General features: G+C 39.9%; 1 protein-coding gene, 2 long non-coding RNA genes and 1 pseudogene across 5 annotated transcripts; 2 read left to right on the plus strand and 2 right to left on the minus strand.

Annotated features, from left to right (window-relative positions):
• Positions 1–1,178: 1,178 nt before the first annotated feature.
• LOC106998845 (uncharacterized) lies at positions 1,179–13,304 on the minus strand. The gene is made up of 6 exons (XR_013418182.1): positions 12,979–13,304; positions 11,984–12,098; positions 11,202–11,320; positions 5,582–5,689; positions 2,901–5,010; positions 1,179–2,038 (listed from the first exon to the last, which is right to left on the minus strand). It is a non-coding gene; the product is annotated as an uncharacterized LOC106998845 (long non-coding RNA).
• Positions 13,305–51,564: 38,260 nt separating this feature from the next.
• On the plus strand, positions 51,565–52,102 carry LOC698044 (small ribosomal subunit protein uS13 pseudogene; annotated as a pseudogene).
• A 13,177-nt stretch (positions 52,103–65,279) lies between these two features.
• ARRDC3 (arrestin domain containing 3) lies at positions 65,280–80,277 on the minus strand. 3 transcript variants are annotated; one of them, XR_001445377.3, is made up of 8 exons: positions 79,773–80,277; positions 75,704–75,785; positions 73,618–73,765; positions 72,504–72,606; positions 71,517–71,773; positions 70,720–70,882; positions 70,286–70,478; positions 65,280–68,027 (listed from the first exon to the last, which is right to left on the minus strand). XR_001445377.3 is itself a non-coding variant. In NM_001260940.1 (8 exon segments), coding segments are annotated over 8 exon segments (1,245 nt in total). In that variant the 5' UTR covers positions 80,053–80,267; the 3' UTR covers positions 67,575–67,970.
• On the plus strand, positions 77,327–118,218 carry LOC144341323 (uncharacterized). Its single transcript, XR_013418183.1, has 3 exons — positions 77,327–77,884; positions 116,231–116,293; positions 116,377–118,218. It is a non-coding gene; the product is annotated as an uncharacterized LOC144341323 (long non-coding RNA).
• The last annotated feature ends 25,961 nt before the right edge of the window (positions 118,219–144,179 follow it).

Genomic DNA, 144,179 nt, shown 5'->3' on the forward strand with positions numbered 1-144,179 from the left:
CAGAGTGAGACTTTGTCTCAAAAAAAAAAAAAAAAAAAAAAAAAGAGCTGCCCGATGGATCATTTGAGGTCAGGAGTTTGAGACTAGCTTGGCCAACATGGTTAAAACCCCATCTCTACTAAAAATACAAAAATTAGCTGGGTGTGGTGGTACGCACCTGTAGTCCTAGCTGCTCTGTCTCAAAAAAAAAAAAAAAAGTTTGCAATCTTCATGAGCACACTGACTGCAATAATGTTGAACACTGTCAAGCAAAGAAAAGTCATTTTCCCTTCATTTCTTCCAAGTTTGACTTTGAAGGAGACAGAAAGTTTTCTTATTAGGCATTGTTTTTGTTCATGTGCTCAGATACAGCAAGCTAGTAAATCTGTCAGAGAAAAGATTTACATTTCTCAGGAGACTGAACATTCACACCAGCCAGCATTCCCATCAAGGAATATGAATACATAAATGTACATATACTTGAACCTCTACAGTTGCTGTTTCCAGTGTTTTAAGCTTCAGTTCATATGCTCGTTGACATATGAGAGTCTTCCCTTTTGAAAGTCCAAACAGATTGAAAAACAAATTGTGAAATCACAGGACAACACTAAGGAATATTGCATCACTCTCCTCCCTGCCTCAACACCCCCACTTCCATTTTCTGCTCAAAAGATTTCCTAATATCTGAGAGCATCATCAGTGTATGCTGGCATTTAAAAAGGCTGAAATGTTTTTTAAAGCTTCCAAAGCATTTAACCTTAAAAATCATATATGTAACAAATTTACTACCGAAAGTTAATCTCAGATTTATTGGTGTCTTTTATTTATTTATTTTTTGACATAGAATCTTGCTCTGTTGTCCAAGCTGGAGGGCAATGGCACGATCATGGCTCATTGCAACTTCGACCTTCTGGGCTCATGAGATTCTCCCTCCTCAGCCTCAAAAGTAGCTGGGACCACAAGCACACACCACTACACTCAGCTAATTTTTTATTTTTTGTAGAGACATAGTTTTGCTATGTTGCACAGGCTGGTCTCAAACTCATGGCCTCAAGCAATCCTTCCACTTCGGCCTCCCAAAGGGCTAGGATTACAGGGCTGAGCCACTATACCAAGCCTGTTTGCGTCTTATTCCATTTGAAGCACAACTGAAAGGAACACTGTTTTGTCATCAAAACAATATTAAGATGGCATTTCTTTTATTTTACATGTTGTTTTTATTATTTTGGTAAGTAGGAAACAAAGAAGTAAAGTTGGTTCTAGTAATGGAGTTGGTTCTAGTAATTTAAAACTAACAGTAAAAGAAAATCACAATGCTGTCAGTTCCAGCTGCCTTTACAGGAAGAACCACCATAAATTCATTCTCATTGGTGGATGCATCGCCAACTAGAGGCAGGCCCAACACAGCTTCTTCTGTCAGAGAGGCCCAAAGTGGAAAATTTCAGATAGATTAGCTGTGTTACAGTCAACGGATACAGCCCCAAACAGAATGCTGTTCACACTGAATTTTGACATTTTACTCAACAAACAGTCATTAGTACCTGCTATATTAGCTATTATTGTTATTACTATTGTCAACTTTGGTCAATATTATATTTCCAATACAGAGATGAGTGCTCAACACATAGAAGGCAATCAGTATGTATTTATTAAATGAATGAGTAGGTGACTTAATCAAGAGATAAGAATTAGTACTTAAAGAAGAGTAATTTTGCCCTTGTTTTACTGTGTAAGAACAGCACTTAATAACTAGCTATACTTATTTTCTTTCAGAACCTTCTTTGCTAAAACTTTACTTTTCTTCTGTCTCTACTGCTTAGAGTCAGTGAGGCCACACACTCAGGTTCAGGTTGATTTTCTTCCTATTTGTGGATGTCATCTATGTATCTGCCTTTTTAGGCAGTGAAATCATTCCAAAAGTTCTTGTTGACTGCAAGAGCTTGAAGGCTCTTTATTTGTAAGGGGATGAAAATACTGGCATCCATTCTGTCTTATTTAGTGACTGAAATGTGTGACACTGAACAAGGGCTTTATCCTCGGGTTGCCTCTGTTTATCCATCTGGAAAAAGAGAAGGACAATACTCACTTGTCTGGTATGGAAGTGATTGCCAAAGACTTTGTGATCCCCACAGAGAAGGTGACATTTTAGTTGCTACATATTATAAATGTTTTCCTTTCATTAATTAGGTGTTCAGATACAGATATTGAACAAAAAATAAAAAAGCAGAGATAGTCATATAGATTTTAATAATATGTACATGCCTCCTTTATGTGTTAACTTTACATTTGATTACTATTTTTTTCTTCTTTTGAGACAGAGTTTCACTGTCACCCAGGCTGGAGTGCAATGGTGTGATTTTGGCTCACTGCAACCTCCACCTCCCAGGTTCAAGCAATTCTCATGCTTCAGCCTCCTGAGTAGTAGCTGGGACTACAGACATGCACCACCAGACCTGGCTAATTTTCTGTATTTTTAGTAGAGAGGGGGTTTTGCCATGTTGGCGAGGCTGGTCTCGAACTCCTAACCTCGTGTGATCCACAAACCTTGGACTCCCAAAGTGCTGGAATTACAGGTGTGAGCCACCACGCCTGGCCAACACTTGATTATTCTTTAATCTACAATCACAGAGATCATTTAGTCCAGTATTTCTTAAACAGGTCATGCCTATATTCCCCTGTGTAATTTTTAAGTCTGCACATGCCCTGGCCCCACTTTATTTTCCCCTGGTTAAGAACCAGGGATCAGGACCAATCTCTTTTTTTTTAAGAAGTAGAACACTGAGGGGCAGCTGGTAAGTGTAGCATCAGGACAAAAATCCTTATCTTCTGACATCTTCTGATGGGTTTTGTTCCTGTACAATATGAAATATCAATTTATTTGAATTTATTTGTTTGTATTGATATATTTTAAGGTAGCTTACATTTTTTTTTTTTTTCTGGAGACGGAGTTCGCTCTTGTTGCCCAGGCTGGAGTGCAATGGCACGATGTCAGCTCACTGCAGCCTCTGTCTCCCAAGTTCAAGCAATTCTCCTGCCTCAGCCTCCTGAGTCGCTGGGATTACAGGCATGCTCTACCATGCTCGGCTAACTGTGTATTTTTAGTAGAGATAAGGTTTCACCATGTTGGTCAGGCTGGTCTCAAACTCCTGACCTCAGGTAATCTGCCCGCCTCGGCCTCCCAAAGTGCTGGGATTACAAGAATTAGCCACCTTGCCTGGCCAAGCTAACTTTCTATATACACATTGGCAGTAACCATTGAAAACTTGTCTGCTCTGCTTTATCGTTCATAACTATGTTTTCCCCTTTCCATTTCTTCTCTAATCTATAAAAGCTTCTGAGAGTCACCCTGGTGGAAATAAATTCAACCTTTCATAAATATTCAAAGCACATGTAACCTGTATTATATTCAGGTATTTATCAATCAGTATCATTCTGCTTTAAAGAATTTTTGTCTTCCTTTCTCTAGTTCTCCAAGTCATGAACTCCTGGAAACAGAAGTCAACATACACATTGTCCTTGGAAAAACAACAACAAAAAAATAAAAGCTTATGTACCAGGCAATGTGTTAGAGCAGTGGTTCTCAAACTTTAACAATCATCAGAATCACCTGGGGATTAATCACCTAAGTACTTGTTAAAGTACTTAGTCCTGGATCCCATTCCCAGAGTTTCTGATTCAATGGGTCTGGCGTGGTAACAGGAATTTGCATTTTTATCACGTTACCAGGTCATGTCATTTTGAAAAACATTCTTCTGCCTGGTCTAAATTTTAATATTTGCTACTGCTCCAGTAAGTACGTTTTATTATTCCCATTTTCTTCTTTTCTTTTCTTTTTCTTTTTTTTGAGATGGAGTCTCACTGTCACCCAGGCTGAAGTGCAGTGGCGCAATCTCGGCTCGCTGCAACCTCTGCCTCCCAGGTTCAAGTGATTCTCCTGCTTCAGTCTCCTGAGTAATTGGGACTATAGGCACACGCCACCATTCCCGGCTAAGTTTTGTATTTTTAGAGGAGATGGCGTTTCGCCATGTTGGCTAGGCTGGTCTTGAACTTCTAACCTCATGTGATCTGCCCGCCTGGGCCTCCCAAAGTGCTGGGATTACAGGCAGGAGCCACCGTGCCTGGCCTATTATTCCCCTTTCAAAAGAGTCACACAACTAGGAAATAAAAGAGGTAGGATTGAATCCACCTCGATAGTGATTTGGTCTTCCCCTTAGCATACCCTCCCCTTATTTTAGAGTTTCTCTTATATATCATAAGCTCTCAAGAAATGTACACAGGATAGCCGGGTGTGTTGTCAAGCCTGTAGTCCCAGCCACTCGGGAAGCTGAGGCAGGAGGATCACTTGAGCCCAGGAGTTCAAGGCTACAGAAAGCCACGATCTCCATGATCAAGCCACTGCAATCCAGCCTGGGTGGCCCAGTGAGACCCCGACTCTAAAAAACGGAGAGACAGAAATGTACACAGGAGGTCACTGAATTGTTAGACCTGGAGATAGGCTTTTGCCTAGGTTCAATTGTGATATTGGGCAAATTACATAACCTCCCTCCCAGCACATGCCTCAATTTTCTCATCTGTGAATTGGAAATTCATAGTATTTACCTGTAGTACACATTGTAGTTGACTCCCCAAAATTAAATCTATTCCTCTTCTACCTTATAGCAATCAATGTGGTTCAAGGAATTGCCACAGCTCTGAGAGTAAATTCTAATGAATTCAAATCATTCCAGATAACCCTAATCTTCTGTATGAGCCTTAGTTGATTACACAATAGTATTCCTTCCCACCTCCTAATAGCTACTGTTTAGTAGCTAAGCAACTGACTAAAGTTAAACTGACTAAAGTTAAGCTAACTAAAGTTATAAGGAGGAGAAGGATTTTTTTTTTCACTTTTTTCGTTGTCTGTAGAGGCATTCTCTCTCCTTTGCTCAACATAAATAAGGAGGTAGGGTCTGATGGCCCAACCTGCAGAGAGGAGTTGATGTGAAGAGGAATCCAACACTGGACGTCAGGATGGAGGCAGAACCTGGGGACCTGGAGACAAGGCAGACATACAGGATTCATCAGCCAAACCTGAAGATGCCTTCTCTCTAGACTCTCAGTTATGTGAGCCAAAAAATGCCCCATTGTTTTAGTCAATTGGAGTTTGTTGTTTTTTCCTTCCTGTAACTCATAGTCAAACACTCTGATAACCTATGACAAAGGATTAGTATACAATTAAATGAAGTAATGCATAAAGAGGTTGGGCATACAATAAAGACTTACCTCATGTGGGCTAAAACCACTATCAAGGCAGTTTCCAGGCCCAAGAGCACAAGTGACCTTAAATGCCATTGAAAGCTCCCTTGGAGGTGTTCTCACCAGGAGGATTAGAGAAGCCAAAAGCACCAGGTGAGTATCTCTGTCAATGATAGACAACTTGGCTGTAACAGGAAAAGAGTCTAGAATTTATGGGATTATGGAACAACGAATAGAGTTAACTTTAGAAAGGAGATTTACAAAATAAGTAGCAGGTATGGATATTGTTAGTCCGTAGCTGATTAAGGCTCTGATTAAGTGAATTGCCCCAAGCCTCAGAGCAGACATGGGCCTCGTCCAGACTTACGGCTCATATTACTTACAGCGGACGTCTGTTCTCTTGGCAGTCCAGCCGGCCACCTTTTCCTTCAGGGCACTGCTCTCCCACTGCATTACACATGTGACTTGTTTGGGGCTGCCAAAAAATATTTGGTTATCTTTTTTTTTTTCCAGTAAGCTAATACAAAATTATTGTTTCTTCAATAATTACTTTGCATTTATTGTCATTTATTGTCATACATTTCACTCCCAAATGTATCAAAATTAAAGTTTAAAAGGAAGGAAAAAAAGGATAACTAGAAGATACAATTACCTTTTAGTCATAGATAGTTTCATTATGTTATCTTTTAGGGTCTGGAATACGCTAACCAGTGTATTAGACAAAAATTTTATGAGAATTGGTTAAAGATATAAGCAAGAAATTTGTTTGGAAAAAAAAAAAAGCCATTATTTTGAGAGTAAATACTAGGGAGGAAGAAGCTTGCAAGCCACCCAAATATGGCCTGGACTCTGTGTGTGTGTGTATGTTGGGGAGTGTCTTGGTGGTGGACTCTGGTGTGTGTGTGTATGTTGGGGAGTGTCTTGGTGGTGGACTCTGGCGTGTGTGTGTATGTTGGGGAGTGTCTTAGTGGTGGACTCTGGTGTGTGTGTGTATGTTGGGGAGTGTCTTGGTGGTGGACTCTGGCGTGTGTGTGTGTGCTGGGGAGTGTCTTAGTGGTGGACTCTGGTGTGTGTATGTATGTTGGGGAGTGTCTTGGTGGTGGACTCTGGCGTGTGTGTGTGCTGGGGAGTGTCTTGGTGGTGGACACTGGTGTGTGTGTGCTGGGGAGTGTCTTGGTGGTGGACTCTGGCGTGTGTGTGCATGTTGGGGAGTGTCTTGGTGGTGGACACTGGTGTGTGTGTGCTGGGGAGTGTCTTGGTGGTGGACTCTGGCATGTGTGTGCATGTTGGGGAGTGTCTTGGTGGTGGACTCTGGCGTGTGTGTGCATGTTGGGGAGTGTCTTGGTGGTGGACTCTGGCATGTGTGTGCATGTTGGGGAGTGTCTTGGTGGTGGACTCTGGCGTGTGTGTGCATGTTGGGGAGTGTCTTGGTGGTGGACTCTGGCATGTGTGTGCATGTTGGGGAGTGTCTTGGTGGTGGACTCTGGTGTGTGTGTGTGTGCTGGGGAGTGTCTTGGTGGTGGACTCTGGTGTGTGTGTGCGTGCTGGGGAGTGTCTTGGTGGCGATGTTGTGTCATTGCTTCATTTTTGGCACTCAGTCACTACTCAAGAAAACCAGATTGAAAATTTGGAATCTGCGCTTCAGTGGATTGAAACTGGCCTCCAGTCACTAAGGAAAAAATCAAAACAAAACACACAAGAATTTAGAGACAATATTTTTCTGCCAAAAAATAATTTTTCCTTGATGCTATTTCTTATTTGGGTCAATACTCCAATGGAAAAACTAGATAGATTGGTCAAGAGTTCAATATAATTTTCTGTGACATTTGAACTAAAGTAACATCATAAAAACGTAAACACAGGAAATTGCATCCTCTCCTGCCTATGTATGTGTGACTATTTGTCTCTCTTAAAAGAAAGTAGAAGAGAATTAATTGAATGGTATTCTGTTTTATTTGAAACGTTAAGTCTCAAACTAATTTATTTATTCAATAAATATTTATTAAGCACCTATTACATGCCGGTACTATATGCCATGTTTAGATGCTTGGGATACATTAATGAGCAAAACAAAACCAGTAGCAAACTTGAATATGCAGATAAGGGTTTAAACTATTGTTGGCATGGGCCAGGCGCAATGGATCACGTCTGTAATCCTAGTACTTTGGGAGGCTAAGGTGCGAGGATCACTTGAGGTCAGAAGTTTGAGACCAACCTGGGCAACATAGTGAGACCCTCATCTCTAAAGAAAAAAGAAAAAATATTATTGTTGGCACAGTCATAGAAATGGGAACAGTAGACACTGGGGAATACAAGAGTGGGGAAGGGAGTGAGGTAAGGGTTGAAAAAAACTATCTGTTGGGTGCTATACTGACTACCTGAATAACAGATTTGATTCATGTATACTCCAAACCTCAGCATCATGCAGTATATCCGGGTAACAAACGTGCACGTGTATCCCCTGATTCTAAAATAAAAGTTCAAATAATAGAAATAAAATAAAAATCACTGGACTTCTGAGACTCATTTGTGAACCAATTTATTTTCTTGCTATTATTGCTATCATATTTCTTGGCTAAACAGCTGTTATAACTGCCTCAATTTTGAAAATATCAGGGGTTTTTTGTTTGTTTGTTTTTGAGATGGAGTTTTGCTCTGTCACCCAGGCTGGAGTGCAATTGCATGATCTCAGCTCACTGCAACCTCCGCCTCCCAGGTTTAAGCAATTCTCCTGCCCCAGCCTCCCAAGTAGCTGGAATTACAGGTACATGACAACACGCCTGGCTAATTTTTTGTATTTTTTGTATTTTTGGTAGAGATGAGGTTTCACCATGTTGGCCAGGCTGGTCTTGAACTCCCGACCTCCAGTGATCTGCCCGCCTCAGCCTCCCAAAGTGCTGTGATTACAGGCATGAGCCACCACTCCCGGCCTCAAAATATCAATTAGAATCTAGCTGCCTGCCCTTTGTTGGGCCAAATGATACGATAGGTAAGGAGAACTGGGAAACTTAGAGGAGGTTACACAGATCTTTACAAAAACAGAGGGGCTGACTCTGGGATAATATGGAGGATACTGGGGAAGAAAAGTATTATTCAATTGAGGAGGAATCTACATAAAAGAAGAGATTGGGATTTCTTCTCTTTCTTTCTTTCTTTCTTTTGTTTTTTTTTTTTTGAGACAGAGTCTCACCTAGGCTGGAGTGCAGTGGCGTGATCTCAGCTTGCTGCAACCTGCGCCCTGCCAGGTTCAAGCAATTCTCCTGCCTCAGCCTCCTGCATAGCTGGGATATAGGCAGAGTCTCCCTTTGTTGCCCAGGCTGGTCTCAAATTCCTGGACTCAAGCAATCCGCCCACCTTGACCTCTCAAAGAGCTGGGATTATATGCATGGGCCACCGTAACTAGCCTAGTTTTCTGTTTTTTGTTGGTCAAATGATGATAGGCGAGGAGAACTGGGGAAACTTACAAGTTACACTGATCTTTATGAAAACAGGTGGGCCAACTCTGGGATAATTCAAGTCACAACTCTTCTGTGGGGTGATTAGATTACTTGCTCAACATTACACAGCTCTTCAGCCATTCTTGGATGAATCTTTTGGGCATGGACCACTAGAGGAATAATAGATGCTCTATCATTAGGGATTCTGATCTATTCTGAGGAGAACAAAGAGCCTTTTACTCTCAGAATCGAGTCTCAGGACCTCTACCTAGTTCAGAAGAGGCCTCCTCTGGTTAAGAGACCACAAGCTGGCAGGGTGCGGTGTTCACGCCTGTAATCCTAACGCATTAAGAGACCAAGGCAGGAGAATTGCTCAAGCCTAGGATTTCAAAGACCAGTCTGGCCAACAGAGTGAGACTCTTATCTACAAAAAAAAAATTGAAAATTAGCTGGGTGTGGTGGTGTGCCCCAGTGCCACACCTGTAGTCCCTACCTTGGGAGGTCGAGGCTGCAGTGAGCTGTGATCAAACCACCACTCTCCAGCCTGGGCAACAGAGCAAGACCCTGTCTCAAAAAAAACAAAACAAAACAAAACAAAAACCCAAACATATGTAAGCATATTCATCTACAAAAAAATTGTTTTAAAAGTAAAAAATAAAAATAAACAACAACAACAAAAAGAAAGCAACCAAGAGACCACATGTGTTCTGAGGTCCTGAGGTACTGCAGAGTCTCCAGACCCACCTAAGAGCAGAAACTTTTAGTCTATTGGAAAATCTAATTACAGAAGGAAACAAGTACCTTGGTGCTTTTGTCTTTGCTTGCAAATACAACAAAAAATTAATGGTAACGCCCTTAGTTTATTCTTTTCTTTTCTTTTCTTTTTTGAGACAGAGTCTCACTCTGTTGACCAGACTGGAGTGCAGTGGCACGATCTCAACTCACTGCAGCCTCCGCCTCTTGGGTTCCAGCAATTCTCCTGCCTCAGCCTCCCAGGTAGCCAGAATTACAGGCGTGTACCACCATGCCCAGCTGATTTTTGTATTTTTAGTAGAGACGGGGTTTCACCATGTTGGCCAGGCTGGCCTATGAACTCCTGACCTCAGGTGATCAGCCTGCTTTGGCCTCCCAAAGTGCTAGGATTACAGGCGTGAGCCACCGTGCTGTCCATAATTTCTTTCTCTTCCTTTTTCTGCTTCTTTCTTCCCTTCCTTTCTCCCTTCTTCTCACCCTTCTTTCTTTCCTTCCTCCATCCTTTCTTCCTTCCCTCCTTCTTTCTTTTCCTGTATCTATTCAACAAACAAGTATTTAGAGCAGGAGTCTTCAATCTTTTGGCTTCCCTGGGCCACATAGAAGAATTGTCTTGGGCCACACATAAAATACACTAACACTAACAATAGCTGATGGACTAAAACACATACACACAAATCTTATAATGTTTTAAGAAAGTGTACAAATTTGTGTTTGGCTGCATTCAAAGCCATCCTGGGCCACATGTGGCCCGTGGGCCTTGGGTTGGACAAACTTGATTTAGAGGTGCTTTATGCAAGGCCAGGTGCTAGATGCTGGGGTTGCATGGTGAACAGAGGAAGGTCCCTGCCCCGAGAGACAGAGCATAATTCCCTTATGATGTGGAACACATGAGCCATGAGGTCAGGAGCTGTGGGGTCTTGTTCGCCACTCTATCCTTACTCCTTCCTAGCACAGCACATGGCAATAAGTACATGCTTAGAAATATGTTGAGTGAGTGAATACAAGTTGAGTGCTGCTTCACTGAGTAAGGGGTGCTCTTGAAGTCCCTCAGCTGGGAAACGCCACCCTGAAGACTGCCCAAGTTCCCCTCAGGATAAACAGGACCAGTGTACATTCGGATCTTAAGAGTGGTCATCCGGAATACATACATTATGAAAAAGTAAGGCTATTCAGGTTCAGTAATGATACACTTGGTTTGCAAATAACACATGTTCGTTTTCATGTTGCTAAAGACTCCTTGCTAGGAAACGAAACACTTGTAATTTAATATGCAATGTTCTCAAGAGTCTGAGGCCAAACCACCTCAAGCTGTGAATGCCTTGGCTCTGAAGAGCCAGTCAGGGTCAGGGCAGGGCAGCACTTGGCCTGATGCTCCTCCAGAATAAACCAAACAGCCACAGGAAGTGGTTTCCGTGATTCAGTAGGTGGCACACTTCCTTTTGAGTCAGAACTGAATCACAGCTGTGAGAGGCGAAAAAGACCTATTTCTTTATCCCATACTTTTTCCCTTTTCCCAGTGGTAAATTTATCACGGACTGTCGTATAATGTATCCTGTTTAGTTTAGCGTATTTAAGCAAACAAAAAAAATTTGGCAAATCAACTATGGGGAAGCAAGAAAGGAGGAGGAAACACGGCCGACTGAAATGAATCCAAGTGTCATTATGTCGTCACAGGGCCATATTCTCAGAGGTGATTGAAAGAAATGCCACAGTGATATTGCTGGGGTCATTCAGGCCCCTGGTTCTCTCAACTGGAACCTGACCCATTTCCAGTGAAAGCAGTTAGATCACACTTACATAAACTGTGTTGCTTCAAATGGGCCTGCCCTCCTCTTCACTCAGTGACCCTGGCTTGCTCCTTGGCATGTCTGCTGGAAGGCCATTCTCTGTCTGTCCCAGGCATGGCCCTAGTTCAGCTGCGGGTGAAATGATCCTGTTCTGAATGTACTGAATGCTGCTGGCAATGCTGGAAATTGTTGTGAGGCTTAAGGAAAAACCCCATAGACATCAACAAGTCATAAAAACAGGCGTATTTTCTCTTCATCTCTTTCCCACTGTGTGTTTTATTCTTCAATATGAACAGTTCTGGGAATGTAAATGTATTTAACAATATTTTCCTCTGATGAACTAGATTTTAGTATAATTTGTGGCTTCCTTCCATACCAATTTGTTCATATTGATAGCATGCTTCAGAACAAAGCTTCAGAGACTCAGGCTATACATCCTACAACACTCTTGGAAAACCAATAATCAGACTGGAACCAGAAATGTTATTGCCATGTTAATATTTCATTTTCCTTCTGTGAAATAGTCCACTAAGGTAAAGAACACAAGATTCAAAGTCACATAGACCCATGTACACATTCAATCTACACAAAAGTTTGTGGAGCTGTGTGATCTTCAATAGGTCTCTTAACCTCTCTGAGCCATAATTTCCTCAGTCTAAAAACTGGGATAATAACATAAGGCCAACATTACAGTGAGAACTAAATAAAACTTTTACATAGTGTCTAGGACAGCTCCTAGCTCATATTTAGTGTTTAAAATAAGCTTCTGACCTTTCTCTTTATTTACAATACCTTTCCATTGGGAGATAAGGACAGCATTTGGACACAACTGTACGGGCACGCTAAGTCTCATCCTTCCAAAGATGTCAGTCATATTCAGCTCCTTTGGCAGTTTCATCAACAGCACCTGTAGCACATGTGATATCAAACAGCAAGTCAGGTTCCTTAATAAAGCAGTAAAGAAGGTCAGCCAGGATGTAGGCTTTAAAACCAAGGCCAGCTCCTCTGGGCAGGACAGTTGTGGCTGATGGATGACAGTCAAATGTAATGGGAGTCCTCATTTGACATATTGAAGGGAGCACCTCAAGGATGGGCAGGGAAAAGAACCATCAACAGTACTCACCACCAAAGCAGCAGTGAGTGCCCAGGTCAAACTGGACAAGGGCTGGCAGACAGGTGGAAATGCAAATACATCGTTAGATTTGAAAAGCCCTTTGGCAGGGCGCGGTGGCTCACGCCTGTAATCCCAGCACTTCAGGAGGCTGAGGCGGGTGGATCACGAGGTCAGGAGATCGAGACCATCCTGGCTAACAAGGTGAAACCTTGTCTCTACTAAAAATACAAAAAATTAGCCAGGTGTGGTGGCGGGCGCCTGTAGTCCCAACTACTCAGGAGGCTGAGGCAGGAGAATTGCGTGAAACCGGGAGGCGGAGCTTGCAGTGAACCGAGATCGCGCCACTGCACTCCAACCTGGGTGACAGAGCGAAACTCTGTCTCAAAAAAAAAAAAAGAAAAGTCCTTTTAAAATGTCCATCCTCCCATAGCCCTTAGAAGCCTCCCACGTCCCCCTACTTCCTCCCAAATGGCATATAAAAAGGGTGATGGCTTTTAGACAAAGGCAGTGGTATTCCCCAAACAGTTACGGTCCAGAACATCATCTTGTATATATCTGTCTTAGAGCTATCCCATTGTGTATGGGGGTTTCCTGATTACTTGACAAACTCTTCTGCTAGACAAACTCCTGAAGACAAGGAGTGGGTCTTATTCATCCTTTAGCCAAACCTTACCTGTAGCTCAGCATGTAGCCCGTGGTAGATGCTCAACCAGTTTTGTTAACGTGAGAGAAATACAAGAAAGCCAAGTCAGAAATACCAATGATGCTGTTAGAAAACTTCAAAGAGGAATTGGTGGTCTCTGGTGCCAAGGTCCCATAAGAGTTCCAGCTGGGTGAGCTTCTTGTGAGGAAAGGAGCCAGAAGTCAGAACCCATAGTGTGACAATATGAGAGAAAAGAGGATGAAAGCTGTTTTAAAATTGCACCTGTCTAAGGCAATCCAAGCTTGACACATGATTTCTGGAGGTCTGGGCATTGTCTGAGTGGAGTGTTGATTGTATGTCTCCTGGAGGCTTCTGTTTAAATAACTGCCAGAGCAGGATGACTCAGCAGCCGGAGGATGAGATGCTCTTGATCTGCCTCCCTCTTTAAGTGACAAATCATATTGCCCTGGGTGTCTATGGCAATCTCTGATATGACACTCCTTCCTGCCAGCCCATCAGCCAGGGTGGCAAGTCACAGTTACTAATCTGGAGACTGACCAAAATTGCTGACAGGCATGATTCCATGCTCTAAGTGTGGAGAATGATCTTTAAAATGAACTCTTATCAATAGATTTTTGTTTCTTTTTCTTTTATTTTTTATTTTTTATTTATTTATTTTTTTTGAGACCGGTCTCACTTTGTAGCCAGGCTGGAGTGTAGTGGTGCGATCTCGGCTCACTGCAACCTCCACCTCCCGGGTTCAAGTGATGCTGCTGCCTCAGCCTCCCGAGTAGCTGGGACTACAGGCGCATGTCACCATGCCCAGCTAATTTTTGCAATTTTAGTAGAGACGTGGTTTCACCATGTTGCCCAGGCTTCTCCTAAACTCCTTACTTCAGGTGATCCACCCACCTCAGCCTCCCAAAGTGCTGGGATTACAGGCGTGAGCTACCACGCCTGGCCTAGATTTTGTTTCTGAGACTGAGTCTCACTCTGTTGCCCAGGCTGGAGTGCAGTGGTGTGATCTTGGCTCAATGCAACCTCTGCCTCTTGAGTTCAAGCGATTCCCTTGCTTCAGCTTCCTGGGTACCTGGGATTACAGGCACCCACCACCACACCAGGCTATTTGTATTTTTAGTAAAAACGGACTTTCGCCATGTTGGCCAGGCTGGTCTCAAACTGCTGCCCTCAAGTGATCCGCTCGCCTCGGCCTCCGAAAGTGCTGGGATTCTAGGTGTGAGCCATGGCACTCAGCCTTGTTTCTGAAATTTAGAGACTGATTTTACATTTCTAGTCTGTCTCCGTATGAAAGACTCTATGTCGTCTTCAGGATAAAGTCTAAATTCAGTATCCTGACCATTAGAGTCCTATAGGAACTTATCTATACCTACCTTCCTAGAAGAATAGAATCTTAATTTGTTTTGCTTTTTCTCCTACTTGATATTGGCTTATTTCTGTTTGTTTCTTTGTTTTTGTTCCTGGCAGATAAATGGTGACAAGACAAAGCTTTAAGAACATGGCCTAGAGGCCAGGTGTGGTGGCTCACTCCTATAATCCCAGTACTTTAGGAGGCTGAGGCATGCAGATCACTTGAGGTCAGGAGTTGGAGACTAGCCTGACCTAATATGGTGAAACCCTATCTCTACAAAAAATCCAGGTGTGTTGGTGCACTCCTGTAATCCCAGCTACTCGGAGGCTGAGGCAGTAGAATCGCTTGAACCTGGGAGACGGAGGTTGCAGAGAGCCCAGAACACCCCACTGCACTCTAGCCTGGGTGACAGAGGGAGACTGCTTCTGAAAGGAGAAGAAAGGGAAGGGGAAGGGGAAGAAGGGGAAGGGGAAGAAGCGGTAAAGGAAGGGGGAAAAAAGAAAAGAGAAAAGTGGCCTAGGAGGAAATCCTACCTAGTAGCTATTTCCTGAGAATTGCAGAAGTTACCATTATTAAAATGTAGTAGGCTGGGTATGGTGGCTCACACCTATAATTCTAGCACTTTGGGAGGCCGAGGTGGGAAGATCTCTTGAGCTCAGGAGTTTAAGACCAGCTCAGGCAAGAGTGACACCTCTGTCCTTACAAAAATATCAAAAAATTAGCTGGACATGGTGGTGTACACCTGTGTTCCCAGCTATTTGGGAGGCTGAGGCTAGAGGGTGACTTAAGCCCAGGAGATGGAGGCTGTGGTGAGCCATGATCATACCGCTGCACTCCAGCCTGGGTGACAGAAAGAGACCCTATCTCAATATAAATAAATAAATAAATAAATAATTTAGTAGCACAGCACTTTCATGTTGGCCATTAAAAAGCAGTATTCTCTAGATTTTTTTGTTTGACAAATGTTGGTCGACTTTCAAGTAGGGATTCAAGGATAGCTTAGATACAAGAATCAAAAACTATCCCTGTAGGAACAGAAAACTTAAATTTGTGACTCGGACTAGCTGCTCTGTGCTACGCCTGAAATGAGCTAAATAGGTTTCTAACTTTTTCGTTTGTTTGAGACAGAGTCTCGCTCTGTCATTCAGGCTGGAATGCAGTGGCACGATCTCGGCTCACTGACTCCCAGGTTCAAGCGATTCTCCTGCCTCAGTCTCCCGAGTAGCTGGGATTACAGGTGCATACTGCCACACCTGGCTAATTTTGTATACTTTTTGGTAGACATGGGGGTTTCACCATGTTGGCCAGGCTGGCCACTTCTGACCTCAAGTGATCTGCCTGCCTTGGTTTCCCAAAGTGCTGGGATTACAGGCTTGTACCACCACACCCAGCTGGTCTCTAGCATATTTTTAAGCATTATAAATGCTTTAATTTGTCTGCAGGGATGATTCAAATTTCAGGTTATGTTTTTGCAACCCCTGGTTCAGATCAAGGGAATGACCATCCACACTACCCACAACCCCACTATTCACCTCTACACCATCCTTCCTACTCACCGCAAACCATTCTCTAACAGGAATTTCCTCGGCTACATCAGTATTGTCTCTGGCGAACAAGGACTTTGGGTCACACGTTTTGTGTTTCCTCGGAGTTTAGTTCAGTGGGTCCTGTCCATGCTGTGGTGCTTAACACCGTTGATTTGATTTGACTTTGAAAGAAGAGCTCTCGGCCGGGCGCGGTGGCTCAAGCCTGTAATCCCAGCACTTTGGGAGGCCGAGATGGGCGGATCACGAGTTCAGGAGATCGAGACCATCCTGGCTAACACGGTGAAACCCCGTCTGTACTAAAATACAAAAAAAATTAGCCGGGCGAGGTGGCGGGCGCCTGTACTCCCAGCTACTCGGGAGGCTGAGGCAGGAGAATGTCGTGAACCCGGGAGGCGGAGCTTGCAGTGAGCTGAGATCCGGCCACCGCACTCCAGCCTGGGTGACAGAGCGAGACTCCGTCTCAAAAAAAAAAAAAAAAAAAAAAAAAAAAAAAAGAGAAGAGCTCTCCACTTACCTCCAATCTCTGCAGATTCCACTCAAGGATAATTGTGAATTATGGTTTTTTTATTTACCCCCCAGAGTTTTCATTGTTAGCCTAATTATTATTTGCAATATTAATTTCTTTTGGCAGGCAGTAGCAATTTTACAAATCTCTTTTGGAGCCCAGAGAGAAGTGTTTCCACTTGAGATAAATGTTTGGGTAACAACAATGAAGAGAAAATATTCAGACTTTTTGTGATTCTAATTCACTTGCAAGTTTTACTTTTTCTGCTTTGAGATTTTCTGTAGCTATGAGTCCTTAGGAAATCCACTTTGGTTTCCTTATAATAATTTTAAACAGTATTTTAAAATGAAACAAAGTAAAACAACATGTTGTTTCATCAGTTTATTGTAGACATGTAAAAATACATATATAAGACCAAGCGCAGTGGCTCACACCATTACACTCCAGTCTGGACAATAGAGTGAGACTCCATTTCAAAACAAACAAACAAACAACAAACCGTAGATAAGCACACAGAAGAAACTCTGAAACATCTATAATCTCACAACCAAGCAATAATAATGGTAGATATTCTGGAGTACACACACTTTACAAAGTTGTTTGTTTGTTTGTTTTTGGAGTTGGAGGTGAGGAGGGGTTGAGAAGGTGAAGTTGGAGGTGAGGTCTTTGTTGTTGTTGTTGTTGCTGTTGTTGTTTGAAGCAGGGTCTCACTCTGTGGCCCAGGCTGGAGTGCAGGCCGCTATCTGGGTTCACTGCAGCCTCGTCCTTCTTGGGCTCAAGTGATCCTCCCATTTCAGCCTCCTGAGTAGCTGAGTAGCTGGGACTACAGGTGTGTGCCACCACGTTCAGCTGAAATTTTTTTTTTTCTTGTATTTTGTAGAGATGGGGTTTCATAATGTTGCCTAGGCTGGTCTTGAATTCCTGAGCTCAAGCGATCTGCCCGCCCCAGCTTCCCAAAGTGCTGGCATTACAGGAGTGTGTCACTGTGCCCAGCCATTAGAGTTTTACCTTGTGTAAGGACTACTGATCATGCTAGTTTGTTACCTACTTTTCAGATTTAATAATAGATGGCATACCCTTTTCTATAGTGATTTAATTGCTCTAACAATTTTTTTTTGCTGTAACAATTTATTCTTTTATGGCCTCATAATATATTTAACCAAACCTTATATTTCCCATTACTATATAATGCTACAAAGACACTTTTGTAAATGAATATTTATCTGAATATCCTATTCAACCCTAAAGGTAGGCTTCTTGAATTGAATGTCATGATATTTCTGAAGCTTTTTTTTTTTTTTTTTTAGTAGATGGTGGCCGGGCACTGTGGCTCCTACCTATAATCCCAGCAGTTTAGGAGGCCAAGCGGGGCAGATTACTTGAAGTCAGCAGTTTGAGACCAGCCTGGCCAATATGACAAAACTCCATCTCTACTAACAATATGGAGAAAAAAAAAAGATCATAACATTTATCTTTAGAAAATTTGTATCAACTTGGCCGTGATACAAATGTGATACAACTTGGCCGTGATACAACTTGGCTGTGAGCACAATGGCTCACTCCTGTAATCCCAGCACTTTGGAGGCTGAAGCCGGCGGATCACATGAGGTTGGGAGTTGAAGACCAGCCTGACCAACATAGAGAAACCCTGTCTCTACTAAAAATACAAAAATTAACCACGTGTGGTGGCGCATGCCTGTAATCCCAGCTGCTCGGGAGGCTGAGGCAGAAAAGTTTCTTGAACTGGGGAGGCAGAGGTTGTGGTGAGCTGAGATCGTGCCATTGCACTCTAACCTGGGCAACAAGGGCGAAATTCCATCTCAAAAAAAAAAAAAAAAATTTGGATCAACATATACTACTATGAGTGCTACAGATTTTTAGACTCACCATGATAATCTCTCTCTGCACCAAATACCATGTGTGTCTGTGTGTGTGTGAATTAGCAAATATTTATTGTGCACCTCCTAAGTTCTAGGCACAGGAAGAGTGAACAAGGTAGATAACTTACTTTTATTTTTAAATTTTTAATTAATTAATTACTTGTTTTTGAGACAAGTTCTGGCTCTGTCACCCAGACTGGAGTGCAACCTCTGCCTGCCAAGTTCAATCAATTCTCGGGCCTCGGTCTCCCAAGTAGCTGAGACTACAGACGCCCGCCACCACACCCGGTTAATTTTTGTATTTTTAGTAGAAATGGAGTTTCCCCATGTTGTCTAGACTGATCTCAAACTCCTGACCACAAGTAATCAGCGCGCCTTGGCCTCCCAAAGTACTGGGATTACAGGTATGAGCCACCGTGCCTGGCCTATTTTTATTTTTTTATTTTAAGACTAGTCAAGTGCACTAGTGAGAAGCGGGGAAAAGTAGAACAGAGAACTTGAATCTTATTGATGGAATTGTGCAATGAACAAATTATCTAATTTCAGGCTGAGTTATATGCTATGAAGAAGAGTAAAGCAGTATGTGTATGCATTTGTGTGAAACTGCATTGGGGAGTGGGTTATCATTTTTTTTTAATTTTTAAAATAATGTACTATTTTTATTTTATTTTATCTCAACAGTTTTTGAGAAACAAGTGGTTTTTGGTTACATGGATAAGTTCTTTAGTGGTGATTTCTGAGATTTTGGTGCACCCATCACCTGAGCACTGTGCACTGTACCCAATGTGTAGTCTTTTATTTCTCACCTCCCTCCCACCCTTCCCCCCAAGTCCCCAAAGTTCATCATATCATTCTTATGCCTTTGCATACTCATAGCTTACCTCCCACTTAGGCGTGAGAACATATGATGTTTAGTTTTCCATTCCTGAGTTCCTTCACTTAGAATAATCATCTCCAGTTCCATCTAGGTTGCTGTGAATGCCATTATTTTATTCCTTTTTATGGTTGAGTAGTATTCCGTGATGTATATATACCACATTTTCTTTGTCCAGTCATTGGTTTATAGGCATTTTGGCTGATTCTACATCTTTGCAATTGTGACTTATGCTGCTATAAACACATGTGTACAAGTGTCTTTTTTATATAATGACTTATTTTCCTTTGGGTAGATACCTAGTAGTGGGATTGCTGGATCAAATGGTAGTTCTACTTAGTTCTTTAAGGAACTGCTTTCCATAGTGGTTGTACTAGTTTACATCCCCACCAGCAGTGTAAAAATGTTCCCTTTTCACCACATCCCATCCAGGTCAACATTTTCTTTTCTTTCTTTTTTTTTTTTTTTTTTTTACAGATAGGGTCTCACTTTGTTGGCCATGCTGGTCTCAAACTCCTGAGTTCAAGTGATCTGCCCACCTTAGCCTCCCAAAGTGCTGGGATTAGGGGCATGAGCCACCACACCTGGCCCAACATCTATTATTTATGTTTATTTTTATTTATTTTTATTTTATTTTATTTGAGACGGAGTTTTGCTCTTGTAGCCCAGGCTGGAGTGCAATGGCGCCATCTCAGCTCACCGCAACTTCTGCCTCCCAGGTTCAAGCAATTCTCCTGCCTCAGCCCCCGAGTAACTGGGATTACAAGCATGAGTCACCACGCCTGGGTAATTGTGTGTTTTTAGTAGAGACGGAATTTCTCCATGTTGGTCAGGCTGGTCTCGAACTCTTGACCTCAGGTGATCCACCCTCTTTGGCCTCCCAAAGTGTTGAGATTACAGGTATGAGCCACCAAGCCCAGCCTCTTTTTTTTTTTATTTTTAAATTATGGCTATTTTTACGGGAGTAAGGTGGTATACCATTGTGGTTTTAATTTGCATTTCTCTGTAATTAGTGAGGTTGCGCATTTTTTTCATTTTTTTCAGATGTTTGTCGGCCATTTATAGATCTTCTTTTTTTTGTTTTTTTGAGACGGAGTTTTGCTTTTGTTACCCAGGCCGGAGTGCAATGGCATGATGTCAGCTCACCACAACCTCCGCCTCCCGGGTTCAAGCAATTCTCCTGTCTCAGCCCCCCGAGTAGCTGGGACTACAGGCATGCACCACCACGCTGGGCTAATTTTGTGTTTTTAGAAGAAGCAGGGTCTTTCCATGTTGGTCAGGCTGGTCTCGAACTCCCAATCTGAGGTGACCTACCCACCTTGGCCTCCCAAAGTACTGGGATTACAGGCATGAGCCACCATGCCCAGCCAGCCATTTATATATCTTCTTTTGGGAATTGTCTATTCATGTCCTGTGCCCACTTTTTGATAGGATTATTTGTTTTTTCTTGCTGGTTAGTTTGAGTTCTTTACAGAGTCTGGATATTAGTCCTTGGTGGAATGCATAGTTTGTGAAGATTTTCTCCCACTCTGGATTGTCTGTTTACTCTGTTATTTCTTTTGCTGTGCAGAAGCCTTTTAGTTTAATTAGTTCTCATCTATTTATCTTTGTTTTTATTGTTGCATTTGCTTTTGGGTTCTTAGTTATGAACTTTTGCCTAAGCCAATGTCTAGAAAAGCTTTTCTGATGTTCTTTTCTAGAATTTGTATGGTTTCAGATCTTAGACTTAAGTCTTCAATCCATCTTAATTTTTGCATAAGGTGAGAGATGAGAATTCAGTTTCATTCTTCTACACGGGGCATGACAATTATCTCAGCATCACTTATTGAATGGGATGTCCTTTCCCCACTTAGTTTTTGTTTGCTTTGTCGAAGATCAGTTGGCTGTAAGTATTTGGCTTTATTTCTGGGTTCTCTATTCCATTCCATTGGTCTACATGCCTATTTTTAGGGTATCACTATTTTAGATAGATGGTCAGGGAAGCCCAGTATAAGCATGCAGTATCAGAATAGAAACTATTTCTAAAACTAACACCTTTTTTTTTTTTTTTTTTTTTTTTTGAGACGGAGTCTCGCTCTGTCACCCAGGTTGGAATGTAGTGGCGCGATCTCGGCTCACTGCAAGCTCAGCCTCCTGGGTTCACGCCATTCTCCTGCCTCAGCCTCCTGAGTAGCTGGGACTACAGGCGCCCACTACCACGCCTGGCTAAATTTTTTGTACTTTTAGTAGAGACGGGTTTTCACTGTGTTAGCCAGGATAGTCTCGATCTCCTGACCTTGTGATCCGCCCACCTTGGCCTCCCAAAGTGCTGGGATTACAGGCGTGAGCCACCGCGCCCGGCCAACTAACACTTTTTTATTTCAGAAACCTTTGAATTAGAACAAGTGCATAGAGGAAATAAAAGTTCCCTAATTAAATAATATTTAACCCTAGCAATTTGGTTTATCTTTAATGTGTTCAGTTTTTGTTTTCCTATACACATATTGATATATTCTTAGAATATTGCTGGTCCAGGTGCAATGGCTCATACCTGTAATCCCAGCACATTGAAAGGGAGGCTGAGGTGGGTGGATTGGCTGACCTCAGGAGTTTGAGACCAGCCTGGCAGCATAGTGAGACCCTATCTCTCTCTCTCTCTCTTTTTTTTTTTTTAGATGGAGTCTTGCTCTGTCGCCCACGCTGGAGTGCAGTGACTCGATCTCGGTTCAATGCAACCTCCTTCTCCCAAGTTCAAGCGATTCTCCCACCTCAGCCTCTCAGGTAGCTGAGACTACAGGTATGTGCCACTACACCCAGCTAATTTTTGTAATTTTTAGTAGAGATGGGGTTTTGCCATGGTGGCCAGGCTGGTCTTGAATGCCTGACCTCAGGTGATCCGCCCACCTTGGCTCCCCAAAGTGGTGGGATTACAGGCATGAGTCACCGCTCCTGGCCAAGACTCCATCTCTACTAAAAATACAAAAAAATAACCTGGCCTGGTGGCAGGCGCCTGTGGTCCCACCTTCTTGTGAAGCTGAGGTGGGAGGATAGCTTGAGCCCGGAAGGCAGGGGTTTAGGGAGCTGAAATCATGGCACTGCCCTCCAGAGTGAGACCCCATCTCAAAAAAAAAAAAAAAAAGATACTATTGAGCATACTGTGCATATGCTCAGCATATGTGCACCATAGTAGCCATCATCATTTTTTCCGGCCAGTGGATCTAGTGAGGAGGCTCTGTGCTTGGAAACTTAAGGTTTTGTTTTCTGGGCTAATATGTGGGTTGAAATTGTTACAATTGCAGCAGTCCTCTGTAATTTGGTTTAAAATATTCACTTTCCTCCTTCTCCTAAAGAGGCGGAGTGGGATATATACTTTTTTTTGTTTTGTTTTGTTTTTTATTTTTTGATATGTAGTCTTGCTCTGTCACCCAGGCTGGAGTGCAGTGGCACAATCTTAGTGCTCACTGCAACCTCCACCTCCTGGGTTCAAAGAATTCTCCTGCCTCAGCCTCCCATGTAGCTGGGACTACAGGCGCACTCAATCACGCCCGGCTAATTTTTGTATTTTTGGTAGAGAAGGGTGTTTCAACACGTTGGCCAGGCTGGTCTCAGACACCTGACCTCAGGTGATCCGCCTACTTCCACCTCCCAAAGTGCTGGAGTTACAGGCGTGAGCCACCTGGCCAGGCCAAGTTTATTTATTTTCTTTAATAAGTGGGTTAAAATGTATTCCCTTGGGTGAAAGTATATGTGCAACATTTTAGATATCACTGGAGAAACCACAGAAGACCACAGGATAGGGACTAGGCATTAATAGTGTTGAGATGAACACTACCAGTAGGAAAAGAACTTGCCAAAGCAATCTTGCAAATTCTTGGAGAATATCCTGCCACCTCTGGAAAAAAGGGAAAAAAGCCACAGTCAATTCTGTTTCTGTCAGATGTCTAAATAGCACCTTTCTCTTCCACAGATTTGCAAAACTAGGGGTCTTTTTTGACATTTTTCTTTTGTGTAGTCCTTATCCCAGTGCATCAGCAAGTCCTGCTGCTCTACCTTCAAATTAAAGCCTGACTCCAACTACCTCTCATCACTTCTGTGGTTACCACCAGGGTGCACAGCACCTTTGTGTCACCTGATTATTGAAATCGCTTCTTTAAAAAAAAATTTTTGTTAATAGATTAATATTTTCTTTATTTTCTTCTTTCTTTTTCTTTTCTTTTTTTTTTTTTTTTGGAGACGGATTCTCCCTCTGTCGCCCAGGCTGGAGTGCAGTGGCGCGGTCTTGCCTCGCTGCAAGCTCCATCTCCCGGGTTCCCGTCATTCTCCTGCCTCAGCCTCCCAAGTAGCTGGGACTATAGGTGCCCGCCACCATGCCCGGCTAATTTTTGTATTTTTAGTAGAGATGGAGGTTTTGCCATATTGGTCAGGCTGGTCTCAAACTCCTGACTTGTCATCTGCCCACCTTGGCCTCCCAAAGTGCTGGGATTACAGGCGTGACCCACCGTGCCTGGCCCATTTTGTTTATTTTTAAATTTTTAAAATAATTTATTTCTATTTTTATTGTCTTTTCCCACACATTCTGGAGATTATTGCAATGAAATCTTTTTTTTTTTTTTTTTTTTTTTTGAGAATCTGGCTGCAGCACTGCTAGATTCTAATTGGCCTGCTTTTGTGCTTGCCTCCTCTCTCCAACCCTCATCCCAGGCCCCACACGTCCCTCTCCCATCAGTAATCTTGTCCTCACAAAACATCAAGGGTAACTATATCTACCTATCAGTTAAGGTATAGACAGGAAAGAGATGCCCACACAAACTGACTAATTTCAAGACAGTTTAATAAAAGAACAATTTACAAAGGTAAGGACAGATTTGAGGGAAATAAAAAAGGAATAGAGCAGTATCCCAGAGTGCAGGCAGTGGTTACAGGGAATGTAGACAGAGAAATAGCCAGGCCTTGGATGGAAGCTCTTTGATTTCTTTCCGACAGTCCAACCTCTCTTCCCCTCACCCCTGGCACAGGGCAAGGGGAGGAGAATAAAGAGTGGATCTGGAGGGGTAAAAATAAGAAACTCTTCTAAAATGTAAATCAGAGATTTTTATTCCTTTTTCTGAATCCCCTAATGTATGCCCATCTCAGAGTTTAGAGGGATATATACCTTTTCTCTTCTTATGGTTTTCTTTTTTCTTTTGAGACGGAGCCTCACTCTTGTTGCCCAGGCTGGAGTGCAATGGCGCAATCTCGCGTCACTGCAACCTCCGCCTCCCGGGTTCAAGCGATCCTCGTGCCTCAGCTGCCCAAGAAACTGTGACCACAGGCGCCCACGACCACGCTCAGCTAATTTTTTGTGTTTCTGGTAGTGATAGGGTTTCACCATGTTGCCCAGGCTGGTCTCAAACTCCTAAGCTCAAGCGATCCGCCCGCCTCAGCCTTCCCAAAGTGCTGGGATTACAGGTGTGAGCCACGGCGCCTGGCTGCCTTCAACTTTATTCAGAGCAATGTGCTCATTAAAATACAAAGTTCTGGCCCGGCGTGGTAGCGCTAGCCTTTGGTCCCAGCTGCTCGGGAGGCTAAGGCACGAGGATTGCTTGAAGCCGGGAGGTGGAGGTTTGCAGTGAACCGAGATCCCACCACTGCACTCCAGCCTGGGCGACAAAGCCAGACCCTGTCTTAAAAATAAGTAAAGAAGGAACGAAAGAAAAAATAATAATAAAATAAAATAAAATAAAATAAAATAAAATAAAATAAAAAAGAAAAAGAAAGTACTTCTCATAGCCTACAAAGCTCTTCCTGGTATGATCCCAGCGCCTTCTGTCCTCGTCTCTGGCCTCACTCCTGCTCCCTTTCTGGTCATGTTGGCCTTCCTGCTCTTGTTTGGTCACGTCAGGCATACTCCCTCCCCTGTCCTTTGCACATGCTGTTCCCTCTGCCTGGATGGCTCTTCCTCTACATAACCACATGATCTGGTGCTTCGCTTCTGTCAGGTATCTTTTTACCTTCACAGAGAGGATTTTCCCATCCACCTACAGAAAACGAACACATCTCTGTCTTTGTCTATTTCCCTTCCCCAATTTCTTTTTATTATTTATTTATTTATTTATTTATTTATTTATTTATTTTTGAGGCAGAGTCTCGCTCTGTCACCCAGGCTGGAGTGCAGTGGTGTGATCTCAGCTCACTTCAACCTCCACCTCCCCGGTTCAAGAGATTCTCCTGCCTAGCCTCCCAGGTAGCTGGGACTACAAGTGCGTGCCACCATGCCCAGCTCTTTTTTTTAATAGAGATGGGTCTTCACCATGTTAGCCAGGATGGTCTTGATCTCCTGACCTCGTGGTCCCCCGCCTTGGCCTCCCAAAGTGCTGGGATTACAGGCGTGAGCCAGTGCACCCAGCCCCCAGTTTCATTTTTCTTCCTATCACTCATCACCACCACATATACATAAATGTGTTCCATTTTCCTCCTTGTCTAACACAGGGGAAACACTTTATCTGCTTGCTCTGTTGACAATGACTGTGATGATGCACGTATACTTGTATCATGCTTATTTGTTAGCCAGACAAGGTTCTAAATGTTTTACAATGATTAACTCATTTAATATTATATCACATCACCTCATATCAACCTTCTAAGGTAAGAACTGTTATCATCTATACTTTCTAGATAAAGAAACTGAGTCACAGAGAGATTACAAAATCTGCCCAAGGTCACAGAGCTAGTAAGGGGTGGAGTAGATATTTAAACAGAGTCAGATTGTATCCTTGATGAGAATTACAAACTGGAACGGAGCAACGACTTGGTTTTGTTCATGTTCTACCCTCAGGGCATAGAATAGTGCCTAGCACTTAGTTTAAATGAATGAATAAATGAAAGAATGTTATCTGTTTCTTAGAATTGTTTTGAAGATTAAAAATAGTTATTCATGTAAAGGGCTTAAATCAGTCCATGGCATATAGTCAGAGCTCAATACAGGTTAAGAAAAAACAGAACTTCTGGTTTAACCTTGGGCTGTATCAATACCTTCTCTCTTTATGTTCTGAACAGTAATTAGATATCGTAATGGGTTCTCAACTTAAAATTTGAAGAATAGTTCTCAAGCTATGCTCAAATCTATCAAATGTATAATTGCTGGACTCTGAAATGGACTAATGTCTTCAGTGCTAAAATCAAATAATGGGATTTTTCTCAACTCTCAGAAAACATCAAACAAGTGAATAGGATTTTCTAAATTTTAGGTGTTTCTCCCATATATTTTTCTTAAAACATCAACTACTGCATCTTATCTGTTGGGTACAAAAGTGAGTGAATAAGTAGCAAATACTAACAGGAAAAGATGGAAAGAGGCCTAGATGGAAATAAGAAAGCAGCCATGGTTTATTTATAAATATAAGATCAAGGCAATGTGATTTACAAAACCAACATTGAATATTCTTGAAAAAGAAATTAAATAAATGCATAAATATTTGTTTATCTGTCTAGGTATCTCCATTTAGATTTAGATATGTAGATACATCTTTCTGTACTAAATCAGAGTTTTTGGGATTGAAATAAATACATCCATATTTTATCATAACACAAGGAGCACCTTTAATTTCAGGATATTCTGCTTCCTGAACAAGTTAAATAACCATTGAACTAGGAAAGCAAAAACAAAAAGTAAAAACCTGGCAAACTCAGTGTTAGAGATTTCCCGCTGGCTCCCTCTCCACTTAAAACAGGAAACCCACAAGAACTTTAGCAGAACTGTATTTGCAGTGTAACTTTGGTCTGAAGTTTCTTCTCCACCCAAATGGAACTCAATCAAATATCTGGATTGCCAAGAAGTATAGTTCTATAATTTTATTTTATTTTATTTTTTGAGATGGAGTCTCGCTTTGTTGCCCAGGCTGGAGTGCAGTGGCATGATCTCAGCTCACGGCAACCTCCACCTCCTGGGTTCAAGCGATTCTCCTTCCTCAGCCTCCCCAGTAACTGGGATTATAGGCGCACGCCACCATGCCTGGCTAATTTTTGTATTTTTAATAGAGATGGGGTTTCACCATGTTGGCCAGGCTGGTCTTGAACTCCTGACTCCGTGATCTGCCTGCCTTGGCCTCCCAAAGTGCTGGGATTACAGGCATGAGCCACCGCACCTGGCCTAGTTACATAATGGTATTCAAAGACTGTAAAGATAACTCACATAGACCATTAATTTTTTAAGTATAACTATCAAAAAAATTATAATTTTTGTGTTTAATTTATAACTGTTATAAAAGAAAAAGCAACATACATTTTTCAGAAGTTATTCAGAAGCCTACTGTTATCTTGCTTAATTATTTTTGCAAAGTGATAGTCTTAATCCAGGCACTGGATGGCAAGAAAAATTTGCACCTTGAGAGTAAAAATGTGAAAATCACATGTCATTTGAAGGGCCTAATTTTACTTTTGGAAAGGGCATTGAACTGTAGCTATTTTCATTAGTGGGCACTGACTGTGCAAATTCCCACTTCAGTAGAGCTTTGCTATTGCCCCCAAACCATGCCCTTCGTGTAAATATTAGTGCAATTTCTACTGCAAGCAAAAATCACGGGGATATTAACCAGATCTCCTTGAACAGTTTCACTGAGTTCCCCCTGGCTGTAATGAATCTCCCCTAGCAGTCAGCTGAAACATGTTTATTTAAACTATTTAAACATTCACTTGGTGCAAGATAGAGGAGCAGCAGCAGCAGCAGCAGCATGTTCAACGGCAATTTTCTTAGCAAAAAAGGGAGAAATACACATATGCTTTTATAATAACTCCTTCTTACTTTACAGTAAGGTGATACGTCCCAAATCTAAAAAAGGGAAAGATATAAAATTTTCCTCAAAAATCACTTTTCAAAGAAACCAAAAAGCAAACAAATAAAACTCCCAAAACTTGGAATGTCCTCGTTCACTAGTTTTCCTTTCCTCTTCAGTGTTGGAATTTCATGTCTTTCCATTGTATCTTTCCTGTTGGTAAATCCCCTTAGATTTTAAAAAAAAAAAAAAAAAAAAAGTTTCTTCCTTAGGCTATGCTATTGAAACCAGTCTAGTTTCACCTGTAAGATCTAGGCAGCCATGGGAGTAATTTCTTCTTCTAACAGAATGAGTCTCTCTAGCTCAAAGAATCAACCTGGCTTTCACAAGCAAGCCACAAAAAAACGTTATCAGGCCTATGGATCAGTCTGAGACCTGCTCTATCTTCCTGGAACGGTTTCCACATCTGGTAAGAAGTGCATAATATGCTTCAGAAAAATGTATGTAGAGATGGAGCTGGAGGACTCCCTGTTTAAAATGTGGATTAATGGAAAAAAATCGCAAGGAACCATGTATTGTGATCACAAGATACAGCTGATCCTCACAGGTGCCCAGCCTCGTGAAAGACACAACTCAGCTTCTGTTGCATTTTATTTTATTTTCTAAAATATTTGTTGTTTTGTATTCCCGGTAGAATGACTATTCTGTTGCATTTTAAACACATCTGGTCACATTACACAGTAAAATAAATAATTTCCATACCTCTGTTCCAGTTGCCTTATATATTTGTGGTTCATACATGAACTAGCCCGTTTTGTGGTGCCTCAACTTTGCCTAGAATGTAACACAAATGTAAACCTCAATGTATCTGAAAAACTAATGCTTATATTTCATTTTTTCCTATATCTCCATTCATTATAACCGATAACGTTTTCTATAGTTATGTAAAAATAATCTTTATGTTTCTACACAGAATGTAAAAGAATTAAAGATTGCATTTCTTTTTTTTTTTTCTTTTGAGATGGAGTTTCACTCGTCACCCAGGCTGGAGTGCAATGGCACCATCTCGGCTCACGGCAACCTCCACCTCCCGGGTTCAAGCAATTCTCCTGCCTCAGCCTCCCAAGTAGCTGGGATTACAGGCATGTGCCACCACGCCTGGCTAATTTTTTAATTTTAGTAGAGACAAGGTTTCTCCATGTTGGTCAGGCTGGTCTCGAACTCCCGACCTCAGGTGATCTTCCCACCTCCGCCTCCCAAAGTGCTGGGATTACAGGCGTGAGCCACTGCGCCTGGCCAGAAGATTGCACTTCTAAAACTAAAGTTGAAATATTTAGTTTACCATGTAATTAAAAGTTACAAATAATTGTAGCAAGTTAGGAAATTGCACTTGTAGCATGTAATTGTTACTGACAATAAATGCAAAGGTTTATAAAATTCAATTGCTATTCTAATACTTGGACCTCATCAGCCAGTCATAAGCCAACCTCTAGAAAATTTTCAACACAAACACATGTTCTGCATTTATGTACCCTGAATCTCAATCATAAGGTATATTTTAAATTCTAAACTCAAGAATAGTCTCAATGTATTTATTTATTTGTTTGTTTATTTATTTATTTATTTATTTATTTATTTATTTATTTATTTTGAGATGGAGTCTTGCTTTATCACCCAACTGCAGTGCAGTGGCATGATCTCAGCTCACTGCAACCTCTGCCTCCCAGGTTCAAGCAATTCTCCTGCCTCAGCTGCCTGAGTAGCTGGGATTACAGGCACCCGCGACCATGCCCTGCTAATTTTTGTATTTTTAGTAGAGATAGGGTTTCACCATGTTGGCCAGGCTGGTCTCGAACTCCTGACCTCAGGTGATCTGCCTGAGACAGCCTCCCAAAGTATTGGGGTTACAGGCGTGAGTCACTGAGCCCGGCCATCAATTTTTCAATAATGACAATGAGGTTGGCCAGAACCACTAAGTCTATTTCACATTTATTTATTTATTTATTTATTTATTTATTTATTTTTGAGACAGGGTCTCACTCTGTCACTGACTGCAGCCTCGACCATCTGGGCTGAAGCCATCCTCCCACCTCAGCCTCCTGAGTAGCTGGGACTACAGGTGCATGCTGCCTCACCAGCTTATTTTTAATTTTTGTAGAGACTGAGATCTTGCTATTCTGCCCAGGCTGGTCTTGAACTCCTGGACACAAGCCATCCTCCCACCTCAGCCTCCCAAGCTGTGAGATTACAGGCTACTTCACTTTTAGAGTTTAAGATGGTTGCTACTGCCTTCATTATATCTCATTGACTTTATGAATCCAGTTCATAAAAATTTTACAGTGAAGAACACAGTTTAACATATGTGCTGGTATCCTCAAGTTTGTAGGTGAAAATGAGGACAGAAAGAAAAACAAGTGTACCGAAAAATTTATGGGTGAATGAGTTCTCTATTTTCACCCCTCACAATCTACCATGAAGTCCTGCCTGTTCTACATTAAAGATCTACTTCTCACTTTTTTTTTTTTTTTTTTTTTGAGACGGAGTCTCGCTCTGTCGCCCAGGCCGGATCTCAGCTCACTGCAAGCTCCGCCTCCCGGGTTTACGTCATTCTCCTGCCTCAGCCTCCCTAGTAGCTGGGACTACAGGTGCCCGCCACTCAGCCAACGGCATTCCAGAGTTAACCTGAAGATCCAGTTCAGGTCATGATGGAAGCTGTTTTAGACATACCTCATTATACTCCTCCAGCATCAACATCAATACAGCCCTTCAGTTTGATAAGACACATTTACAATCTATTCTCTCTGAAGCCTGCTACATGGAGGCTTCATCTGCATGATAAAACTTTGGTCTCCACAACCCCTTATCTTAACCCAGACATTCCTTTCTAGTGATAATAACTCTTTCAATCAATTGCCAATCAGAACATATTATAATCTTCCTATGACGTGGAAGCCCCTCCTCCCTTTGAGTTTTCCCGCCCTTACAGATCCAACTAATGTAAATCTTACCTGTATTGATTGATGTTTTATGTGTCCCTAAAATGTATAAAAGCAAGCCGTACCCCAATAACCTTGGGCACATGTCAGAACCTCCCGAGGCTGTGCGATGAATGCATCCTTAACCTTGGCAACATAAACTTTCCAAATTGACTGAGACCTGCCTCAGATGCTTTTGGGTTCGGATCTTTAAACAGAAAAACATATAAAACAAGGTTATGTATTGATCAGTTGACAAAAACATTGTTACCAAGGGCTGTAGCAACCTAATCTTGTATTTTTCCTAAGGAGCAATGCGTCAGTATTCACTAATTCAGTGTTTGTGGAGACTTTACATAACATAACTGCCACGAATAATGAGAATCAACTCATTGGAGACTTGCTTTAAAAACACTTGCAAGAGGCCAGGCACAGTGGCTTACACCTGCAATCCCAGCACTTTGGGATGCCGAGGTGGGTTAATCTCTTGAGATCAGAAGTTCAAAATAATCTGGGCAACATTGTGGAACCCAGTCTCTACAAAAAATACAAAAATTAGCTGGGTGTGGTGGTGCACACCTATAGTCCCAGTTACTTGGGAGGCTGAGGTGGAAGGATCAGATGGCTTGAGTCTGGGAGGTGGAGGTTGCAGTGAGCAGTAATTGCACACTGCACCCCAGCCTGGGTGACAGAGTGAGAGCCTATCTCAAAAAAACAGAAAAACAAAACCAACCCACTTGCACTTTAGTTGATTTTTTTTTTTTTTTTTTTTTTTGAGATGGAGTCTTACTCTGTCACCCAGGCTGGAGTGCAGTGGCGTGATCTAGGCTCACTGCAGTCTCCACCTCTTGGGTTCCAGTGATTCTCCTGCCTCAGCCTCCTGGGTAGCTGGGATTACAGATGTGCACCACCATGCCAGCTAAAATTTGTATTTTTAGTAGAGACAAGGTTTCACCATGTTGGCCAGGCTGGTCTCAAACTCCTGGCCTCATGTGATCCACTTGCCTCAGCCTCCCAAAGTGCTGGGATTACAGGCGTGAGCCACCACGCCCAGCCTTTTTTTTTTTTTTTTTTTGAGCTAGGGTCTCACTATGTTGCCTAGTCTGTGTTCTCCCACTCCTGGGCTCAAGTGATCCTCCCACCTCAACCTCCCAATTAGTTAGGACTACAGGTGTACACCGCCATGGCTAGCTTCTTTAGTGAAATTCCATACAAACAAGAACACTGGGATATTCAGAGTAACTTTATTCTTATTAATACCAGAAGTACCAACCTAGGTCTATATTTGACCTGTAACCTAGCAAATGCTAATATAGATCCAAGGACAAATCTAATTTATGCCACTCTAACTAGGGTTTTTCTGGTTTTGTTTAGGTCAACCTGGTACGTGGTGAAATCAAATGTAAACATACTGTACAAAAGCATAGATTTATTTCCAAATATATGACTTAGAAGACATTTTGGAAAAAAAGATTTTTTTTTTCTTTAAACAGGGAAGCATTCTTTCTCTCAGTCAAACTCACATCCAGGACAAGACATTAAAGAAGAGTTGCCTTAAAGGGAGAGAGGCTGTCACAAATGCTCTCCCCATGAGCCTGCGGGTATATGGATAGTCCTTGCCACTGGTTAGTAGTTTGTGTAAAGGTATTGAATGCAATTATGGAGACACCTTGGGAGCAAAGAGGTAAAAACATCAATAATTATTGCCTGAACATCTCTCACATGATTAACTTTGGCAGAGAATTGGGTACAGGCATGTGATAATTGGCATCGTGTGGTGGTTCATGCCTATAATCCCAGCATTTTGAGAGGCCGAGGCAGGTGGATTGCTTGAGCTCCCAGCTTGGGCAAATGTGGTGAAACTCTACACAATTAGGTGAATTTTTTTTTCATACACATATACATGTGTGTGTGTGTGTGTATATATATATATATATTTTTTTTTTTTAATGTGTGTGTGTGTGTTTTCTTACCTAAGAGTTAAGTGAATTTTGATTTGGGAGAAAGGTCAGGAAAAAATCTAGACCAGAGCAGTAGTTCTTAAATGTGGAAGACATTTAAGAATCATAGGCATTAGGAGACATACGTAATGTAAATGATGAGTTAACGGGTACGGCACACCAACATGGCACATGTATACATGTGTAACAAACCTGCATGTTGTGCACATGTACCATAGAACTTAAAATACAATAAATTTAAAAAAAATCATAGGCTAGGCAAGGTGACTTACGCCTGTAATCCCAGCACTTTGGGAGGCCAAGGTGGGTGGATCACAAGGTCAGGAGATCAAGACCATCCTGGCCAACATGGCAAAACCTCGTCTCTACTAAAAATCAAAAAATTAGCTGTGTGTGGTGGCGTGCGCCTGTAATCCCACCTACTCAGGAGGCTGAGGCAGGAGAATCACTTGAACCCAGGAGGCGGAGATTGCAGTGAGCTGAGATTGCACCACTGCACTCCAGCCTGGCAACAGAGCGAGACTCTCTCAAAAAAAAAAAAAAAAAATCATGCCAGAATCGAACTAAAATGCAAATGCCCAGTCCCACCTCCAGAGATTCTTACTCAGTAAGAATAGCTGCAGTCCCAGAAATACACATTTTCACAAGTGCCCCAGAAACCCTGATGTAGATTGTCCTAGACCACATTGAGGTGCTGATGGGATGGGCAGCCAGCTTCCAGTAACTGGAGCGCCTGCTGATAGTCCTTCCTGCCACTTACTCTGATGCAGGTCTATGCTGTGTTCTGAGGACATAATGCATAGATGGAGTGACTCTGGAAGAAGAAAACTTGCAAGGATGTGCTGAGCAATCTGGAAATATGACAGGTCCTGAAAATAAAATTTGTCCATGTATACATTTTCCCATAACTCTTCCTGTTCTTTTGGGCACCTAGAGCCACTATTTTCTGAAGAAAATAAACAGACAGTATGTTGCTATTGTGTTGGAATGAGGCCTTTCACAATTAAAGTGGTGATAATCATTGTTTCTAAATTTATATTTTAATGTTAGTGATTCATAGGGAAAGAAATTTTAGTCTTATCTGCATGCCAAAGAATAAATTTGTCCAATAGTAATACATTTCATATGCTTTCGTGGAGAATTTTCTGACTTTAAAAGCCAACTGCATTCATTTCTCAGGGTCACTATGACCACTTTTTCATTCATTCATTCAACAAATATGTATCAGCCCAGTGCGGTGGCTCATGCCTGTAATCCCAGAACTTTGGGAGGCCGAGGCAGGCGGATCACCTGAGTAGTCAGTAGTTCAAGACCACCCTGGTCAACGTGGTGAAACCCTGTCTCTACTAAAAATACAAAAATTAGCTGGGTGTGGTGGTGCACACCTGTAATCTCAGCTACTTGGGAGGCTGAGGCAGGAGAATCGCTTGAACCTGGGAAGCAGGGGTTTTAGTGAGCCAAGATGGAGCCACTGCACTCCAGCCTGGGCAACAGAGCGAGAGTCCATCTCAAAAATTTAAATAAATAAATAAATAAATAAATAAACCAACACAAATATGTATGGCACTTGAGATACCTTAGCGTTCACAAACTTGAATACTAATAAAGACAGAAAATAAATATAATGAATAAGAAATACAATAAATTACATGTTATACAGTGTTAATGCTATGGGAAAATATACAAGGAGAGAGAAAGAAGAAAGAAATGAGGCTCAGTAAAGACTAGTACAGTACCAGTTTATATATATATATATATATTTTTTGAGACAAGATCTTCCTCTGTCGCCCAGACTGGAGGGCAGTGATGCGATCTTAGCTCACTGCATCCTCCGCTTCCCAGATTCAAGTGATTCTCCTGACTCAGCCTCCCAAGTAGCTGGGATTACAGGCACGTGTCACCATGCCAGCTAATTTTTGTATTTTTAGTAGAGATGGGGTTTTACCATGTTGGCCAGACTGGTCTCAAATTCCTGACCTCAAGTGATCTGCCCACCTTGGCCTCCCAAAGTGCTGGGATTACAGGTGTGAGCCACCTCAGCCAGCCCAAAATTTAAAATAGAGTTTTTAGGGTAGGCCTGTCATTTGAATAAAGACTCATAGAGAGTGAGGAGACAGGGTATGCAATATTCCAAGTAGAGGAAGTGGCCTGTGCAAAAGCTCTAAGGCAGCAAACCTGCATGGAATATTTGAAAAAGTGCCAATAGTCAGGTGTAGCCAGAATGCCATGTGCAGGGAGGAGGTCACCACAGTGATGGTGATAAGGGAGGAAGTGCCGAGAGAAGAGGGCCTCATACACCATTGTAACAAATTTGGCTTTCACTCTGAAAAAAATAGGGAGGCACTATTGTCAGAAGACACGTGACTTGATCCAGCTTTTCATTTTATTTTATTTATTTATTTAGTTAGTTAGTTATTTTTTTTGAGACAGAGTTTTACTCTGTTGCCTAGGCTGAGTGCAGTGGCACGATCTTGGCTCACTGCAACCTCCGTCTCCTGGGTTCAAGCAATTCTCCTGCCTCAGCCTCCTGAGTAACTGGGACTATAGGCATGCACCACTACGCTCAGCTGATTTTTATATTTTTAGTAGAGATGGGGTTTCACCATGTTGGCCAGGCTGGTCTTGAACTCCTGACCTCAAGTGATCCTCCCGCCTTGGCCTTCCAAAGTGCTGGGATTACAGATGTGAGCCATCGCACCTGGCCCTGGCTTTTCATTTTAAGTGATATCTCTGACTACTGTGTTGCGAATAAATTGTTAAAGGGGCAAGGGTGAAAGCAGAGATAATGTCTGGAGGTCAGTGCAATAATGCAATGTCAAGGTGACAGTGACAAAGACCAGGATGGTAGTTGTGAAGATGGTGAGAAATGGTTGGAGTCTGGGTATATTCTGAAAGCAGAGCAATTTAAGTTTCCTGACAAGTTGGATACGGGATGTAAGAGAATGACAGAATTCAAGGATGCTTCTTTGAACTGAGCAAACCAAGTACAGAGGTGGCATTCACTGAGATTGTCATTCTTTGTTTTACCTAACACTGTACTGTATTCAAAAGCCAACCAGTCAGTATGAACTTAATCATGCTGAGGCATGAATGCACATTGCTTAGCCTCTGGAATGGATAGCTTTCAGAGGTAAATTGCCTGTTTTCTAATCCTGGCTCACTGCCTACTGGCTGTATTACTTAACCTCTTAAACTTGAGCAAGTTACTTAACTTCTCTGAGCCTCAGATTCCTTCCCTGTGAAATGGGGATAATAATAGTACTATCCTGTGGTGTTGATAATGTTCAGGGAACTGATATATGAAAGAACTTAAAAACAGAACCTGGAATATATTTCAGCTAACAGTATGATTAAAATAGTAGATGAGAAGAGATTGCTAATTTTTTTTCCCGTATTCCATTAGAGTTGGTTTTCCCCCTTTTCTTTCCAGAATGAGTCACTTGGTGGCTTTTAATTAGGGAGTTGCAAACATTTATGGGAACTTTAGATAAAAGGTAAGTATTATTTTCTTTTGTCTGTCAGATGATTGTTAAAGATGGACAAGATCGTGCCACTGCACTCAGCCTAGGTGACAGAGCAAAACTCTGTCTGAAAAAATAAATAAATAAATAAAATGAAATGAAAACAAAAGAAAAAAAACACTTGGTCATATGAGAGGAAATGTATACACACTCAAACATTAAAGATTAAAAGCAATTATTCTCAGATTTATGCTTAATGGTGTTAACGATGTTAGAATGAATAAAGAAAGCAAATTTCAAAAAAATAAAAGAGAACTTAGATATCATGTGACTCAATCCTTTCTTTATTCATTTTACATTATTATGTAATCTGGATGCCAGTGCCTGTCACCTGTTTGGAGGCAACTAGACCTCTAATATTTAAATAACTCGTGCCTTTTTTACAATACAGTGGAAACTCAGCATCTATCCCAGTAATCCTCGAGGGGCTAACATTTTAGTCATTCTACTCCAATTTGCTGTTATTTGTTGGCATCTCAGGCTCTGCCCTCTCTGATGCCTTTTTTCCATCCTGTTCCCAACATTTATTTATTTATTTAGAGACAGAGTCTCGCTCTGTCACCCAGGCTGGAGTGTAGTGGTCCGATCTTGGCTCACTGCAATCTCCGCCTCCCAGGTTCAAGTGATTCTTGTACCTCAGCCTCTTGATTAGCTGGAAACACAGACATGCACTACCATGCCTGGCTAATTTTTAAAGTTTTAGTAGAGATGGGGTTTTGCTATGTTGGCCAGGCTGGTCTCAAACTCCTGACCTCAAGTGACCCACTGGCCTCAGCCTCCCAAAGTACTGGGATGACAGGCCTGAGCCACCGCACCAGGCCTCATGTACGCAACACTGGACACAACCTAAATCACTCCCATTTCACAAAGCACCACTAATACAAGGTCAAGGGTGTAAGTTTGACTGGGATTTGTATTAACTGTAAAGGGTTGCGGAGCTGCACAGTACGGGAAAAAAGTTCAAAATCATTACAATGACTCTACTAAAGTCTACTAATTAGTCCCTGTCATAAAGAATTTCTGTATCTCCTTAATAGATCACTTCCAGTTATATTTTTGCTACAGGTCTCTCCTCCCCAGCCACCTCCCATTCCCAAGCCTTCTAATTCTTATTTTATTATGCAAAGCAGTTTAACAGTTTAAACTCTTCCTACCTATGCTTCTCAGTGTCTCATCTTTAATAGCAAGCAGATTCATTAAGGTATATTGATAAATGTAAGTGACATTTACTCCAATACATGTCACTGCGAATAGCAACTGTACTCCAGCCTGGGCAATGTAGCAAGACCCCATCTCTAAAAAAAATAAAATAAAATAAAATATATTTTTAAAAAAGAAAAGCACAGAGATAAGAGAACTTAGAGCAGACTCGCCTTATCTAGTGATGATGGGTTAAGGAAGGCTTACTGGAATTAAGATAGATGTGAATGATAAGAAAATAAAGAGGCGACTGGGCATGGTGGCTCATGCCTGTAATCTCAGAACTCTGGGAGGCTGAGGCGGGTAGATCACTTGAGGTCAGGAGTTCGAGACCAGCCTGGCCAACATGGTGAAACCCAGTCTCTACTAAAAACACAAAAATTGGCCAGACATGATGGCGGGTGCCTGTAATCACAACTACTCGGGAAGCTGAGGCACCAGAATTGCTTGAACCTGGGAGGTGGAGGTTGCAGCGAGCTGAGATCACGCCACTACACTCTAGCCTGGGTGACAAGAGCCAAACTCAGCCTCAAAAACAAAAACAAAACGAACAAAGAAGATATAGAGGAGTCAGACAAAGCTATTGAGTAACTTAAAGAAAGCCAGTATGGCTCCAGGGTATTGGTGTGAGGCTGCAGAGAGAGGCAGGCGGGCAATCCTACAGAGTCTCGTAAGATAGGAAGCTTATCATGATCTAGACTAGCAATGGGAAACCCCGACTCCAGCGGCTCTAGCAGAGAAAGGACTAGAGAAGGCAGAAGTAGAAACAGGGAGGCCAGTGGAGAGACTATTGGAGAAGTCCAGGTAAGAATTTACAGCAGCACAGTTGAGGGTTCCAGCAGTGCACATGGCAGAAAGGGTTTGTGCGGAATTATTTTCTCTCCCGGTGCACTAAATTATGTCCCAAGGGCTCTGGGGCACATTGCATATTTCAAATAAAAAGAAACAAAGCGATTTCTGCATCAAGGTTTCTCAGCCTTGGCACTATTGACATTTTGGATGGGATGTATCTTTGCTGTGCTGTGCATTGTGGGATGTTTAGTAGCTTCACTGATTTCTACCCTCGGGTGCCCATAGCAGCTCCCACCCCCAGTATGACAACCAAAAATGTGTTCTAGACATTACAAAATGTTCCCTGGGCCTGGGAGTACAGAGTGAGGAGGGCAAAATTGCCCCTCTTGAGAATCACCGTTCTATAGGGACATAGATATTCATTTGTTTGAAATTATCTGAGACAGCCGGGTGTGGTGGCTCACGCCTGTAATCCCAGCACTTTAGGAGGCTGAGGTGAGAGGATCACTTGCCTGGGAGTTAGAAACCAGCCTGGGCACCAGGGTGAGATGCCATCTCTACAAAACATGTTAAAAAAAATTAGCCAGGCATGGTCGCTTGTGACTATGGTCTCAGCTAATAGGGAGGCTTAGGCAGGAAGATAGCTTCAGCCAGGACTGCCAAGTTACAGTAAGCTATGAGCACACCACTGAACTTCAACCTGGATGACAGAGCGAGAAATGATCTCTCTGTCTCTCTCTTTTTGAGACAGAGTCTCGTTCTGTCACCCAGGCTGGAGTGCAGTGGCCTGATCTCAGCTCACTACAGCCTCCACCTCCCGGATTCAAGCGATTCTCCTGCCACAGTCTCCCAAATAGCTGGGATTACAGGTGCATGCCACCATGCCCTGCTAATATTTATTTATTTATTTATTTATTTGAGACAGAGTCTCACTCTGTCACCCAAGCTGGAGTGCAGTGGCCTGATCTCAATTCACTAGAGCCTCCACCTCCCAGGTTCAAGCGATTCTCCCACCACAGTCTCTCAAGTAACTGGGATTACAGATGCTTGCCACCATGCCTGGCTAATATTTATTTATTTATTTGAGACAGGGTCTCACTCTGTCACCCAGGCTAGAGTGAAGTGGCATGATCTTGGCTCACTGCAACCTCTAACTCCTGGATTCTCCTGCCTCAGCCTCCCAGGCAGCTGGGAATACAGGCATGCACCACCATGCCTGGCTAATTTTTGTATTTTTTAGTAGAGACGGGGTTTCAGCATGTTGCCCAGGCTGGTCTTCAATTCCTGACCTCAAGTGATCCGCCCACCTCGGCCTCCTAAAGTGCTGAAATTACAGGTGTGAGTCACCATGTCCAGCCGAGAGAGTTTTTTTTTTTTCCTCTTAAAAAAAATTACCAGATACATGTTAACAATTAAAATTTCTAGAATGGCTTCTCTGAAAATAACTGAGATGAAAATTAAGACAACAGGAATGTTTTTGAAAGGATTCTATAATGAAATTAAGGTTTATATGGGTAATAAGGAAAAAAGAAGCTGAATTGAAAAGGGGGTTTTGTCCATTTATTCAATCTTATGTTTCATTATGTCAAACTAGGTGTTGTACAAGTCTTATGTTATTATAGGAAAAAAATACCAAAATAAACCCCTTTTTTGGCCTCAACCTTTATAAGAAGATGTTTCTCAAGGTTTTCTTCTTTCAGATCTGGCATGATCTCACAGAATGACTGAGATGTACTCCTGATTATTTACATAACATTTCCTTAAGAGGAATCAGGCACATTGCAAAGGCAGATGCAGAGAGTAACTTAGAAGAGTTTTGGCTGATAGTTGTTTTTTCCTCTTCTTGATCGATCATAGGGTCTGAATATTTCAGATTCACACAAAAAATAATTTAGGTTTAAGAGTATTAGAGGCTCCATTTAAGCCTTCATTATTTAAAACTGGCAAAAAAAAGTTGTGTTGAATAAATTACTATCTGAAAATCTCTAAATTTGACTAGCTGCTGAGATCACATTGGGAAAGAAATCTGGCCCTATGTTAGTTTTTTTAAATAGTCATAACTTGTTTTTAAAAGGGGAAAATTAAATTAGTGTGAGGATTTTAATATCTTTGGTCTTATTGGAAGCAGATCTGCTAGTATTGTTGTAGAATGTAAAACTTTTTCTTTTCCCCACCCCTCTCCTTTCATCCCCAAGCCCCAGCTCTCTTCCCAATCCACACTCAGTACAACCCATAAACCGTCAGTCTGGCAGCCACTCTCAAAGGTCTCATGGCAGGAAAAGTTCTCTTGGATTTTATCTTTTCCTCCTATAGACATGTTCATCTGAATGATCTGTGATTTAGTTTCCAAATCATTATTTGCAGATAAGTGGACTTTAAAATACTTGTTTTTAATTTAAAGCATTGTAGTCCAAAAACTTTTTGTAGGTGTGGAGACAGAGTCTTGCTATGTTGCCCAGGCTATGGGCAACCACTGTGAGTGCAGTGGTACCATCATAGCTCACTGCAGCCTTGAGCTCCTGGCCTTAAGCAATCCTCCCACTTCAACATCCTAAAGTATTGGGATTACAGGTGTGAGCCACTGCATCTGGTGAGAAGGCACTGCATTCTGAATGTGTAAGTATAATCTTTGATAGGCTCCACTTCAGCGTGGGCACACAGTATTTTCTGTATTGTTTCAGACTTTTCTTCTAGGACCTTTTTTTTTTCTTTTTCTTTTTTTTTTGAGATGGAGTCTTGCTCTGTCACCCAGGCTGGAGTGCAGTGGTGGGATCTTGGCTCACTGCAACTTCAGCCTCCCTGGTTCAAGCAATTCTCCTTGCCTAGGCCTCCCGAGTAGCCAGGATTACAGGTACCTGCCACCATGCCCAGCTAATTTTTGTATTTTTAGTACAGATGGGGTTTTGCTATGTTGGCCAGGTTGGTCTTGAACTCCCGACCTCAGGGGATCCACCCACCTCGGCTTTCCAAAGTGCTGGGATTACAAGCATGAGCCACCGTACCCAGTCAGCACAAATTAAATACATAAATGCTGTATCTGCTAACAGGTCTACAACCCGTCTACCTCCAATAAATGACTATTTTAACTGGCCTTAAAAGTCTTGAGATGGACAACTGATCCTGGAATGTTTTTCATATCTGTTACTTCATATCCCCAGGGCATTTTAGAAGGTGACTATGTGTTCTTTAAAAATGTGGCTATTGGTCGGGCAAGGTGGCTCACACCTGTAATCCCTACACTTTGGGAGGCCAAGGCTGGTGGACCACTTGAGGTTAGGAGTTTTAGACTACCCTGACCAACATGGTGAAACCCCATCTCTATTAAAAATACAAAAAAAAAAAAAAAATTGGTGGCAGGCACCTTTAATCCCCTTTACTCTGGAGACTGAGGAAGGAGAATCACTTGAACTCGGGAGGTGGAGGTTGCAATGAACTGAGATCGCACCGCTGCACTCCAGCCTGGGTGACAGAGCAAGACTCCATTTCAAATAAATAAATAAATAAATAAATAAATAAATAAAAATGTGGCTATCATAGTATAGTGGATAAAGAATAGGCAACTCCCTGAGTGTGACTTTTGGAAAAGTCCTATGCTTGTTTAGGCCTTACCTTCCCATCTGTAGTGAAGATGATAACCATACCTACCCGCATCCATGAGCATGCTTTTCACTTAGTTCTCTACTGGCCTCCCTCATGGTTTTCAAATGTGTGCTACTGTTTCTGGCATCACATGCAGACAGAACAACATTCAGTGCAAGAAGATAGGTTTTCTTCCTTTTATTTTACTTTAAGGGAGAGAGAACATTTCCCAGATGTCTCATGGTTCACTGGCCAGAACTGATTTGTGTCCTCTTCCTTAAGCAGTCACTGGCAAGGGGAGAGGGTTTATTTGATTGTCTTTCTCTCTCTCTTTTTTTTTTTGAGACAGAGTCTCAGTCTGTCACTAGGCTGGAGTGCAATGGCGCGATCTTGGCTCACTGCAACCTCCACCTCCTGGGTGCAAGCAGTTCTTCTGCCTCAGCCTCCCAAGTAGCTGGGACTAAAGGTGCATGCCACCATGCTCAGCTGATTTCTGTATTTTAGTAGAGACAGGGGGTTTCACCATGTTGGCCAGGATGGTCTCAATCTCTCAACCTCGTCATCCACCTGTATCAGCCTCCCAAAGTGCTGGGATTACAGGCGGGAGCCACTGCGCCTGGCCTTGATTACCCAGGATTCACCCTCAAGTCAGCTTTGAGGGATGGATGCCATGAATAAATTAGAAATTCTGTCAGCATATAAGTGATAATTGTAAACCGGGCCACGCAATCGTTTTGCTATACTATCTTACAGGATTATTAGAAAACTAAATGCTTTAACTCCTGCCAAGTACTTAGTAATGATGATCATGGCACTTGCTGTGTGCAATACATTGTCCTTTACACATACAGCTTTACATGTACGGCAATCCTTAGAAACATCCCATTAGCTATGTGTTTATTATTATTGTTGTTTTTCTTTTTTAGAGATGAGGTCTCACTGAGTGGCCTAGGCTGCAGTGCAGTGGTTACTCACAGGCACGATCATAGGGCATGGAAGCTTTAAACTCTGTATTAGTCCATTTTCATGCTGCTGATGAAGATATATCCGAGACTGAGTAATTTATACAAGAAAAACATTTTTTTGTTGGTTTTTTTTTTTTGTTTTTTTTTTGAGAGGGAGTCTCGCTCTGTCGCCAGGCTGGAGTGCAGTGGTGCAATCTGGGAACACTGCAATCTCCGCCTCCTGGGTTCAAGCGATTCTCCTGCTTCAACCTCCCGAGTAGCTGGGATTACAGGCACGCACCACCACACCCAGCTAATTTTTTTGTATTTTTAGTAGAGATGAGGTTTCACCATGTTGGCCAGGATGGTCTTAATCTCCTGACCCTGTGATTCACCCACCTCAGCCTCCCAAAGTGCTGGGATTACAGGTGTGAGCCACTGTGCCCAGGAAAAAGGGTGTAATGAACTGACAGTTCCACATGGCTGAGGAGGCCTCACAATCATGGTGGAAGGCAAGAAAGAGCAAGTCACAGCTTTCGTGGACAGCCAGCAGGCAAAGAGAGAGCTTTTGCAGGGAAACTCCCATGTTTAAAACCATCAGATCTCGTGAGACTTATTCACTACCATAAGAATAGCACGGGAAAGACCTGTGCCTGTGATTCAATCACCTCCCACTGGGTTCCTCCCATAACACAAGGGAATTCAAGATGAGATTTAGGTGGGAACACAGTTAAACCAGATCATTCCATCCTTGGCCCCTCCCAAATCTCTTTTCGTCATATTTCAAAACCAATCATGTCTTACCAACAGTCCCCCCAAAGTCTTAACTCATTTCAACATTAACTCAAATTTCGTGTCCTTTGTAGGGACATGGATAAAGCTAGAAACCTTCATTCTCAGAAACTCTCGCAAGAACAGAAAACCAAACACCACATGTTCTCACTCATAGGTGGGAATTGAACAATGAGATCACTTGGACACAGGAAGGGGAACATCACACACCAGGGCCTGTTGTGGGGTGGGGGAAGGGGGGAGGGATAGCATTAGGAGATATACCTAATGTAAATGATGAGTTAATGGGTGCAGCACAGCAACATGGCACATGTATACATATGTAACAAACCTGCACATTGTGCACATGTACCCTAGAACATAAAGTATACATTAAAAAAAAAAAAAGTCCACAGTTCAAAGTCTCATCTGAGACAAGGCAAGTCTCTTCTGCCTATAAGCCTGTAAAATCAAAAGCAAGTTAGTTACTTCCTAGATATAATGGGGGTACAGGCATAGGGTAAATACAGCTGTTCCAAATGGGAGAGATTGGCCAAAACAAAGGGGCTACAGGCCCCATGCAAGTCTGAAATCCATCAGGGAAGTCAAATCTTAAAGCTCCAAAATGATCTCCTTTGACTCCATGTCTCACATCTGAGTCACTCTGATGCAAGAGGTATGTTCCCATGGTCTTGGGCAGCTTTGCCCCTGTGACTTTGCAGGGGATAGCCTCCCTCCTGGCTGCTTTCACAGGCTGGCAATGAGTGTCTGTGGCTTTTCCAGGCACACAGTGCAAGCTGTTGGTGGATCTACCATTCTGGAGTCTGGAGGATGGTGGCCCCCTTCTCACAGCTCCACTAGGCAGTGCCCTAGTAGGTACTGTATGTGGGGGCTCTGACCCTACATTTTTCTTCTACACTGCCCTAGCGGAGGTTCTCCATGAAGGTCCTGCCCCTGCAGCAAACTTCTGCCTGGGCATCCAGGCGTTTCCATACATCGTCTGAAATCTAGGTGGAGGTTCCCAAACCCCAATTTGTGACTTCTGTGTACTCGCAGGCTTAACATCACATGGAAACTGCCAAGGCTTGGGGCTTGCACCCTCTGAAGCCACAGCCCAAGCACTTTGTTGGCCCCTTTCAACCACGGCTGGAGTGGTTGGGACGCAGGGCACCAAGTCCCTAAGCTGCACACAGCACAAGGACCCTGGGCCTGGCCCACAAAATCACTTTTTCCTCGTAGGCCTTTGGGCCTATGATGGCAGGGGCTGCCGTGAAGACCTCTGACATGCCTTGGAGACATTTTCCCCATTGTCTTGGGATTAACCTTAAGCTCCTTATTACTTATGCACATTTCTGCAGCCAGCTTGAATTTCTCCTCAGAAAATGGAATTTTCTTTTTTATCACATTGTCTGACTGCAAATTTTCCAAACTTTTATGCTCTGCTTCCCTTATAAAACTGAATGCCTTTAACAGCACCCAAGTCACCTCTTGAATGCTTTGCTGCTTAGAAATTTCTTCTGCCAGATACTCTAAATCATCTCTTTCAAGTTAAAAGTTCCACAAATCTCTAGGGCAGGGGAAAAATGCTACCAGTCTTTGCTAAAACATAACAAGAGTCACTTTTGCTCCAGTTCCCAACAAGTTCCTCAACTCCATCTGAGGCCACCTCAGCCTGGACTTTATTGTCCATATTCTTTTTTTTTTTTTTTTTTTGAGACGGAGTCTCGCTCTGTCGCCCAGGCTGGAGTGCAGTGGCCGGATCTCAGCTCACTGCAAGCTCCGCCTCTCGGGTTCACGCCATTCTCCTGCCTCAGCCTCCCGAGTAGCTGGGACTACAGGCGCCCACCACCTTGCCTGGCTAGTTTTTTGTATTTTTTAGGAGAGACGGAGTTTCACTGGGTTAGCCAGGATGGTCTTGATCTCCTGACCTCATGATCCGCCTGTCTCGGCCTCCCAAAGTGCTGGGATTACAGGCTTGAGCCACCGTGCCCGGCCTTATTGTCCATATTCTATCAGCATTTTGGACAAAGCCATTCAACTAGTCTTTGGGAAGTTCCAAACTTTCCCACATTTTCCTGTCTTCTGAGCCCTCCAAACTGTTTCAGCCTCTGCCAGTTACCCAGTTCCAAAATCGCTTCCACATTTTTGTGTATCTTTTCAGCAGCACACCACCCTACTCGTACCAATTTACTGTATTAGTTCATTTTCACGCTGCTGATAGACATACCAAAGACTGGGTAATTTATATAGGAAAAAAGGTCTAATGGACTTACAGTTCCATGTGGCTGGGGAGCCGTCACAAATCATGGTAGACGGCAAGGAGGAGCAACTCACATCTTACCAGGATGGTGGCAGGCAGAGAGAGAGTTTGTGCAGGGAAACTCTCATTTTTAAAAGCATCAGATTTCATGAGATGTATTCACTATCACGAGAACAGCATGGAAAAGACCAGCTCCCGTGATTCAATCAACTCCCACTGGGTTCCTCCCACAGCACATGGGAATTCAAGATGAGATTTGGGTGGGGACACAGTCAAACCATACAAACTGCTTGGCTCAAATGATCCTCCTGCCTCAGTTCCCCCAGTAATTGGACTACAGATGTGCACTGCCACACCTGTCTATGTTATTATCTTAGTTTCACAGATAAAAAAGCTGTGGCCACAGACAGGTTAAGTAACTTGCCCAAGGTTTCAAGTTTGTAACTGGCTAAACTGTGGTTAGAACCCTGACAATCTGCCTCTGGAAGCTACACACTTAACTCATGTTCTGGTCCTGGAGCAAATGTGCTTAACCATACTCCTGATGTTATCATTTGAATTTGTCCCCTGAAAAATTCAGGTGTTGAAACTTAATGAACAATGTCATGGTATTAAGAGGTAGGGCCTTTAAGGGGTGGTTATGTCACAAGGGCTTCTCCCTCCTGAATGCAATTAGGCTCTTTTAAGGGAGGCTTCACACAGCATTTTCTTGTGAAGGACATGGTGTAAGGACATGGTGCTCCTCTCCTCTGGAGGATACAGCAACAAGGTGTCATCTTGGAAACAGAAAGCAGCCCTCACCAGACAACCGCACCTGCCAACACCTTGATCTTGAACTTCCCGAACTTCAAAATTAAACTTTTGTTTTTCAAAAATTACCCAGTCTGTGGTGTTCTGTTATAGCAGCACAAATGAACTAAGACACCTGGCAGATAGTAAGTACTCGGCCCCTGTTAGCTGTTGTTATAATCTCTGCTGGCCTGTTTCTCAGGCAATGTTTACAAGATCTTTCTTCTTTTTCTCTCTGTCCTCTGAAGACATGGAAAGACATTCACATTAAAAAAAAAAAAAAAAAAAAAAAGTGGGCTGGGTTCATGGCTCACATATGTAATTGCAGAATTTGAGAAGCTGAGGTAGGACGACTGATTCAAACCAAAGTCGAGATCAGCCTGGGCAACACAGGGAGACCCGTCTTTACAAAAAATAAAAAAAAAATTAGCCAGGCATGGTGGTATGTGCCTGTGGTCCAAGCTACTCAGGAGTCTGAGGTAGAAGAATCGTCACAATTCACTTAGACAGAACCTGCCTTGTCACTGAGGCACTTAAATTGATGACCTCTGGGCTACATCGCAGTTTAAAATTTTTTCTCACAGATCTTAATTAATCTGTTGGAGCCCAGGAGGTTGAGGCTGTAGTGAACCATGATCACACTATTGCACTACAGTCTTAGGGAACAGAGAGAGACCCTATCTCTAAAGAAAAAATTAAATTAAATTAAATAATTAAATGAAAAAAGTAATAGAAAGGGTTTGAACATAAATTTAAAAGAAGTGTTTTGCAAACTCTATATCATAAGTTTTTTTTTTTTTTTTTTTTTTTTTTTTGGAGACAGAGTCTCACTTCATTGCCCAGGCTGGAGTGCAGTGATGTGATGATCTTGACTCACTGCAACCTCTGTCTCCCTGGTTCAAGTGATTCTCATGCCTCAGCCTCCTGAGTAACTGGGATTACAGGTGCAGGCCACCACACCTAGCTAATTTTTGTATTTTTGGTAGAAACAGGGTCTTGCCATGTTGTCTAGGCTTGTCTATATCATAAGCTATTAATGAGCCATAAAACCTATTTAGTGAGTCATGACCAACATTTAAAAAATAAAATATAACATCATAGAATAGGATAAAACAGTGGGACTGAATAAAAAACATCAGCGTACACTCATATAATGCAAAAAGTTTCATCTTTTGAAATTTTTGTCTCAATTATACATGTACATTTATATATGTATTCTAGCTTGCCAAGTAAAATGTAGTGGTGGTCAAAAAAGCTTGAAAAATCTGCTCCAAAATCTTGCTGCTCAAATTGTGAACCAGCAACATCATGTCTGGGAGCTGCTTGGACAATGCTAATCTCAGGCTCCACCCAGACCCGCTTGAATGAGAAACTGCATTTGACAAAATCCTCAGATGATTTTCCTTTGCATACTGAAGGTAGGGCTGGTCATTACCTGTTAATTCCACGTGCCCCCACAGGGTGTTCTCCAGGTGCTGGGCGAAGAGGAGAAGTGATCATAGGTGCAAAATGATGCCCTGGTGATCCCTCTGATCCTCAGGCTCCTTTAGGATGACTTCGTTAAAGGAAAATTCTGAGAACATGGCTCATTGGCTCACTGACTTCCTTTTTTCTTCTTTCCTTTTCTGTCCTGAAAATGATTTTTTTTTTCTGATCTCTCTTTCTCAAAACACACACACACACACACACACACACACACACACACACACACACACACATTTCCAGCTTTTGAAAAAAGTTGAAAAAATCCAGCAACACAAGCTGATGTTTCTAGAGGGCACCAATCAGCTGGAATTGAGTAGCCCCTGTGTACACTGGACAGATCCCAAATCCCCTGTTCTACCCCCTGCACACAATTCACTTAGACAGAACCTACCTCGTCATTGAAGGCATTTAAATTGATGACCTCTAGGCTACATCATCCCAGTTTTAAACTTTTTCCTCATAGATCTTCATTAATCTGCAGTAATTAGATCCTCTTTGGATTTGCTCACTCAAAATGATTTGTTTTTTAAATTAAACTTCTCTGAGCTACTCAGGAGGCTGAGGCAGGAGGATTGCTCTAGCCTAGGAATTCAAGGCTGTAGTGCACTATGATCATGACTGTGAATAGCCACTGCACTCTAACCTGGGCAACATAGAAAGACCTTTTCTGTAACAAAAGAAAACGAAACGAAACAGAACAAAAAAAAAACAGGTGCACTTGGTCTTGCAAGTCATCTGCTTGGCCTTCTTCCAAGTGTACTTTCCTTCCTTTCATTACTGCTCTAAAGATTTTAATAAACTTTCATTCCTGCTCTGAAACTTGCCTCGGTCTCACCTTCTGCCTTATGCCCCTTAGTCGAATTCTTTCTTCTGAGGAGGCAAGAATTGAGGTTGCTGCAGATCCATATGGATAACTACCACCAGTAACATATTTGATGCCACATGACTCTGGCACACTTTAGCATTGTTATCTAGTAAATTTCCTTCTTGCCTAAGCCACTTTGAGTCTTGCCTTCAGTTGCTTGCAGCCAGAAACATCCTTCTTATATAAAAAGTGGTTAAGAGATCTCTATACCTTGCCTTCTTCACCTGGAGGCATCTGACCGCCATGCACGGATTTTCTTCTTTTTTTTCTCTCTCTTTTCTGCCTACTAACCAACTCCCAGAACAATTCCTCTTGGCCATAAGTGACTCTGTTCCTCCTGGCTGATTTCTCAGCACACCCTGACAAGTGGCTCATGGGGTGGGAAGGACTTTAGGGTTCATATTGAGTAGCTCTGAGGCACTAATGGCCCTCTTGGACAGGGTTAAAGCCTAAACTGTGCAATGTCTGGGGCTTCCTCTGCTTTTTCAACTAAAATCTGCTGCTTCCCAAAAACCTGCATCACCCATTCTCTTTTCTCTGTATGTGTTCAAAATTTATTTAAACACACACACATATGGCCGGGTGCGGTGGCTCACACCTGTAATCCCAGCACTTTGGGAGTCCAAGGTGGGTAGATCACCTGAGGTCAAGAGTTCGAGACCAGCCTGGCCAATATGTTGAAACCCCGTCTCTATTAAAAATACAAAAATTAGCCGGGCAAGGTGGTGGGAGCCTGTAGTCCCAGCTACTTGGGAAGCTGAGACAGGAGAATCTCTTGAACCCAGGAAGTGGGGTTGCAGTGAGCCGAGATCGTGCCACTGCACTCCAGCCTCAGAGACAGAGCAAGACTCCGTCTCAAACAAACAAAAAAACCACACATAACACACACGGACGAAAACAAACAAACAAACAAATAAACACCTTCTGATCCTTGAGTCAGCAAGAATTTAACTAAAGTGTGTTATTCCAACTATAACAAAAATATATCCCCCTGGGCCTCCTGTCATTTGTAATTGGCTTCCATTTATTACATTGTGAGCTCCCACTCTGCTTCTAAGGCCTTTTTTTTCAGTGATCTTACAATCATTTCTCAACTCCTTTTAGTGGAGTTTTGATCTTCTTCCGTATACTCCCTTGCAGTGTCTCCTCAAATGTTCATCCTGTTGTTCCATTTAGTCTATCAGAGACTTTAGTTTGTTGATCCAAGAGGATAAATTAATGTACGTTCCAGTTTAATGTGCTCCAGAGTAAAGTGCCTCAGGCTATGAGATGGACTAGCAATTAGCAGAGATAGAATACTTGAGAGGACATACAAATGTATTTTCAAAGAAGGCATTTGGGGTCGAATTGGGTCAGGTGCAGATACAAAGAGTGACAAGAGCTGAGTTTTCTCCTGTGAATAATAATTGTGTCGTTGTGATGGGCTTAGCCTTCACTTCTATAATAAGGATGTTTTTGGCTGCAAGTAATTAAAGGTCAGACTCAAAGTGGCTTAGGCAATGATGGAAATTTATTAGCTCACAAAGCTAAAAAGTGCAAGAGGCAGTCAGGTTTCAGGTAGAATCAGATCAGGGCTCCAGCTTGACTTCTATTTTGAGTCTCTCAACTCTGCTCCTGTCTGTGTCTGCTTCATTTATATCCTGGCTTTTTTCACATTAAATAACAGCTGAGGTAACTCCACATACAACGATTTCCAGAGGAAGAGAGAACACGTGTCCTGACAACTCTTTGGCAAGAGCAAGAAAATTTCCCAGAAATCCTCCCCAAATTATTCTTGTATCCCTCTGGTGAGTACTGGGTCATTTACCTATCCTCCAACTATTCATGGTGGCCAAGGTGATAAGAATAAGCTCACCAAGGCTCACTGTTTATTAGCTCACATATACCTCAAAGTTAAAAGCTGTGGAGTAGGGAACACTATTACCGTTAAGGAGGGGTACAAAGTTGGACAGAGACACCTATGTTAGAACCTATGCAGTCAGGAAGAACCTTCATTTCTTTTGATAATCCTCTCAGTTGCTATTTCACATACAGAAAAAAATTAAAAAACACTTTTAGGCCCTTCTCTTTCCTTCACAAGGATGATTTTTTTTTTTTTTTTTGAGAAGGAGTTTTATTCTCGTTGCCCGGGCTGGAGTGTGATGGTGCAATCTTGGCTCACCTCAATGTCTGCCTCCTGGGTTCAAGCGATTCTCCTGCCTCAACCTCCCAAGTAGCCGGGGTTACAGGCATGCACCACCATGCCTGACTAACTTTGTATTTTTAGTAGACACAGGGTTTCACCATGTTGGTCAGGCTGGTCTCGAACTCCTGACCTCAAGTGATCCACCTGCCTCAGGCTCCCAAAGTGCTGGGATGACAGGTGTGAGCCACCATGCCTGGCCAAAGATGAAATTTTAATAGTAAAAGGAGAAGAAAAGCAGCACTGGTAATGACAGCATCCCCACTTTCTCGTCTTTATCGGCTTGGGCTGTCATTACAAAACGCCATAGACTAGTTGGCTTAACTAACATGAATTTATTTTCTTCCAGTTCTGGAGGCTGGGAAGTTCTAGATCAAGGTGCAGGCAGTTTCCACAGGAGGCCTACACGCCGCCACTGTGCTACCACCATGTCTCTAGTGATCCCTGAAAAGTTCCAGCATATTTTGCGAGTACTCAACACCAACATCGATGAGTGGTGTAAAATAGCCTTTGCCATCACTGCCATTAAGGGTGTGGGTCAAAGATATGCTCATGTGGTGTTGAGGAAAGCAGACATCGACCTCACCAGGAGGGTGGGAGAACTCACTGAGGATGAGGTAGAACGTGTGATCACCATGATACAGAATCCACACCAGTGCAAGATCCCAGGCTGGTTCTTGAACAGACAGAAGGATGTAAAGGATGGAAAATATAGCCAGGTCCTAGCCAATGGTCTGGACAACAAGCTCCGTGAAGAGCTGGAGTGACCAAAGAAGATCTGGGCACAAAGAGGGCTCTGCCACTCCTGGGGCCTTCATGTCCGAAGCCAGCACACCAAGACGACTGATCACCGTGGCCATACTGTGGGTGTGTCCAAGAAGAAATCAGTCTATAGGCCTTGTCTGTTAGTAGTTTATATACCTTAAAACAAGCAAACAAACAAAACAAACCAAAAAAACGGTGAAGGCTGACTCAGTTCCCCAGTGAGGGCCCTCTTCCTGCCTTGCAGACTGCAACTTTCTTGCTGTGTCCTCACATGACAGAGAGGTCAGATTTCCTTCTCTCTCTTCCTCCTTTCTTTTTCTTTTTTTTTTGAGGTTGAGTCTCACTCTATCACCCAGGCTAGAGTGCAGTGGCACGATCTCAGCTCACTGCAACCTCTGCCTCCTGAGTTCAAGCAATTCTCCTGCCCCAGCCTCCTGAGCAGCAGGGATTACAGGCGTGTGCCACCACGCTCGGCTACTGTTTTTGTATTTTTAGTAGAGACGGAGTTTCACTATGTTGGCCAAGCTGGTCTCGAACTCCTGACCTCAGGTTATCCACCTACCTAAAGTGCTGGGATTACAGGCGTGAGCCACTGTGCCCGACCTCTCTTCCTCTTTTTAACAAAGCCATAGTCCTATCAGATTAAGGCCTTACCCTATGAACTCATTTAACTGTAATTATCTCCTAAAGATTCTCTCTCCAGATATAATCACATTGTGGGTTAGGGTTTCAATATATAAATTTGCAGGGGACACAATTCAGTCCATATCAGTAACCCAAGTGTTAATCACTGTGAGAACTGAAGGGTAGGGTGGGATGAAGTACAAAAGAAGTAATGAATCTGTTTCCTGTTTTCAGGAGCTTATGGTCTTGTTGGGGAGGTAAGACAAATAAATTATTAATAAGAACAAATGCTGTGAGGTAGAGTGAATGCTGAGGGCACTCCAGAGCGACAGGGATCAATAAGGGTTGGAAGGGGCCGGGAAACTTTTATTTATGTATTGAAATGGGGTCTTGTTATGTTACCCAGGCTGTTTTTGTTTGTTTTGTTTTGCTTTTTAACACAGTGTCTCGCTCTATCACCAGACTGGAGTGCAATGGCATGATCTTGGCTCACTGAAACCTCTGCTTCCCAGGTTCAAGCTACTCAGCCGCCTGAGTAGCTGCGATTACAAGTGCATGCCACCATGCCCAACTAATATTTGTATTTTTAGTAGAGGCAGGGTTTCACCATGTTGGCCAGTCTGGTCTCGAACTCCTGACCTCGAGTGATCCGCCGGCCTCAGCCTCCCAAAGTACTGGGATTGTGGGCATGAGCCACTGAGTCCGGCCCCAGGCTGGTTTTGAACCAGGTTCAGGTGATCCTCCTGCTTCTACTTCCCAAAGTGCTGAGATTATAGGGATGAATCACCAGTGGCCGACTGATCAAAAAAACTTCATGGAGGAGTTGACACTTAACTGGGTTTTTAGAATGGTTGGAAGGGCGTGAGGAGTATGTGACAGGACAGAAACCTAGACCAAGAGAGTGGCAATGGCGGGCCAAATACCACCTTGTTCTTAGAGAAAACGGACTTTCTAATTGAGGCAGTGGAGTGAATGGGTGAAGAGAGTGGTTCCTTTAACAGAAATCAGAAATTCCAGGAGGGAAGATGTAGGGATGTGGTTAGATATATGAGGAAGGATGAGGAGTTCATTTTAGAAATATTTGTTTTGAGAAACTGGAGAATTTACCAAGTAAAATATCTGTAATGTTATTAATAATAAGGGCAAAGAGATGAGTGAAAGTAGGACTGATGATAATAGATATTTAAATCTTCAAAGGGTTGATAATTTAGGCTGAGGGAATGAATGATCTTTTTGAGAAAATGCGAAGGGTGATGTATGTAAGAAAAGACCTTAGAAGCCATCACCATCACCAGGAAGGATCCAGCAATAGTTAATGGCATAATAACTTGAAACTATTGGAAATGTAATGGATCCAGTTCTAATTTTCTCAGTTTATACATAGCATTTAGTGTTAAGTAAAATAAATGTTTGTTGATTTACTTGATAATTGAACGGACGTTAGAAGTTTAAAATTCAAAAAGCCTAATGTGCATTAGGGATTTAAAGAAAAAATATATATGTATATGTTATATATAAGTGTGTGTGTGCATGTATTTTAAATTTAGAGATGGGATTTTGCCATGTTGCCCAGGCTGTGAACTGCTGGGTTCCTTTTTCATTTGTTTGATTTTTTTTTTCAGGGATGTTTTGAAGTCAAACCAGTTTTTCCACTTCCATTTAATTAAGTGTTTTGAGCATTATTTATTATTCATAACACTGAAAAAATGAAAAGCAGAAGAGGTTCTCCCATCACGTGAAAGGATTAATTAGTTCAGTTTTCCGAGGCGTCATCTGACTGTCAAGACAGTTCAGGTACATTCACTGAGGCATTTCCAGTGGGCAAGGAGCCTGGGAGAGCACTGCGCTGTGACCTAGTTTTCCCTTTGGAATCAGGTCCTCTCTCCTGCGTTTACCTTGGCCTCTCCCACCCCTTGGCAGGTCCACTCCCATTGACCTTTCTCTCTGTACCAGCAGCTGCTGCTGACTGTCCAGCCTTACTTACCTCTGTGAAAACAGTGTATAGCGGTCTGCCTTTAAATTTCCTATTCCCATCTGGACCTCCCTTAGGAGCTCAGCGCTGCTCACAATTGAACCTGAAATTCTGGGTCTTCTAATCTCTTCTCTCCAACTGGCAATATTTACCACTCTGATGTCTAGTTCTTGTGGAGTCTTGTGGGATGCATGAGTTTTATGCTAATGGGGGTGTTTCTGAAGACAAAGCCTTGGGTCAGATAAAAGGTTAATTGATATGTGTAGTGTGACAGTAAAATGCAAGAACTTTAAATTCAGATAGTCCTGGATGTGGATTAGTTTTAATTTGGCAGGTGTGTGATTTGGGAGAGTTGCTCAATCTTTTTGTGAACATTATTTCCCCAACTAAAAAAAATAGACAAAATACTAATCTTTGAAAGTTGTTGTAAGGATTAATAAGATAATGTACATAAAGAGACCTTGCGCAATACCTGGCATATTGTAAGAGCTTGATAGGACAATATTTATATGACAGGCCAAGAAAATATGTGTGCCATTTTCCACTTCCCAAATCATTTTACATGGGTTTAGAAAGGAGATTAAGAAAGACAAACAAACGATCTTTTCCCTAATTTCAGAATATACGCTCCGAGTACTACCTGGTCATAGCTTTTTGATTCCTATGTTATTTTGTAAGCTAGTGCTTCACAGTGCTAAAGAATAGTACCTTAGAGAACTTAATGCATTAATAGATTTTCCTTACACTGGAACTTTTTTTCTCCTTTATTGAATCAAGAAAGCTAAGTGTCAAAGAGGCATATAGATTATACTCTAAGGTAACAAAACTCTATTACGTTGTATTTCATTAGAGCTGAACCAAAGGCATTTTGGAAGAAATCGTGCTGTGTAATAAGAGGGATTGGTAGCAGAGACTTTTTGCTACCATTTTCTCCAAGCTTTTCCATTCCGTACTTGAGTAGCATTATCCCAAATAGAAATATCCCAGGGCCCTTTTTTCCTCTTGAAAGACTCTAATGTTAAGACTAAATTGGAGATTACCATGGAAGTAAACGACGTTAAGGTGAACAGAGAAATATTCAACCTCCCTTAGAAGGAATGTTTCTGCTTACCTTATGGTCTTCCTGTTTCCCTCCTTCATTATGTAAGCCAGAGTCAGCAGTACCTTTACCATAAATAAGCAGGCAAGTGCTTTGCAGTGGCTCCTGAGTACCAGCCAACTCTTATACCAACTACAACTCAAATGTTGTTTCCACAAATTAGTTTCCTAAGTTTTTTTTGTGTGTAGACACACACACACACACACACACACACACACACACACACACACACACACGTTATAATGTATAATCAAATATATTTCTGGCCGGGTGTGGTGGCTCATGCCAATAATCCCAGCACTTTGGGAGGCAGAGATAGGCAGATCACTTGAGGACAGGAATTCGAGACCAGTCTGGCCAACATGGTGAAATCCTGTCTCTACTAAAAATACAGAAAATTGGTCAGGCGTAGTGGCTCACGCCTGTAATCCCGGCTACTTGGGAGGTTGAGGCAGGAGAATCGCTGGAATCTCGGAGGCGGAGGTTGCAATGAGCCAAGATCGTGCCACTGCACTCCTGCCTGGGTGAGAGTGAGACTCTGTCTCAAAAAACAAAACAAACAAACAAACAAACAAAAAACCCCCAGAAAATTAGCCTGGTGTGGTGGCCCATGCCTGTAGGCTACTTGGGAGGCTGAGGCAGGAGAATTGCTTGAACACAGGAGGCTGAGGTTGCAGTGAGCTGAAATCCTGACACTGCACTACAGTCTGGGTGACACAGTAAGACCCTGTCTCAAAAAAAAAAAACAAAACAGAAAAAAGAAAAATCAAATACATTTCCTGATACATAATTATGTAGTAGTAAATACATAATTATTTACTGATAATTTCCTGGAGATTTTAAAATTTATATCTTGGCTTAAAGAGTATACATTAAAATTACTTAACACTCGGCAAAAATACATATCTTCATGCTGGAATTAGGAAGATTTTAATTACTTTACGTGGAATTATGACTAGATAACCAAACTAACCCCAAATTACATAGTATGTGGCATTATAAAAGAAAGATCTCTCCTGAATTTCATTTCCATTGAAAAGACGTACAATATTTGGCTAGAAGAAATTTCAGAAGTCATGGAAAACTTTCACTTGTCTTGAGAGGAATGAAGAAGCTAACATCCAGGGAGTTTACTGATGGGTGCATTGCACTGTGATTGGCTGGCTATAGGAAGACTGGGAGTTAGAATTTAAAAAAAACATTTTATTAAACAAATTACTTAAAAAAAATAAATAGAGTTGGGGTCTTGCTATGTTTCCCAGGCAGGTCTCAGGCTCCTAAGCTCACGTGATCCTACCGCCTCAGCCTCCCAGAGTGCTGGGATTACAGGCGTGAACCACCAAACCTGGCTAAAGATTATTAATTCTTAATTCAGTACACTTCCCAGAACACTGTGGTCACTGGATAATTTTGTGGCTAGCCTTGAAAGAATGTGGTGAGCTTCAACTGTTTTGAAATAAGGTAGTGGCCTACATAGTAGTACAAATTATTTCGTAGAGTAAAATGAAATTGTATAAGTTCTCGTTTTAATTTTTAATTTATTTTTATGTGTTTTTTTTACTTTTTTATTACTTATTTTATTAAAATTTTTAAATTATTTTTTATCTTAACTTTTAAAAATTTTTTAATTTTAATTTTTTATTCTACTCCTTTATTTTTTATTTTTAAATTAATTAATTAATTAATGTTTTAAGCCAGTGCCTTATCCATTAGGTGACTGGGGTTAAATTGTGCAAGTTTTAAGCTGAAATATTGGTTAAAATCTAGGGAAATTATGAATGTTACAATAATATGAAATCTTAAAGCCTGGATACAAGGCTATGGTATTTTAACTCCATTGTATCAGGCACTCGAAGTAGAAAGATATTGCCGGAAGGGTCTTTGTTTTATAGATTAGGAAACAGGAAATGGGGCCCCCAGAGAACTTAAATCACTTGTTCAAGTTCATTGGGCCACTTAGTGGATGTGGACTAGAATTTAGATTTCTTACTTTCTTTTTTAAATTTTAGACCCAGTGGGTACATGTGTAGGTTTGTTCCAGGAGTACATTGCATGTAACTGAGGTTTGGGCTTCAATTGATCTCATTACCCAAAAGAAAACATAGCACCCAATAGGTGGTTTTTCAACCCTTCCCGCACCCACGTTTTGGAGTCCCTAGTGTCTGTTATTGCTATCTTTATGTCCTTTGTACCCAGTGTTTAACTCCTACCTATAAGTGAGAACATGCAGTGTTAGCTTTTCTCCTTCTGTGTTAATTCACTTAGGATAAAGGCCTCCAACTGCATTCATGTTGCTACAAAGGACATGATTTAATTCTTTTTTATGACTGCACAGTGTTCCACTATTAGATGAACCAGATTTGCTTTATTCAATTTGCTACTGGTGGGCACCTAAGTTGATACTATGTCTTTGCTATTGCGAATAGTGCTGTAATAAACATGTGAGTGCAGGTGTCTTTTTGGTAAAATGATTTCTTTCCCTTTGGGTATATATACAGCAATAGATTGTTGGGTTGAACGGCAATTCTATTTTCAGTTATTTGAGAAATCTCCAATCTGCTTTCCATAGTGGCTGGACTAATTGACATTCCCACCAACAGTGTATAAGTGTTTTCCTTGGCTCTGCAACCTCGCCAGCATCTGTTATTTTTTGACTTTCTAATAATAGCCTTTCTGCCTGACATGAGATGATATCTCATTGTGGTTTTTTTCTTTTTTTCCCCACAACAAAAACCACATTCAATCTCATTGTGGTTTGTTTTTCGTTTCTCTGATGATTAGTGACACAGAACTCAGGTTAGTTATCTCCCATTTTGAGTACTCACCCACCACAGTACCAGTGTCTAGAAAAAAAAAAGTTTCCTTTAATCTCTATTGATTTTATGGTTCAGGATTGAGTCTGCTCTGTAAAGTTAGGAATAGCTAACTATATTTACTCTAAACAGGAAGCTCTTCCTTATGGATACTATACTGTTATCATGTTCTATTTTGGGGAGAGAAGGAGAGTGTTATGGGCTGAATTATATCCTCCAAAAAGAAATATTGAAGCCCTAACCCCTAATACCTCAGAATGTGGCCTTATTTGGAAATAGAGTCATTGTACATGTGATTAGTTGATATGAAGTCATGCTAGAGTAGGGTAGGCCCTTAATCCAATATGACTGGTATCCTTATGAAGAAAGAGACACAGGGAGAAGGAAGCCATATGGAGAGACGGAGATACACAGGGAGAAGGTGGCCCTAAAACAATGGAGGTGGACTTTGGAGTGATGCAGTTACAAACCAAGAGATGCCAAGGATTGCCAGCTGTTAGTCCACTTTGTGTTGCTATAAAGGAATATTGGCTGGGAATGGAAGCTTGCGCCTGTAATCCCAGCGCTTTAGGAGGCCGAGGTGAGAGGATTGCTTGAGGGCAGGAGTTCGAGGCCAGCCTGCACAGCATAATGAGACACCGTTTCTAAAAAAAAAATAGCTGAGTATAGTGGCACACACCTGGAGTTCCAGCTACTGGGAAGGCTGAGGGAGGAGGATCAGTTGAGCCCAGGAGATTGAGTCTGCAGTGCTGCAGCGAGTGAGCTATGATTGTGCCAGTGCACTCCAGCCTGGGTGACAGAGCCAGACTCTGTATTTTTAAAAAAGAAATAAAGTAAAGAAAGAAAAAAAAAGAAAAAAGAAATACCCGAGCCTGGGTAATTTACAAAGAAAAGAGGTTTATTGGGCTCATTGTTCTGCAGGCTGTACAAAAGGCATGCAACCAGCATCTGTTTCTGATGAGGGCCTTAGGAAGCTTTCAGTCATAGTGGAAGGCAAATGGCAAGCATAGTGAAAGAAGGAGCAAGAGAGTGATGGGAGAGGGAGGTGCCAGACTCTTTTTATCAACCAGATCTCCCATGGACTAATAGAGTGAAAACTTACTTATTACCTTGGGGAAGGCACCAAGCCATTCTTGAGGGATCTGCCTCCGTGACCCAAACACCTCCGGTTGGGTTCCACTTCTAACACTAATCACATTTCAGCATGAGATTTGCAGGGGACGAACATCCAAACTGTAACATCAGGCACCACCAGAAGCTAGGAGAAGCAAGCAAATATTTTTTCCCTACAGGATTCAGAGGAATATGGTCCTGCCAATACCTTGTTTTTGCCACCTCTAGTCTCCAAAACTGTGGGAGAATAAATTTCTATTTTTCTAAGCTTTGTGGTGATTTGTTATAGCAGCCACAGGAAACTCACCTAGGGAGCAAGTCAATGGAGAATTTATCGGGATTTTCCCCATCAGTCTGCTGATCAGTTTGCTCAAGACTCATGAAAGTTCACCAGCCTGGGGCATTTGTCCATGGCTTCCCTTACACAGCATAGATTCCTATGGCTTTTCCTCACAAAGGTTTTCTAGAATTGGCTTTCCAAATGGGAGGAAGAATGGTGAAAGAGAGGGAACATAACATTTTGTCCTCTGCTTTTGTATTTGGAATTGACAAACTAGAAAAGAAAGCATATATGATTTTATTGCCGTAGGTTCTGTATATGCATTTATAGGCTACCAGCATACTATTAGTTTGCATGATGTGTGTGCTGTTATCTTAGTTTCTTGCTATTTTCCTTTTATTCTAGCCATCTTAATACTATTCTTTGGGATTCAGACTTGTCAAGCTATCTGGATTATAAAAGTGTGCCTTGCACTAGAAGGTGGAAATGTGGAATTTCCCTAAAAAAAAAAGCAAAAAAAAAAAAAAAAAAGCAAATAAACCAGATCCTCCTGACTGCTTATTCTAACGATTTGCCTGTCTCTTATTAAGTTGTAAATTAATTTGACAAAAATTACCTAATAAGTATAAATTCCTATATTCTATAAGAATCGAACAGCTTTTCCTTTGGCAAAAATTCACATTATCTAAAATAATTACTGCATAATACTTTGACTATCGTTAGTTTTATTATCACTGTTAGAGCTATGAGTTGGTGAACTTTGTTTGTTTTCTGAGACAGGGTCTCACTCTGTTGCCCAGGCTGGAGTGCAGTGGCATGATCATGGCTCACTGCAGACTCCACCTCCCAGGGCTCAGGTGATTCTCCTACCTCAGAATCCCAGGTAGCTGGGACCACAAGTAAAATTAGCCACAGTGCCTGGCTAATTTTTGTATTTTTGGTAGAGACAGAGTTTCTGCGTGTTGCCCAGGCTGGTCTTGAACTCCTGGGCTCAAGCAGTCATCTCTCCTCAGCCTCCTAAAGTGTTGGGATTACAGGTGTGAGCCACTGCACCCATGAATTGGTGAAATTAACATCATTTTTTAAGGTTAAAAATTAAGAGAGTATATTTTAATCTCTCATTTCCATCTATTCACTGGGAAGACTGTTCTATGTAACTAGTAAACAGACTTCCAAATTATACAAAGTTATGTCCTAACTTACTGTCTTATTAACTTCCCCAGAGACCTACCAATGCCAGGAGTAATAATTATTATTTGGACAGGAAATTGATGTGAGAACTTATCTAGGTCTTGAATTCAGAAGTAGCAAAAATCCATTTCCAGTTAGAATTAGCTATGCTGTGTTAGAGATTTGGAATATAAACATTGTAAACATTTGTTTTCTTGAATAATGTTAGGATATATATTTTTGACATGTAAATGCTAGAAACTATTCCAAAGCAACTTTATTGCTTTTTTGCTATGTCAAGATATACTATCTTGACATCATTTAAGTTGGTATTTGCAAAGGTGGTTCAAAAAAATTTTTTTCCTTATATGTTTAACTTTATGCTGTCCAACAGTCAAATACAGTGATACTGGTTCCATTTCCAGGTAGACATACCTTTGGATTTTCAAACCACTGGTTGTCTTGGATTTGTAGTGATCCTTCCATATTCATTCATTCATTTCATTTCCTCATTATTTTTCTCAGTTTTTTTGTTAAATATTGCAGATTATATTTCTCAAAAGTCAAAATAAACTATATTAATAAAGTTTTTGTCTAGTTGGAAACATTTGTCTCCCTTCTGTATTGACTTTGATATCAAAAAATGAAAAAGGTAGAATTATGTCATTATTTTGTCATGGAAGTTTTGAGAAATGTTGATTGCTGACTTAAAAATTCCAAAGGTAAGACCGGGCGTGGTGGCTCACACTTGTAATCCCAGCACTTTGGGAGGCCGAGGTGGGCAGATCACATGAGGTCCGGAGTTCAAAACCAGTCTGGTCAACATGGCGAAACTCCGTCTCTACTAAAAATACAAAAATTAGCCAGGCATGGCGGTGTGCACCTCTAATCCCAGCTACTGGGGAGGCTGAGGCAGGGGAATCACTTGAACCCGGGAGGCAGAGGTTGCAGTGAGCCGAGATTGTGCCACTGCACTTCAGCCTGGGCAACAGAGTGAGACTCTTTCTCAAAAAAAAAAAAAAAAAAAAAAAAATCCCGAAGGTACAACTGCCTACTGTCTCAGTGGTTACAAAGTTCTATCTCAAAAATGTCATCTGGGTCATGTGGGTCAGTGTTCTAGGGTAGATCTTGACAGTTGATTTTTCTCATGAGCTTCTGTGGGATGCCATTGCTGCTGGTTTGGACATCACTCGAAATAGCAAGAATGTAGTAATCACTTTGTGCTTTCTGGAAACAGAACTCTTTCTACTGAGAAACCCATTTTATGTGGTATAAAATATGACCCAGGTATTGGCCAATCATAATCTCTCTTAAGAAGTGATTTTGGTGCCAGATGTGGTGGTTCATGCCTGTAATCTTAACACTTTGGGAGGCCAGGAGGGAAGATTGCTTGAGGTCGGGGGTTCAGAACCAGTCCGGGCAACATGGCAAAACACCATCTCGACCAAATATACAAAAATTAGCTGGTGTGGTGGTGCATGCCTGTAGTCCTAGCTACTTGGGAGGCTGAGGTGGGAGGATGGTTTGAGCCTGTGAGATGGTGGAGGTTGCAATGAGCGGAGATTGCACCATTTCCCTCCAGCCTGGGTGGCAGAGCGAGACCTTGACTCAAAAAGAAAAAAAAAAAGTGATTTTGGGACTCTAGGTGGTATGTCATCCTTCAAGTATAAAAGGGGTGATCTTTTCTGGTCTATCTAACATGAAAAAGTAAGGCTAATATGAAAGAATAAGGCCAATATAAAAAGGGATAAGATGAAGCAATAAACAACTATGTCCCCGGGGCATTCTTTGGATTCCTGGATTCAGATGTGTTTAATATATTTTATTCCTGGAATTACAAGTTAATATATTCAGTTTTTTCTTAAGCTAGTCTGAACTTCTCCCTATCCTACAACCAAAAGTCCTGGTAAATATACCAAGTTCAGCCATTCAACAAATTATAACTAATGGCAATAGGACTTTGATCAAAGTGTAGTTGAGTTAATACAAAAGCAGAAGATAATTCATGCTCTTATGTAACCTAAGGGACGTGTGCTGAACTCAACGTCTCTAAGTATTCTAATACAGTCCTAGAAGCAATGTGGTGACTGTCCAATATAGCTGATTTACAGCATTATCTTTTTACTTAAAAGATGTGTAACAACGCTTTGGGAGGCTGAAGGGGGAGGATCACCTGAGACCAGGAATTTGAGGCCAATCTGGGCAACAAAGCAGGACTCTTGTCTCTATAAAACACTAGCTGGGCATGGTGGCACATGCCTGTGGTGCTAGCTAATCTGGAGGCTGAGGCAGGAGGATAGACACCCAGTCTTGGGAAAAAAAAAAAAAAAGTATAAACTCACACCTCCAGTGGTGAAAATGACCTTGGGTAGCTACTTTTCCACTTTGTAGATGAGGAAATCAACTTGCATTTTGTTCTATGCTCCATCTAAAGTTACTGAACCCAGAACCTAGGTCTACCCTTCTCATTCTACAAGTCCCCTCTTCCACACTGTCATTGTTATTCCTTATTATTTATTATTTATTTTTAGACAGAGTCTCACTCTGTCACCCAGGCTGGAGTACAGTGGTGTGATCTTGGCTCACTGCAGCCTCTGCCTCCCAGGTTCAAGTGATTCTTGTGCCTCAGGCTTCTGAGTAGCTGGGATTACAGGCACATGCACGCCTGGCTAATTTTTGTATTTTTAGTAGAGATGGGGTTTTCCCATGTTGGCCAGGCTGGTCTTGAACTCCTGACCTCAGCAGATTCACACCTCAGTCTCCAGAGGTGCTGGGATTACGGGCCTGGCTTGTTATTCCTTAATGTATTAAGACTTTATTATGCTATCGCTGGCTTCTGGTTGAGTGAAAAGGATGACAGTACTTCCTAAAATTAAGTGGCTATAAATGTATACAAAATGTATACATTTGTATGTCTATGCCAGGCTCTGTGGCTCTTGCCTGTAATCCCAACAATTTGGGAGGCCAGCAGGATTGCTTGAGACCAGGAATTTGAGACCAGCCTGGGCAACATAGCAAGATACCAGCTCTACAAACATTAAATAAAAATTAGCAGGCATAGTGGCATGTGCCTGTAGTACCAGCTACTGGGGAGGCTGAAGTGGGAGGGTCTCTTGAGCCTGGGAGGTAGTGAGCTGTGATCATACCACTGTATTCCAGACTGGGTAAAAGAGCAAGATCCTGTCTCAAAAAACAAAACAAAAAAATCCGAAGTGTATGTCTAGATGCCTCTTTGTAACATACTTTGCATGTGAATATATATTTGGGAAGAAATATTGGAGAATCATATAGTAAGGCCTATATACAACTTGATAACTCATGCATGAATGTATAAACACTGAAAGAAAAATTCTAAATGTGACTCCAAAAGTACTTCTAAGGTTATCAGACACTATAAAATTGATTCTTTTAAGACAAAGAATATTCACTGTTTTTAAAATTTAAAGAAATTTAGAAATATTCTTCAAAAATTAGAAATTAATGTAACTTTCACACCAGGCGTGGTGGTTTGCGCCTGTAATCCTAGCACTTTGGAGGCCAAGTGGGGTGGATCACTTGAGTCCAGGACTTTGAGACCAGCCTGGGCAACATGGTAAAATCTCATCTCTACAAAAAACACAAAAATTAGCCGGGCATGGTGGGGCATGCCTGTAGTCTCAGCTACTTGGGGGTCTGAGGCAGGAGGATTGCTTGAACCTGGGAAGTCAAGGCTGAAGTGAGCCGAGATCCTGCGACTGCACTACAGCCTGGGCTATGAAGTGAGACACACTCTTAAAAACAAAAAAAATGTAACTATGTTTATGTACTCTTGAAACACTGGTAATTTCAACACAACACAGTGAGGGAATTGGTGCCTGTAAGTGAATTATTTCACGTGGTTAAGTTTGCTTCATATTTAAGATTGAAATTTAGAGTCTGGACATAGTGTCTCACGCCTATAATCCCAGTGCTTTGGGAAGCCAAGTTGGGAGGATTGCTTGAGGCCAGGAGTTTGAGATCAGCTGGGGTAACATAGTGAGACCATGACTACAAAAAAATTAGAAAATTAACTGGATGTGGTGGTGTGCACCTGTAGTCCTAGCTACTTGGGAGGCTGAGACAGGAGGACTGCTTTAGCCTAAGAGTTGGTCAGTAATTTTCTTTAGTACAGACCTAGATATAATTCTTACCCAGAATGGCTTAAAATAGAGCTTAATTATAAGTTTAATGTATTTGCATGTATGGTGAGTTAGTAATATGATCAAGATTCAAATAAATCTCCAAACAATTATACAAAACAGAAAAAAACAAAACACTTTATTTTCCACAAGGAAGAGCAATAGGAAAAATTAAATCATTTCCCACATATTGTTTTCTTAAAACAGAGCCTACAAGGACATATTCAGCACCAAATAAAAAAGGAAAAAAAAGAGAAATTACAAACAGCCATAGAATATAATCTATAAAGCAAACATTTAATATTGCACTTTGTTTTGCTAACATTTTGGATTTTACTTTTCCTAATTGAAAAATCAGGAATCTATCTTGAATACCGGAATACAACTGTGAACCTCACATCTTATGTCAGGAATTGACCAATATTTTTTAAAAAGTAATGCCTCTAAAGAAATACTTTTTAATGGGGAAAATAAAACTTTATTTGATAAAGTTTTATACATTTTAAAGTTTTATCACATTTTGTGATCCAGTGCCAATTATCAGAATATTGGCCATTCTTGCTTCATGTGTTATTTGTAAGAGTATATAATGACAAGTATTCCAATGCTATGCATATCAACAATTGTTCCCTAGTCAGACATAAGAGAGAAAAGGGATTTTCTGACAATCCCCCCCAAAACAAAAATAAAACCACCAAATGCCCTTTATGCCAAATATTCCATTAGCTTTTTTTGAGGGGGACATTCACAAAATGATTTAACAATAAAAAAATACTTCACCCCCATTTCCTTATTATCTAGTATTAGTTTGCTACGGGAGCCCAAACCCTTTAACCGAATCACTTAAAACGCGATTCATTTTTACACTGGGCTTTCTTCACCCTGTCAGCATTTTTCAAACATGAATTGTCTTCCATGTTTTCTTAAAGGCCACTTATGGAAAAGCCTATTTGTTTTGTATGAGCTTTAAGACAGTATTTAACCAGGTCAAGCACCAAGCCAGAGCTACTATTATTTTCAGCCACTTTATTAACTGTGGGGTTAAATGGCAGGATAGATGTAACACCCATTTTACACGTATGTTGCAACATCAGAGATGCTGGTTTTCTTTAAAAACATCAGAGCTGAATTCCTTCTAAAATACAACAACAACAACAACAACAACAAAATAAGTACACTTGGTACCTTGGAAAATGCTGAAATGCTATCATGAATGCTGGTATATTTGTTATGAGCCAACAGAAAATTACCTTTAATATAAACTATAATTTACTTATGTGATTGTTCTTCCTATGTAATCTATACATGATCAAAGTGAGTGATTTCTCATGTTTAGCAAATTGTTCTTTAGGTAATGAAAAACAGTATTCTCATTAGAAAAACACAAAAATACAAAAGATTTATCGCAGCAAACGTTCTAGTATTTTAAATTTTGAAGTTATACACTTTTGGAATAAAGTTGAGTTTTCATGCTATATCAAGCTTGAGCAAGATAGCAAAGGTACAAATTGAGCTCTCTAATCATAACCTTAATATATATATTCCTGCTCATTAATATACTTTGCACCAGCAAAAACGATTTCCAACATATGTGTTTTGGAGGTAATTAAGTAACTCTGTATAAAAATAAATGCACTTCTCCCTCCTTTCCCCAGTGAATGGAAAACTTCCATACTTTTAAAATAATAATAATAATAAAAATAATTTTTAAGAGCAACAGCCCTCAACTCTTTGCTGGTGCCTGCCATACTGCCTTTCTTCACTCCATTCTTAGCTCAGCTAGTTTCTTCTTGCATGTCATGATAAAAAGGGAATGTGGGTGGGTTATAACTTTTGTGTATGTCCCGTTTCCAAATTTCCCTCTCCAAAAAGCCAACCAAATAAACGAACAAACAAAAAAAAAAACAGTGCAACAAAACACAAATAGCATTCCAACAGTTTGGCAAGTGATGCGTTCACCTGAGATTAAGTGATTTTAGGCAGTCAGTAACAAAATGCTGCTTTGCTGTAATAGTAGAAAGGCAACAAATTTTTAAAAGAAACCAAGAAGGTATACAATCTTGACAGTCTCTTATTAGCTTCCTCCTCTCATCTCTTTTTTCCCCACATTATCTGTTGCGTATCTACTACAGTAGGCTGCAAAACATACAGCAAAAAGGATTGGCTTGAAGGCATTTGATGTTTGTAAATAAATCCACAATTGGATCCAAGCTGAAGAGGTGATACATGGTCAGCCTAGTAGGACAATTCTGAGCATGTGCATACGCAGGTAAAGTCCAGGCTATATTAAATTAAAAAAAAAAATGTCAGTGCGTCTTTTCATGTTAAAGTTTTTTCAAAGCTTTCTTTTGTTCCTTGTTGTGCTGACCACAAACAAGTTTTAAGAGTATCAAGAGTCTGGCAAAAATAGAAAAAAAAAAAAAAAAAAAAAAAAGCTGTAGTGACATCGAACCGCACAATGTAAGCATTGAGCATGTGCAAATTTTCAAATCAAAAGAAGGAGATCATCCCTCTTGAAAACGTGGTGTCTTGACACGTACGACCATAGGCTAAGAAGACTGCTCTGAGTATGTGCCAGTTTTAAAAGAGAAAAGCTTAGATCTTCAAGCATGTTGGAGCAGTCCCAGAATGTTGCTGTAGGCTTCTAAAGCATGATCACTGGTTGTTTCATGTATTCGCCATTTTTCTGGGCAAAAGCAATTCCACTTCCTCTGAAACGTGTCTCCAAGATACTTCTCTGTCCTCAGCCGGAAGAGATACAGTTCAGAACCCACATCAACTTGATTCAACCAAGTGTTCCTTCAACGAGAGGGACAGGATGGTCTGTCATCTGCTGACTGATCAGGATTTGGATCAATCTAGAAAGAAATGAGAAGAAAAGTTTACAGAGTTATTTCATGAGGTCTAGGAAGAATGCAGCAAATGATTACAATTCTGAATACTAGTCAAGAAATGTAATCAGAGAGAGCATACATAGCTTGTTAGCATATTGTAGCCAATTATAGCATATTGTATCCAATTATTCTCTTTTCATATCTGAAATGCTATGTGGGGAGGAAAGGGTGCTGGTACCTATAAAGTACCTGATATTTAATTATTAGATTAACAAGATTAAGGTATGTCTGAATAGTCGCCTATTTCATAAAAATTAACAGTAAAATTTTATCATTGAATGAAGACTTACTCAGTATTGTAGTAGTACTTAATTAAGACCTAAATACACAATATAGAATATCTTCATAGCAATCATCTCCTTTTGTAAAGTACCCCTTTTCATCCTTCTACAAAAAAGTTAACCCATTGCTTCCTCTGACTTTGGAAAAATGAAATTGTGTAAACAATTCTCTTTGTTTATACAATGTGCAAACAATTTGTTTACTTACATAAACAATGTGCTTATGTGAGGTAATAACTCATGGGTGTAAAACTCCAGAGATGGCCAAAAAATGCAGTGTGTGTATCAGGAAGTAAAACTACTGAACCCAAAATACTCAAGAGATTTTCTCTCACCTTCTTTATCTTTGGAGTGACTTTCATATGTACATATTTTTAATGAAAAGTTGCTTCTCAGGTACAAAGATAATAGAATGGTCACAGAAAAGCAAATTGTTGGGTTTAATATATTTTTTACTGAAAGAGCTTTTGGATGAGACCCATCCACTTGCATTTAAATGTGGAACAACCCAAATTGCCTCAGAAGCTTTAGGTAAAACACATTTTTGAAGGAAAAAAGTCAAATAACTCTTAGTTAAATCACACCCTGAACATATTTTAGAGTTTTAAAAGTTGCAAATTATCTTTGGTGCTTTTTAAAAGGTGGCAGAATTTTCCCACAAGTTGCTTAAAAGTGAACTATACTTAGATTGCCATTCTTTTTAAAATGCCTCCTTGGACAGCCAGGGAGCCTCAAATCAAGCCAGAAATGACTGACTTATAATAAGCAAGAAAGAAATATCCAAGTAAAAATGTAATGACAAAATCTGTAGCAAGTGACAGAACACTTTTAGCATCTAACAGAAATTTTATGTATTAGAAGATAGAAAAAAATTATGTCTCATGAAGAATTCTGAACATTCTATAATCAATGAATGAAGAAGATCTCATATTATTGCATCCCAAGGAAAACTGACCCTTCCAGTTATGGTGTTAAAAAAAAAAAAGAGAGAAATTTGATGAACAATCCCCCTGATGTTTAATTTGGGAGTAATATTTCAGTGTAAAACAGCTATGTAAATTACAGTAACCAAAAGAAAAAGCTGATTCTAGTAATTTACAGAATTATTTTGGTATCAAAACCAACTCCAAAACCCCTTAAAAATGTGTACTAGTGGCTAAAGTCACTCTGAAATATCGTGAAATTGCTAGATACCCTACCTACTTACTCCTTGTCTTTACATATACTGTTCTTTCTGCCTTTTGAGGACTACTCATTCTTCACAATTCAGCTTAACGGTCACCTTTTCAAGAAGCCCCACCTGATTCCCAAGACCCAATAAGCTGCTCCTCAAATGAGCTGTGCATTTTATCACATTATGATGTAGTATTTTGCTTCTTAGCTTGTTTTCCTCAGTAGTCTGTGGGCTTCTCCTAAGAGCTATGTTTATTTACATTTAAGTGCTTAGCTGCCATCAATGAGATAAATGAAAATAGTCTAACCATGTGGGAATGTTGTTTTAAGATGTTATCACAAATACATTATTTCTTATGACTGAGAATGTCAAAATACTCAAGAATTGGAAAAGAATCATGAATAAGATAAATTCTAGCTATTTAATCACTGTTTGCAAAATGCCAGTTCTTCCTATTGATGCTTGGATATACAAAATTCTTCCTTCAAAAAATGTGTCTCAAGATACAAGTTTAAGAGAAAAAAAAATTAGTAATTCAACATGAGGTTAGATCATTGTCTTAATTCCCTAACAAGTGAACAGTCCTACCTCTATCTCAAACTTAGTAAATATTGACAACCTTAATCTTAACTTTTACTCTGTCGTTTTAAATTATTTGTTCTGTTATTATCATGATAATCAAGATCTAATTACATTTAAAAAAAAATGCCTGCAATGCTATTTCTCGAGACAGCCAGTTCATTGCATACTTAAGAGTAGGTACTTACTTCTGAATAAAGAGGCGGAGGCAAGAACCGAAACTCCTGGATATATGCAAACAGTGGTCCTTGAAGCGCTCTCTCAAAGTCATCACAAGCATTCACTGGTGCAAGATTGTTCCGCCTTTGTTCCTCTGTTACCACTTCTGCATAGCTGGGTGGTGCTGAAGGAAAAAGATACACGCAATTCGAACAGCATGTTCTTATGCATGTCAAAATACACAAAATAGTAGGTATTAAAAAGCAATGTCAAGGTAAAATAATAATTATTTGTTTGGTGATTAAAACTATGAAGACATATAATCAAAACTGAGTATTAGGGGCACATCTACTTTCTTTAGGGGAAGATTACATTCATCTAGGGTCATAAAATATCAGAAGCAAAATAATTTTCTTGATAATAATAGTAAGAAATTAAGCTTAGATATGTATTATCAAATTACCTTCAGGTCTTTCAGGAAGTGATAAACTGAGCCAGTTCATATTCATGCTACACTGACTGCTTACACTTGAGGTTCTGCTACCAAATGGATGTAGAGGAATGGTACCGATGACAAGTGGCAAATTAAGAAATAAATCCATAGCTCCAGGAATATCCACATATACCTAAACATTGCAAAGAAATATTACGTTTAGAATGCCAAGTATGATTTCCTTTTCAAAAACTAATAACCAATTTTAATGTTATTTGAAACCCCCATTTACTTCATTGTTTATCTTACATACATGAAAAGTTTCTCTTTTATGTATAATTCTATATAGTACATTTACATATAAGGTATAATTATAAGTCAAACTATATAAAGAGTTATGTATTTCATATGTCACTATATATGGAATTAAAAAACCTGGATGTAAGACAAAATTATGTCTCCATAACTTTAAGATTAAAAACAAAACAAAACACCAAAGACTTCTTGGGCCAGGCACTGTGGCTCAGCCTCTAATTCCAACACTTTGGGAGGCCATGGTGGGTGGATCACTTGAGCCCAGGAGTTCAAGACCAACCTGGGTGACATGGTGAAACTCCATCACGACAAAAAATACAAAAATTATCCAGGCCTGGCTACAGGCACACTTGTATTCCCAGCTACTTGGGAGGCTCAGGTGGGAGGACCACTGGAGCCCAGAAAGCAGAGGCTGCAGCAGAGCTGAGACTGTGCCGTGGCACTCCAGCCTGGGTGACAGGTGTTTCAAAAAAGAAAAAAGAAAGGAAAAAACCTCTTAAATGTGTACATACCATTAGTGAATATTCCACACGGATTATACTACAGTCGAGGATAGAGGGAGAAACTGGTGGAATTTTCAGCAACTTGCCATTCCACGTCTCTGTCTTTCCAGATGATAAGGATTCCCCACGCAAGTTAGCCACAAGCTGTTTTACTTCCTTCATTTTCCCTTTGGCATAGAAGGCCTGTGTTTGGTAAATGGCTGCCTTTGGCACCACCATTCGGGAAGAGCAGTTCTCAATCTCAGCAAATATCTGAATTGATTCACCTAGAGAGGGAAAAATATATACATATCTACTGTTAGAAAAAAATAACAAAAGAAATCAAGAATCTTTTTTTTTTCTTTTTGAGAGAGTCTCGCTCTGTCGCCCGGTTAGAAAAAAATAACAAAAGAAATCAAGAATCTTTTTTTTTTTTGAGAGAGTCTCGCTCTGTCGCCCAGGCTGGAGTGCAGTGGCCAGATCTCAGCTCACTGCAAGCTCCGCCTCCCGGGTTTACGCCATTCTCCTGCCTCAGCCTCCCGAGTAGCTGGGACTACAGGCGCTCGCCACCTCGCCCGGCTAGTGTTTTTTTTTTTTTTTTTTTTTGGTATTTTTCAGTAGAGACGGGGTTTCACCAGGTTAGCCAGGATGGTCTCGATCTCCTGACCTCGTGATCCGCCCGTTTCGGCCTCCCAAAGTGCTGGGATTACAGGCTTGAGCCACTGCGCCTGGCCAAGAAATCAAGATTCTTAAAGCTAAAGTAAGAAAGAGCAACTAACATGCACGAAAAGGTGTCCTAGGAACTGCAAATAACTTAAGAGTCATAGAAATGAACTCATCAGTAGCTATTTGAAAAAGGAAACTACATTCTATTTTGTGAAAAAACAAATGGAAAAGCACAATTTGTAATTTCACAAAAGAATACGATATTATGTTGATATTTAATAGTTATATTATAAATTTATACACAAAAGCTAAGTGAAGAAAGTTTTTTGTGGGAATCTACCTCATACATACCTGGGGTATAGCCCTTCCTTTCAATTTTGGCACTTAAGGATATTGGGCCTGAGGTACAGAACCAGCAACAGAGTGTCTTTTCTTTTGTGCCTGCTTGGGGTGACTGTAAGAAAACAATTTAGAGAAAAAGGTCAGTGTATGGATTGGTACAATCAATACCAGAATATTTTAAAATATAATCCTAAATTTGTGGAAAAATAAAAATTAAAACTGGTTTTGCTTTTTTTTTTGGATCCAGATATACTTCTTATTTTTTAACTAATCGATGGTTTTTGAATTATACCATTACTTTTATTTTTATATAAATTTCCATTCAATTAGAAAAAAAAGGTAAAGGGTGTACAGCGTTTCCCATAAACAGTTTTTTAGTTCACACTATTTACAAATACAGTAATGAAAAACCAACCAAATAAAAAAAACCCTTTCCACATTCCATTTAAACTGCCTTAAAAAGGCAGCACAGAAAGCAATCTGACTATAATTCCAAATGTTAACATCTTTCTCTGAGAATATAAAAAAAAATGTAAAAAAAGGAAAATGCCCATTTCTTATTTGCTTTAAAGATGTTATCATTTGTTTAAACCAAATACAGTTTTAAGTCAAATTTGATTTGTTCTCAGACAAATGCAATTAAAAATAGATTCTTTTAAAAAAGGAGTTTTTTTAATGAAACGAATGATTCCCCATTATTTGACAACTATCCCTCTATTGGAATAACAAAGTATAGTACAAATTTTAGATTATGATATTGTCAAGTTAAGTGATATTGTATTACAATAAAAGATACTACTGTCCTTCTTCCACTCAAATCATCCAAGGACCAGATCTGTTTGTTGTTATGGCTTTTGTTACTCATATTGTGAGTAAGAGATACTTCATATCATATACTGGTCTTAGTTTCATATTTACTTAAAGGTACTACAATGTCAAAAATATGAGCATATTTTTCATTAATTTCAGTGTTCTTGACTGTATTTAAGAAAATGTATATTTATGGAATTTTAAAAGAAAACCAGTATTTTTAAATTATGACAACTGCATAGTTTAGGTGATTGATTATTCTTTAATATTTATATGCCAAAAACAAAGAATGAATAATTCAGTCAATTCTTACCAGTAATGAAGGAGTGTTGATATCTATATGCTCAAAGACTGTAAATTCCTTCTTTAATTTTACTGGTAGTAGCCAAGGCCTGTGCAATTCGGCTTTCACCCAATAGCGCACACTGCCATGTCGGCCTTCGAATGAGGTAGCAAGTGGTCTGTGCAGAATATAAAGGTCAATATATTAATTTTATACCTCTTTCTAACAATTACACAGTAGGTCAGAATAGAAGTGTTAATATATTGTATCGTTTATGTACCAATGAGGTATCAAACATGTAATTTAAAAAATTTCCAAAGGGATAAGTCATTGGGGAAAAAACTTTCTATTTCCAAGTAACAATAAACAATAAGTATCTTTAATATTTTGCTTTAAAAAGCCAGAAGAATACAATCCATTTAAACTAAGAGGAGGCTACTTTTAATGATGGTGGCAAAATTATGAAAGTTTAATGGACATTTTTTGAAAAGGCCAAGAATTCAAAAACAAAGTTGAGAATGGTTTAACTATTTCTACTGATAAATTCTAGACACTGGTTAAACATTCAGACCAAAATTCCCTATAGTACTCCACTTCTCATTAGTCAGATTATCATCTTTTTATAGCAACTAATTAAGGTCTAGAAAAGGCCTGGAATAGTCATTATAGTTTCAAAAATTTCATATTTCATAAGTTTACTGAAAAACTACTTTTCTATCTCTCAGTTTACTCATTTTCTAATTCTTGTTTGGCTGTTCTCTAACTTTACAGGCTTCAAAAGAAAAAGAAATAGTCCTCTTGATCTATGTCAAGAGAATCAAATTTTTTTTTTAACTGTCAGATCTTACTTGTGAAAGGTTTTATTTTAGCGAGTTCAGTCTCTTTTTCATAATTTCATTAGTAAAATACTCAGTGTTCAGTTAGTTACAAGGAAGAGTGCTAGCTTAGATTAGTATAAGGAACACTGGTGTTTTCACATTTTTTTTTGTATTTTAGACTCCCATATTAACTTGTATATAGCAGAGAAATAAAATCTTAAACTGTATGCTAATAATTATCCAAAGTTTATGTTAAATGACTTTGGTTTACAGATAGAACTTTAACATTAAATGACCCTGAAAATACTCAGGCCCCATATTAGCGTTATTCTATTGACAAACTTTAATATTTTTCTCAGAAATTAGATGAGGGCATTATATTCCAAATAAAATTCTCAAATAATATAGTAAATAGAATTTTCTAAAAAATACCATTTATGACTTCTCTCTTTATATAACATCTCAAGCACTAGAATTAACAAATGTAGAATTATGTACATTTGTCACCTGACAAAATCTTATGTAATCTGTTTATTCTCCAGAATAATCGGCACAAGTGTCATTTTGCAGGTTTTAGTATTTGCTAAAAGGCATTATTTTTTTAAAAAAAGTTTGTATAATCTCTTCCAACAATCTGTCATTAATTCAAGAATACACCACTTTCCTTTTTCCTTTCTTACTAGATTCCAAGTTTTGTATCAACGTATCCTTGATGTATTTTTCCTTTTAAGCTTGGGTCATATCTCTTGTGTGACCTTCCCAATAATTCTTTGTACAGAAGTTATTAAGTTCATATCAGGAGAACAACATTTCTAAAGTTAGGATATTCCTAATTATTTTTACTTTTGAAGCTTACTGCTATCGGTTAGTTATTGGTTAGTATTAGCAGAAAAGGTGGAACACAGAACTTTTTATAAATTGAAGCTACTGAGACTTGATAGGGTCTTTTCTCATAATGACAATTGATAATAAACTAAGTATAAAGTGGTTATTATTTGACTAGCACCTTCCAATTCACTCATGTTAAAGGAAACACTATTCCTATTTTAAAAACCTCATGAACATTGGGATAGAAGACTGAAATTTGAGTATGCTTTCTATAATTTTGCCACGGTAGATTAAAAAATAGCTTCTTATGTTTAATATATTGTTTTCCTCTAGCAAGTTCCAGTCATGAAAAGGGTTTTTTTTTTTTTTTTTTTTTTTAACTAAAAGTGTTTAAATTTAGAATACTTAATTTTAAAGTAATGCTCTGATCATGGGTATGTATAAAAATGCCTATTATTTATAATTCTTACGTCTGTGGAAGCTCGAAGCTGAATGCATATTCATGCCTTCCTGAATGAATAGTGTGGAAGCCTTCTTCGGAATTATCATCATCTAAAAGAAACATAAAAAGAAAACAAAGAATTTATTATTTGACATTTACATACTCCGCAGGGTGGCATAACTTTAAAGATGCTTACATAATAATTAAGACCACAAAACAAGCTTTGGAGTCTGAGAGAGCCGAGTTCTAATTCTAACTTCATCATTTCCTCTGGACGAAATAAAAATCCCGTTTTCAGCTGCCTTATCTGTAAAATGGGGATAATGAATACTCACACCCCACAGACTTTTATTTTTTAAATGGAAAATGACCCAAACTGTAAAGCATCTGTTGATAAAATAGTATATATACTCAAAAGGCTCGGGTCTCACATCATGGTAAGATAATGTTATCTTTGTCTCCAGCTGTTTGCTTAAATTTATCGCATGAAGACTACAATGTATCAAATAAAAACTGTTCGTGCAACCCTTTTAAAAATATGTCAGTTTAGGGGGAATAATGCCAAACATGTGAATAGAATAGATACTCCAAAACCACTAGAAAACTTTGTCAAATAGATGGAGTAAAAAAAAAAAAAAAAAAAAAAAAAAAAGCACACACATTGATTTTAATGTCAGTTTTGTAATTAAAAATAATTATTTATTGACCTAAAGTGATCACAATACTCAGTCCTAGCAACGATTAAAATTTGCATAAACTATACCTTAGATCATTACCAAGAACCGCATTTAGGAGGTGCCTGCTTATAAGGAAACAATATTGTCGGACATTCTTGAAGAAGATGAAGTCTAATTATTAACAGTTTCCAGTTTCTATAAAAAAGGAATGACCTTTCATTTTACAACCATTTTTTTGGGTCAAATTTGTTTTTCAAGTGGCATGAAAATAAAGAAATATAATCGAAAATATGGGAGGGGGTTCTAGATAATTAAAATGCTTATTTAGCGTTCTAAATAATTACAGAAATATCTTTTAGTTTTCTCGGTGTAGAAACCTTTACGATTAGCCCCCAGAGTAGAAAAAACTGGCATATTATTTTAACTTTCCTTCAGCAAAGTACTGAATATACACAAAAAACGTGATGCCTCCCTGATATCAAACGAGAAAAGGGGGGAAAAGCATGTATACGTCGATACTTTTATTTAAAAATCACGGTAATTCGCATATGTCTCCATACAATTTTCCTCGTCCCCTGTGCAAATCCCCTGAACAGATTTCAGAACCAAAAACTAGCTGATGAGCTGGGGGCCATTTAAATTCGCTCCCCTCGAAGGCGCCCAAAGTTCGCCTTCCTCTCCCTTTCTTCCCTCTTCGCTCCCTTTTTGTGCCAGCTCAGCAGTCTCATTGAGGCGAGCGGCTGCGGCCGCGCCGTGGTAAACAAGTGCCGGGCTGTCAATCAAGAACTAGACCGGAGCAGGAGAGGACCGGCCTAAACCGGCGCGAGCAGATCCCAGCCGGCCTGCTCGCGCGCCGCCGCCGCCGCCCGCGCGCCCCGCTATACATACGGCATACGTCGCGCGGCGCTCGCGCCCGTGCCCGCACAACCTAGCCTGCTGGACGAGGGGCGGGGCGAGCGAGCCGCGGCGCTTCCGCTTTACACGCCCCAGCCGGCGACCGGTTCGATCTGGCTTGGGCCACTCTGACACCTTTAGTTTCCGCGAGGGAAACTGGGGCGGCCGAGGGGAGGCGGGGGCCTGAAGCTTTCGGAAAACAATGGGGGAGGGGGCAGAGGATACCCTTCGAAGCCCCCACCTAGATTTCGATATTGGAATCATTTTCTTTCTTCCCCGGGCCAGCCTCTGCTCTGTCCCCTCAGGTCAACTCAAGGTAGCCAGTGTGGCTACTGGAGAGGTCGGGGAACACGCTTTGTTTCAGAAGCGTTCACAGGAGTCCCCTGACACCTCCTACCCGGCAGATAGCTAACGGGGGTCCTGCCAACCCTTCCCATCCAAATTCCATCTGAAAAGGATTTTCCACTAAAGTTGGGTCCCGGGCCATCCGGCACCTGTAAGGCCGGCAGGAGCGTCTGCCCTCAACTCAGCTAAAGCCTGAAGTCGTTTCCTTTCGATGGTCCTTAGCAGGCCCAAAAGAGGGGCGATAGAACGTGATGTGACACGGGCCGGGCGCCCCCAGAAGCCCGGGAACAAACGTGAGTATGGACTGGGTGGGGGTGGCTCTCTGGAGGGACCTTTACCGGCGCACGCCGGTTTCCTAGCCTCGCCCCAGCAGCGGCGCGAGCCCCCTCTCCCCACCCGCCCGCGCCCAATCCAATCAGCGCCTGCCATCGCCTTAGCAACAGGCTAACAAACCTGGCTCCGCCTATCCCGGGCGCCCGGGGCGGGGTCTCAGTTACCAGGCTAGTTTGAGAGCTCCCAGTTTCAAGTCATTGAAACTATTCCAGACTGAGCTCGTCTACGCGTTGCAGGGTTTGGGGGGGGGGGCATTTTGTTGGGGGTGCAGGGCATTTAGTTTTCTTTACCATGAAATCATGGTGTAACTAATGAAATATTTGTCCTCACAACTCATTGTTCTACTTTTCCCCCATTGCAAGTCTCAACCTCTTGAAGAAAAATCTGTTTCTTTCACCCATTTCATAAAAGGCTGCAATATTCAGAAAGGTAGAAACACAAACTCATCTATCTGCTTTTCAACAAATACCAAGACTGTCATTAGGCATCTGCATCTCCTATCAGTGTTAACGCTTGGAGACATTAATTAGTTATTTCAGGATGCAAAGTACCTGTATCTACGAAAATCCTACTAAAGAACTGAGTTCACCTTAATAGTTTCAGAAATCATGCATTAATACTGCCCCTCAAAGCATCCTTCATTTCTCACTTGCCTTAGTTCAGTCATCAGCACCTCTCCAGGATGTACGTTTTTAATATAAAAAAGAAGGTAAAATATGGCTCTAATTTTTTTCTGAAAAATCGCCAACATCTGAACTAAATACTGCATTAAAAAGGAGAGGCACAAAAATTACATAACCAGTTTTAACATTATATTCTTCTTGGGCTAGGAATTAAGTCATCGCCACCACCTGACGCGTGTAACCAATCTGCTGAGAGCAGAACAAGCGCCCCTCCTCACCACCCCCCAGAACTGGTCCGAAACAGGATTGAACCGCTTCTAACAAAGGGTGGAAACTTAGAAAAACAAGCCTAGACTCTCCTATATTTCCACAATGTAACCATTTAAACAATAGATTGGAAATCTCAGGACTCCTTCTCCCTTTGACAACCCTTTATCTCCCTCTTCTAACCAAAAATCAAATCCAGTGTGCCCTATACTTTTCAATTCCATTTGACTGGCATGGGTTTCATTGAATGCACGTTCCAAAGTTAGACATGATGCTCGGAAAAGAAAATTACTGATCCTAAATGGCTTCTAAAACTGACTCGATACCTATCATAATGACAGACAGTACCCTTTAAAATAAGGAATGCTGGGTGTAAATTTTTAAAGGAATGGGAAAGAATAGAGAAAAAACACGTGGGGTGTTGATACCATATGTCAAAATAAGCCACATAAACCTTTTATGAAAGCACAGTGATCAATTCTTTAAAGTCTTTTGCATTCCAAAATTAAAAATGAAACACGCCCATTAAGCCTCTTAAAAATGTTATTACATTTCTTGATTGAAGTTTAGTTTTTACATCTTAGGTTGCAAGTAAAAGGGCAAAAATCTAAGACTGCAGCTTTTAGCAATTCATTTGAAAATATATTAGTAAAACGATTGCATTGGATTCAAGCAGAATTTATAAGGTGCAAATGGACTACAAGCGCGTATGGCACAGACCAAGCCGGGTATAGAGGTAGTTGAATAAGTGTAGTTTGCAGTCACTTTGCAGATGCCTGCATGCATTACGGCTTAACACACGATGAACGTCAAGGGGAATCCAAACCTTCCAACTTTGCTAACCTTTATCAAACTGCTTAGTTATACTATGAGTAGAATCACGTTAATTCAGAAAACTGAAAAGGTACGTTTCCAAAGAAAATGAGTCCAATGACTTCTGAATAACAGAAAAACTTACCTCTTTCGTGCCCAATTAAGATGTCTTTATGGTTGAAATATTCTACTTCTTCAGTGTAATTCTGTGTATAGGCAGTATTGGAGCCGGCGTTTCTAGATTCAGTCCAGCGTACTTTCGCATGCCCTCTTGCATGAATTTTAAGAGATTTTACTCTGATTTCCCCAGTAACTTCTAAATTTACCCTTCCTGAGACAGTATCCCCACTAGAATACACAGGGACATTGCTGTCATTAAGACAGTCAAAGCTTATTGTCAAACTCTTCACCTTTCCCAGCACCATGTTTATAACAAAATCTATAAAAATATAATGTAAGACAAAAAAGTCAAGATCGCATATAAAATGTGATCTTCACTTAACACTGATCGATATTTTTGCCGTGCAAAATGCTTGCAGGCCGGATCAGTGATTCTCTACAAATAGTTCATTGAGATTTCTTAAAAAGTCAGGGCAGCAGAAGCTGCTGCTCCGCGCTCCCGCTCGTCTCAGTGGTCTCCTTACAAAGACGGGCGGCTAAAGGCTGCCAGCTCACTTTAAGAGCAGCTTTGTGAAAAACAACCCCAATGCGCAAGCGCAGGCCGCGGCTGCTGTCCGCCCTCCCTGCGCGCCCCCTCCAGCGCCGCGCCGCGCCGCGCCGCGCTCGCTCCCTCCCTTGCTCGCTCGCTCCCGGGTACAGTAGGTGTAGAGTTAGGGGAAGGAGATACTGGAGCTGCCGGCCGGCTGAACCTGACTTCTCTTCATTGTGGGCTCCTATTGGTAGGCAGGCTGCCGTATACCCTCGACGTGCTATCTGGAGCCCCTTACCGAGCACACTCTACTGGAAAGATAATGGCAGAGTGGGGCGCGAGGGGACAAGGCCTGGGTGGGGAGTTTGCAAAGCCAAGTAAGGATAAACTGCAGTGACCACCCCAAAGCGTGCGTTACTGGCACTGCAGCGTTTTACCAACTGCCTGGATGGGAGGAGGAAAAAGTGATGTGTGAAGAGAGATGGGGGAAGGGAGAAACCGGTTGGGCAAGCGGCCGATTGTTGAGCATAATCTAACGAATTTTCAAAGAAAATGTAATAAAACTGGACAAGAAGTATTGTTCATAGACAAGAGCATACTTGGCTTGGATTTTTTTTTTTTTTTTTAAACCAGTACTTTGTAGGCAGGGTGGAAATGAACTCAGTCGAGGTCAAAGGAACCTTAGTCCTTTGAAGAGCGAGGTAGAGAAGCAAGTACAATGTAATCAATAGGCTTTTTTGTCTCCTCAACTTCTTTCTCCTACATCGCTTAATTAGATAGCACCGAAAAACAACCAAGTTGTTTCCAGGATGACACGGGTGGGGGCTGGGGGGAAGCTTGACCACTTCCTCGAAGGAAGAAAAAGTCCTTTTTAAGACACCACCTACGGCTAGATTTGCAGAGTAAGACATGATTACAACTCCTGTGTCCAGAGGAATAAGAATAGAGTTCGGCCTAAAAAAGTACCATCTTATAAAAGGCATAGGACATAGTGGTTTAGCTGACATATTGTTTGCAACAGAATCGGAAAATCTTTGTTAGAAATTAGTGAAGCGCATAAAATTGTTTTTAAAAAGCATGATTTGGTATATAAATAGGGGTTAACTGTGAAGCTTTAATTTTCGGCCGAAAGAGCCTTGGACCATTTAACGTAGTAATTCTCATGATACATCTTAAATATAGGTACATTTCTCTTTTTATTGTGAATGTTTGGTAAAAAATAGCAGTGCTTTCGTCACATCACACTGGGATTCAGAGCATAACAGCATAAACTCATCTAGATTACTGGCAATCAACAGAACTGCCTTACAAGAGAAATGTAGAAAGAAAAAATATGAATCTGGTGCTCTCTCTCTCTCTCTATATATATGTATGAACAAAAATACCTTGGAAGATTTTTGGCTGTCCGTGTCTAAACATTTTAGATTCTTTTGCGTAGTGTATTTGGGTAGGTTGAACCTATGAGTCACAATAAACTAAACTTATTGGTCTTGCTGTTTTCTTTATTTCAAAAGAAACTAAGCTTTTGGGGGCTGGATTTTAGTTGACAAGGCAGTATCTTGGACTCAACAGCAATATATAAAAAGTATAAATATGCAAACTAGACAATGAGCAGGCCATTTATTTCAGAGTTTAGATCGCTATGCGTAAAATTATAAATTTGCATATTTAAGTGGAAAAAACAGTCTTATCTTTTTCCCCCCCTCTTGGTTGACACCTGGTGGAAATTCTAGGTAAAGTACCTGAGTCCTTGTACTAGCTTTGATTACAGATACTACTTGTGTTTTTTCTCCACCTAGTGGTAGAAGTGGTGAATTTCCTAGAATGACAGCTTTTCCTCAGCATAATGTCAATGATACTTAATAAGCATTCAAAAACCACTGAGCAAGGAATGGATTTAAAAGTGTAGTCCACAATGAATACATAAATTCATTGCACATTTGTGTCTACATTTATGTTAAAAATTATTAAGGGTTAGTGAACAATAGCTGAATTCAGATTTTTTTAGTAAAATTTATTTAATTAGAATATAACTTATTTCAGAAAAAAGAATTAAATACACCAGAATTGCATTTAATAAAACAGAACTCTAAGAAATTTATCTGTAGTTTGGAAAATTGTTTTAAAATATTAAATGTTTCATTCCTGTTACTGTATAGTACATTATTCTTTGTGTTTGAAGCTTTCAGGATCTTTTGAATAGTTGTCTTTATTATTTATTTTGCTATTTTTTAAATTTTCTTTTTACTGTGTCTTCTTAAATACTTAGGTAACTGGCAAATTTCCAAGAAATTCTTACCAGCTACCATTTTCATTTTGATTTTTTGAGATGGAGTCTCAACTCTGTCACCTGGGCTGGAGTGCAGTGGCACAATCTTGGCTCTCTACAGCCTCCACCTCCCAGGTTCAAGCGATTCTCCTGCCTTAGCCTCCAGAGTAGCTGGGATTACAGGCACGCACCACCACCCCCGGCTAATTTTTGTATTTTTAGTAGAGACGGTTTCACCACGTTGGCCAGGCTGGTCTCGAACTCCTGGCCTCAAGAGATCCGCCCGCCTTGGCCTCCCAAAGTGCTGGGATTACAGACCTGAGCTGCCCGCTCCTGGTCTCTCTTTATCTTTTCATTTCTTAAAAGAAAAACAAAAACACTTGGACCAGATTTTGAATGTTTTCTCTTGTTGCTTTCATAACTTCCCCCTTTCAGATTTTTTGTCTAAATATCTACTTCTTAGACAGCTTGAAATGCTGTACTGTAGACATTATCTTGGGCTTCTCAGCTTTCTTCACTGGGCCCTTATTGTATTTTGTATTATATTTAAACTATTTGTCTTTACCACCAAGGCTCTTTCCTACTGCTCCCCAGCCTACGTCTCATATGCCATCTCCGCCTACTCATCTGCTAACTCTTCTATATTCCTGTCAAGTACATCTTCTGTCCCCTTTGTTAGCTTGTCTCACTGTTGCCAGTGTGCACTTACACGTGCTTTTGGTGCCCAGAATAACATCCCACTACTATGTTATCTCCTTTGCTTTTTTCTAATCCCTCCACTAGATGCAGTTGGCACAACTGAGTAAAATTCCAACTAGACTGAATAACTAACTTCCCATCCCCCTTTCATTGCTTCTTCAGAGCTTAAGTAGGAATCTCTTTTCATATTTGCTTTTTGCTTTTGAGTCAAATGGCTCTTTCACCTTAATAAAGTTTGAACTCAATCTCAAGAACTCTATCAAAGACTGATAAATGATCATTGCTATCAAGGTGTATGATATTGAGGAGATATGTCAAGATTACTGCCAAGTTTGGAGTTTTTTGCATATTATATCAACATGCTCAATATTTTTATTTTTTTAAAAAAAGGAAGCCATCTCAACTGGAAGTTTTGTTGTTTGGTTGTAAAAAAAAAAAAAACCAAAAAAAAAACCCTACCAGTAGTCAGAATCTGTTTCATAAAGAAAAATATGAAATCTATGCTTACTGTATTTTAACTAGCAGCTGATAGGCTGAGTGCTATGAAACTAAGGGTTTTTTCTTCCCCTTTGGTCTTAACTCTGTATTTCAAGATTTTGTAACTCTGACTTAACTCTTTAATATTCTCATGGTGCAGCAAATTTGGCATGCAGACTGGAGAGAAGATTTGCTATTATTAGCAAAATGAGTAGATTCGTTTTCTATATTCTTCATAGTTAATAGACTTTTATATATGTTATGGATTTTGTGATGAAAATTACTATCAAATTTGGATTCTGTTCTCCTTCATTAATAAATAGTGTAATTTGTGTTATGTGAACACCATTTAATCTGTTATATTTTGTTTCTTGATTAAAAGAAAATCACCCATAATTCTACTGTCTGTCCATTCAGAGACACCACTGTTAACATTTTGGTGTATTTTCATCTAGATGTACAACTAAAGAAAAGCATTGCCAGTTAAGCTATGACAGTGCATATTATAATGTAGAAGATGAGTTGGTAAGGTTTATTCATCTAAGCTCAAATGGCGTCTGTCTACAGAAAGAATTAGGAATGCTAAATTTCTTTTCTGAACTATTTTATAAATTTTGACTATGCACAACTTTGTATAATGAGGGTAAAATTTTACTTGCTATAATAAAATATTTTCTGGCTGAGTGTGGTAGCTCATGCCTGTAATCCCAGAACTTGAGAGGCTAAGGTGGGAGGATTGCTTGAGTCCAGTGGTTTGAGACCAGTTTGGGCAGCATAGCAAGACCCTGTCTCTACAAAAAATACAAAAATTAGCCAGGCATGGTGGCATGCGCCTGTAGTCCCAACTATTCAGGAGGCTGAGGTAGGAGGATCACTTGAGTCTGGAAGGTTGAGTCTGCAGTTAGCTGAGCCCGTGCCATTTCACTCCAGTCTAGGTGACAGAGTGAGACCTTGTCTCAAAAAATATTAAAAAAAAAAATGTTTTTCAAACATTTGACTATTTTATTTTGAGACAGCTCTGTTGTGCAGCTGGAGTGCAGTGGCACAATCTTGGCTCACTGAAACCTCTGCCTCCTGGATTCAACCTGGGATTACAGGCCTGTGTCACCACACTCTGCTAATTTTTGTGTTTTTAGTAGAGACAGGGTTTTGCCACATTGGCCAGGCTGGTCTTGAACTCCTGGCCTCAAGTGATCTGCCTGCCTTGGCCTCCAAAAGTGCTGGGATTACAGGTGTGGGCCACCGTTCCTGGACAACATTTTGATAATTTTATATAGCATATGTAGCTTATATAGCATATCTACTTTGAAAAATTTTACTCTCCCAGGGATGAAAGGGCTGAAGAGACCCATTAAAGTCATTAAGTCAACCCCCTGCCTTTAAGCAACCGGAGAACCCATTCTATTTTTGTTTTTATTTTCTTATTTATTTAAATTTTAACTTTCATTTTAGATTCAGGGGTACATGTGCAGGATTGTTACATGTGTATACTGTGTGATGCTGTGGTTTGGGGTATGATTGATCTGATAACCCAGGTAGTGAGCACAATACCCAATGGGTAGTTTTTCAACCCTTCCTACTCCTGCTGCAGTAGTCCCTAGTGTCTGTTGTTCCTATCTTTATGTCCATATGTATCCGGTGTTTAGCTCCCACTTGTAAGTGAGAACATGCAGTATTTGGCTTTATGTTTCTGTGTTAATTTACTTAAGATAATGGATTCCAGCTGCACCCATGTTGCCGCAGAGGACATGATTTCATTCTTTTTTTATGACTGCATAGTATTCCATGGTATATGTGTACCACATTTTCTTTATCCAGTCCACCATTGGTAGGCATCTAGGTTGATTCCATATCTTTGCTATTGTGAATACTGCTATAATGAATGTACAAGTGCATGAGTCTTTTGGTAGAACAATTTCTTTTCCTTTGGGTATATACCCAGTAATGGGATTGCCAGGTCGAATGGTAGTTCAATTTTTAGTTAATTGAAAAATCTCCAAACTGCTTTCCACAGTGGCCGAACTAATTTTCATTCCCACCAACAGTATATAAGCATTCCCTTTTCTCCACAGCCTGCCAACATCTGTTATTTTCTTATCTTCTTCCTTCTTTGTTTTTTTTTTTTGAAATGGAGTTGTGTTCTGTCACCCAGGCTGGAGTGCAGTGGCATGATCTTGGTTCACTCTAACCTCCACCTCCTGGGTTCAAGCCATTCTCCTGCCTCAGCCTCCTGAGTAGCTAGGACTACAGGTCACCACACCTGGCTAATTTTCATATTTTTAGTAGAGACAGGGTTTCACCATGTTGGTCAGGGGGGTATCAAACTCTGGACCTCAGGTGATCCACCCACCTTGGCCTCCCAAAGTGCTGAGATTACAGGTGTGAGCCACCACACCTGGTCATTTTTGTCTTTTACAAAAAATACTTTCTTGATGCATATTGAGTTTTAGTGGTAAAGTACAACAGAAGGGAACCGGTTCCCAGTTTTTAAATATCAAACTTACATATAGCTAGCTGGAATTTCATATTCAATACGTTACCTGGACATATTGCCCTTCTAGGTATCCACATTTTCTATGTTGATGAAGGGGATCAATATTATAAATGATTTTTTAAACCCCAAAACTTGTTATTTACTGCCACTAACTTCTCAGTGCTGCTTAATGGAATATTTTTCCAACAGTTCGCCACCTAAAGTTAGTTTTATGTACTATTAATTATTATCTTTATGTTATAATTTTAAAATTGTAAGAGAGAATTTTTGCTTCTCGCCCATCCTTAATCAGCCCAGTTTTTATGTTACTGTCTTTCCTAGTGTTAGGGACTTTTACTTGAAGAAGTAGCAATTGCAGCACTATTCACAATAACAAAGACATGGAATCAACCCAAATGCCCATCAATGATAGACTGGATAAAGAAAATGTGGTACAAATACACCATGGAATACTATGCAGCCATAAAAAGGGATGAGATCATGTCCTTTACAGGGACATGGATGATGCTGGAGGCCATTATCCTTAGCAAACTAACACAGAAACAGAAAACAAAATACTGCATGTTCTCACTTGTAAGTGGGAGCCAGATTATGAGAACACATGGACACACTGAGGAGAACAACACACACTGGGCCTTTTAGAGGGTGGAAGACAGGAGAGGATCAAGAAAAACAACTAATTGATACTAAGCTTAATACTTGGGTGATAAAATAGTCTGGACGACAAACCCCCATGACATAAGTTTACCTATGTAACAAACCTGCACTTGTACCCCTAAACTTAAAATTAAAGTTTTAAAAAAGGCCGGGTGAGGTGGCTCGTGACTGTAATCCCAGCACTTTGGGAAGCTGAGGTGGGCAGATCACTTGAGGTCAGGAGTTTGAGAACAGCCTGAGCAACATGGTGAAACCCCGTCTCTACTTAAAATACAAAATTAGCTGGGCGTGGTGGCAGGTGCCTGTAATCTCAGTTACTTGGGAGGCTGAGGCAAGGAGAACTGCTTGAGCCTGGTGGGTGGAGGAGGTTGCAATGAGCTGAGATCGTGCCACCACATGCCACCGTGGGCGACAGAGTGAGACTCCATATCAAAAAAAAAAAAAAAAAAGGAAGAAGTAGGTGTGATAAAGGAAGTGTTTGCCAAGGGAAAGCTGTAAGGAGGAGGGACAATTTTAGTTTGTTTGCTGAGAACTCGCTACCCTGAAAATTCTAAGTATTTTGTTTCAGGGTCAGGAAATAGGTTAGGTGACAACTAAACCTTAAAATCACACATTTAATTTATGACCTAGCAAATTTCCTTGATGATCAGCAATTTTTTTTCTTTTTTTTGAGGCAGAGTCTCACTGTGTCACTCAGGCTGGAGCACAGTGGTGCGATCTTGGCTCACTGCAACCTCCACCTCCCAGGTCCAAGCGATTCTCCTGCCTCAGCCTCCCAGGCTGGACTGCAGGTGGTCTCGGCTCACCACAACCTCTGCTGCCCAGGTTGAAGAGATTCTCCTGCCTCAGCCTCCCAAGTAGCTGGGATTACAGGCGCCTGCCACCATGCCCAGCTAATTTTTTGTATTTTTAGTAGAGATGAGTTTCACCATGTTGACCAAGCTGCCCTTGAACTCCTGACCTCAAGTGACCTGCCTGTCCAGGCCTCCCCAAAGTACTGGGATTACAGACGTGAGCCACCATGCCTGGCTGATTGTAACATAGATTCTTGATGCTTAAGAGGATAATATGGGAAAAAACAGAAGGTGATACTGTTAATTCTATTTATAGTAGTAACCTTTCTCATTTTCACAAGCCCTAGTGATTCTGTGTTCTAAACACTTTGCTTTTTTATTTTTGTCTGTCTCTGCAGTGATTCTTGATTTTACTTTGTAAATGTTTTTGTTGTTATATGTTCATTTGCACATAATTTAAGTTATTTAAAATTTTCTGGTCACCCCAAATAAAATAAAACGTTGGCCAGTAGTTAGGAGATAGTGGTGGCGAATAACTGCAAAGATAGTTTAGTGGATTGCATAAAAATGACCAAAATATCATTAAGGAAGTCCCATCAGTGGAGCAGTATGGGAGTGAAGGGCAGACAATGATGTCTCCTGGTGTATGTGGGAACGGAGAGGGATGAGAAGACAGTTGTATTAGATAGTCCAGAGACACCTCAGGTGGTTAGGCTCACATTAAACAGTGAACATGAGGCAGGCATGTCTGGTAATGACAGGAAGTCAAGAAAACTTTTCAGGGGATTGGGAAGCTTGGCTGATAACAGATGACGAGAGGAGTGGGAGGAGTGGCAAGTGGTGGTGGAGTGAAGCAGTTTTTTTCCTTTATAGGTGTATAGGACATGGATACATTGGCTAAGAAGTCCAAAATCCATGAGGTTATTTGTTGAGTGGGGTATGTGTGCATGCGAGAGAGAGATCACATCATATTGTTAACAGCTGCAATAATGGCCTATTTTATGGCAGTCACTGTGCTTTTCACTCATTATCCTGTTTGGTCCTTGTAAGAGTTCTATGAGGTAAATACTGTTATACCCATTTTATAGAGAAGAAAACAGGCTTAAGGTGATTAAGTAATGTGCCCAAACTGAAACAGCTAGTAAATGGTGGTGGTAGGATTTGAACCTTTGTTTTTGATCATTATGCTATAGTGCAAGCAAGTACTATAGCACTCTTTATCAATAAGATATGGCCTCTTCTGAGAAGGCTTCTGTAACCATCCTCCCCTCTCTTAGTTTGGATTATATGTTTCTCTTTTGTGTTCACAGCACCTTTTAAAATCCTATTCCTTAACAATTTTATACTGTTTGTACATATTATCTCTTCCATAATATTCCAAGCCTCTCAAGGGCACTTTCCTTGTCTTATCTAGTGCCCAAATGTCAAACATTTTCATATCTCCAGCTTGTAGCATAGTGCCTGTCACATATGCACTCAATAAATGTTTATTGATATGCGATAGATTGATAGTGGAATGTTATCTTTAATAAATTTTTCATTGTATCATTGTAGACACTGATGAGTAGTTTTTCTGGATAACCACATGAAAACCACGAGACTGATGAATTAGATAATACTTAGATTCAAACTATCATTTTTATAAATGTATGCTGATTGCCACAGGGTCAGTATGGTGAAGTAAGTATCTAATTTCAGTTAAAGTAAATAAGGATTACTAGCTTAGGCTAAAGTAAAGTTTTATGGTTAAAAAGCAATATTAAAAATACATATATTGGGCTAGCTGCAGTGTCTCATGCCTGTAATCCCAGCACTTTGGGAGGCCAAGGCAGCCAGATCACCTGAGGTCGGGAGTTTGAGACCAGCCTGACCAACATGGAGAAACTCTGTCTCTACTAAAAATACAAAATTAGCTGAGCATGGTGGCACATGCCTATAATCCCAGCTACTCAGGAGGCTGAGGCAGGAGAATCGCTTGAGCCAAGGACTCAGAGGTTGTGGTGAGCCGAGATCGTGCCATTGCACTCCAGCCTGAGCAACAAGAGCAAAACTCCGTCTCAAAAAACAAACACACAAAAAACATATATTATCCTTTAGCATTTTTCTGCTTATATTACACTTGATACATTATTTAAAACTGATGAACAAGGAATCTTTCAGCTTGCTTTTAATTGGACCTAAGGAAAAGTGCAATTGTGTACCACAGCAAAAAGCAAAATACCTGAGAGGAAGCTAATTGAAATTTGTAATATTGTTAATCTGTGTTTTTAACATAGTATATAGCTTATATAGCTGACGTTTAAAGTATTCTGAACAATTTGCATCTAGATAATAGGTTTATTTCAAAGGTCTTGATTACTGAATATTTTGTTATATATAAATATATATTTTATATATATTTAAAATATATATATATATTTAAAATATATATTTTATATATATATAAAATATAAATATATATTTTTTATATATATATATATATATGCACACACACACACACATACACGATGTCCCTCTTAGAAATTAAAATCTCTAAAAACATTCTGTGTAGAGGCACTTCTTTATTCATAAGTTTGGTAAATTCAGTAGGTATGCAAAACCCTGGTCACTAAAATATATATGATTTCAAAACAATCTTATATACATTTTTTAATTTTTAAAATTATGATTATTTCAATTTTTTAATTTTTATTTTTTTTCCAAGGTGGAGTCTTGCTCTGTTGCCTAGGCTGGAGTGCAGTGGTGTTTTCTTGGCTCACTGCGACCTCTGCCTTTTGGGTTTAGGTGATTCTCCTGCCTCAGCCTTCCGAATAGCTGGGATTACAGTCACACACTACTGCGCCTGGCTAATTTTGAATTTTTAGTAGAGACAGGGTTTCTCCATGTTAGACAGGCTGGTCTCGAACTCCTGACCTCGTCGTCTGCCCTCCTTGGTCTCCCAAAGTGCTGGCATTACAGGCGTGAACCACCATGCCTGGTCTAAAATTATTTTTTAAAATAATGAAATAACTAGGTAAAATAATCAGATTTTGGTGTGTAATTGAATATGGGTATAGAGGAAGAGTGTTAATTGAATGTTAGAGGTAAGAGGAATCAAGGGTGACACTGGTTGGCCTAGGCAACTTGCTAAATGGTGGAGTTCCTCGATGAGATGTGGAACATGGGAAAGGAGGATGATGATGAATTTCAGTTTTATATTTTTTAAATTTTGAAACAATACAAAATGTACAGAAAATTTGCAGGTACAGTACAGAAGACTTTTTTTCCTGGACCATTTGAAAGTAAGTTGCCAGTATGATGCCTCACTGCCAGTAAAGACTATGCCTACACAGCCATAGTACAACCATGGAAATCAAGTCATTAACGTTAGACATTACTACCATGTAATACTCAAATCCCAATCAAGTTTTGTCTGTTGTCTCAATACTCTCCTTTAGGGCAAAAGGATCCTGGTTAGAATCACCTGTTACATATAGTTTTCAGGCCTTTTTAGTCTCCCTCTGTTGGGAGCAGCAATATAACCTTTCCTGGTCTTTAATGATCTTGACCCTTTTGAAGACCAGATATTTTGTAGATTGTACCTCTGTGTACAATTCAACCTGTTTTTTTTTTTTTTTTTTTCAGCCATGGTTCTGGGTGAGAATTAAGCCTTAACACCCTTAGAAATCTGTATTAGTGAGTTCTCCAGAAAAAACGGGATTTATTTATTTATTAAAAAATAACAAATGCCGGGCGCGGTGGCTCAAGCCTGTAATCCCAGCACTTTGGGAGGCAGAGACGGGCGGATCACGAGGTCAGGAGATCGAGACCATCCTGGCTAACAGGGTGAAACCCCGTCTCTACTAAAAAATACAAAAAAACTGGCCAGGCGAGGTGGCGGGCGCCTGTAGTCCCAGCTACTCGGGAGGCTGAGGCAGGAGAATGGCGTAAACCCGGGAGGCGGAGCTTGCAGTGAGCTGAGATCCGGCCACTGCACTCCAGCCTGGGTGACAGAGCCAGACTCTGTTTCAAAAAAAAAAAAAAAAAAAAAAAGAAAAAATAACAGATAAATGGCTCATGATGTTATGGAGGCTGAGAAGTCCCATGATCTGCTGTCTGCAAACTGGAAATCCAGGAAGCTTGTGGTGTAATTTAGTATTAGGTTGGTGCAAAACTAATTAGTAAAACTAATTTACTTTTAATTAAAAGTAATAGCAAAAATCGAAATTTTTTTTTTTTTGCACCAACCTAATTTTGCACCAACCTAATACCAGTCTGAGTTCAGAACAAGTCTTAAGATTCAGGAGTGCTAAGGAGAGAAATAGATCCACATACCAGTGTGAACAATCAGAAAGCAGATTGAAACATCCTCCATCTTTTTGTTCTCTTCAGGCCCTCAGGGGATTACATAATGCCCACCTACACTGGGGAGGCCCATCTGCTTTACTCAGTCCACCAATCCAAATGCCAGTCTCTTCCAGAAACACCCTCACAGACATAACCAGATAACCTTTAGCTAGATATCTGGGCATCCTGGGGCCCGGTCAAGTTGACAGACACAGTTAACTACCATAGCATGTATTGGATGAAATAATTAAGTTTTAAAAATACATTTAGAATGGCATTAATTATATGCCATTCTTGAGAGAGTTGAGCAAATGGTCACTGTGCTGGGGTTCAGCTGAAAAAGGCTGAATGATTCGATTTTGATAGGAACACTTCAAAAGTGATGCTGTTTTCTCCTCACTGATTCCTATCAGATAATGTACAATTTTGGTTTGTCCCATTACTAATGATCATTTGAATAAGGATGTGTCTGTCCGAATTCTCAACTACTTGGTTCCCCACCCTGACCTTAGGGAATTTGTAAGTATTTTGTATGGTAGTTTTTTGAAACTTTGCAAGTATCCCATTTCTTATCAAACTTTCTATTTGTTTGTTTATTTATATGACCATCGATTAATATGAGCCTTAATTTATTATTTATCTTGATCTTCAAATTGTGCCCAATTTAGCTAGTAGAAATCCCTTCAAAGTGGCTTATGACATATCTCCATCATATTTCAACGACCTTCTTTTTTTCTGGCACATGAAACAAGCTCATCTTACACTTCTCCTGTACTTCTTGTACTTAACAAGCTCATCTTATAATTCCCCTGCCTAGCCCTGGAATCAGCCATTGCTCCAAGTTAGCCCTGAGTCTTTGAAGGAGCACTAGGTATACACCTTGCTTTGAGAGTGTGGTACTTTCAGGCTGTCCCCAGTGGAGAGGGCTATCATATATATATATATATATATATATATGTACGTACATACGGATGTATAGACACACAGTTGAAAATTGCATCTATATTTCTGTCTGTCTCTCTCCCTGTCTCTATCTCTATCTGTAAAACCGTGAGTGTATAGTGATACCATAAATTCTAATCTGACACCTCAGGGTTTGTTCTAATTTCTCCCTTTCCATATAGATAACCTTTTTGACACTGAGAAAGCAGGCTTCCACTGGCCTTGTCATATTGACTTATTTGATCAATCCCCCCTGCATGTGATCAATCTCCTGTTTCCACTGTCATCCTCCCTTGAATGTGGATGCCCTCTTTCCCTACCTAGGCTCTGCCACCCTGTTTCAGACTGCCCCTCTAGTGGATGTATCCTCACCCTATGCAGGCTGGACCTCTCCATGGCGGACTGGCCTTTGTTTGGTGCCTTCTGAACCCTGTATCAGGTGGGCTTTGCTTACACACTGCTCCCACTCCCCCTTTTCCTGTGCCCCAGTGTTGTAGGAAAAATATTGGTTCTTGTCACATAACCAGGAAAGATTAGGCTCACAGACACACAGAAGGATGAGGAATGGAATTCACTGGGTCCTGCCAACAGGCTCTCCACCTCACTGATTGAATCCCAGGTTACCACCCAGGAACAGGAGAGACCAGACTCCTTGTCCTAAGGATCCACTCCATCCTCCCAGTGCATAGGCCAGTCAGAGAGTCTCTGGTGTTATGGGGTGGCGGGGGGAGGGGGGGTGTTCCCAGAGCTCCCAAGGTGGTGGCAGGCCACTTCCAAGATGGTGGCAAGCCTCATGTTCTCTGACCTGGGGTTCTTGACCGCACGGATTCCAAGGAATGGAATCTTGGTCTATGCGGTGAGTGTTATAGCTCTATTAGAAGCCATGGGTCACTTAAGAGAACCATGGAACCCAGTGACTAGTGTTCAGCTCGATTAGGATGAACTCAGGCACTTAGCTGTGCAGGAACAATGGCAAGCCTTTAGCCTGATGGGGAGTGGCAGTGGGCGCCTCGCTGGATCAGGAGCACAGCGGACACCCTGCTGGATCTGGAGGGAATGAAGTCAGCGGGGGGTCTGCGACGGACGCAAACAGCAGTGGTGGACGGCGAGCGAAAGCTCAGCTCGAGCTATAACAAAACATGGACCAGAAGAGTGTAGTTGCAAGATTTAATGGAGTGAAATAGAGTGAAAACAGAGCTCCCATATAAGGGAGGGGACCCAAAGGGGGTTGCCCTAGCCGGCTGGAATGCCTGGATTTATATCCTGATCCTGTCCCTGCCGCTGTGCTCTTAGGCAATAGATGATTGGCTATTTTTTTTACCTCCTGTTTTGCCTAATTAGCATTTTAGTGAGCTCTCTGACTGGTTGGGTGTGGGCTATGCTGCAAGCCCCGTGTTTAAAGGTGGATGCAGTCACCTTCTCAGCTAGGCTTAGTGATTCTTAGTCAGCCTAGGAAATCCAGCTAGTCCTGTCTCTCACTGGAACTGGCAGTCCAGTTTTTCAACCTCAGACTGTTTTAGTCTTGAAGGTGAGATTTTGCCGGGGGACCCTTGGCTGCCTTCTTGTCTCTATCACCATCCTTTACATGCTGAGTAGATACCACTGTAATTTAGTAGAGAATGAGAAAAGAATAGTAAAGCAGTAGCTAAAAGGAGACTCCTTCAAGAGTTTTTGATGAAAAAGGATGGCATTCATCATATTTACCTGTAATTGCCTTGGAGCCAATCTAGACAGTGAGGTTAAAGATACAGAAGAGATAGAATAATTGATAAAACCACTTCTCTCAGAAGGAAGAAAGGGATAGGATCTGGTGCACAATTCTGAGGATTAGTCTTAGACTGCATTCCCACTTAAATTCAGAGTGGGAGAGAAGAATGGCTTGAACACAACTTGGTTTGAGAGTCTCCTGGCCGCAAGAAGAGTGAATTTCCATCCCATGGCTTTTACTTACTTTGTGCAAACATTGCTGAAAAGGAGTGATCTAGTTGGAGATTAAGGAGATTGAAGAGAATTCTGAAAATCCTGTGGAGAATGAGAAGTGAAATGAGCAGGAAACCAGAAAGGCTTCTGATCACTGTGGAAAACCTAACTGAGAATAGAAACTGAAAATGAATTGAGACACCAACCCTAATGATTGTCAGGTTTTCTCCAGCAGCCCCCAGGGCTGGGAGTGGATATGTCAGTTTTTTTATTAGGCAAACAATTAAGTAGAAAGACCAAGGACAAGTGAGTTGAGGATATTGACTAGAGAGAGCTTAAATTGAAGGAAATGGATGTTGAAATGTTGAACAGTTCTGTAAACTATTAGGAAAGTAAAGAGATAGAATCTGGAAGAAGGACAGTAGATGAGTCATGTCCTATCCCAAAGGTTTTTGTGTGGTTTGGTCTTAAACAATCAGAAACCAACTCTAACTTAAGAGTGAAGTGGAGGTTGGAAAGTGGAATGTTATAAATATATCAGGTAGCTCACAGATTTAAAACTCAGTCTGAAGAAAAAATCATGCTTCAGAGATATAGAAACTATAGTAGCTTTGGTGTCCAAGGTTTTGAAAGTAATGGACACCTTCAGTATCACTACTGGGAAAAATTAGTTCTACTATTTGTACATTCTTGTTACTGCTTAGGGTTCAAGTACTGAGAAGAAAGATTACGGTTTAAGTGGTCTTGCTTAGATTTTGTGCCCACCCTCATGGGCAGGAGATTGACTATTCTATCAAGACTATATGAAATTGGCTGGGTGCGGTGGCTTACACCTGTTATCTCAGCACTTTGGGAGGCTGAGGTGGGTGGATCACTGGGGTCAGGAGTTTGAGACCAGCCTGGCCAACATGGTGAAACCCCATCTCTACTAAAAAAATACAAAAATTAGCTGGTCTTAGTGGTGCACACCTGTAATCCCAGCCACTCGGAGGCTGAGGCATGAGAATCACTTGAACCTGGGAGGTGGAGGTGGCAGTGAGCTGAGATCATGCCACTGCATTCCAGCCTGGGTGACAGGGTGAGGCTCCATCTCAAAAACAAAAACAAAAACAAAACAAACCCAAAAAGAGTATACGAAATGGAGTTTGGGAAGTTCCTCAAAGGAAAACAGAGATGCTGTTTACAGAAGAAGGAGAATGGAAGCACCACTGGCAAAACCAACAGATGCTCAGCATTTGTAGATTTTGTGTGTGGGTATTGAGCTTATGCAAATTAAAGCATGAGTTGGTATGAAGAGGGAGACAGTGAATAAAATGCAAATTCTTTTTAAAGTTTAATTTTTCTGAATTACAAAATAATACATGTACATTGTAAAAATAATTTGTCCACCTTCTCTGATCTTCAATTAATATGGATTAATGACCAAAATATTGCTATATATGATAGCAAAGGGGAGAAGTAGGTAGGAAGTGATAGATTAATTTGAAAATCACTGTCTGAACATTTTCTATGGTCTAGATTATGTCGTGTACACGGTGGATAGGAAATGCGAGTTTGTTCTCTTGCTCATAAGTAAAAGTATGAAACGGTGCTTTGAAAACTAAGATCATATACACAGCCAAGGTTTATACTACTAAAAATGTCTCCTTTTGGGAAAGATATAGGTAAGTTTGTGTCTTCAACTTATGTAATGCAATCAAATATGAATATAGTTTTAAACTTATTTTGAAATATGCTTCCATAAGCCCTATATTTCACTTTGGTTTTTTTTTTTTTTTTCCATTGTCTACTATTATGAAGACTATATATAACTTTTCCCCAAAAACACACCCCTCCCAGCCTGCTTTAGAAAGTCAACATGTTAGTATAACCAGTATTATTGAGTACATTTTGCTTAGTAGATAGTAATACAATAATGTTTGTTTTTCCTCCAATCACAATTCCCAACAGCACTTTGTAGAGAGTCTCCCAAGACAGTTTCTTGGTCACATTCCACAACTTTCTCATCGTTTTTAGTTTTTAAAAACACAAAGCAAAGCCAAACTAATTTCACTCCAGTGTAAAAATTCAATCTTAAGTCTGATTCAAATATAATCTCCTCAGCTCCATTCATTAGTATCTGACTAGTACCTCTCCCTTTGTCAGGGAGGAGGAATATTAGAGATGGTGGGGTTGCTTTTTGGAGATGAGGCAGTGTCCTTCCCCTCAAGACTTCACATGATTTTATTGCTGTTGGTGGTCTCTTTATAACTTGGTGCAATTTTTAGGATTGTTTAGCTTCATCTTGATTCACTGTATCACTGAGGATGCCTGCAGAGAGAGGGGCCCATGTCGCCCTTTAGTTTTGCCTTTGGTGTGCGTGGTAACTCCATTAAGCAGCAGCTGTTAGTTAACCCCAGGGCTTGAGCTTTTCTCCTCTCTTCTTTTTTTTTTTTTTTTTTTTGGGATGGAGTCTCGTCCTGCTGCCCAGGCTGGAGTACAGTGGCACATTCTTGGCTCACTGCAACCTCCGCCTCCCGGGTTCAAAAGATTCTCCTGCCTCAGCCTCTGGAGTAGCTGGGATTCCAGGCACACCCTACCATGCCCAGCTAATTTTCTTTTTTTTTTTTTTGTATTTTTGGTAGAGATGGGGTTTCATCATGTTGGCCAGGCTGGTCTCGAACTCCTGACCTCGTGATCTGCCCACCTTCGCCTCCCAAAATGCTCGGATTATAGGCGTGAGCCTCTGCGCCTGGTCTTCTCTTACCTTCTTTATATTCCTTCAAATTGAGTCAAACTTGAAAGTCCTCTGCACCCGTTGGTAAATGAATGTTTTAGTCAGTTTGGACCGCTATAACAGAAAACCATAGACTGAGTGGCTTAAACAACAAATGTTTATTCTCACAGTTGTGAAGGCTGGAATTCTAAGATCAGGGTGTCTGCAGATCCCGTGTCTGGTGGGAGTACTTTTTGTGGTTTGCAGATGGTCACCTTTTTGCTGTGTCTTTAGATGTTGGACATCAGAGAGGGCAAGCTCATGTCTCTTCTAATGAGGGTACTAATCCCATTCATGAGGACTCTACTCTCATGACTTAATTACCTCCCCAAAGCTCTACCTACTAGTACCATCATACTGGGGATTAGGATTTCAGCATGTCAATTTTTGGGGATTGGGGGACAGAAACATTCAGTCCATAAAAAATAAGGAAACCTAGAATGGGATGGATGTTTTCTCCACCCTCTTTTAAAGTGCCTCACAATATGGTCTTTTTAAAAAAATTCCACTTTTCTGGGATTTGTCTGCAAGTCTTCCTTCTTCAAAATCTTCAGGAAAGAATCAGGCGCAATTCTTGATGTTCAGATATGCTTCCAAATTCCAAAAGACACATGTCAGTTTCTCCCACAGACTCGCTCACTTGGCTTAGTGAACTTTGAAGGCAGGCTTGGGGTGAGTCTCTAGGTTCCCAACTCTGTAAGTATTCATCTAGGTAGTAGCTGTCAGTCTTTCCTCTGTGCAAGCACTCCCACTCTGTATTCCTTTGAAACTCCCTCTTCACTTGGCTTCTAGTGGGTTGAGGGAAAATATTTTCCTGCTCACTCACTCAGGGCTGAAATGTTGATTAGGAATAGCAGAGGTGGTTCCTTTGCATCTGAATAAGCCCTCAGAGAGGTTTCCGGCCCAGTGGTTAGAGGCCTTTAATAGCCTAGAATCTTTGTGACTTTTTATCGTCATTTTTTCAGTCATAACAACAATTACAAGACAACAGAAAAAAATCCCTTTTAACAGTTTATTATTTATTTAATTTAATTTAATTTTTTGAGATGAAGTCTTGCTCTGTTGCCCATGCTGGAGTGCAGTGGTGCAATCTCTTCTCACTGCAACCTCTGCTTCCCAGATTCAAGTGATTCTCGTGCCTCAGCCTCTCCAGTAGTTAGGATTACAGGCACTTGCTACCACACCAGACTAATTTTTGTATTTTTAGTAGAGATGGGGTTTCACCATATTGGCCAGGCTGGTCTTAAATTCCTGACCTCAAGTGATCTGCTCGCCTTGGCCTCCTGAAGTGCTGGGATTACAGGTGTGAGCCACCATGCCTGGTAAAACTAAATTAAATGATATCCATTCTTATTTGATACTGTGGTCTATAATGAAAAGCAAAAAACAAACTCTAACCCACAGGATATGGTAAACCAGATCCTTTCAGTGCTTAAGATTTTTAAGTTAGGAAACTTTGAAGTAGCATTAACTTTTCAAGGTCCCCAAAAGTACTATTAATGAATAATACTATAGTTGTTTTGTTTTACATTCTGTCAGAACATAGTAGGTATAACATGGGTGTCAGAGTGAGGGAGAGAGGTTAAGCCTATCATGAAATCATTGGTCAAGAACATAACTCAGTAAAATGTTTAACGATTTTTATTAGAAGGCCTTTATATATAAGCAGATTTGGGATTAATTAAAAAAAAAACAGATTTCCTTTTAAAACTTTTGATAGGCAGTTTTAAAATTTAAGTTAGTGCTAAAATGTATTTGTTAATCTTAAGCCTCATAGTTCCCTTAAAGAGGTTTGAGTAAAGAAGTATTTTAGGTTCTGGCTTAAATATGAAAATGACTTTAAGCATACCCAATGGCTAACAAATATAATGATTATCATTCCCAGTGCAGTACTGTCTTCAAACTTTCTCAGCTGAATTTTTTCTGAGTGACATTTTTGCTATCCATATCCTTCTTAAGAACTCAATAATGGACTAGGTTAATTAGAGATAGGTAATCTTACCTAGTGTTAATCATCCTTCTGTCGGAATAAATTAACCTTTTTAGCTCCTATTTTGTAGAATTCCCAGCCTCCACAGACAATGTTCTCGAGGCATTAGATAGCCTTATAAAATTTTAAACTCATTTGAACTTGGAAATACCCATTACTAATAGAATCATTAAATTTAATAATCATACAGATTTACTCAGATCATTGAAGATAAGCCTAATTTAGGCACCTTGCAGACTTGCTGCTTCTTCATTGTGTGATTTGGAGAAATTCGTTATCATCTGAGTCCTCATTTCTTGACTGATAGAATGGGGATAATTATATCCACCTCAAATTATGGAAATCAAATGGGACAAAGCCTATAGAAGGTTCTGAAATGCATTGCTAAAATGTTTAGGATCATTATTATTAGTATTGTTTTGAAATATCAAGTCAGAAGACTTCACTTTCTACTGTTGATGTCCACTGATCCCTAATACACTGCGATCCTTTCCCCGGGCTCTTTTGTATTATTTTAAAATTAAATTAAATTATTAAAAAACAGAGATGAAGTCTCACTATGTTGCCCACGCTGGTCTCGAACTCCTGGGCTCAAATGATCCTCCTTGGCTTCCCAAAGTGCCAGGATTACAGGTGTGAGCCACTGTGCTTGGCCTCTTCTGTATTCTTGACAGTGAGAAAAATAAAGGTATAAAATTGTGTGAGATTGTATTCTGACCATCTCTGGTTCCCACAGTTCTTTGGTACATGTGTGGCCCATGGAGCAGATTAGTCAACCCATAGTGGAGATTTATGACACCTCATGGCAAATAAAATTAAAAACTAGCATGCATTGAAATAAAATTATTAACTGTAAATATAAACTTGTTTGCTTTTATAAGATGAAATGATACAGTAGATTTCATCAGAGGTAATTTGGGAAATATTCAAACATACGGCTTTAATTAGAAAGGCAGGAAAATACATCAAACTGGATTCCATTTGGGCAGGGTTTGTTTATCCTTCTCATCTTGAGTTTGAGCCAAAAATCCTCAGCTTTGTCTAGTTCTTAAATGTTTCTCCAAATTTGGGCAGTGCCTTTGGCCTATTTAGAGACAGATGCAGCTTAGCTCAGCATTAGTTAAGAGGGATGGTGGTACATGCAGATCAGGACCCACCAAAATGAAAAGCAGGAGAGGGTCCTAGGGTGGATAAAACTGTGTGTGTGGATAGAGGGGCACCACTCATGAGTAAATGAGTGCTTCATTGAGGTGGAACAAATCTCATTCATCAGAGTTTCTCTTTGGCAAAGATTGTATGTATTGTATTTAGGAAAAAAACATTAATAAACTGCTTGTGGGTAGTTCTCCTTTACCCCCCAACCTATCCCCAACCAATAAGGACAAATTGCCTTTCAATTAGGAGCCTGTGTTTTGTTCATTTCCTTAAAGATTGATAAATAGGTTTGGAGGTAGCATTTGGCACAGGGCTGTGTTGCTGGATATTTATGAGGAGAATGGAGTGTGAGATTCTGGGGGAATACTGAGAAAAGAAATGAGGGCCAGCTTGCTGGACCATTTATGTGGGGAGGAACGGGAAGTAGCTGCTTGGTTAAAGGAAAGAATTTGGGAAACAAAAATGTCTAATGAGAGATTTTCAAAATTAATGTTGTGAATAGATGATAGAGACCTATATTTTAACAGAAGTATAAAAATGTGGGCCAGAAAGTCTCCTTACCATCCTGGGGCCTCACTGCTCTCACTTGTCCATCCACCAAGTAACATTTACATATGTACATTGGTAATTACTTATCTCCATATATAAACAACTACTAGTTGATGTGTATTCCGTCAACTCCTAGCCAACATCACCAGATCCATTCTAATTTTCTCCCATTCCATATTTTTAACACTCTTCTCTCACAGTGGAAGTCCTGGCTCATGTTATTCTTAATGTACTTACATATTTCATCAACATCCCTGTAGGTAACAAGTCCCACACTGTTGCCTCCTCCCACATAAATACCTTTCTCACTTTGATATTTCATCCACCAAGTTTTCTTATGTACTTTTCTAGAATTTCTTTATGCAAATATAAGCAAACATGCATATTGCTTTTTATTTTTCTCTGCCTTTTTGACACTTAATTTAGCATATTGTATATACTGTTCTGTGCCTTAAATTTTTTCACTATGCTATATATTTTGGACACCTTTCCTATGACTAAATAGAGTTTTCCAATTCTTTTTCATCACCCACTTCTATTCCATTTTATCAATGTATCATAATGTAACCTATTTATGAACTTTTTTTCCTGATTATTTGCATTTGCAACAATATTAAAATGGGTAACGTTGGCCGGGCGCGGTGGCTCAAGCCTGTAATCCCAGCACTTTGGGAGGCCGAGACGGGCGGATCACAAGGTCAGGAGATCGAGACCATCCTGGCTAACACGGCGAAACCCCGTCTCTACTAAAAACACAAAAAATTAGCCGGGCGAGGTGGCGGCGCCTGTGGTCCCAGCTACTCGGGAGGCTGAGGCAGGAGAATGGCGGGAACCCGGGAGGCGGAGCTTGCAGTGAGCTGAGATCTGGCCACTGCACTCCAGCCTGGGCGACAGAGCGAGACTCCGTCTCAAAAAAAAAAAAAAAATAAAAAAAGGGTAACGTTATACAGATCTTATTTTTCATTAGTGCATGCATACCCATAGGGTAAATTCCCAGTAGTGGTATTGTTGATCAAGGACATATGCTATTGTAATATTAATAAACATTTCCCTCCTAAGGAGTTCTGCTGATTTATATCCTCAAAATAAGTAAATGAGTGTTGGGTTGGGTGCTGGAACTTATGTCTATGATCCCAGCACTTTGGCAGGAGGATTTCTTCAGCCCAGGAGTTTGAGACCAGACTGGGCAACACAGCAAGGTTTTAAATAATTTTAAAAAATTAGTCAGACATGGGGGTACACACCTGGAATTCCATTTCTTTGGAAGGCTGAGGTGGGAGGAGCCCTTAAACTCAGGAGTTTGAGGCTTCAGTGAGCTATGATCACTGGAATGCCACTGCACTCCAGCCTGGTTGACAGAGAGCTACCATATCTTAAAAAAAAAAAAAAATTGGGTCTATTTGCCCACGGCCTTGCCAATACAGTGTATTGTTAAACTTTTACATTTCCACAAATCTGATAGGTGACAAATGATATCTTAATTTTTAGTTTTTTAAGTTTAATATTAAAAAATGTTGAAGCTACTTCAAAGGTATCCAAAAGTTGCAAGTACAAAGAACATTTCCCCCATGGAACTGTTTAAGAGTAAGTTGCCAACATGATATCCTTGTACCCTGGAATACCTTAAGTTATATATGTTATAAACAAGTACATTCTCCTACATATTCAAACTACAGTCTTCCCTTGGTATCTATGGAGGATTGGTTCCAGGATCCGCCCTCCAATGCTCAAGTCCCTTATATAAAATGGTGTCATGTTTGCATAAAACCTATGGACATCCTCCTGTATACATTAAATCAGAGGTGTCCAATCTTTTGGCTTCCCTAGGCCACATTGGAAGAAGAAGAATTGTCCTGGGCCACGCACAAAATACACTAATGATAGCTGATGAGCTAAAAAGTAATTGCAAAAAAACTCATAATATTTTAAGAAAGTTTACGCATTTGTGTTGGGCTGCATTCAAGGCCATCCTGGGCTACATGTGGCCTGTAGGCTGTGGGTTGGACAAGCTTGCTTTAAATCATCTCTAGATTACTTAAGATATATAATACAATGTAAATGCTATGTAAATAGTTGTTATACTGTATTGTTTTTATGTTATTTTAATTTTTTTCTTCAAATATTTTTCAATCCACAGTTGGTTAATTCTACAGATGTGGAACTTGTAGATATGGAGGCTCAACTGTGAAACCATCAATATCAGGAAATTAGCTTTGATATGTTACTGACATCAAATGGAGTTCAGACTCCATTCACAGTTTGCTTGTTGTCCCTAATATGTCCTTTATAGCAAAAGTATCCAGTCAAGAATCATGTGTTGTGCTTAGCTGTTGCCCTACCTCTTCAATCTCCTTTAATCTGAAACAGTTCCTTCTGCTTTCCTTCATTTTTATGACCTTGGTACATTTAAAGATGATAGACCAGACATTTGTAAAATGTCCCTTAATTTGGGTTTACCTGACATTTCCTTGAACTCAATTCAGATTGCACATCTTTGGCAAAAATATGACAGAAGAGATGACTTGTTCTTCTGGCAACCTATCAAGTAGTTCATGATTTTGTTTTATCCTACTACTGATGATAGTTCACTCTGATCATTTGACTAGGGTGGTGAGTGCCAGGATTCTCCACTCTAACTTAGTCTTTTTTTCCTTTGTAATTAGTAAGTGTTTGTGGTAGGGTACTTTGAAGTTATGTAATACATACTTTGGCATTAAAAATTCAGTTGATAAATTGGTTCTTTTGGTTACATCACTATGTACTAATAGGTTTCTATAATAATCAATAGTCATAATCCATTCCTATCATTGTTTATCTTGATGTTCAAACTGTCCCAGATTTGTTTGGTGGGAGCTCCTTCAAACTGGCTCCTGTGCTCTTTTAACTTATATCTATCATTCTGTCAGAACTTCCTTGCTTTCTTGTCTAAAGGGAGATTCTAGGCTCATCTTATACTTGTCCTGCACTGGACCTGGAATCAGCAATTTCTTCAAGGAATGTTTTAATGGAGAATGATATTTAGAAGCCTGAGTGTGGCTGGGTGCGGTGGTTTACACTTGTAATCCCAGCACTTCGGGAGGCTGAGGAGAGTGGATCACCTGAGGTCAGGAGTTTGAGACCAGCCTGACCAACAGGGTGAAACCCTGTCTCTACAAAAATACAAAAATTAGCCAGGCATGATGATGAGTGCCTGTAATCCCAGCTACTTGGGAGGCTGAGGTGAGAGAATCTCTTGGACCCGGGAGATGGAGTTGGCAGTGAGCCGAGATCGTGCCACGGCACTCCAGCCTGGGCAACAGAGTGAGACTCTGTCTCAAAAAAAGAAAAAAAGGAAAAAGAAAAAAAAAGAAGCCTGAGTGCTATGTGTGTTGCTGGCTATTGGGGTGTGTCTTTTCTAAGGCCCTCTTAGTAAACAGATACATATTTACATTGGTAATTACTTATCTCCATATATAAACAACTACTAGTTGATGTGTATTCCGTCAACTCCTAGCCAACATCACCAGATCCATTCTAATTTTCTCCCATTCCATATTTTTAACACTCTTCTCTCACAGTGGAAGTCCTGGCTCATGTTATTCTTAATGTACTTACATATTTCATCAACATCCCTGTAGGTAACAAGTCCCACACTGTTGCCTCCTCCCACATAAATACCTTTCTCACTTTGATATTTCATGTCAGGCACTTGGGTTTTGTGCCTGGCATCTCCCTCCTCCACACTCTAATCTGTAGCAGAAGTTCTCTTCACTCCTCATAGCCTCCAATACCTCAGGATTCTTGGTGCACTTTTAATTTGCATTCTTTTTGTTACCTATGAAGTTGAGCAATTTTTAATGAAGAGTGCCAGTATAAATCCTTTCTCCATTTTCTATACAAAATCTTTAGTAAAATCAATATTGCCCAAAAATATTTTTGTGTAAGTGAATTGTTCAATAGTTCTTGAATGAAAGCTGAGTTTTGTGTTTACCTTCACAGAGTGAATACATTATTTAAGCTATTTATTCATTTAACAAGTATTTATTGAATTCACTGTATGTTCCAGCCACTTTTCTAGGCACTGAGGATCAAGTGGTACAAAACAGACACAAATTGCCTTCCCTCATGAAATTTATACTTTTAATGTTGGAGTTAAATAATGAGCAAGCTAACCTGTAAGCTTAGAATGTAATTTCAGGTAGTGGAGAAGCTACAAAGAGAATAAAGCACAGAGACAGTGTGAGCAATTGCAGGTGCTGGAGTAGCAGAGAAGCATCAGTAGACAGCTGGGTGACAGAATGGAAATAAATGTTTGTGCATGTATCCCAAGTATCAGCATTTGGGGAATCATGGCTACTTGGAAGGAACAAGCCAATGTGGGGGTCTGAAATCCTGAGTCAGAGATCCGAACTGGATAGGAGGCCTATCACTCAATCTAGCTTTGTAGACTTTTTGGTAATTAACCCTGGAAGGTCACTTCTCAGACCCCGGCCTGTGTAGCACTGTCTTCTCAGCTTCAATTCTAACAAAAACAGCAGTAATAAAACTTCATGAGCAACCAATAAAGCTCTGTCTTTTAAAAAAGATACCTACTTTTAATCTTTATGACATCATCATTTTAAGTTAGGGAATATTAGTTCCATCTCACAGATAAAGGAATGGAGGTTCTAGAATAATAATAACTTGCTTAGCATCATATAACTAGTAAGACACTGAGCAGTGATAGATTGATTCCACAGCCCAGCTCTTTCTACTGTTGCCCATGGTCAATCTTCAACTTTTTATTTTGGCAAAGTGCCTTCCAGAGGAAGTTCCACTATAAGGCAAAGTAGGGCCTCCTGAGCCAGCATTCCCTAGACCATGGGCCTCTTGTTAAAACTTAAATAAATATACTCCTGTAAAGACTGAGCAGTGATTGACTGATTCCAAAGCCCAGCCCTTTCTCTGTTGCCCATGGTCAATCTTCAACTTTTTATTTTGGCAAAGTGCATTCTAGAGGAAGCACCTCTGTAAGGCAAACTAGGGCCTCATGAGCCAGCATTCGCTAGATCATGGGCCTCTTGTTAAAAGTTAAATAAATATAGTCCTGTAACATAGATTTGTTTCCATTTCAATCACAATAAAATATAAACTAATTTTTATTTACCTTTTTAGGCTGACACATTATCTTCTAGTGTCCAGAATCTAGGGTATAGATGGTTAGTCATATACTTAGAGTAAACAAAAGTTATTACATCTTTGTAAGATATAAAATTGCACAATAGTATTTCACAGCAAGTGCAGCTACCACTTGATACTCTTGTAACTGTGCATTTCTGAGACATCACAGATAATTTCAGTCAGTGAACTCAGCAAAGCCCTGATTACAGACAGACAAGTCACTTAAATAGATGTATTTGGATTAAATAAGAGAACTCCATGACTAAACTGTAGTAGTGGTTATTTTGTCTTAATTTTTAGTTCTTCAGAGATCCCTGTTCTGAATAGTAGTTGTTGTTAATACACTTAGGAGCATTCTATAATTGAAAAGACAAATTGTCCATGTTTAGAGACTAAATAAAATAAAGTAATAATATTACACCCATCAAAAATAAAGTTTGAAAAATAGGAGAGGTAATAAAAGCAAAGTATTTGAATCATTTTATGTATAATGAAAAGGAAATGCCAATATGTAAGAATGCAATGTGCTTCATTTGTGATTTGGCCTAAAGCTGGTATAGCATAATCTTAGACTATGTAGATATAGAGGGTCACTTGGGAGTGGTTTCTCAACACTGTGTTGAGAATACAGTGAAACCTAATCAGATCTCAGCAGTATAGAGTGCAGGGATTGATTAGTGATGTCTGCCTTGGGAGCAGGGCAGGAAAAAGTGATGACTTTCATCTTACTCTAACCTTGGAGTCACCATCTGGGCTCCATTTGACACTGAAACCAGCTCAGCTGTTCTTCACTCAAGGAGGCTGCAAAACACAATGAAAACAAGCCCCTGACTGAGAGATAATGGCTATTCAAATTTACTTTGACTTATAGTTAGTCTAACACCCACTAGCCTATGAGAAGAACTTCTAGGTACAGTAAGTTCTCACTTAATGTGGATAGCTTCCTGGAAACTTCGACTTTAAGCAAAACAACATGTAATAAAACACAGGCTAGGCGCTGTGGCCTCACACCCGTAATTGCAACACTTTGGGAGGCCGAGGCAGGCAGATCACTTGAGGTCAGGAGTTTGAGACCAACCTAGCCAACATGGTGAAACCCTGTCTGTACTAAAAATAAAAAATTAGCCCAGCATGGAGGTGCGCACCTGTAATCCCAGCTACTCGGGAGGCTGAGGCAGGAAAATTGCTTGAACCTGGGAGGTGGAGGTTGCAGTGAGTTGAGATTATGCCACTGCGCTCCAGCCTGGGTGACAGAGTAAGACTCTGTCTCAAAAAAACCACCAAAAAACCCCAATTTTACCATAGGCTAATTGATATAAACAAGAGTTAAGTTCCTACAACACATATTTTTGTCACAAAAATATCACCAAACTTCTAAACAAATATATATATATAAATATATATATATTTAAGAAAGATCAATAAAAACAAGTAAGATAATTATTTACCCAACTTTTGGTGAATCAATGAGTGATATTGATATAGTGGTGGGGGGTTAAATCAAGGAATAAAAGTTTGCAAAGGGAAAATTGTTAGGAACACCTCCTACCACCAGGCAGTTCAAAAACAACCAATATGGCAGGCTCAATGAGCACCTTCAGATGGCATCATTTATTGTCATGCATTTGTTTGATTACAGGAGACTTTAAGCATGTTTATTTTACAACCATTTGCATTCATTCATTCATTCATTGCTTTTCTAGCCCACTTATTCTAGTTCAGGGTCACAGGTGGCCCGAGCCTATCCAGGTAGCTCAGGGCTTATGGCGGAAACCAGCCCTGTCCAGGCCGCCATCCCAAGCTGGGACCATGTAGACATTCCAATTCACCTAACATGCACATCTTTGGAATGTGGAAGGAAACCAAGCTACCCGGAGAAAACTCATGCAGACATGGGGAGAATGTGCAAACTCTACATGGACAGTGGCCCTTCTGGGAATTTATTTTTTTCCCCCCTACCAACATTACAACAAAACGACGTGGACAAAACGATGTTTTTTGAGGACCTGTTATATACACATCATGTATATGATGTAGTCTCTGAAGCTATAGAAAAGGAAATGGCCTGGCAAATAGAAGCACTGCTAGGGTCTTCAGGAGCTGGGCCTTTTGCAGGGCAGAATGAGGGCGCTGGCCTATTACAAACCAGGCAAAAGAGGATATATGAAAGTGGAAAGGAATCCTGCCTAGGGAAACTGTAATAAATCATGTCAGAAATAGCAGCAGTTGGTAAAAGACAAATAGTCACTTTGGGGTATCTTTTTCAATACAGGAGAATGATAATGACTACAACACATCTCTAAAGTGTAAAAATATGAAAACTTGAATAGAATATTATATCAAATCTTTTCTGAATTCTGGCTCTCCTATTTGTAAAACCTTGAACTGCAGTTCCTTATCAGTAAACCGGAGATAATAATAATCCTTACCTCATAGAAGGTCTCTGGTACATAGTAAGTGCTATGCAAGTGTTAGCTTTCATTATTAAACAAAAAAAATGACCTCTGTGGGTGGTCAGGGACATGTGAAACATATTTACTGATTATACAGAAATGGATGACCACACATAGCCATTCAAAAATATGAAATGATATCCAAGAAATATTGTTGCTTAAAAGAACCCAAGGTGCAGAACTCTGTGTACCGTATGTTTGCATTTTTTAGAAGGATATTTAAATGCATATATGGAGTGGTACGCAAGAAACTGTTATGATCTGAGGAGACTGGGAAGTCTGGGCAGGAGATAAGCCTATTTCTCATTGTGTACCTTTTTGTACTGGTTGAATTTTTAAGTCATGCACATATTTTTTTTAATTGACAAGAACAAATTCAAAGTTAATATATAGAAATTATTATCCCTCAGGTTAGGCATTTTTCCAATATAGTGTTTCACCTATTGAAATAGAAAATTTTCATTAGCCATTTGTAGAAGTGAGCTATTGCTAACAGCATGACCTTTAACAATTCCATGAAATCTGCATAAAGTCATCTGTAGTCAATCATCACATGTAACAATTTAAGATATCATATTATGGTGAAATATTTGTTGGATCTCATTTTAATCCTAATGTTTAATTCAGTAATTTGGATTATAAATGTATTCAGATTCACTGAAATATATCATAATAGTAACATTTTTCATTTGAAGCATGTGACATGTTTTGGCCAATAATAAGCTTAGATTTTTAAAATGATCTAAGCCACCAAAAGCTTCTGGTGGCTTTAACATGAATAGTAGCACAAAACTTTCTTTTCTTTCTTTTTTTTTTGAGACACGGTCTGGCTGTCACCCAGGCCGGAGTGCAGTGGCGCGATTTCAGCTCACTGCAGCCTTGACCTCCCTGGGCTCAGGTGATCCTCCCACTTCAGCCTCCTGAGAAGCTGAGACTTGCCACCACACCCAGCTAATTTTTGTATTTTTAGTGGAGATGGGGTTTCGCCATGTTGCCTAGGCTGGTCTCAAACTCCTGGGCTCAAAGCCATTTACCTATCTCGGCCTCCCAAAGTGCTGGCATTATAGGCATGAGCCACCACACCCAGCCCCACACTTTCTTATTTATTAAAATTATATATATTTGTTTTATAATATTTGGAAATGATAGAAATAACAAAATTGGCCTCCCTATAGGAATCCTACCTTGTATATACTTCCGTGAATTTTTTTTTTTTAAAAGCATTTTTCCTTTTATTTTTTATAAATTACATAAGGGGATACTGGGAAGATGGTGACTGGAATATTTTTTGGTACACTTCCACACCCAGTTCCGGTCTATGTACTTTCTTAAGCCCAATTCAGAAAACAGAGTACAGGTAAGCTGTAAAGCCCTGGGGCTGGGAGGGCAGAGGAGAACCAGAAAGCCACGGATCCAGGGGAGACTTTGGCCGTCTCAGGGAGAAAGTGCAGTCTCAGCACAAGTATACTCAGTCTCCTTGGCCTCCAAAAAATCAAGACGGAGTTTAATAGGTTCGCTGAGTCTTCCCTGCTATCGAGGCTGGGAGATCCTTGAGAGGCCAGATAAGAGGGTGGCTTTCTTCCATTGCTGCAATAGGGCAATGGCTTTCTGCCTGCTCCTCCACTTGCCACTTTGACACCATCTTTGCCTTGCATCCTGCAAGACCACTGCCATACAGAGTTCTCTAGCAACCAGAAACGAACCAACTGAGCTAAAAGGAAAAATAACATCCTATTTAAATGGGGTCAGGAGCCAGAGGGGCTGACCCAGCAAACCAATCACTGAAATAGAGCTTCTGGGAGAAGAAAAATAAAATCTTGAATTCAAAAATAATAAGAGCACCCAAGGAAATAAAAGTGTTGCACAAAAGAGGCTCTCTGGAGCTAAGAAAAAATTCCAAATAAATAATTTAGTAGAGGAACTGGGGGGGGGGGGAGATGCTATGCTCACTGTTGAAATCTGAAATAGTTGTCTAGAAATCAGGACCAATACATTTCTTGAAGTACGGAGTAAAAATATAAAAAGATGGAAATATGGGGGAGATACTTAGGAAATATGTCTAGGAGGCCTAACATGTGAGTAATAGTAGTTCCACAAGAAGAAAAAAGGAAGCCAGTAATAAATAGGCAAGACAGTTTCCATAAGATGAAGAAAAAGGCTTGGAGTGGTGGCTTATGCCTATAATCCCAGCATAATGGGAGGCCAAGGCAGGCATATGGCTTGAGCTCAGGAGTTCAAGACCAGCCTAGGCAACATAGTGAGATGCTATCTCTACAAAACATACAAAAATTAACCAGGCATGGTGGTGCACACCTGTAGTCCCAGCTATTCAGGAGGCTGAGGCAGGAGGATTGCTTGAGCCCTGGAGGTGGAGGTTGCAGTGAGCTGAGATTTGGCCATTGCATTGGGCCAGAGAGCCATTGCATTGTCACCCATTGCTTGGGTGATAGAGAGAGACCTTGTCGATGGTAATATCTCACCAAGTTCCAGACTGGAGACATGAAGAAAAACATACTTAGTATATAATGATAAAATTCCTATTGCTAATTATTAATAGAAAATGTTATAAGACTTCAGGTGGAAAGAACAAGTCCTAGATAGGAAAACATTTCAGACTTGGTTATCAGTTCTCTAGTACCACCCAGGCAGCCAGAAGACAGTGGAGTAGCATCTATTGATACTTATGTTACTTCTTCAGTGCCTTAGATATATTAATTGTACCAATTCATTTGTTCCTCACAATAACCCTGTGAGGTAGGTTCATTTTTATCTACACTTGACCAGTGAGGAGACTGAGGCACAGAGATGTTATGTAATATGTCCGAGGTCTCACAGCTAGAAAATGACAGAGCCAGGACTCAATGAAACTGATCTGGCTCCGGAGATTCCATACTACATCATCACTCAGCCTCTTAAATGGGGTATCACATTTGAGGAAGACACGTTGGAAAAAAGTCTAGCAAACAACAGAAGAACCAGAAGACAGAAGAAATAAAGTGAGCAATGAACCCAAACTGTGGTGTGTGTTCTTTCCTTGCTTGTCCCCTACTCTTCCTCGGCAGATTTTACCATTGTGGAAAAGTGTTCATTTCATTGACTGACACCCCAGGTGGAAAAGGAAAAGGAAAAACATCTCAAATTGATTGTTTTAACCTCAAATGATCATAAAAATGTGGAACATTTCTTAGGGAATCAGAGTTTTGTATTAAAACTTATACCAATAAGTTGGTGAAACTAAAGCAGAGACCTATTTTATCAAGCTCATTTCTCATACTTTTTGAAGATGTAAAGTTTCTTGTAATTTATATTTAACTTACAGAAAAATTCAGATAATGAGTGATAAGAGTGAGATAAAGATTTGCTCCTTTTAAGTTCCCTGCTGGCTGGAAAAGAATAGAGAGCTCCGAAACAGATGCTTATGTATCAGAAATGTGATAAATGACAGAGATGCTATAAAATTCAAGGAAACAACGAGCATTATTCAATAAATGATGCCAGGGCAATTCTTCACCCACATAGAAACAAATAAAATTAGATTCTTACCTAACATCATACTAAAAAAAATACATTTTAGGTGTATAAAAGACTTTAGTGTGAAGAACAGCTTTAAAAATTCTAGAAGAAAATTCTTTATGCCCTCAGAATAGTGATTTAGGAAAAAAAAAAAAAGACACAAGACATAAAAAACATCATAAAGCAAAAGAAAGTAATCTGCATAGTGAGTATACACATGGGTATTCCTTTAATATTACTTCATGTGCATTAAGGACAAGCATTAAGAAGTAAATATATGTGCCGTAGATTGAGAGAGAGATTTATAGCACTTATTATTGGCTTTCAAAGAAATGGTATTGCAAATATATAGAGATACCTACAAAATTAGAAATAAAAGGCCCGGCGTGGTGGCTTATGCTTGTAATCCCAGCACTTTGGGAGGCCGACTGGAGGATCGCTTGAGCCTAGGAGTTTGAGACCAGTCTGGGCAACACAGTGAGACTTTACCTCTATAAGAAAGTAAAAAATTAGCTGGGCAGTGGCTTGTGCCTGTGGTCCCAGCTACTCGAAAGACTTAGGTGGGAGGACCGCTTGAGCCCGGGAAATCAAGGCTGCAGCGAGCTATGATTACGCCACTGCACTCCAGCCTGCACAACAGAGTGAAACCCTGTCTCCAAAAACAAACAAACAAAAAAACTTAATCATCAACTCAATAGAGAAACAGGTAAAGAGATGAAGAGGCAAAGATGCTTAACCTCCCTGGTAATCAGGAAAAAGGAAATTAAAATCTTTATGCGACATCATTTCACACACATCAGACTGCATGAAATCAGAAAATTTCTTAAAAGGACGTGTTGGTGTGGAGGAGAAGAAAGAAGTTATACTGGTGGTGAGAGGCTGTACAGGGTGATGATGTGGAATTTAGAGAAAGTCTTGCATGTGCATATGAGAAGATTGGGACAAGACAGTGATGGCAGTGTTGTTCATAATACAACTATGGAAAAATATCTAATTGTTAAATGGGGAGTGATTAAGTAAATTTTACGTGATGGAAAATATGAATGAACCATAGTTATATGTATCAACCTGTGGCTAAATCTCAATGTTATGTTGAGTGAAAAAACGAACATGGGAAAGGCTGTATATAAAGTTTTAAAATGTGCCAGACAGTATTGTATATTGCTTATGGATGCTTACGCATGTAGCAAAGTCACAACAGCATGTGTGATAATGACACACACATCAAATTGAGGTAGTATTTATCTCTGGGATGGGAAAAAAATCTAATTAGTGTGTATGTGGAGGTGCCCAGATTATTTTATTTTCTGTTTTATGTTTACAGCTTATGGGAGGCACTTAGATTTTCTTTCTTTCTCTTTCTTCCTCCCCTCCCCTCCCCTCCCCTCCCCTCCCCTCCCCTCCCCTCCCCTCCCCTTCCCTACCCTTCCCTTCTCTGGAGTTTTGCTCTTGCCACTCAGGCTAGAGTGCAATGGCGCGATCTCGGCTCACTGCAACCTCCACCTCCTGGGTTCAAGTGATTCTCCTGCCCCAGCCTCCCGAGTAGCTGGGATTACAGGCGCCTGCCACTGTGTATGCCCAGATAATTTTTGTATTTTTAGTAGAGACAGGATTTTGCCATGTTAGCCAGGCTGGTCTTGAACTCCTGACCTCAGGTGATCTGTCCGCCTCAGCCTCCCAAAGTGCTGGGATTACAGGCGTGAGCCACTGCTTCTGGCCTGGATATTTCTATTATTCCCTGAATGTTTTGGTGAGCTTGAAATATTTTACATTTAAAACAGAGGGGGAAATTTACTATTGTTATTGTTTAAAAACATATGACAGTAGGCATTTTCCAAAATGATGCATAACATTATAATGAATTTGATTGGATGTTGGATTTTTATTCATCTTAAAAAAATGATGCCATCTGTTGATTTATTTGCAGTGGAGAAGAATGCCCTGTATAAAGAAATATGTTTTAAAAGTTAATTAATGCAAAAAAGGTTTTTTTCCCCAGAAAAATAAAGTATTATTTTACTACAAAGAAAAGTACTGTGATTTACGTAGGTTAAAACTACTTGCAGATCTTAGTTTAATAAATTCTTCTTCTTCTTCTTTTTTTTTTTTTTTTTGAGACGGAGTCTCACTCTGTCACCCAGGCTGGAGTGCAGTGGCAAGATCTCGGCTCACTGCAACCCCTGCCTCCTGGGCTCAAGCAATTCTCGTGCCACAGCCTCCCGAGTAGCTGGGATTACAGGTTCCCACCACCACACCTGACTAGTTTTCATATTTTAAGTAGCAACGGGGGTTTCACCATGTTGGCCAGGCTGGTCCTGAACTCCTGACCTCAGGTAATCTGCCCACCTCGGCCTCCCAAAGTGCTGGGATTACAGGCATGAGCCACTATGCCTGGCCAGTTTCAATAATTCTTGATAAGTACTTGTAGCCTAAGCTAAGTAATGCTTTCCTTCTTCAGAGTTGCACAGGTAGAAATAACTAATCATCTCATACTTTAGTGCATGGCTGTTCCTAAGCATTGTTTTCATATAGTTGCGTGGTTGAATGGGTCACGATAAAAGTAAAAACCAAAGTGAGATTAGAGTTACATAAACAAGATCAGTTTGCTGCCTTCCCCAGGGGTCAAGTCTACCAGATGAAGGTTTAAGTAATAGCTCCCAACCTGCGGAAGATGTTGAAATACTTTTCTTTCTCATTGCTGGATTATAGCTTTGTTTATATAGCATTTTTTCAAGATCTATGGAACATTTTGATGTGTTGGACATTTAAGAACTCTGTTTGTTATACAAACCATTAAAACCAAACCAAACCAAACCAAACCAAACCTTTCCTCCAGTGTGAAAAGAGGTTTATTTTCAAGATTTCTTTTTGGTTTTCCTTCTAAAATGCCCCTCTCCTTTTTCTCTGTCTGCACCCTAATCTAGGTCCCCATAACTTTCAGGGTTACATCAGGGTCATTTTGAATGTTCTCACTGCTTCTAGATTCTTTCTTCCAGCTCCATCCCCCAATTCTAGGCAGCTCTCTACTTAAAGATGTACAGTAGTTATTCATTGCCAACTGGATGAAATTATTAATCTCAATTTGGACTTTCCATTTCAGGTCAGCTATTCACAGAAGCTGGCTTGTGACAAAGTTTTTACTGGTCCACAGTAACATGATAAAGTTAGGGTTGTATAAAGCTAAAGTTATTCATAATTAAAATTTCAATATTATTTTAGCTTTTTGTGATAAAATATTCTTCATAAAATTGAGTTGATAGTCGATGGAAGAATTTTTAAAAAATCTTCCTTGGGAAAAGTGAGTTGACTCTCTCTCTCTCTCTCTCTGAAAATGTTTGCTGGTCTGGGAAATTTAGTGAAGATTTTGTAAAATTCTTCCTTAACAGCCTCATTTATTCCTATCTCTCTGTTTTTTCTAATGTCCTCCAGCTACTTAAATACAAATGCTGCACTTCTGGTGACACCCAGATAAAATCTCCTTGCTTTCAGTTAGTCTTTAACTAACACCTTGTGCTTCCTCACTCATCTGCTTTAGCACTTATGAGAATATTTGTCAAAATTTCTGGCATTGGTTGTCGCCAGAATTTTTGTTTTTCATATATGTCTTTTCTCTCCAGTTTAAATATCTGTAAAAAAAAAGAACTTTTTTCATTTTCTTTAATCTTTTACCCTACATAGATTGAAAATACAAAGAAGATTTGGTAAGGACATAGAAACTCTTATAAAATGTTTTGTACCATAGTATCCCCAAAACATTGTTATATATGGGTATAATGATTTAATATTTATGAATTATAGCGAATCTTCATCATCTATTTCCAGCTTTCTACTTTCCAGGTCCACTGGTGTTTGGTGTACCCATGTGACTAGTTTGTCCAAAGAGATGTGAGTGAAAGTGATGTGTCACTTCCAGATGGAAGCTTTTTGGGCAAGTGTAAATTTTCTAGCTCTTTTCTTCTGTGCTTTAGAAACTAGGAATATTCCAGTTGGTGACTGACACCTTAGTTGGGTCCCTAGAGTGAGTTTGATGTGGAGGAGCCCAAAATGACCTTCAGTGAAGTTGGAGTGTGAGCAAGAAATAAACCTTTGTTTTTTAATTTTCTGAGGTTTTGGAAGTTATAGATTATAACTGCATAACCTATCAATATTGATATGTTTCAATTCTTAATAAAAATTTTGAATATTCTTTTTTGATTATTTCTAACTTATTAATTTAAAATGTCAGATATCTATACTTTCAGTATATTCTATATCCTACATTTAAAAATAAAAAATAGAATGTTGAAAACTAAATCATTTCAATGAGATGACAACTCAAAATCTTATAGTATCATCCAGAAACATGTAGAACAGATTTAAAAATACACAGTACTGAAATTGGCAGGTTGAAAAGAAGACACATATGAAAGGTAACTTCTTTGGAAAGAAACAGCTATGCAGAGTACTTAAGAATGAAATTTCCATGTCTCATTAATACCTCTGAAACAGTTTTACTTTCTATCCCAAACTTTAATGATCCTAGAAAGCTGGTTTGAATCCGTTTTTACAGAGTTGTTTTGGATTTAAAATAACTAAAATTTGAGAGCTGGGAGAAATTATATTTAACACTTTTTTGTCATTCATGGTTTAATGTTTAATGAATAAGTTCTTCACTAAACTTATGTGGTGAGGGTCTGGTGGTGAAAAGTACTTTTTCAACTGGATATATTAGAATGAGAACAGCAAAGCAAGAATCTGGTAGAGTCACATAAAGGAGTCATGATCTGTGGGAAATTATTTTGTATGATTCTTCAAGATGACTGTACATATAAGCATAAAAGTCAATAAACAAGTGCCTAACCTTAACTCTAAATTAACTTTTGAGCGCTTTGAATGCCTGGCACAAAAATAGTTGGAGGTTTGGCGCCATCTGGTGGCCAAATATCAACTTTTCAGATTCTCTTTTAAGGCTTAAATGAATTATTCTGCACTTTCCAATAAACACTATTAATAGATAAAATTATTTAAAATGTTGATTTCAAGAACTTGAGAACAAAAATCAAAGACAGATTTCTGTTATGTTACCTATTGTTATATGACAGAATTTCAGTCTTGAATGGGTTCTTTTATACTTGTATTTGATTTATTTATGAAAGCATTATACACATAAATCTGCTATCTTTTTCTTAATACAAGAGAAGGTTCTTTCGCCAAAAGAAATCAGACTAGTTCAATAAAATCTAAATTTATTTTTTCACAATTCTATAAAAGATTGAGCTAGGGGTATGTGAGTGTATGAATATCAGAATTTATTTTAAAAATGCAAGAGGGAGAGGGGGAAGGAGCTGGTAGTGACATTGTTAATTGTCTGCTTTGCAATAGCAAAGACTTGGAACCAACCCAAATGCCCATCAATAATAGACTGGATTAGGAAAATGTGGTACATATACACCATGGAATACTATGCAGCCATAAAAAAGGATGAGTTCATGTCCTTTGTAGGGACATGGATGAAGCTGGAAACCATCATTCTGAGCAAACTATCACAAGGACAGAAAACCAAACACTGCATGCTCTCACTCATAAGTGGGAATTGAACAATGAGAACACTTGAACACAGGGAGGGGAACATCACACACCGGGGCTTCTCGTGGGGTGTGGGGAGGGGGGAGGGATAGCATTAGGAGATATACCTAATGTAAATGACGAGTTAATGGGTGCAGCACACCAGTATGGCACATGTATACATATGTAACAAACCTGAAGGTTGTGCACATGTACCCTAGAACTTACAGTATAATAACAATAAAAAAAAAATGGCCTGCTTTGTACCCAGGGCTGGGTTGGATTCTTTCAGTGGATGGTCTCAATGAATTTCCGCAACCATCTTTCCAATGGGAAGTGTTGTCCCAGCTTTACTGCTGGACCAGTGTCTAAGAGGTTAAGGACATAAATGCTCAAGTTTCGTGAGAAAGCTGTTTATTTTAGCAGAATGATTGCAATTGCTCATATTAAGCTACGACAGAAAAACTGGATTAACACCTCTTTTAGTCTTTTTTTTTTTTCAGCTTTTCAAGATAAAAGTTTCCTGTGTCTCCTGATTAAAGTGCTTCTGTGATTGTTGCTCTGCATTAAGTTGTATACTGCCTCGTTCTTTCCTTAGAGCTTCCTTTCACAATCCAGAAAGCAACTCGGTGGGGCACAGCATGGGGTAAACAAAATGCCAAGGGAGGGAAGAGTTCATATTGGTGGAATTTTTCAGTTACCTCTCTAGAAACTAGTGGAAACTTCTTTGCTTCTCTTCTTTTTACTGACGATTTTAAAAAATAAATTGTTTTATTTTACATTCGGGGGTACATGTGTATGTTTGTTATATCGGCATATTTTGTAGTGGTGGGGATTGGGCTTCTAGTGTATCCATTATCCAAAAAGCGAACATTGTACCTGATAGGTAACTTTTCAATCCTTGCTCCCCTCCCACCCTCCTTCCTTTTGGAGTCCCCAGTATCTATTATTTCCATCTTTTTGTCCCTGTGTACCCATTGTTTAGCTCTCACTTACAAGTCAGAATATGTAGTGTTTGGTTTTCTGTTTTCTGAGATAATTCACTTAGGAGAATGGCCTCCAGCTCCATTTATGTTGCTGCAAAGGACAAAATTTCATTCTTTATGGCTGCTTTTAAGTCATTTTTTTTTCTTTTGTAGTGATTCACTTTTATCATTGTTAATTAGATTAAGTGGGTCTTTGGTTTAATTCTATTTTTAGGGTAATGTAAACCGTAAGATTGCTTGTGTTCTGTGCTACTACACTTTTGTTCATTGCTGTATCTTCAGTGTCCAAAAGAAGCATTATACATATAGGTAGCAGGCACTCAATGGGTTTCAACAAAAAGACACATACATACATACACACACACACACACACAGAGAAAGAGAGAGCACACAAGACAGCAACAGGGAAGGAAGCAAAGGAAAGGAGGGAGAAAGGCAGAAGGGGAAAGGGGCTGCTTGGTAAAGGTGCAGTAGGAAGTTTCACCTACAGCGCTGCGTATTGTGGAAGTCAGAGGGAGGAAAGTTAGTATCTACTGGAGGCTGTTGTGTGTCATTCACTGTTAAGCACTTTATAACTGTAATTTCATTAATCCCAAAACCAGCCAAGGAGTTGGTTATTATTGTTTCCCTTTTCACAGATGAGAAAATTGAGCTGACTGTTCTTAAGTGATTTACCGGAGGTCATACAGCTCACAAGTGGCACAGTCAAGATTTAAACTTTTGTCTCTCTGACTTATGACTTACATTTTAAATGAGGTTTCATTTATTCATTCAGCAAATATTCATTGAACACTGTAGCACTCTTCTCCGGTAATGTCAGACCCTGCAATCCTATAGGCTAAATATTCCCCTAAAGTATTCCTATAGGCTAAGTACTCTCCCAAAGTATTTCTTCAGTCAAAACCTCTTCTCTGAACTCCAGATTCATATACCTACATGCCTTTTTGACATTCCCACTTGGGCTTTTGTACATACCTCAAGCTAATACCAGTCAAATTTTAGATTATAGATCCAAACTTGTTTTTTCCTCAGTCTCCATTTTCTCTGCAAATTACACGTAACCATCAATCCTTTATAATAAAAAAATTGGGAGTCAGCTCCAACTCTTATTTTTTTAACTCTCTAATTGTATCTTCATGTTCTCAGGGCTTTACATGACTTGCACCCGCTTCTGTCTCTGACCCCATTTCCATTCTGCCTTGTGTCTGTTGGTCATGCTGGCAGTTTTGAAAGCAGATCAAGTTCTTTCTCACAAAAGGATTTTGCACTTGCTATCATCTTTTTTAATGCTTTCTCTATCTTTCCTCTCAGGTCTCAGCTGAAATGAAACCTCCTCAGAAAAATTTGTTCCTGGCAAACTATAACTCAAAAGAAAAATAAAAAATTTCTAAGACCTTTGTTACTGTCTTTATCATAGCATTGTACTCATTTTCTTCTTAGTACTTAGAAACATCTATAATTGTTTTACTTCTTTGTTTACTCATTAAATGTCTGTATCCTTTATATACTGTAGGTCCTATGAATTCATCAAATTTATCTAGTGTTTGTTTGTTTTTTGTGGTAGGTGTGTGGCTTGGCACTGGGCTTGGTACATAGGAAATATTTGAGAAATATTGGTTTAATCAACAAATATTTTTCAGCAGACTGTCTTGAAGCCTATCTGTGTATTCAGAATGCTTGCTCTAAGGCACATAATTATATCCATTTTACAAACAGGAAGGTTTTTGTGTCTATCTCCAGCATCTAGCAAGGGGCTTTTTGCATAGTTGGTGTTCAATGACTATTCTATAAATGAATGATGATCAGAGAGGTTAGGTTGGTCCCCTACAATACTGAGCTTAGATTCTTTGGTACTCTGACCCTTTTACCTGCTATAGTGCGGGCATAAAGGGAAGCTTTGAGTTCTTCTGTAATCTACAGCATTTCTTCCTTTCACCCTGGAAGCCAATTCCGAGTAAATTCCAATCACAATCTATACCTTTTTTTTTTTTTATTTTTATTTTTTTAGAGACAGGGTCCCACTCTGTTTTCTAGGCTGGAGTGCAGTGGCATGATCATAGCTCACTGTAGCCTCAAACTCCTGAGTGCAAGCAATCCTCCTGCCTCAGCCTCCTGAGTAGCTAGGACTACAGGTATGTGGCTTCATACCCAGCTAATTTTTTGTTTTGTTTGTTTTTTGTAGAGATGGGGACTCACTATGTTCCCCAGGCTGGTCTCGAATACCTGCCTTCAAGTAATCTTCCCGCCTTGGCTCCTCAAAGTGTTGGGATTACTGGCATGGTCCACCCCGCCTGACCCAAGTAAATTTACAATTTAAAGAAAAGTAGTCTGGGTGCAATGGCTCCTAGTAATCTGGGAGGCTGAGACAGGAGGATTGCTTGAAGCCAGGAGTTAGGGACCAGCCTGGGCAACATAGCAAGATCCCCATCTCAAAAATAAATAAATAAATAGAATAAGGAAACAAATGTGTTTGTTATGCAAACAGCCCAAGACAAAGAAGCCCCAGCTTCCAACCAGTTCAGTGATATCCTTTTATAAAATGACATTCTGTAGTTGCCTTTTTTTTACTGTTCATTGCAGAGCAGGGCTACCGTATAGGCAGTGTGCCCAGTGTAGTCTGCAGTTGCCTTTTAAGATTGCATTACTTAAACTTCATAGTTAATTTAAGTATGCAAATTAACACAGTGCACTTGAAAAACTTTGTGATGTAGTCATTCAGTTTTTTTTTTTTTTTTTTTGAGACTGAATCTCGCTCTATCACCTAGGCTGGAGTGCAGTAGCATGATCTTGGCTCATTGCAACCTCCGTCTCGGGGATTCAAGCAATTCTTGTGCCTCAGCCTCCTGAGTAGTAGATCACAGGCACCTACCACCATGCCCAGCTAATTTTTTGTATTTTTAGTAGAGATGGGGTTTCATCATGTTGGCCAGGCTTGTCTTGAACTCCTGACCTCAAGTGATCTGCCTGCCTCCCAAAGTGTTGAGATTACAGGCGTGAGCCACCATGCCTGGCCTCATTTTTGTTTTAGTAGTCATCAGATATAAGATTACTCTACCTTAAAAGAACAAGTTAATGAGATGAACTCTATCAGCTTTTAAATCAGTCTGAGATAATTTGTACCAGTTGGATTTTCATATACATGTTCATTTCATTTAATAATTCATTAGTAACTCCAGCATACAGCAGTGAACCAACATGAAAATAAATTACTTTTTGAAACGCTAGGGCTATTTTGTGTTCAATTGGTTATTAAATGTTCTTATGTGATATTCTTGCAAATTGAATGTCATCTCCCTTGAGATTTTATAAGTGCTTGGTAAATATCTTCATAGTCTAAAACAGGGATTGGCAAACTGTGGCCTGAAGGCTAAATACAGTCTGTTTTTGCGTGGCTGCAAACTAAGAATAGTGTTTGCATTTTTAAATGGTTGAAAAAAGTCAAAAGAAGAATAACATTTCATAACACATGAAAATTCTATGAAATTCAAATTTGTATCTGTAAATAAAGTGTTGTTGAGACACAGCCGTACTCATTTATGTATCGTCTGTGGCTGCTTTCGTGCTGTAACTCCACAGTTGCATAGCTGTGACAGAGATTGTAATGGCCTGCAAAGCCTAACATATTTACTCTCTTGTCCTTTATAGAAAATGTTTGCTGACCCCTCCTCTGAAATATCTCATATCAGAGACTGTCCATATGTCCTCAGGTCCTACCCCTGTAGTGCAGTGGTTTTGCTACTGCCTTAGGGCTTTCTTCCGGTCTTAGCACCCTGCCTGTGTTCCCAGCAGGTGGGAAGGGTCCATGAATCAACACTTCTAGGGAGTAGCCCTCAAACAATGAGAGCCAATGGATAAATACCCCAGCTCTCTTGCCCCTAGGTTGGGCATGTTCTACACCAACTCCGAGTCTCCCACAGTGGTAACTGCTTTGATAAAACACACTTCACTGACTTCCCACTTTACCAGTGTCTCCTGAGATCTCCTCCCAAATCAACAACTTGCAGGGGAATCTTGGTTGCAGAGTGTGCTGCTAGGGGAAATCCAAACTAAGACAAATGTGGATTATTCTCATGTATATTATTTATGGTGTCACTTTGATGTATAAGTTACTCAGGTGTGATGAAAAATTTATAACCAAACATTTGGGCCATTTTTTTCTTACTACTAAAGGAAAGAGAGATTTTATTAATTGATAGTTTTATTTTGTATGACATTTATTGGCCAAATTTATCCTGAAAGATGCAGTTTGATAATTTTCTCATATTTTGAACATAAATGCCTATTCCAGGAGAGTGATTCTTGAAGTATTGAATTAATCTTTCATATTGCAAAGTCTTTCTTTCATCTTTTGTAAAATTTATATTTTCTTGTTTTATAGTAATAAAATTTTCTGCTACCTCCGCAGAAAACTTCTGTTCAAATTTTATTTTGCATCAATAATAGATGGAAGCAAACCTATCTAAGAGGCAGTCAAGGTAATTTTTTTCATATGATGATTAGCAATAGGTTCAGAATGTTTAAAAAGAAGTATTTCAGAATCTGTGGAAATGTTTATATTTTTTCTTTTTATATTCCTCATTTCCCCTGCATAGTGGTTAAAATCAGTTCAATAGCATCAGACTACACCTCTGCCATTTATCCTTTGTTTGAGACTGCATAGGTGTCCATACTTTGAATATAACTTTGATATTATTACTTAAGTTACATCACATATTTTATCCATTTGCTTAGTGAACCTAATACTTGATGTCCCTTGACCATTACAAGGAGTAGAACAGATAATTTAAGAGATTTCATTGAAAAAACCCTGAGGAATAAAATATTTGATTTATTTTGACCACATTAATGTTTTATTGTTTAAACTAATAAACAGACTGCCTCAAATTACTATCAGATTTCTAAGTTTTTACCTTTTTTTGGTGTATGAGGATGTAGTATATTGTTTAAAAACTTTGGAGGACAGGTTCAGTGCCTCACACTTGTAATCCCAACACTTTGGGAGGCCAAAGTGGGAGGATCACTTGAGCCCAGGAGTTCGAGACCAGCCTGAGAAATATAGTGAGACTCCCATCTTTACAAAACAAACAAACAAACAAACAAAGAAAACACACACACACACACAAACTTAGCCGGGTGTGGTGATGCATGCCTGTAGTCCCAGCTACTCAGGAGGCTGGGATGAGAGGATCACTTGAGCCTGGGAGATTGAGGCTTCAGTGAGCCTTGATTGTGCCACTGCACTCCAGCTAGGGCAACAGAGTGAGATTCTGTCTCAAAAAAATAAAATAGTATAGTTGGATTGTAACACAAAGAATAAATACTTAAGGGGATGAATACCCCACTTTCCATGATATGATTATTACTTTTTGCATGCCTATTAGTCTGTTCTCACATTGCTAATGAAGACGTACCCAAGCCTGGGTAACTTATAAAGGAAAGAGGTTTAATTGGCTCACAGTTCCATATGGCTGGGGATGCCTCATAATCATGGCAGAAGGTGAATGAGGAGCAAAGTCATGTCTTACATGGTTGCAGGCAAGAGAGCTTGTGCAGGGGAATTCCCTTTTATAAAACCGTCAGATCCCGTGACACTTATTCACTACCATGAAAACACTATGGGGGAAACCACCCCATGATTCAATTATCTCCACCTGGCCCCACCCTTGACATGTGAGGATTATTACAGTGTAAGATGAGATTTGAGTGGGGACACATTGAAACCATATCACCTATATCAAAGTATCTCATGTACCCCATACATATATACACTTTTTATGTACCCACAAAAATAATAGAAACTTTGGAGACATCTTGTAATACGAAAAACGTTGAATAACTGTATTTAAAATACTATCATTTGTGTGAAAAAGGATACACACATATACTTGTATATATTTATGATATATTTAGAATGATACACAGGAAACTAATAGCAGTGCTTTTCTTTGAGAATGGGAACTGGGAGACTAGGGTCAGAGGTAGGAAGAAGCTATCTTTTTCACAGAGTATACTCTTTTGCGATATTTGTATTTTTCTTCTGGCTGTATGAAGGACGTTAAAAATAAGTAAAGAAAAGAAGAAAGCCAGCAAGCAAGAAGATGACGGGCATTAGAGGGACTCAGGGTTGAACACCAATTATGCTACTTACTAACTGTATGATTATAGTCACATTACTTAATCTCTCTGCTCTCACCTATAAAGTAGAGATAGTTATATTTATTTCATATAATAGTTATCAAAATTGTATACACATGTAAAAACACTTAGCATACTGCTTGGCACATAGTAAGTCTTCAGTAAATGGTTATGTGACCATATGAAATGATTAATAATTAAAGTAATCCTCTGCCCTGACTTCTACAGAGGGTAGGTTCTTCATTTGTTGATCTGTTCCACAAGTGTTTTCCAGTATTATGTCACTGATAGGCACAATAATTGGTCCAGGAAGTCACATTGCTTCACTTTTGTCATACATAGTTGGTCAAAACAGTCACAAGATTCAAGGGGAGGGGAAGTAGCCTCCACCTCTCATTGAGGAGACTAGCAAAAAATTTGCATTCATCTTTAATCTACCACAGCCTTCCTTCTGCTTGCAAATTATTTACGTCTCTCCCACATGCAAAATATACTCACTTCCCTTCTAAGGTCCTTTGAAATGCCAATTTATTATAGCATCAGCTCGAAATCCTCATTTGAATCAGATCCAGATGTGGATGAGGCTTCTCATGTGTTGTTCCTTGGATACAGCTCCTAAATTCAGTTCTAGTTGTTCTGAACATGTGTACATTAAAGAGCAGATTATCTGTCCCTCTCCCACTCCTCCTTGTGCCCACTCCCTGCACATAGTCTGCTAGGACAGAGCCACAACAGATGTTCCCATTTGAAGTTTGGCATGGTGGCATGGATCTGTAGTTCCAGCTTCTTAGGAGGCTGATGTGGGAGGATCAACTGAAGCCAGGAATTTGAGGATATAGTGTGCTATGTTTGCACGTGTGAATAGCCACTGCCCTCCAGCCTGGGCAATGTAGTGAGCTCCCTCCTCTTAAAAAAAATTTAGAAAGGAATTTCCATTTAAAAGGAGGACAACAGAAGGCTTATAGCAGTTAGTTATTATGACAGGAAGAAAAAGCCTCTTCAAAAATGTCCAGTCCTAACCCACAGAACCTGTGAATATGTTACCTTACACAGCAAAAGGGGCTTTGCAGATGTGATTCAGTTTAAGGACTTGAGATGGAAAGAATATTCTGGTTTGTCTGTGGTCCAAATCTAATCACCTGACTCTGTGAAAGTACAAGGGGAAGACAGCACGGTGAGTCAGAGGCTGCTGCTGGCTTTGAAGATGGAAAAAGGAGGCTGTGAGTTAAGGAATATCATGACATCTAGAGGCTGGAAATGACCCTCTAGAGAACGTGGGGAACCCAATAGTGTAATCTCAAGATACTGAATTCTGCCAATATTCAGAATGAGCAGGAAACAACTTCTCTCTTAGAGTCTCCAGAAAGGCAGCCCTGCCAAAACCTTGGTTTTAGTCTGGTAAAAAATGTATATAGCTTCTAATCTAGAGAATGGTATGATAAAGAATATATGATGTCTTACTCCACTAAGTTTGTGGTAATTTGGTATGGCAGCAATTGAACTCTAGCTGGGCACAGGTTGCCAATTCCATGATCGGGTCCCAGTTCTGGCCCCTGAGTATGTTTTTGTGCTTTGGGCTCTATCCTCTGGGCTCTATCCTCTGGGCTCCTTGGTTCTATCCCCTGGATCATCCTTCCTTTGGTTTACCATGCTCCATGTAGATAGTTGCATAGATTTCTCATGCTTTCTAACCTCTGTAGAACATGGGTGGCCTATGGACTCTTCTTTTTAACTTACTTGTCTCCTTTAGTCTAAGTCAATGGTGTTTTGTTAGTACAATTTTCTTAAAAGTTTTGTGGGTTTTCTATAAATTTTGTTGGGATTTACTCTGTTAGATAACACCACACCCTCAAATCTGTTCAAGAGCAGTTCCTCTTCAGCTTAGGTTGACAGTCAAGATACTGTGAGACAAAGCCCCTATTAGACATAGAATCTGTTTGTCTAATGGAGAGGGTCAACAGAAAGTCTTATAGCCACATCCTTAAAGTAAGTAATCTCTATCCTGAAACTGCTTCTTATTTTGAGAGCCTTTTGTCATCTGGAGAGGCTGGGAATGAGAAAGAGTTTTATATTGAAACCTAACTTGTGCTGGTTCCTTTATCGTTCCCCTGAATTTTGCTTAAAAACAGAATAGTTCCTTTCTCAGTTCATCTTTCTGTATTCATATCTTATCATACACAGCTAAAATAAACTAGTTAGCACTTTTAACATTTTGCCTAACAAATCTTGGCCAAATCTACCACTTCATTAGGAATATTTTCTATTTTCCATGTTTTCATAGGTGACAGCGTTGCAAACTTGCTTCTTCTGCATAACATGTCACCTTTTTCCAACCTCCAATAACAATTTCCTCATTTCCAGTTTTGGCCAAACTCTTTGAGGCCTGTCCAGAGTTTACTAACACCCTCCTTAAGGACTTTCCAGCTTTTGCTAATGGTCACTTTAAGGGCCTATATGTTTTTGACCCCATCTGGTCCTAAAGTCAATGTTGTATGTTTTAGGTTTTGTTGTGAAAGCACCCCCACAACCAAGTTCTGGTTCAGTTAACTATTGCTGCCTGACAAACTAACCCAAACCTCGGTGGCTTGAAACAATGACCCTTTTATTATAGCTTGCATTTTGAGGATCGAAATCTTGGACAGGGCTCAGCTGGATGATTATTCTGTTTTATATAACATTGCAGAAGTCTCTCAATGCTACTCTATAAATGGTCTGGTCTCTGAGGCCCACATTTACTTCACAATATGTCTGAGGCCTTAGCTGGGTTGGCTAGGAAGCAGTACATAGCTGGTATAGTCTACCTAAGTGAGTGTACCACACCTGTTCTGTGTGGAAGCCCCAGGGTAGCTGAACTTCCTACATGAAGGTTCAGGGCTTGAAGAGCAAGTGTTCCAGTTATTAAGGAGGCTGCATGGCCTTTTGTGACCTACCCTCCAATGCCATGTAGCATCACTTATGCCATACACTATTGATTAAACAGTCATAGTATTCTCAGATTCAAGTTGAGGGACATCAACTCTTCCTCTCAGAGCATCAAAGAATGTATAGCCATCTTTTATCTACCACAGACATATTTTTCAATGTTTTTCAGATATTATTACATTGGTAAGAAATCCTTGAGCCTCTTACTGAGAACTAGATTAATTTGTGTCATGTCAGCAAACAAAACAGAGCAAATTCTTTTGGAGATTCATCCATAGATGGCTGAGGGCAGACCTCCTTCCATGGACCTATGAATTAGCAGTTATGGAAGGGAAAGAAAGATACTCATGGAATTAGAGAACCGTTTTAAGAGCATGAACTATTAGTCACCTTGCCTAAATCCCTATCTGGCTATTCCATTTTCTCTGTGTGACCTGGAGCAAATGAATGATGTGTTTAAGTTTTAGCCTCAGTTTACTCTTGTCTACAGATAATAATAGTAACAATAAAAATAATAAAGCCCTTATAGGATTGCCTGAACAGTTCAGTTAATATACAAGAAGCAGTGTTTTTAGTATTCAGCCGAGACTTGCAGTAAGAAACATATTTTACAGTATATATATATATATGTGCTAAATGAAACAAAAGTATCACAAAATAACCCTTCTGCTTGCTAAGTATGATAATGATATACTCTGATATTTTCTAATATATTCTATTTTTAAAATTTATGTTGGTAAGACCCACACTACCTTGTTTTCCCAACTGACCAATAGGTCATAATTGCAGTTTGTTAGAAATTTATATAAATGAGTTTTCAATGTTGATTACTTGGATCCATTGCATCTTTATGTAAGGCCATTCATAAATAAGTGATGCTGAGACTGAGTCTAAAGATTAATAAACATGACTTTGTGGCTATAGCTTTCAGTCAACTTGGACCTCAATTTTAAAACAATTATTTCTCATTTTGTGACTTTAAAAATTCTATGAGTATTCTACTTTTACTTCTAATATTTAAAAAGACTCAGCTAAAAAAACTTTAAACAACTTTATTTTAGAAGAAAAACGTGTTTCCTTTCTGTAAATGGAAAAGCAACACTTGTCATAATTGTAAAATACCTGCTAAATATATAATGAGACAATTATTAAATTCTCATTTGATACTCTGAGCCCAAGGCTGGCTCTCTCATTCAAAAGCAGTATTAGTAAGTCGTGAAGACGTTCTGCAGGAACACTGGCACTGCCATCTCCTTGTGACTAGAAGAGAAAGAGAATTGAAGAGGGATTTCTTCCTCACTAGCCCCACATGTACCATCATATGATGGATCCCACTTTGGGACACTCCTCATAGCATTTGGGCCTAGCCTACATATGAGCTTCATTATTATAGTCAAATCAGATGGTTCATTATTTCTGGAATGACTACTTTTCCCAACTTGGATACTTTGTACAGTTTCCCCCTTTGAATTAAATCATAGCAAATTAAAGTGCTTTCTTTTGCCCTTTCTAAAATGTATTTGTGTCTGCCAGCTGATTATAAACACACTGTAAAACAACTGTTCTTAGCTTTGAACACACTTTGGAATTACTTGGGACCTTTGAAAGCACTGATGCCTGGGACTTAAACAGAAATTCTTATTAATTTGTTTGAGGTGTGATCTGGACAGTAGGACTTTTAAAAGCTCTCGGTGATTTTAATATGCATCCAAGATTGTGAATAGCTGACTTTAAGTAACATTTTACTATTGTCTATAATCAAAGAGAGTTTCAAAACATTTGTCTTGTCCTGAACTCCTAAACATTTTTTTTTTTTCCAAAAGGAATTTTGTAAAGGACTAAATGCATGATAAAGAAGCATTTTTAGGTCTCTGTATTTCAGTAAACTATGAAATTTAGAGTAAGAAATGCCTATAGAGCTTTTTAATTTTATAAAATCAAAGGATACAAATCAGAAACTTCATAGCCATCATAAGAATAGTGTGAATGGATGCTTTCAATTAGCTCTATGGAAATATTATTTTTATTTTGTGGTTTTATATTTATTTATTTATTTTATTTTGAGATGGAATCTCACTCTGTTGCCCAGGCTGGAGTGCAATGGTGTGATCTCGGCTCCTGCAACCTCCGCCTCCTGGGTTCAAGCAATTCTCCTGTCTCAGCCTCCTGAGTAGCTGGGATTACAGGTGCGTGCCACCAGACCCGGCTAATTTTTGTATTTTTAGTAGAGATGGGGTTTTGCCATGTTGGTCAGGCTGGTCTCGAACTCCTGACCTTGTGATCCACCACCTCGGCCTCCCAAAGTGCTGGGATTGCAGGCATGAGCCACGATGCCTGGCTATTTTGTGGTTTTAAAATCTAGCTTCAATATTATGCACTTTGGGAACTATTATCAATTCTTTAGTAAACTGTGTAGTTTATGATAGAACATACAATTTTATAAGAAAAAAATAACATGAAGGGTACAACTTTCCCTATAATCTGCAAATGAACACGTGTGCAACTGCCTGCATTGCTACATGTAACTTTATATGTAGGATATTCTGATTCATTACTGTGTCCCCCCCACCCAGAATCTCATCTTGAATTGTAATCTGCATAATCCCCAAATCCCCACGTGTCAAGGGAGAGACCAGGTAGAGGTAATTGAATCATGGGGGCAGTTTCCCCCATGCTATTCTTGTGATAGTGAGTGAGTTCTCACAAGATCTGATGGTTTTATAAGTGTTTGGTAGTTCCTCCTGCATTATTTCTTCTTCCTGCTGCCTTGTGAAGAAGGTGCCTTGCTTCCCCTCAGCCTTCCGGCATGATTGTAAGTTTCCTGAGGCCATCCCAGCCGTGCTGAACTATGAGTCAATTAAACCTCTTGCCTTTATAATTTACAGTCTTGGGTAGTTTTTTATAGCAGTGTAAAAATGGACTAATACAATTACATTCACTCTTTCTGAGCAATGTCTTTGTAAAACTGGTTTTGGTTTATGTAAGAAGGAGTGCTTTTCTTGTTCAGCACCTGGGTATGAATTTAATTAGTGAAAATAAATATGATCTAATGTTTCATTGAGCTTTATGAATAATTGGGTAATTTGGTTAGCACTGTTACCTAAAAAGGCCTGGAAGAAAGCAGAATCAGAAAAACCAATGGCTCTGGTGAGGAGGAAGTTATTGGCATAGTCATGTGATTTACTCTATATAGAATATAATTAAAAGTAGGTGTACATCTGTGTGTTACTGTAAATGCTTCTGTATTTTGTGACTTGGTTCAGAGAGAAATGTTATAAAAATAAAATAGCTACTGATGTATGTTCCACATTTAAAATGTGGTTTCAAAACTAAAGGGTGTGTAGGAATGGCTTCCTGTAGTGTGCCTACTCACCAGCCAGCTTGTTTTGAAGGCGTAAGACCAGAGAACATATTGTGATGTAAACCTGTCCTTGGCTCTGAAAATATGTAGGCAGCACAGATAAACAGGTTGGAACTGTATAGAACCCAAAACTAGTTACGTATAAAAGAAACTTAAGGAGAGGTTTTCTCCAATTGGCAAACAACCCTAAAAATTTGCTTGATGTTACAAATTAGGTAATGAAACTGAAAGAAACATTTAGAATCTATCGGTTAAAAAAAAAAAAAAAAAAAAAAAGTCTGTCAACCAGGCTAAAGGAAGATTGGATTACTTTTCTATTCTCTTTCTAGACAGACCAAATTATTGCCATTTGAAAAGGTGATCAAAGAATATGTAAATAAGAAAGGTGGAAAAATGTATTAAAAAGGTATGTCATGTATGTCAGCTTTTAAAAATAAGCAATTCATTATTTCTTTTTTCACGCTAAATCAACATTCACTTTTATCCCCAATTTTATTTGTAACTTTACATTCCACACAAATGTGGACCTTCCCCCACCATTCTCATGGAAGCAGTTCACCTTATTGCACCGACTTTTAAAAAAATCTCCTCCCAGATTATAACTTCTTATGCCATCTAATTTCTTCATTTCTGTCTTTCAATCTGTGATTCTGCTGATAACTGATCACATCACAGCTAAATGTCAAGGTCTATGCTATTTGCTGCTGAGTTTTTCATTCCTAGCATATGAGCCCCTAACATGTGAATGTCTATTTATGTTCTAATTTTCCAGAGCTGCCGTATTTTAAGAGTTGTTCTAGAGACACCAGCCCTTAACCTTCTCTTACGGTTATTAGTAATGGGAATTTGGGGGCAGTGTTAACGGTTACATAAATGGAAAAAGCACCATAGAGGTTTTTAGCATCTCCTGAGTCATAACTATTTTGTCTTCCTGTACATTTCTATTTGGGAACTAATGTGTTGAACTGAAATTGATTGATCCAGAACACTGAAGTGGAAATATTCATAAATAGAGATGAGGAAGGAGGGGGGTAAGGGGAATGAAAAAGGGAGATTTTGATTTGTAGATATGTAGTTGGGTGAAATAAATATTAGCTCTGTAGCTGGTAGTGGAGATACCTGCACACTTCCTTAGGTATAGGACATTATAATAAGGCTTCCTTGCTAACCCCACTAGTTAACTTACTTTGGGAAGTGATTTACTTTATTGGAGTGTAAAAGGTCATTCCTAATACTTGCTAATTAAGGCAGCAACCTGGCAGCATGAATGATGCCAGTTTTATGAATGATCAAATCAGTTTGGATTGTGGCTGATAAAGCTTTGGAAAACTATTGTAGCAGTTCATCAATGGGGAAAAAAAAGCAGAAACCACAAGTAAAAATCTTCCAGATAGTAGGGAAAAAAGTAATGAAATTTAATTGTTCAGATTGAAGGAGAATGGAAAAGTAAATAAAAACTGTATTGATGTTTTAAAATTTAAGCAGAAAAAGGGTTATGTTAACTCAGTGATTTAATTCTATTATCTGGCTGTAGATGATTTTTAAAATTGTGAATGATTAGTGACTGAGAGAATACATTTATTATAAACTCGATGCTAACAATGTGACAGTGATATAAATAATAAATGCAGAATAAGTGATTTCCATAGTGGCAAATCACTGTTTTGGCACAGATAGAACTTCTTTGCATATTACTTGCCTAGGGATAGAGAAACATTACTATTAAAAATGATTTTTAAAATTCTTTTACCAAGTTATGATGTTAAGTCACATTGGTGGTGAGGTAGCTTCTCTCTGTAGCAACCATCTGGTTTTGGGTTGTGATAGTTCAGTAGGGCAAAGGTACCATTGCAAAACCCCTGCACTCAGTCACTCTCCATCTCCATGTTAGCTGTGTGCCATAGTGCACGCAGGTACAAACTCTGACTTGCATTTCAAATTTTCCACGTCCTGTTTTCTCTTGCCCTTAATTTTCCTTGTAGGTTCTGGTGGATGTGTTGCAGAAGTTTGTTCATACATTAGCATCTGTTCTTTGACCTTCCTCATCTGTGAAACAGTGTTGTTACATACCTACATTGGATAGGTATAATGGAGAATTTTATTTTGCAAGATATTTTCAAATATTTTTTTCTTATGGAGCTGAAGAGTATACTATTAATTCATTTATGAAGAGACTATTATGGGAGGAACCTGGCTGTACAAAATAATATGTGTATTACTGAGGTGTTTTTGGCTGCAGAACCAACACTCTCTCTAGTGAGTTTAGGCCAAAAAAGGGAATGAATTAGAAGTATGCTCCACAAGCTTAAAAGCAGAGGGAGTGTTGAAAATTCAAGGCCTTGGGAAGGTCAGCAAACAGGGCCTCAAGGGACCTGTATGATGATCACTCACAGAGAATCTCTGTAGGGCACTAGCCTTCAAATGCCTCAGCTCCAAGTTCCTTCTGTCCTATGTGACTTTACTCAGATTTCAGATTCTAGGAGAGAGGCTGATTGCAAGCTTGGCCTGCGAGTCTTCTCCAGGGCCAACATGCTCACCTTTTGTTTGGAAGACCCATCCTGACTTAAATAGAAGCTCATGGGAAGAGCAGGGTACTGTTAACAGAATACAGTGAAGAGGGTGTAGGGCCAGACAAATAACAGATATCCATTACAAGTCCACTGAAGCACACTACCAGTTCTTAAACCTCAAAAGAATCTGAAAGTAGGATAAAATAATTTATCTACTTGATGATGACAGTTTTCTACTGTTACCATAACAGGTACCACAGACTGGTGGCTTAAACAATTGGAATTTATTTTCTTTACGATTCTGGAGGCTAGAAATCCAAGATCAAGGTGTGAGAAGGGTTGGTTTCTTCTAAGGCCTCTGTCCTTACCTTGTAGAGGGCCGTGGTTCTCTGGTGTCTTCACATGTCTTTCCTCTATGCGTCTGTGTCTTAATCTCTCCTTATAAGAATACCAGTCATACTGGATGAAGGCTCACCCATATGGCCTTATTTTACCTTAATTACCACTTTAAAGGCTCTATATCCAAATAGTCACATTCTGAGGTAGTGGGGGTTGGGATTTTAAAATATAAATTTTGGGTGTGGGATACAATTCAGGTCATAACAACTACCTAGTAAGTTGTAGGTTCAATTACAATGTCTTTAAGTGGCTAGCCTGGTAAGTCTTTAGCCAACAATAGTTAATAAATATTGTTACATAGCTCAGGCATTTGTGTTGAGAACTAGGTACCTGATACTGCACAGGGTACTCTGATCCAAAGATGGCTAAGTATGGTTTGTCCTTTTAGGAAGCTTACTGATATATAACATAAACATGTGTATGTATGTGTGCCTATGTCTAGCTATATATATTTACATTTGTGGCACTTGATAATAACATTACCTAACCTCAGAAGACAAACATCAGTTCCAGCTTTGGCAAACTGCAGCCTCTCTTTTGTTCTCAGAGAATTTATAATCTTGTATCCATCTTCCACAATACTTACTGTTTAAGTCTATTTCTACAAATGGCCCAGAGGTAACAGCAACTCAAGTGAACCAAGAATGAAACTTAAAGTAGGAATTATTTTGTGTTTTATCTTTCATTGTCTTCTTTTAAGGATGTTTTTCATAGATTCTCATATTTCTTGTTGAATTTTTTTAGGAGAGGGAGAGTTTGGTTTAAATAAGGCCACATATTTGCTTAGGGAAACCTCTGGTGTGTAAGATTTTGTTTCTTAGATTTTTGACATTCAGCAAGTTATTTTTCTGTGTATTAAAAACTTTATCTTTATCAGTCAGGTGTGGTGGCTCATACCTCTAATCATGGGGCTTTGGGAGGCTGAGCAGAAGGATCATTTGACGCTAACAGTGTGAGACCAGCCTGGACAATATAGTGAGACCCCTATCTCCACCAAGAAACAAAGAAACAAACTTTATATTTATAAACACTTGCACATAATACATGAAAACATGCTCGTTGTAAAAATTCAAACAATGTAGAGGAAAAAGTCACAGAAGAAACACAGAGGAGAAAGTCAATACTTCTCTTCACATTTTCTCTCTTTAACTCCTTTTGTCCTCTTCTCCTCTCTAGTGACAGGCATAATTCAAGAGTGTGGTTTGTGTCTTCAAAAAATTATTTTCAAAATCACTGAAGCATATACTCAGAATTTGGGAACATATTTATTTAGATAGAAATAGACTTATAATGTAATTCTTCAATGTTATTCTTAGAACATTGTTCTAAGACTTCTCTTTCCTCTATTAAAAATATTTGTTGTTGGTTGGAAATTTAATACTAAATCCTACTGCTGACCTGCCTTTTCTCCAGGACTCTTGAATAAGAAACAACAGCCCAATAGAGGGCAAAGTACAAGTAATAATTTCTAAAACAGAATCACAAAGCAAGTGTCCCATATCTTTAAATCAGATTTACCTCAGAAGACACCTGTATAAAAGGAAGATGTCCCTATGAAGTGGTGATGGTCCATGAGGAAGAGGCCTGGAAATCTAAGCAGGGCTTCTAGCTCCCTGCTTCCTGTTTAAGTCCAGGTACTTACCCCACCTATGGGTGAGCATGGCAACCTGCCTCAGAGGCCAGACTTTGCTCTGTGAACTGACAGTGTAGGAATAGGCAGCAATAGAGTAGATGAAACCTACTCTTGCCTTTAAGAAATAGTAACTCTGGTCAGGCACAGTTGCTCATACCTTTAATCCCAGCATTTGGGGAGGCTTAGGTGGGTGGATTGCTTGAGGCCAGGAGTTTGAGACCAGCCTAGCCAATGTGGCAAACCCTGTCTCTACTAAAAAAAGAAAACAAAAATTAGTCAGGTGTGGTGGTGTGTGCCTGTAATCCCAGTTACTTGGGAGGCTGAGGCATGAGAATCGATTGAACTCGAGAGGCAGAGGTTGCAGTGAGCTTAGTGACAGAGTGAGGTTTTGTCTCAAAAAAAAAAAAAAAAAAAGTACCTCTGCCACTAGTAAGATTTCATTCAGGAATGAGGCTGACATTAGCAATTCTTCCTCCCATAGCAGGCAGAAGAGTAGCTAGAACATGGGTGGACACATGGCTGGGAAGCATAGGTGGTATTAAATCCTCTCCCAGGGGCTGATACAGAAATACAAGGCAGAGGATAGAAATTTCTTTTCCAGCAAACATATCTTGGAGATTTTACCATCTCAACACATAGAGATCTAAATCATTTAAAGTGTCTTATTATTTTATAACTTACATTTATGTAGGATTTTAGGATTTCATAATTTTCCCTTCATTTCACTCTCACAACAACTCTGCAATAGGTCTTGTTTCATAGATATAGGAGTAAAACCTTTACATGGACAAGGGATTTGTCTATGAATTCAGGATCTATGGATGCTTGGTTCAGTTTTCTTTCCATAATAACATAACAGTTTTTTGTTAAATGCAGTTTATACTTAAATGAGATAGAAATAGCTACTGTTAAAGTTCATAAGAACTGCTTTTCTGAAAGTTCTGATTTCAGCTGTCTGAGTAAATCTGATTCAAGTATTTATTGAAAACTACCACTGACATGTTTATTTTTTATTCATTTTGGTTTCCAGTATCTGAACCTACTCCTATGTTGGAGATAATTCCCTCTTTATTAATGTTGTTAGGGGTAGCATTTGCTTGTCATCATAAAGTCAAAACAGACACTCATCTTTCCAGCCTCCCTTGTAGCTAAGATGGGTGTACATGATCTAGGCTCTGCTAATCTTTTGCACTCACCTTAGAGTTCAACTTGGTAGCTAGTGAACTAAGAAGTAGGGGTGGAAAAGCTCTCTGGTGGCAGGTGGTTGCCATGAAAGTATCAATATCTGGTCTCTAGGGGAAATAGGGAAATGGGGGTAATGAACAGCAAGGGCAGCTTCTCACATTCTGTGCCCTGGATGGTGGTGGTTGTGGTGCAGTCCCTGGCACCCAGTGTCCAACAGCCTTGCTTTCTTTATTTCTGCTCAATTTCTAGGCCTAATTCTCCAAATATCACAGTGATTATGTGAGCTCTTTAGTAGCCTTTTATTTTAAAAATATACATACAATAAATTCACTCTTTGAGAGATGCAGTTCTATGAACTTTAACAATGTATAAAGTCATGTACCCATCACTCTCATGTTATAGAACAGTTCTATTATGTCTCATATTCTCTCATGCTGAACCTTTGTAGCCAACTCTCATCCACCCCAATCCCTGATCTGTTTTCTATCCCTATGGTTTTACATTTTCTAGAGTCATAGAATATTACCTAATAATTTCTTAATAACATGTTATTGTAATATTAACATTTAAAATAAATATTAATACATTTGTTTTCTGCTTAATGATAGCTAAGATTTATTGAATGTTTTACGCTATTTTGTTCTTACTAAGTGCTTTACATGAATAAACTTACTTTACCCTCACTAGAGTTCTAATAGATGGATCCTCTAATTATTCCCTTCTTATATATTAGAATGCCATGGCACATGAAGGGTTAAGGAACCCATCCAAAGTCACAAGCTAATAAGTGACAGTCAAGACCCAGGCAGCTTGATGCCAGATGTAGGATTTTAACCACTATCTATACCAGCTTATAAATCAGCTTAATTGGTTTTTGCTGCTTGCAATTGTGAATGATAGGATTAAATGATAGTGTTGAATGAGAAGATCAGTAAGCAAAAAGTGATAGTGTTGAATGAGAAGATCAGTAAGCAAAAAGACTAAAAAAGTAAGCAAAAAAGAATTAGGAAGCAAAAAGACTCAAAGTCCACACTCACGGATAGTATAATTGAGTTGAGGAGACAGATATTATTGAAATAATCTTATCAGTGAATATAATTTCAAATGTAGGTAAGGGAAGGAAAGGATCATAATCTTTAGTGTTCATCAGAAAGGAACCTGACCTAGACTAGGGGTTATTGAAAGCTTTTCTGAAAAAGTGATACTTTGACAGTGATGTGAATGAATGAACTAGGTCAAGAGTGTTTGTAGATCTATGGCACATGCAATTGGAGTCTTCTGGAGGAATCCATGGGTACCAGGACCCTGAGACAGGAGGCAAGATGCCCACTCTAATTGGAGCATGGATGGTGAGGAGGAGCCCCACTGCTAGCTGAAGTAGATGAAGCTAGGGAGTTAAGCAGGTGACAAACTCATGCAGGGCCTTGAAAGGACACATCAAGTACTCATGAGGCTTTGCCTCTCTCTGGCTCTACTCACCTACACAAGGCAAGAAAATAAAATGGAGGACAATGTGCATAGTCCTTGGTTTTGTTTTCTCATGGGCCTGGACTCATACTGGGAAGGTAATAAGTGTAGGATCTTTTGTATAGATGATTCCTGGAAGGTATTCCTAGACCACATGCCATACCTCCAGAGGTTTCAGGGAATATAATGGGATCCATGTGATATGCACCAGAGCACTATGGGGTGTGAAGTTGTTTAAGAATTTCGACACTTTGCATCTGTAAGCTGCAAGGAGTACAATACCTTGTATTTGGTGTCCTTGAGTGATTGGTGAGTATCTCAATAAACACAATAAAATTAATAAATAGATACCATCTTTTTTCTCTGTAGGCTTCATAGACCAAGATATCAATGAACCATGGCAATTTAAAAGTGCAGCATAATTTTACAAATAAGGGCACCAAACACAAAGGTACAGGTTAACGTGACCAAGGTTGCACAAATGATTAATGGAAAGAATGCAACTAATTCTTATATTTTCTGACCCCCAAACTACTTGATGAGTATTTTGACACACATGTTTCTAAAACAGATTGACAAACATTTTTGTTTAAATGACTTAACATTAACACCAGCCAGTGCATTGCTATTTGATAGGAAGAAACTTTAGACATCCAAGAAACACAAAATTGAATTTTCCCTAGATACTACACGTGTATTTTCAGTAAACAAATTTAAAAATCAGTAACAGAGGCCTGTGATAAAATATTTTTAACTTTTTTTCATAATTTCACATTTGACTAATCTTTTATAACATCTGAATGTGTGGGCATTAAGTTAGTGCTGAGAGGAAAACTTTCACAACTCTATGAATTCAACAGGACCATAAGGCTTTGAGAAAATAAGTTAATATTCTGAAGCACATTAATTAATACTTTTGACTACCCTGACCAGTTAAAGATCCTTGGAGACATATACCCCAATTTCAAATCCAATTAAAATGATATCCATTACTAAATTAACCCATGTACACTCAAATCTTGATATAAAATGACATAGTCTCAAGACACTGATTAATTAATCAAACATGCAAAAATATGTCAAGAAAATTATTAATCCACCTGTTTCAATGTTATATCTCAAAGGTCTTCAAGCTCCTCATATATTAGAAGTATTATATACTACATCCATTCTTCTTCACTTCATTTAAAAGATAACACTGAAAAATATTTCACCATATGCTTGTTTAAATGCAGTGATAAATATGTTCTTTTCAAAGCATATGGTGATATTATTAGGTGTCTTTGAATATAGCAAGGTTGAAATGAGACAATCTGAAACAAATGGAAATTATTTGCTGCTCTAGTGTCCATACATCAGTATCATCTCTGGGTTGTTATTGTTTTAATAAAGAAAATCTAACCACTTGAAGATTAGAAACATCTGTTGTCACCTACCATAGCCATGGTGGGTAGAATTCCAGGACTGCTTTTCCTTTGACTGTGTAAGCCTACTTGACTCACGTTCCCAGACTCTGGCACTGAGAACTTTTGCTCTCAATTAATCACTGTTGACATTTGTGTAATGCTCCATAGCAGGGAGTCTACTTTCATATGTGGCTTAGCCACCTTGCTTCCACGCTATGGGATTGTCTTCTACTAATGGTGAGAGGCCTTGAGATTCTTCTTCTCCAATAGAAGGGTTTGTTTCCAACATTTCTTCCTGTTCTGATGTACTCAATCTTTGAGGAAAAGAAAAAACTGTAGATTCTATTTGAAGTGATGACAAAGACTGATTATTTATTATGAGAAATATAAATCTAAAAATTAACTTATTGAAATCTGGGAAGCAGAGAGGTTTGGTCATGATATTGTATACAATTTTTTTCTTCATTTATTCAACTAATTAGAATGTATGAACATTTAACAGTGTATTAAGGACTTCTTACATTTTAAATAAGTTCATGGGTATATTTGAATAATAAACCTTTCATTTTATAACATCAGTGTCTTATGTTGATAGCCGTAGTCTGGATTTTATTTTATTTTTCTTTAAGTGTCTGACTGGAATGAATAATATATATTGATCTTAGGCATATGTTGTTTTCAGCCAACTTCATTGCTATCTGATATGGTAAGTTGCACTAATCTTAAGTCCTATTTTTATGTCAAAGTGAGTATTCTTGGTTTTGGTTAACAAGTACAACTGTCGGCAAACAAATGTGGATTGTACAGCAGTATATATAGAAGATAGATACTATTGAGAATGATGACTCATGATCATTCAATGGATTATTTGCCTTGCCTTTCTTGTGACATTTTCTGCTGGCAAATATATTGAATAAATGAATCATTTTATCTAGCTTTTTCCAGCACAGTTACCTTCTAATCAACTTGCTTTTGTTTTTACCTTTTTTCCAGGGGAATAGTACCTCCTGCAGTGAAATGCTATAATGATCCAAATCCTATCCCCTAGTGCAATGGTTTGCAAACTTTCCTGTGAATCATAATCACCCAGAACCTTGTTAAAATACAGATTGCTAGCCCTAATCCCCAGAGTTTTGGATTGAGTAGGTCAGGAATGGGGCTGGATAATTTGCATATCAAATGAGTTGTCAGGTGATGATGGCCTGGAACTCACTTTTTTTTTTTTTTTTTTTTGAGACAGAGGAGTCTCGCTCTGTCGCCCAGGCTGGAGTGCAATGATCTCGGCTCACTGCAAGCTCCGCCTCCTGGGTTCAAGCCACTCTCCTGCCTTACCCTCTGGAGTAGCTGGGACTACAGGCGCCTGCCACCATGCCCAGCTGATTTTTTGTGTTTTTAGTAGAGATGGGGTTTCACCATGTTAGCCAGAATGGTCTTGATCTTCTGACCTTGTGATCTGCCCGCCTCGGCCTCCCAAAGTGTGGGGATTACAGGTGTGAGTCACTGCACCCAGATTTTTTTTTTTTTTAATAAAAAAGGTCAGGGTCTCACTCTGTTGCCCAGGCTGGAGTGCAGTGGGTAATAACAACTTACTGCAGCCTCAACCTCCCAGGCTCAGGTGATCCTCCCATCTCAGCCTCCTGAGTAAGTGGGACTACAGGCACATACAGGCATGCACCATCACACCTGGCTAATTTTTTTTTGATTTTTTTATAGAGATGAGGTTTTACTACATTGTCCATGCTGGTCTTGAACTCCTGGGCTTAAGTGATTTGCTTGCCTAGGCCCCCTAAATTCCTCAGATTACAGGCATAAGCCACTGCATCCAGCCTGGAAACCACATTTTATTATAAGAATATGAAAGGAAAATAAATCTTGGGACCCCCAAAATCACTAAGCCAAAGGAAAAAGTCAAGCTGGGAACTGCTTAGGGAAAACCAGCCTCCCATTCTATTCCTACAAAAGATAAAAAGGTACATACCTCCCTCACAATTTATATACAAGGAATTTCCTTGCGGAATTGCTTCGTTTGAAAAGGCTAATCAGAAACTCAAAAGTCTGTAACTATTTGTCTCTTATCTACCTATGACATGGAAGCCCCTCCCCGCTTCGAGTTGTCCCACCTTTCCGGACAACTGTATACGTCTTACATATATTGATTGATGTCTCATGTCTCCCTAAATTGTATAAAACCAGGCTGTGCCCCGACCAACTTGGACACATGTTGTCGGGATCTCTTGAGGCTGTGTCACAGGTGCATTCTTACCCTTGGCAAAATAAACTTCCTAAATTGACTGAGACCTGTCTCAGATATTTGGGGCTCACAAGAATCACTCTTTTAGTGTAACTCTGAGTGCCTGTCCTGTGGACAATAATCAATTATCTCTGTGTCCCAGGGGAGAGAGTGAATCGGTCTCCTGCTTATTGAGAAAGATCCCACATAGCTCCCACATAGCTCAAAGTTCGTTCTTTCCTTCCCCCTCCCACCCCCCCACCGCAGGGCTTGGCCACTTAACCACTGCAGTTAAAAGTCCTCTTTATTCTCCTCATTAGGCCTGGTTGTTATCAAGAGTAACTTTCTTTTTCTTTACTGTGCCCAAAGCACCCAGGCCCTTTTCTCTTTATGGGGTTTCAACTAATCATTTTAGGAAAAGGAGAAGATACACAAGATAGATACATTTAAGAAAATTCCAAGGTTTGCAAATTCTTCCAGCAGAGATCTCTGGTTCATCCTTCTGAACTCCCTTTCAGATGGTAACTGGAAGTCACAGTGGGTTTTGCTCTTGGCTTTTGACCTAGTTTTGAAAGGGTATTTCTTATTCATAGTAAGGCCATAGGAAGAAGAGTGACCCCAGGAAGGTGAGTTTCTTAGGATAATTTTCTGAGGTGTCTCTTGATAATATCATTAATTTTCTTTACCTTTCCTGAGGATTGGAGTCTCCAAGCACAGTGGAGATGGTATTCTATCCCTAGTCCTTTTGAGACCCCTTGTGTGACAGCTGCCTTAAACGAGGATCCATTGTCACTTTGAAGATACCTACGTAGACCAAAGTGAGGAGTTATTTCATTAACTAACACTTTTATTACCTCAGAGGCTTTTTTCTGTATGGCATGGGAATGCCTCTACCCAGTTAGTGAAGGTTTCTACTCATACCAGCAGGTATTGGATACTCTTTGTCTTTGGCATGTGGGCGAAGTCTATCCCCTGGATGCCCTCCTATTCTTTGGGTTTGAGGAGGAAGGAGATTATTTTTAAGATAGACTTCACAAGCATTAACCACTTGCTTAATTGTTTTTAGCAAGTTCTCTCCTGAAAACAATCTCTGGGCACATTGATACGTCTTATCCTTTCCCAAGTGACTTTCCATTGGCTAGAGGCTGGAAGTGGAGCTTGCCAACCTCTGACTGTAGCCAGCCTGAGGGCTGAAATGTATACCCTCGAGAAGTGGCCCATTCTACTTCTATATGGGAGTACTGAGGTTTAATTTCTCTTATGGAGCCTTCCCAGATTAGAGGGGTTTGAAGTGTGTTGATGTCTTGAGGATTTCTTGCTGCTGAACTAGCTACCTGATCGGTGAATCTATTTCCTTTGGCTACCTCATCTGTTCCCTTTTGATGTCCTGTACAATGCATTATTGTGATTTCTCATAGAAGGAAAACTGAGGATAATAACCTGTTAATTTCCTGGTTATATTTCACAGGAGATCCACTGGTGGTAAGAAAATGCTTTTCCTTCCAAATGGCCGCATGAGCATGGAGAACTAGGAAAGCATACTGGGAGTCCGTGTAAATATTAGCTACCTTTCCTTTGCTTAATTCAATTGCTCTTGTAAGAGCTATTAGCTCAGCTAATTGAGCGCTTGTGCCTGAAGGGAGAGACACACTTTTAATGACGTCATTTACAGTGACTATTGCGTATCCTGCCTTGTGGATCCCTGTTCTTTTTCTTTTTCTTTTTCTTTTTTGAGATGGAGTCTTGCTCTGTCACCCAGGCTGGAGTGCAGTGATGTGATCTAGGCTCACTGCAAGCTCCGCCTCCTGGGTTCACGCCATTCTCCTGCCTCAGCTTTCCAAGTAGCTGGGACTACAGGTGCCCGCCACCACGCCTGGCTAATTTTTTATATTTTTAGTAGAGATGGGGTTTCACTGTGTTAGCCATGGTCGTCTCAATCTCTTGACCTTGTGATCTACCTGCCTTGGCCTCCCAAAGTGCTGGGATTATAGGC

The sequence above is a fragment of the Macaca mulatta genome, chromosome 6 (assembly GCF_049350105.2).
Source record: "Macaca mulatta isolate MMU2019108-1 chromosome 6, T2T-MMU8v2.0, whole genome shotgun sequence".
In the NCBI taxonomy this organism is placed as follows: Eukaryota; Metazoa; Chordata; class Mammalia; order Primates; family Cercopithecidae; genus Macaca; species Macaca mulatta.

Bases quoted from the DNA above. Each gene is read 5' to 3' on its own strand.
- ARRDC3 (XM_028849088.2), bottom strand. From the start codon at position 71,726: ATGGTGGTGCCAAAGGCAGCCATTTACCAAACACAGGCCTTCTATGCC. The intron at 70,883-71,516 runs GTATGTACACAT...TGCAATGTTTAG, and splicing joins GTGTGGAATATTCACTAATG to GTATATGTGGATATTCCTGG. The intron at 68,028-70,285 runs GTAAGTACCTAC...ATTTCTTTCTAG, and splicing joins CTCCGCCTCTTTATTCAGAA to ATTGATCCAAATCCTGATCA.